Source organism: Mustela erminea, chromosome 18 (assembly GCF_009829155.1).
Source record: "Mustela erminea isolate mMusErm1 chromosome 18, mMusErm1.Pri, whole genome shotgun sequence".
NCBI classification, from domain to species: Eukaryota; Metazoa; Chordata; class Mammalia; order Carnivora; family Mustelidae; genus Mustela; species Mustela erminea.
The window spans coordinates 43,766,508-43,888,403 of record NC_045631.1 but is presented as its reverse complement, the minus strand read 5'-3'; the positions used below and the strand labels follow the sequence as shown (position 1 = coordinate 43,888,403).

The following is a 121,896-nucleotide window of genomic DNA, read 5'->3' as shown; positions in this document are numbered from 1 at the left end:
AATAGGTTTTACAGAGATGAACCGGGAAAATACGGGCACAAGTATATGTTAGTTTTGGTACATTTTCCGGCTGGGCAAAGGCATTTTCTGCCAAACATGGGATGGCAGGAGTGGTAGCCAAAAAGCTACTAGAGGTTTGGGTCACCTCTTGTGATCGGGTCAGGCAAAAGCCCTGCATTTGTGAGTTCAGTCTCACAGGTATTGGCCAAAGCTGTAGGCACTAATTGGAAACTACATTGTGCCTACCGGCCCCACAGCTCCAGGCAAGTAGAAAGAATGAACCGTACTCTTTTTTTTTTTTTTTTAAGATTTTATTTATTTATTTGACAGATCACAAGTAGGCAGAGAGGCAGGTAGAGAGAGAGGGAAGCGGGAGCCTGACGCGGGGCTCGATCCCACGACCTTGGGATCATAACCTGAGCTGAAGGCAGAGGCATTAACCCACTGAGCCACCCAGGCACCCCAAGAATGAACCATACTCTTTTTTTTTTTTTTAAAGATTTTATTTTTTTATTTGACAGAGAGAGAGATCACAAATAGGCAGAGAGACAGACAGAGAGAGAGATGAGGAGAAGCAGCCTCCCTGCTGAGCAGAGAGCCCCATGCGGGACTCGATCCCAGGCCCCTGGGATCATGACCCGAGCCGAAGGCAGAGGCTTAACCCACTGAGCCACCCAGGCGCCCCAAGAATGAACCATACTCTTAACGAGAACTTGACAAAGTCAATTCTGGAGACGGGCGGTGGGTGGGTGGATCTCCATCCCTTTGCCCTCCTCGGGGCGCGAGGTACACCCTACTTAAATAAGGTGACCCCATTTGAAATGATGTTTGGAAGACCCCCTCCCCCAGCTCTGCCCTCGATTACAAGAGGTTGCTATAGCAGAAATGACTGATGAATCTGTACTCCAGTCACTGCAGGCATTACAGTCTGTCTTAAAAAAGCCCATGGCACGGATCCAGACTGCCCACACTGGGACCGAGACGGAGGTGGAACCACATCCTTACCAACCCAAGGACTTGGTTTGGATACACCGCCACCAAATGGGAAGCCTGGAGCCTCGCTGGAATTTACTCTCATCTTGACCACCCCCATGGCAATAAAAGTGGAAGGCATTAGGGCCTGGATTCACGCAGGTCACATCAAACAAGCCAAGGGTGAAAACATCCCCCAAGAGGTGGATGCTACTGCGGATGGACCCCGCCCCTTGTGGACTAAAACTAAAACTCAAAGAACAATGAGTTCATTAAATTCATTGTTGCTCCTGTTGTTAAGATATAGGCGGAGGTATAAGCAATTGCAAAATAAAAAGGGGGGGCTTGACATACTGTTTCTAATAAAACAGGAGGGGGGACTCTGCATAACCCCAGGAGAGAAATCCTGTTTCTGGGTAAATCACACAGGAGTCCTTAAAACAGTTTATAGCAGCCATTAAAAGGGGGGTATAAAACTGGCTGAAAAGTAAAAGATTTGACTAATCTCCAAAGAAAAGGGGGGAATGTAAGGACCTATTTAGCTAGAGGCTTCCATCAAGGTTAAAACAATAACGTTGTTTAACCCTTAAACTGTCCCTGCTCCCCCTCTTCCCCCAGGGGACTTACTTAAAAACAAGTCCCAGAAACCAGCTCCAGGTAACAAAGCTCAAATACAAGGGTGGGTCAGGCCAGGTGGAGACATCCGATCAGTGGGGGGATGCATACTGTCTCCCTAGTTACCAAGGAGTGTGGTCCCCGCCCTTTGGGCACCTTTTGGGCGCCAATTCTGACCAAGGTGATAGGCTGGTTCAAATGTCTACTAGGGTAAATTGTAATTCAGCAGCTTTCTCTGTGTGTTACAGTCTCATTGGCCACCTGTGCGTGGCCAGGCCCAAGGGCATGGCCTTTGCCCTTAAAAGCTAGTCTGGGAAACAGAGAAAGTTCGCCCTCTCTGTAAGAGGCGAGGCCCTGGCTGGTCAGTTTGATTCTTGATGCTTGGCGCGAAATAAAGCTTTGCTTGACCTTCACTTTATATCAGTCTTGCTCCTTTAATCATGGACCCATTTTTGCGGGGGCAAAACAATGACCTGAGCCGAAGGCAGAGGCTTCAACCCACTGAACCACCCAGGCTCCCCTATTTATTTTTAAATTAATTTTAATTAAATTAAATTTAAAAATTTTATTTAAATATTTTTCTTTATTTTTAAAATTAATTAAAATTTTAACATTGATTATTTATTTATTTATTTATTTTTAATATATATATTTTTGAAAGATTTCATTTATTTGACAGACAGAGAAAACAAGTAGGCAGAGAGGCAGGCAGAGAGAAAGAGGAGGAAGCAGGCTCCCCGCTGAGCAGAGACCCTGATCCACAGCTCTGTCCCAGGACCCTGGGATCATGACCTGAGCAGAAGGCAGAGACTTAACCCACTGAGCCACCCAGGCACTCTGGTGGTCTTATTTTTAAAGATGGAAAAGGATGGAGTTTTCTAGAACGATCTCCATATGAGCTGTGCTTGGCAGAAACTGGGACACATTCCTCGCAGTAGAATGTTGGTGGAACCTTATGAGCAGTGGCAGCCAGGACCAGGCTTAACCTGGAAGCTGTTCCCGCGGTCAGGCTGGAGAGAGCAGACAGTGAGCTTATTTTTAAACCCAAGTGGGCACTACATCCGCCTGGGAGAAGCAGACGGCTCTTGGGGAGAACAGAGATTGGCATCCGGTCAGACACTTGTCAGGAAGCCTGTAGGCTGCCAAGTGGGCAGGGGTTCAGTCTGGCTGACAGCCAGGACCAGGCAGGAGGGGTCAGGGTGGGAGTGAGGGGAGCAGCGGTTAACACTCCGCAGCCCAGTGGGACGTCTGGGGGGCTCGGTCGCTTGAGCAGCCGACTCTTGATTTCCGCTCAGGTCATGGTCTCAGGTTTGTGGGCTCGAGCCCCGCGTGGGGCTTCATGCTCAGTGCGGGGTCTGGGATTCTCTCTCTCTCCCTGCCCCTGCCTCTCCCCTGCCCCCTCCCCAATGCTCTCCCTCTCAAATACATAAGTAAATCGTAGAAAAACAAAACAAGGGGCTCCTGGGTGGCTCATTCGGTTAAGCAACTGCTTTCGGCTCAGGTCATGATCCTGGGGTCCTGGGATCAAGCCCCACATCAGGCTCCCTGCTCTGCGGGGGGCCTGCTTCTCCCTCTGCCTGCTTCTCCCCCTGCTTATGCTCCTGCTCCCTCTCTCTCTGAGAAATAAGTGAAATCTTTTAACAACAACAACAACAAAACCAAAACAGAACACTCCAGAGCCCAACTGAAGCATTGCCCAAGAAGGGGGCTGGGAGCCCGCACGTATACTGAACTCGGGGACAGGCTCGGTCTCAGTTGGTGGTCAGATGGACGGCGTGAAGGGTTGTGTGCAAGAGCGAAGGGCCGTCAGGCATTAGGGGCCGCCTGTCAGCATTCTGGAGCACCGGGTGTGCACCTTGTCCCCTCACAGTGAACCTGCAGGGCGACGTGTGACCAAGCAGAAGGTTCTTGCCGAGTGCGGCATGGGCGATGTTATCTGTTGCTTCCCAGCCTCGTCAGTCTCTCAGAGCAGGGAGACACTTCTCTCCCAAGGGCCTAGGTGATGACCAGGCCCCCAGGGCCCCCGCTGCCAAGGCACCCCCTCTTCCAGGCTGCAAGATCTAAAGACCTCTTGGGGGCCACCCTAGTCGTCGCTGAGGCACAGGGCAGGGACATTGCCTGTTCCCTGCTTTTGCTTTCAACCCCAGGAGGCCTGGGGCACCCCCACAGCTGCTGGGGCCCTGGGTCAGAGGTGCAGAGGGTGTCAGGGTCTGGGGGGGTAGGACTGGGGTGCAGAGCTCCCTCCCTGTGTCTGTGGCTTCTCACCAAATGAGAATGAATCTCCAGCTTCGAAGGCCAGAAGCTGAAGCTCGAGCCGTTGCTGACAGCCCTCGCCTGCGAAGGGTTTTGGCAAGAAGAGGCTTCGTGGGCACCAAGCCTCAGGCCGGGGCTGTCCCTGGGCTTCCTCTGCCCTTCTGAAAAGCGGGATAGAAATCACGCCTTAGGGGCGCCTGGGTGGCTCAGTGGGTTAAAAACTCTGCCTTCAGCTCAGGTCATGATCCCAGGGTCCTGGGATCTAGCCCCGCATTGGGCTCTCTGCTTGGCGGGGAACCTGCGGGGAACCTGGTTCACTTCCTGTCTCTCTTTCTTCATGCCTCTTTGCCTACTTGTGATCTCTGTCTATCAAATAAATAAATAAAATCTAAAAACAAAAACAAAAACAAAAAAAAAACACAAAAAAAAACCCCTCTGCCTTCAGCTCGGGTCATGATCCCAGGGTCCTGGGATCGAGCCCCGCATCGGGCTCTCTGCTCAGCAGGGAGCCTGCTTTCCCTCCTTCTCTCTCTGCCTGCTTCTCTGCCTACTTGTGATCTCTCTCTGTCAAATAAGTAAATAAATATATTTAAAAGAAAAAAAAATCACGCCTTATCTGCAGCCCGTTCTGGGGGCCAGAGCTGCTTTCAGGGCGGGATGCATCTAGGTCTCTCCCTCAAGATTAAGTTAAAATTGCCCAGTCCCACCCAGGTCATCCTAGTGGCCCCCTCACCTCAGCCCATCCTGGTGTCTCCTGCCCTCACTGATTTCCTCTCTCCCGGCCTTGCCTTCTTTCAGAGTTTCCTGGGTTGAGACAGCGCAACTTCATACTTCTGGTCTAGACCTGCGCTGTCCAATATGGTGGCCGCTGGCCACATGTGGCTCTTGAAATGTGGCTAGTCTAGACTGACAGGTGTTCTAAGTCCAGAATACACTCCTGCTTTCTAAACCTTAGCACCAAAGACAAACAAACAAACAAACAAAAAAACCCATGCAATATTTCAGTGATCATTTTATGTTGATTACATGTTGAAATGAGAATATTTTGGTTATATTTAATTTGGTACATTGTATTAATGCTAACTTTACCTGTTTCTCTTTTTAATGGGGTTACTAGATAATTTATTTTTTTATTTTTTAAAGATTTTATTTATTTATTTGACAGAGATCACAAGTAGGCAGAGAGGCAGGCAGAGAGAGAGGGGAAGGGAAGCAGGCCCCCTGCTGAGCAGAGAGCCCGATGTGGGACTCGATCCCAGGACCCTGAGATCATGACCTGAGCCGAAGGCAGCGGCTTAACCCACTGAGCCACCCAGGCACCCGGTTACTAGATAATTTAAAGATGCACATGTAGCTTGCCTCTGTGGGCTGCGCACTTAATTCTTTTGGACAAACCCGTTTAGGCACTAGGATGAGCCATAATGATTTAGAATCATTCCTTCACCTCAGCAAACACATTCGGAGCACCTGCACAGCGCAGGGTGAACTTTGTGACCCCAGCTGTCCATCGTGGCCACGTTCAACTCAGGAGGACACTGAGGAGACCCACACGTAGAAATGGGAACTGAAATCTGGACCCACGATCCATCTAGAAATCCTGAACAGGTGAGCGCTGGGTTAGGGAGGTGCGACAGAGGCAGTCTGGGATGGTGATCTGTTAAAGGATCTGGGAGCAGACTATATCAAAAACATATACCTGGGAATTCTTACAATAGTGGCCTTCACAGCACCTTCGAATTTCTGGTTCCACTCCACACTCTTGGGGAAATATTTTCTGCCAGACATGTTCTGTGACATGTTCTGAAGCCAAAGCAAGTATTTTTTCAGATGATCTGTTTGGACCGGATCTGGTGTTCCAGTCCAGTTCCACCCCATTCTGTGTTCCATTCTAGCCCTGGGCAGAGCGGCCATGGGAGAGGCGTGCTGGCATCGGAGGGCAGCCCCGTGGCAGAGGGCTGAGGCCACCTCCCTGGTATTCCCACTGCCCCCCAGTGCCCGCTCTGCTCTGTAGCCTCCCGCTCCTCTGGGTGCTCACCCAGGTAACTCCTGGGGCTCCGGGCTGTGGCCTGAGGCTGAGAAGCAGGTGTCAAGAGTGACCGTGCCCTGACCTTCACGAGTCACCTGTGATAAGCCTCGCCCATGCCCTCTGCCGGAAGCCACATTTTTCATCCCCTGAAGTCTCAGCTGTGTGACCCATCAGAGTCTGAAGGTCAGGACAGAGGGAGGAGCGAGGAGGGAGTGGGCATGAGGAAGGAGAGTGGAGAGGGGGCAACCAGCGCAGACGGGGCCAGCCTAGACCACAGGCAGCCAACGACTGTGAGTTGCAGTAGGGTTCCGGCTGCCTGGGCTGCCAGGGCGTGGAGACAGGAGGTGCAGGTTCCTGATATCCTGGGGGACTCAGCACAGGGAGCAGACCAGGAACCCAGGCCACCCCGAGTCCTGCTCTCTCTGCATGTGTACTGGGGTGGTCCCGGGAGACCCCCCATTTGGGAATGGGGCTATGTTACCCAGCTACCGGCTGCTCTTTCTCTCCAGGTGCTTGAACGCGGCTTTTTCTTGCTCCCATTCTCTCTCCCTTACCTGGCTTTCATTCTCTGCCCCCACCTCTTACCTTCTATTTCCCCTGAACCTGCCTGGCTTCGAAAGCCAGATACCTCCAGGCCCGAAGCCTCTGAAGGGGAAGATGGGAGGGGCTCGGAGCCTTGGCAGGGCTCGGAGCCTTGGCAGAGCTCAGTCCCTTGCTGCCCCAGGCACAGAGAGGACAAACAGCAAATTCTCCGCAGGCCGGAGAGCAGGTGCCCTGGGACCAGACTAGCGGTTTTAACCGGCTTTCTGAAACCTCTTGGGAGGGGCTTCTCTGGCTGTAACCATAAAATGGATGTTGGGGGGACACCTGGGTGGCTCAGTTGGTTGAGCAGCTGCCTTCGGCTCAGGTCATGATCCCAGGGTCCTGGGATCGAGTCCCACATCGGGCTCCTTGCTCGGCGGGGAGCCTGCTTCTCCCTCTGCTTCTGCCTGCCTCTTTGTCTGTCTGTGCTCGCTCGCTCTCTCTCCCTCTGTCTCTGACAAATAAATAAATAAAATCTTTAAAAAATAATAAAAATTGGAAGTTGGGTCTCCTGACTTTGAGAAAGATGCTTCCTATCACCTCCCCTTCTGCTTTGCCCCAGCCAGGGGAAGGCGGCTCTCTTCGCTGGGAGAGCCAAGGAAGCGGAAGGGCTGGCTCTCCACCCATCGTCGCTTATTTCCCCGGCCAGGAATGGAAAAGTACATCACTTCCTCCCAGACTCTCAGCGCCCGGTCCTGGGTGCTCCCTTCCCCCCTCCAGCGCTGCAGACATCGTGTTTCCTCCAGGGCCAGGGAGGATGGGGAAGGGTCCCGAGTCACAGCGCCGTCATTTACAGAAAGGAGAGACCGCACGTTGGTGTGAGCTCCATGGAAGCCCCAGGACATGATCTTTAATTGATGTCCCTGTCCCTGCCTCCCCGCCCCGAGCCCCAGATGACATATTTACAGGATGCTGTATGGAGCCATTTCCAGGCCCAGGCCAGTGCAGCCTCCTCTCCTCCCCGAGCGCTGCCTGGGTGGGGCGGAAGGATGCAGACAGCTGGGAGCCGGGGGGACTGGTCACAGGAAGTCCCGAGCCCTCCACATCCTCACGCCCGCCCCCACGCATGTGCGCGCACAGGCCTGTCTGCACGTGCAGAGGTATTCACACTTGTGCGGAGATGTGGATCCAAATGCTTGTGCCAGGGGTACCACCGGCTGTGTGCCCGTGCATCAGCGGAGAACGCCTTAGAGAACCGCGGCAGCAGCGCCCAAGCCAGCCCTTCCCCTCCTGCCCCCCTGCTCCAGTGTGTGGGACTGGCGGAGCCGGACTGGCCAGGGGGCGCCCCACCCACCCCCTTCTCTTGGGCAGTGCCAGCTGGAGCTCAGTATCGAGGACTCCGCATCCGGCCACCCAAAAGGGTGTGAATGGGTCTCAGTCCCGTTTGCCCTGAGGGGTGGTGCAGATAAACAGGGAACCATTTCCTCTTCAAAGAGGACCCAGAAACAGAGGGACTGGATGAAACAGGCAGTTCAAAGTCCCTGGGGTGTCCAGAAACCCCTGCTGAGTCTGGAAGGGGTATTCCTGGGGAGAGGGGCTCCGCTCATTTGTGGCTTTCATCCATAAGGTAGCTTGACCCTCATCTTGCCCTTGCCAGCTGGTTTGTAAGCAGTAGAGCCGAGGCGCCACTGTCCCATGGGTCATGGGGAAGGCCAGGGGCGGGTCTGAGGACTCCCGCCCTGGCCTCAGCCTGTCTGTCAGGCTCAGCTGCAGTGGGGATCAGAGGATGTTAGGGGGAGAACAACTGTAAACTTACTACTCAGCCCTGGAATGGGGGTAAGGAGCAGAATGGTTTCGACAGGGCCTTGAGGACTTTTCTAGAAGCTGAAGATCAGATAGGAAACCTGCCTTTTTTCTTACCTCCTCTTGTACATCACAGGCAAAACCCCTAACCCTCCAGTCACTGGGCCACCCCTGGCCTTTCCTCCTTGGGAGAGTCCTCTCTGGGAAGATGGCCCAGCCTGGGACCCCTAGGCCATGCTGGGGGGCACCTAAACCCTGAGTCTGCCCCAGAATCAACCTTCTTGAAAGGGGGGTAGGTGCTATTTTATATCAGGGTCTAGATTTTCTAGACCCCAAATACATGCATCCTGCCAGGGATAGCAGGATGGTAATTTTGAAATTGAAGACAATCTGGGACGTGTGGTCGTTGTGCCCATAACCGAGGCCTTGGGCACAGAACAGGCAGCTTTGGTTTGAATCAGCACTCATTCTTTTCTCCAAGCTCGGTAGGGCTGGGCCACAGGGCACGGGCCCTGCCCTTGCCTGGCTTGGGGTCGGCTATGTTCGATGAGAGGATTCCAGGTGGGATCATCCCCGGGGAGGGCCCCGGGGGATGGCTATGTCTCAGTTCCTCCGGTCCCTCCCACACAAATGTCAAAATATCCCCACAACCTTCCTTGCCCCAGCACCCCCAAAGTTACATTCATCAGTTAAGATTCAGTTTAAAAAAAAAAAAAATGTAGATGTCAGCCCCTTCCCCCTAAGTCCCAGAGAGCTAAAACCCTGGTCCCAGCTGCCTGGTTTTGAGGAGGGGCCGTCCCAGGCCCTGCCCACGGGGTGGGGTGGGGGGATCCCTCTTGCTGTGGCAATCAGTGATGATGAAAGCTACATTCACACAGGGAGAGTTGGTGTGCGAGGCCAAAGCCGCATGAGGTGGGGTGGTGGACCGTGACGGAAATGCCCCAGGCCCGCCCGGTCCACCCTGGTGGAGTGAAGGGCAGGGAGGGCCACAGCCCCCCACAACACCCTCCCCCCGCCCCACACCGTGGGGCCAGGAGTTGAAGGGCTTGGGCCCGGAAGACATTTGCATGGTGCCTCCCTCCATGGCTGGGCAGGGGGCAGCCTCGTGGTTCAGGGCGGAGAGACGGTGGGCGCCAGGCTCGGAGGGAGGGGGGTGGCACTTAGGCCCCTCCGGACCTGGAATGGAGAGGGGGCATCAGGGGAGGAGGTGAGGCAGGGCCCAGAGGGAGAGCCCCTGAGCCGGGGCCCTGGGAGGTCAGTGCTGGGCCCTAGAGGCAGCAAGTCCCAGGCTGGCCAGGGAGGGGTTCTGGTGGGAGTTCAGACAGCGGTGACATGGAAGACAAAACAGATGGGACGCAGAGGTAGGCTCCCCTCCCGGGAGAACGGGGCTTCGGGGGACACAGCTCCAGGGCCCACCTGGACAGTGGTGGTCTGGCAATAGGAAGGGCAGGAGGAAATGGACCAAGGCCTGGGAGGGCAGGTGGGCGGGAGGAAGGGGCACGGGCAGGCTGAGGACTTTCTTCCCGGAGCGGGGCGGGGCTCTCCCACCCCTGTAGTGACAGCAGTGACACAGGGGTGGGGGAATCAGCCCCCAGCTCCCCATCAACAGAATGTGAGGTGACGAATGAGATGGAGGAAGACAGGGACAGCGGGAGGGATGACGTGGCCGGCGTCACACTGCCCCCTGCTGGGTCGGGTCGTACCTTCCCCGGCGGATGTTTCTTCAAGGAGCCAAGGAGAGGACAGGCAGAGAGAAAAAGGAAAAGGAGCCACGGGTGACGACCGTGCCCTTCTCTCAGGGAGGGCCTTCCTGGTTCCCATGAGACCCCTGGCCCCAAATATGGGCCAGGGTCCCCAGGACCGGCTCACTAATGGCAGGCCTAGGGAGAGATGCCTGGGTTTGAGTCCTGACTTGGCAGGTCCCTCCTCTGCACAGTGAAGGCATTAGACCAGCTTCAGGGCCCCAGACCCAGATGCCCACAGACCACTGTGGGCCAGGTGGGGCCTAGGGACGGAGGACACACCCTGTTCCCACCAGCCCCTACTAGGCTCCTCTCCACCGTGCTGGGATGCACTGAGGCCCAGTCTTCTTCTCCTTTTGCAAGAGAAGCTGGGAAGATTGTTAATGTAAAATGTTTTGGTGTTTTTTGGTTGTTTGCTTTTTTTTTTTTTTTTTTTTTTTTAATTTCTTGGAATTGTGAGCAAAACAAGACTATGTGCCTGGCTCGGACCATGATATGTGAGCTCTGGTTTAGCTAACTTCTCAGGGAGGCCCCTCAGCTCCAACAGTCTGGGGTTCTGATACCCCCCAAAACACCAAAGGATGGGGGGTGCACGTGCATGTGTGTGCATGTGTGTCTCTTACTTAAATCCCCAGCCCGTGCCTCCCAGGACGATGGCTGCAACCAGGACAGCCCCTGCGATGGAGCCGATGATGATGTTGGTGCCGCTGGGACCTGGGGAGGAAGGTAGAGCTCGGTTGGCAGGAACAGGCATGCAGAAAGGGAGAGACAGAGCCCCACCCCGGCTGGCTCCAGCCTCACCCTTGTATCTCTCGGTCTCCCCTGTCGGGGGGGATGTGGGCAGGGGGTTGTGAATGCTGCAGTCTTTGCCTGTCCAGTCTGGCTGACAGATGCACTTGCCTTCGTTGCTGCAGACCTAGAGGTGGGGTTGGGCCAGTAGAGGTGAGCGGTAGAGGGGGGGCTGTCCCCTCTCGGGAGCACCTCCCACCACCCCTGGCCTCCAGGCACCCACCCCATGGTGGGAGCAGATCCTGCGCTCCCCGCTGCCAGGGCAGGTGCTGAAGTTGAAGGCCGAGGCTGGTAGGCACCGATGATCCAGGCACAGCATGTTGGGCCCGCAGGCTGTGCCATCTTCCACGTAACTCAGGTCAGAGCCATCAGCCAGCTGTACATGGCCCCCCCTGGGGAACCGGCATAGCCAGCTTCAGCTCTTGTGCCCACCCCCATCATGGCTGCAAGCTGCCCCTCCCCAGGCATGGTCTCAGCCCATACCTGCAGTCCAGCTCCTTGCCCTGGTGGTAGAAGGTAACACTGTTGATGTCCCCCCCTAGGTCCCCCAGCCGAGGAGCTCCAGAGATGTTGACGCAGAGGAGGAAGCCACAGAGCACATCCCTGTTGGGGCAGCGTGAAGACAGTGAAGCCCCAAGTCTGACCTCTGACCCAACTGCTACTACTACTACTGAACTTGAATCCGCCCTCTCCCCACCATCTGAATTTTCCTATATTCTCCGCTGGGACTCCTAGGCTTGTCCTAGAACCTGCTGTCCCAACTCTGAAAACAAAAACCAAAAAACAAAACCCTCCTGGGTCCCAGAGCTGGGGAGGCCAACCAGGAGCCTTGGCAACTCACTGTTTATTGCACTGGACCCAGCCTGACCCCTTGCGCCCACAGTTCCCACGCTCTGTCCCCTCCACGTTCAGCTTCTCATAGCAGAAGCGATCAGCAGCCGCTGTAAGGAGATGATGCCAGGTGTCACCCACTCACCCCAGAACCCACCCCAGGACCTCAGGCTGCACCCCCCAGCACTCTGGCCTGACCCCCAATCCAGCTGGGTCACTGAGATCCTGAGAGCCACACACTTGGTAGAGGTTATTTACCAGAACTTACCCCTCCCCAGCCTCTTGATTCTGGGTCCTCCAGTGTCTCCTCTCCCATACCCCTAGCCAAAGACTCACCATGGCCCCAAAGGGCTTGGCACTGCCGATCCCGAGTTTTGCAGCGACCTCCATAGCAGCGGCCCTAAGGTGCAAACAAGAGACAAGGGACTGAGACATTGAGTGGTCAGAATGGATAGAAGTCAAAAGACTGTTATTGAGCCAGAGGTCCAGAAGGGGAGGGGCCCCGTCATACCTGTTCATGATCGCAGTAGTAACCGTCCAGCTTGTGCAAGTTAGGAGGACACTGTGGACAGAGGGGCTGGTCTGAGCAGAGCAGCCCCAGAACTGAGAGTTGAAGATGAAGGGTTGTTAAATGCCCTCTCATGGGGCTCATAGTAGTAGAGGGCTCTTCCAAGTCAAGGGCAAGAGGTCTGGCTCAGAACTCAGACCACACAGGTTGGCAAGTTCCGTAGCCTCTCCAATCTCTCTGTTTCCTGTAACTACTTCACAGGGCTGGGAGAACTTAATGCCACGTATTGAGGACTTAAGGGATGTTAACTAATAATATCTTACGCTCTGATCTTGAGTGCACACCAACCCCGTTCCAGGCCCTTGGAACCCCAGCCAGACTATTCTGATTTAATGACGTTAGGAGCAAAACCAGGAGGCATGAAGAACTCGTTTCACAGGCGAGGAAAACGAGGCTGACCAGCGGCGGCGACGCCAGCAGCAGAGCGGAGGGGCGCAGATAACAATAGCCCCGCGGAGCCAAAGCTATAAGGATCGGGGTTGCCTCGCCCGGGGACCCTCAGGGCGGCTGGGCTGGACGGACCTGGCTGGAGTCCCCGGTGCAGGTCTCCGCGATGTCGCACTCGTTCACGGCCTCTCGACAGGACACACCCCGCGGCTCGTACTGGGAAGGGGATGCTTCGCAGCTCAGCCCAGAACCGCGGACTCAGCGCCTGTCTTCCCCGAGGCCCGCCCCTGAAGCCTCGCCCCTGAAGCCCCGCCCCTCCTAAGGCCTGGGCACTCGGCTCCTCCTCGCCTCGCCCCCAGGCCGACCCACGGTCCCGCCCCTCCCACCGCCACAGTGTAGGTGCCCCGCCCCGTTTCTCATAGCCCCGCCCTTCTCCCTCTCCATTGGCGCTTCCTTCGCCTCAAGTCCCGCCCCTACATGTGCCCCGCCTCCAGCGGCTCCTCCTCCCTAAGTCCGGCTCCTGATCCGAATGTCCGCTGCCAGGCCTCAAGGTACCGCCTCCATCCCACCCCGGCGGTGGGTGTCCCTCACCTTGCAGCGGCGACAGCAGAGTCCGTCGCTGCACATGGCGTCGTGAGTCAGAGTGCATTTCTTGCAGCAGTTCCCGCCCGCCCGGCTGCACTCCTGAGCGATGCGGGGACAAGGGGAGGGAGGTGGTTAAGCCTCGACCTTCCTCACCCAGACCTTCTCGGGCGCGCCCCGGTCCGGCACCTGGCGCCGCACCCGTCTCTCACCTGCACCGAGCCACAGTCGCACTCCTCTCCCGCCTCCACAAAGCCGTTCCCACACTCAGGCGGGTCCAAGAGCTGGACGGGGAAGCGGTGTCGGGAGTCTGGCCGGGACCTTGCCCAAGCCTCACTCCCACATCGCCGCCCTGGGGCTGGTACCTTGAGGGGCTTGTTGAAGAGGCAGCTCCCGCCTCCCTCCTGCAGAAACTGGTTGTACTCGTCGATGCTGCAGCGCGAAAACTTGCGAGGCAGGTAGAACCTGGGCAAGAGTCAGGGGACCGAGCTGCTGAGCCCCGCCGCTCTCGCCCCTTCTCAAGACTGGGGATGGGGTGCACGGGGGGACTCGGTGACCATCTCGAGGAGGCTGAGGATCTATGTGCCCGGCAACAGTACGATCAGCCTCCTGCCTGCCCATCAAGCGGAAGTGGACAGGGGCGGTGCTCCTGTCCCCTTCCCGAAGCCTCAGGACAGCTCAGAATTGGAGGTTGGAGAGCTGAGGGGAGAAGGTGCCTCCACGTGAGGCTCTGGCGGCTCCCAGTGGCCACAGCGCACACTACAGGCTGCAGTTTCTGTGTGGGGGGCGCGGCGGGGCGGGGCGGGGCGGGGCGGGGCGGGAGGGCGGGGAGGGTCGGGATGGACACTGTGGGTCTCCCTGGGCAGGGTCCTCAGAAAACTGGGCCCAACAGCTAGGCCTCTTGAGGCCACTGGGTCCAAGACTGCTGACCAGTCCTCCCTGTGGTTCTCCCTCGCCCAAGACCCTGCCCTCGACTGTCCCCAAGAACTCACCCTGTGTCTTCCATGATGCAGCCCAGCCAGTTGTCCGGACATTTGCAGTCCCCTGAGAGGGAGCAGATGGGTGTGAGGGAGGGTGGAGGGCAACGCCTCTCCCACAGACACCCTCTTCACTTCTAAGGTTGCTGGGAGTGGGTCTGGGCTGGTCGTGGGGCCGCACGGGGTCTCCTTTGATACCTGCTGAGCTCCGGTGTTTATTCCACATCATGCCCAGGTTCTGCCCCAGCGTCTGGGCCAAGGTCACCGCCATGGCGCCCATGTTGTCATACTTGGGGTGAGGAAGATGGAGCACACAGATATCTGCATCCCTCGTGCCCTTCAAAGCCCCTCTCCCTTTGGCTCCCACCCCCACCCCAGCCATGCCCTGCAGCTCTCACCTCGTTCACACCCCCACCCCTGGACAGGGAGCAGATGCCCCCCACGTAGGCAGCCCCGCTACTGGCGCTCTGGAAAGTCCTGCCCCTGGAAGGGAGAGGGTTGTCAGGAGAACCCCGTGCCCTGCCCACAGTGTCTTCTCTGGGCTGAGAGGGGCAGACTGCACTACAGCCCTCCCTCGGGGAGGGGAGCCCATCCTCATGAGGCAAACCCCTTCCTCTCTTTGGGTTTGTTTGCCCAGGAGCCACGTGAGAGGCTCCTATGAGATCATCTCTAATGACAAGGACCTTCTATCAGATTTTTTTTTTCTTCTATCTGAGCACTGAGTCCCTGAGGAAGGGATGCTGGGGCAGTTTGAAAGGAGAAGAGGGGACCAAAGGGGAGATGATAGGCAGAGGAAGATCAGTGGGGACTGGAAAAAGACGCATCAGCATACAGGGGGAGATGTCCAGCCTGTGGCAAGTGGCTGGGGGGCTGGTGCAAGGTGAGCCCAGTTCCCAGACCCTGCAGGAGCCCCGGCACAGAGCGAGCAAACAGCAGAGGCTGGCGGGACCCGGGTGGTGTTGGGGGGACTCACGAGAAGAGATGGGTGGCATCACTGGGCTCAGGGAGGCCCTCCCGCCGATAGACCATGAGCCGGGCTAGGGTCTCCAGGAGGTCATCCTGCACCTGGATCTTGTCCCCATCTGCCCACGTTTCCATGGCAACCAGCACGATGCGGGTATTGAGCTGCTCCTTGTACATCTGGGCCCCGAGGGAAGAGGAGGAGGGTGGGGGCACAGGGCTGGAGGAGGGCCTCAGTCTGTCTCTCCAGGAAGTGGGGATCAGGGGCTGCTAGGGCCCTCCAGAGCTCACCCCAAGCATGTGTGCAGCGGGGCGCTGGCAAGGGAGGGGAGGGAAGGGAAGGGGGGGTGGCTCACCACATCTGCCAGGTTCACAACGGACTTGGCAAAGTTGCTGGTGAGGACCACCGACTGGCGCATCTGCTCAAACTGGGAGGAAAGAGAGTGGGCGCAGGGCCAGGGTACTTCTGGCCCCCCTCCCCGAGTTGCCCCTAGGCTGAGAACTTACCAGCTGGTGGTCGTTGACCACGATCAGCTCCACATACTTGGTCTCACTGTGCACAGTAGGGTGGCCCCGGCGGACCTGGGCAGTGGGTGGGCACTTGGGATCAGTCCCCTCCATGCCCGGCATGGAGGCCAAGCCATGGGCAGACTCGGGGGTGCTGAACTCCGGTCAGGGATAATGCTAGTCCCCTCAATGGTGGGGGTCCCCTCCCCACCCCCAGCCTTGGTAAGAGGGCAGGCAGCCTCAGTTTGTCTGTAATTCAGGCGGGTGTAGACACAGCCATTAGGAAATGGGGTGGGGGGCTTCCTCTCAGGCATGGTACCCTGGCTCCCAGCCACGCTGGTCTGAGCCCTCCTTTGCCCCCGTCATGGATGGGGTGTCCTTCTGCTCTGGACCACAGCCTGGGGTCTCTGCAGCCCGAGGTCTGTGCGGGCCCCCGTACCTGCCTTTTCCTTCTCAGCCTCGGCCGGTTCACAGGAGCAGAATGAGCAGGGGCAGCAAATAGGCAGCCTGGGGGGAGGGGACAGGTGAGGGGGGCACACCCGGCCCCCTCCCCAGCCCCACTTTCCCTCCCTTACCTGGTTCCCTGCATCCGAGAGGGGCTGGGAGGAGAGGGGTCCGGTAAATGAGGTGGGGAAGGGGTCCCTGAAATGAGGGGGAATTAATTCTTGGGGGGGCCGACCAGGTCTGCTACTGAACCCAAATGGGGGACAGCTCCAGCCCTTCCCCCCCACCCCATCCCAGGGTGACCCAGAACTGGCCAGAGCTCCCATGTCGGATCTGATCTCCCAGATGCTCAGATTCCGGGGTCAAGACCTGGGGGCGCCCTGAGAGATAGGGGCAAAGGACACTGGAGCCTGATGGGAGGTTACTTGGGGGACAGAGGGGACATTGGAGCTGAGGGCACAGAGGGAGGGAACCAGAGCTGGGGTGACTGAGGAGGGCAGTAAGGCTGAGGTTACCAAGGGAGGAGGCGCGACAGCCTTTGGGACAAGCCATGGGGATGCGCAAGTGCGTAGCTGGGGTGTCAGGGGGGACCGTGAGGGGCTCACCTGGGGGGGTTCCTGAGACCTGGACATCTCACGGGGCTCCACGATGTAGGTGAAGTTCCCATCGGAGAAGACCCCACTGCAGAGAGAGGCGCAGGTCCCCACCGTGCATCCCCAGGGCCAGGGAGGAAGGCTCTTCCCTTCCCCCGCTCCTGCCCCCTCCCTGCCCATACTCACTGCAGCCCCTGGCAGGTGGAGAGGGCGGCAAAGGAGTGGGGGTTCCCTCGGAGCTTCCCCTGGTAGTAGCAGTGGTCCCCGGCCCCCTGGGGGAGCAGCAGAACATGAACAGACATGAAGGCAGGAGGAGGGCTGAGGGTCCCCGCAACGGCTCGGTGTGGGCGGGGTGCGGGTGGCCGTGGTCTTGGGGTGCCCCCGCGGATCGGGAGCCTGGTCCTATTCTGGATGCACTCCTAGTTTGCTCTTTCACCTGGGCCGGTGCCTAGTCTCTGGGCCCCCTTCCCTCCCCTACAAGATGAGGAAGTTGGGCTACATCAGTGATTCTCAGCATATGTGGGGTTCATCGATTCCTCTGAGAAGAAGAGCTAGCACTCTGCACGGGCACTGTTCTGAGCACTCACCGACGAGCGCCCCGAATTTATGAGAGCTGTGGGCTCAGCCCCAGCACTCACACAAGGGCACACATGGCACGGTTCACAGACACCACAGCCTCTGCGGACTGTCCCCGGACACGGTCTGTGGCTGAGCAACCATAAGCGCCATGTGTCCTCGAGGCCGGGGCGCTCGGGTCAGAGGGGACAAGTACCCCCTCCCTGCTCCTGAAGAATTACTTGTGCTCCAGTTACTGAGCTGGCTGGTGTGTGTGTGGCGGGGGGAGGTGGCTATTTATAGACACTCATTCATCTTTGCTCAAGCCCCTGGGCCTCTGGGGCTGGGACCCTGGTGTCCCAGGCAGCCAGGACTTCCCAAGGCCTTGGTGCTTAGTAAGAAGTGCATTTCCCCAACTGCCACCTCTGACAAAGGTCTGGGCAGGGGGCAGGGAGGGTCCTTGAAAGCCTCGGAGTCAGGCAGAGAGGCCGGCTGGGAGTCGGTGCTGTAGTGGGTACTGGGTGAAGGGAGCTCAGGCTCCACACTGTTCAACAAGCTGCTTGGACTCCAACCCTGGGGGCCACAGATCACCTGTCCCTTCATTCCCCCTCCCCTAGCCCCTTCCAAAGGCACTCACAGTGTTGTGCTGGGTTGTTCCCTCCCGGCTAAAATGACGTTCCACATATTGCGAGGAGAGGAGGTGACTGAAACAGACAGAAGGGGGGCAGGAGGAAGCGGGGGGTCCATGCTGGGGGCCGGGTCAGTTTTGGGCCCCACCCCAGCTCCGATCTAGGTCCCTTGACCTGGCCTTGTCCCCATCTCCTCACCCACCCAGGTCAAGGCCATGCCTTGCCCACCCGCCTGCTGCCCTTCCTTCTAGGCTCAAGGCCACACTCACTGGTTCAGCTCCAGGTCCAGAGTGAAGTTTGAGTTGAAGGCTGGGATGACGAAACTCACTTGGGCCAGGTGGACAGGCTGGGGGTTGGGGGACGGCAGAGGGGAGTCAACCCAGGGAACCTCAGAACAAGTTGTTGCGCTGGGGAGGGGATGGCCCAGCCCAGCCGCTAAGGGAACCATTGATTTGGGGAGAAAGAGCTTATCTTCCTCTGAGCCCCTGTTCCCTTCCTGGGGGCGGGGGCAGATGTATGCATCCCAGGGCACAGCCCACCCTCAGCCAGGGCACGGTGAGCAGCATGGGAGGCGGGTGCCCGCCCACCCTCTCTGGTGTAGGAGTCCCCCAGGGCCGGTCTATCTGCGCAGCAGGGACGGAAAGCAGTTCAGCCCGCCCACTGCTTAGGTCAGGCCCTCCCCGCTGTTGGCAGGGCCAGCTCTGCTCTCACTTCAGGGAGCCCCCAGAAGTACCACAGAAAAGGGGCAAACTGGAGATGGGGTGCAGGGTGACCCCCGGACCCTGTAGACCGGGCTCCTCTCTCCTGCCTCCGGGGCCCAGCCTCCATTTATGGAGAAAGCTCGGACTTTGCAGACAGGGTGGTGTGGGTTAGAATTGGAAGCTGGAGCGGATGCCATCCTGTCAGGAGGAAAGAACTTGGCTCCTCTACCCCCAAGTCCATTGCCCTCTGCCTTGCCCAAAGCAGCTCATCTTTAATATTTCAATCCCATGGTTAATTTTTAAACACGGAAGTTTTCCTGATAAATTTTTCAAAGGGGCCTTTGCAGTGGGTCTGGGAGGCTCCAGGTTGTCATGGCGACGTACCAGGTCTGAGCAAGATGGCTGCCCTACCCGGTCTGGGCACCCAGCTTCCACGGGGAGTGGGGACTCCAGGCCTGAAGCTCATGTGCCTGGAGAAACAGTGACCTTAAGAGAAGAAGGGGCAGGAGAGTCTGAGCTCAGGGGATAAGGGGGGCGCTCCCCACTCCAGGTCTCATCACTAAAGACCCAGGGAAACGTATCAAGGTCCTGAGAAGGACTAGAGCCTTCTCCACACCCGTATTCATTTCAGAAGACTGAAACCCAGACCCCCACCACTGGGCTGTGCAGGTGTGAGGCTTTTGTTTGCTGCTTTTCTCCTGGGCTGCAGGACAGAAGGGAGCCCCAAGGTCACAAAATCTCATAGCCTGTGCTAGTTGGCTTTCTTATCAACCACCTAGATTTCTCGTTTTTATTAAGTGCTATCATGTGCCAGGCACTGTTCAAAATACAAGTATTATCATATTTGATCTTCACCACAAGCCAGGGGGACAGATGTTCCTGCTACCCTCCTCTGGCAGACGGAGGACAGAGGGCAGAGGACAGAAGGACAGAGAGCCTAACTAACTTGCCCAAACTCACACAGCTAAGAAGTGGTAGAGCTGGGACTCAAGCCTGAAGAATCAGCTTCCAAGGCCTTCTCACCCCAAAGGTGAAGCAAGATGAAAATGGCCCAGTGTCCATGAGAGGCCCTAAGAGAAGGGGGCTGAGGTGGGGTGAAGGGTCAGAGCTCGGGTAGGCAGCCCTCTGAGCTCCAAGGACACTGACTCACCCCATCCCAGGCCGACTGAGCTCAAAGCTCTATCCCAAGCCCCCAGAGCGTCGATCAGACTTGAAATAGAACGTCAAGGACAAGGAGTCACTGCTTTCCTCTTCCTGCCCTGGCCTGGACCATCTCTGCTTTCTCCCTGCCCCTGGGCGTGGACTACCCTTCCCCTTCCCACCCCATGCCCTTGGCTTGCACTGTCCCTGCCCTCCCTCTCCTGTCCTCTCCTGGGCCTGGTCTATTTCTGCCTCTCCCACCCATCCCCGCCGGGTCTACCCCTGCCCTCCCCTGCCCTCAGGTCTGTACCCACTTGTTCTTTCCGCTCCCCACCCCAGCTCATAAGCACCCATCTCTGCCCGTACTGATCCCCCAGAGGAGCAGCCCGTCCTGAGCCCCTCTCTCAGACTGTACTGCTTCAGAGATGATCCAGCAGCCTCCCTGGGCCTCAGGTTTTCCCACTGAAAATGGTACGATGAGCCCAGAGAGACGCAAGGCTGTGAAGCAGGCTTGGGTGGTGAGGGTCATCCCGGGCCAGGAGAAATCTGGCAGCATCGGCCCTCGTGCTAGCAGAATGTCCACTACTCAGGAAGTCGGTAAGCTCACCCCTACAGCCTCCCCGATCTCTGGGGAAAGCCCAGACTGTTGGAAGAGCAGACACAAGGTCCTTCCTGTCCCCACCACCTCCCGCAGCCTCATTCTTCCTCACCTGCGAAAGCTGACCCTGGGTGGGGCTGCCCCTTCCCCAGCAGGACCCAGGGCCCAGGCCAGATAAGCCCCACTGCTGCCGGGGCTGGGGGCTGGGCGCGACAGGAGGCAGGCCCAGGGAGGGCTGGGGAGCCACCAAAGGTGCTGGAGGAAGGGGAGGGAATTCAGAAGGCTGGGCAAGGGCTACATGGGGCAACCCCTGTCTGCAGGAAGAGAAAGATCAGGCAAACCCGCTTCAGTCCCCAGGAACTCTGTACCCCAGGCAGCTGGGGCGGAGGCTCTTCCTGGCATCAGACTCCTAAGACCCCCACCCACACCCCTCACCTGAAGGCCTGAGTTCTAGCAGAGCCAAACCACTCCTTGCTTGGTCCACCTCCTGCCCCTGACCTGCCCCTGACCTCTCCCATTATCCCTCAGTTCCTCCCCTGGGAGCCCCTCCCGTCCCCTGCCTCCCGCCCTCCTCCGTGCCCAGCTCAGCGCTGCTGGTGACCGGCCGGCTGGGCCTCGACCCCGTGCCCTGCTCTTACCTCTCGCTCCCCGGCCATCCGGCTCTCACGTGCCCTGGCTCATTGGATCTCAACCCGCCCAGGTCGCCTGGTGCTCATTTTACAAATGGGAGGCCAAGGCTCAGGGAGAGACACTTGGAGGTGACTGGCCCAGGGCCATGCTGGGGAGGTGTGGGGTCAGATCTCAGCCCCGGGCTGGAGTTCACATCTGCCCCGGCAGCTCGGCCACCTGGCTTCAGCGACTTTGCCCTGCCTGAGGCTATCTTGTCAACAGCCCGTCCACCCCCTAGGCATTGGCTTATGCCCCATATTGGGCTCAACCAGATTCAGGATGCAGAAGGAAGGAGGCCAAAATCCCACTGAAGTCCCAGAATCATAAATACAGACGCCAGGCCTCTACCTTATACCCCCAGAATCACAGTCTTGGGAAGGGGGAGATTGAGGACCTCGGGATTCTCAGATGCTCCAGTAAATTCGAGTGTCCAAGCACTGTCCTTTAAGCTGTCACCCCAAGTCCCTCCTCTGGAACCCCCATCTCTTCCCATGGCTTTCCCTCCTCCTCCTCATCCACAAACCCCACACCCCACAACACACAGAGGGCTGTGGCCCCTCTACTCCTAGGCCTTTAAGCACACACAGGGTTCTGGACATCTCTGATCACCAATTCAACTTTTCACAGAACATGCCCATTTTCTTCCCGGCCCAGGAGCTCAACACACATGTTGAATGGAAAAGCATCAGAAGGCCTGAGCCTCAGTTTCCCTACTGGTAAAATGGGGTTGTCTTGAGGGTTAGAGGGAAGCCGTTCTTAACGCATTATTATCACAAGGACTAGTAATCATAATCAGAACAGTTGAAGAACGAAGTGTAAATGTTCCAGCTGAACAGGGCTTTGAGGAACTAGATGAACCACATGGGCTGGGTCGTGGCAGATGGCGGGGAGCCAGAGACCCAGGGACCCCACCTGGAAGATGTCCCCTCCCCACAGCAGCTGTTCTCCACGATGTGCTGGAGCTCAACTGATCAGCGGGACAGTGGGACTCCCAGACAGAGCAGCTGAACAAATTTCTGATAATGGGATTTGACCTACATTTTTGAGGACAGAGTCACTTCCTTAGAGGGTCATAAGTTCCTCTGGGGACATTCTCTGGGCAACGGAGCCCCTCTAGACAGCCAGGACGGGGGTGATCAGGCGAGGCCAAGCCCGCAGGCCAGGATCTGGTTGGGGAGAACTCAAGACTCTTGTCTCATTGTCCCTACCCTTACCAGCACCACCTGGAACCCGACAGGTAACCCCCAAATGCCCAGGCTTCTGTTTCAGACACCCGCCCTCATGCAGGTGCCAGCTGCCTGCACCCAGCCACGGATACTCAGGAAGAAGGGAGGCCTCACAGATGTTGAACATCTGTTCTTGCCAGATCCTAGGCAGGACACCTAACAAACATCATCGCCTCTGATCTTCCAGGCAGCTTGGCAAAATGGAGTCGACTCTTAGCCCCATTTTATGGATTAGGAATGTGGGATTCAGAAGGCAGCAGAACCAGGAGCCACCAAGGCTGCTCCCCCCGCCCCACAAAGCCTTTCAGACCCAAGCTTAGTCTCCTGCGTGAATAATCTCTTCACTCAGCTTCATGGCCGGGCTCACAGCTGGGCTCAGTTCATGCCCCTTGCCTCTGCAGAGCAAGTGGGGGGCCCAGCACAAGTCTCAGGGGTGGCTTCCGGCCACCAGCCCCCCCGGGGAAACCATCTCCTGCCTTCAATCCCAGGACAGAGCTGTGACCTTGGCTGCACAGACCAAGCATGGCCATGGCCCTAGTGGGGTATGAGGGCTCCAGGCACAAGGCCCTGTGGCTCCCTGCTGAGGACTGCCATTTAGTAAGGGCTGGGGACTGAGCGTTGCCGGATTGGCCCCAACCACCTACAGCAAGAAAACACAAACACTGAAACACACACCCTCCACCAGGGGCTCCAGGGGTAGCATTTCCAGTAAATGCGGGTCTGGACAGCGTTCATAGGAGCTCACCCCAGTGACTGGGGTCTCCCCTCCTCTGTCTGGCTCTGATAAGTCTGTCTCTTAGGCCTGGAGCCTGGAACCTCTCCACCCCCTATCCTGTTTGCTTCCCTACATCCTGCCCTTTTCTTGGTTCTTGGGTTTCCCTAGGGGGCAGACATGACCCACACAGCAGCTCTGGGTTGACTAGAAAAAGAGTCCCCTCAGAAACATGTAGCTGCCTGAGCCCACAGATTTCATTCAGTCCACTTGCCTGGGCTCCCTTGTGCAGTGAACAACCAGCCCAACTGCACATGGTGACCCTGCTTGTTCTTCTGTCTCAACCTTCAGCTTTAGGCTCCCTGTGACTGCAAGTTTCTGTACTTCCAGAAATTCCTCCACTTCTCTGGGCCTTAGGCCCAGCCTGCTTCCAAACTGGACAAAAGCAAGGTGTTGAGAACAGTGGTGAAGAGGGCAGAGGGTCCCCTGTGACCTCTCACTCACTCTACCCCTGAGCCGGAGGCAGGCGGGCTCCGAGTATCAACCTGGGGCATCAGCCTTGACTCAGCTACTTAAGTGCTGTGTGACCTTCCTTGTTACTTGACTTCTCTGTGCCCACCTCCCTACCTGTAAAATGGGAATAATGACAGCCCCTTCTCCTACAGCTGTGATGATCATTAAATACCTCAATATGTGGAAAGGCATAACACTGTCTGCCCCAGTAAGGGCCCAGTAAATTATCATTTCTCTCGCTTCTAATTCTTTCCCGGCTACCTTCCTTCCCTCCACACCCCCGTTCCACCCCAAACCCAGAAGCCCTCAGCACACAAAACCCTTTCCTATCACCACCTCTAGGAGGTGGATGAGGCCGAGATTAATGTTACCATCATCCCAATTTTAGGGATCAGGAAGCTAGGCCTCAGACAGGTGATGGGACCCGGCCAGAGCAGGTGAGTGCCTGAGGTCCCCCCACCCAAGTCCTGCTGGCCAGAGTGCTCCCCCCGACTCGCCACCTGATCCACAGCAAAGAGAGATCTTGCCGCTGCCCCAGCACCTCGCTGGGCCCAAGGTCCCAAACCGATGCAATAATTCTGGACAGAGCCCAACGGCGCTAGGGGGCGAAACTTCCGGCGCCACGGGACAGGGACTCAGGGCCGCTCATGCTCCACCCTCAGCCCCGGACGGTGCAAGGCCAGAAGGGCTTCAGAGAGAAATGCCGGGAGGGAGCAGAGGGCTGCAGTGTCACCTTCCAGGAAGGGGGAAAGATTCTGGACATGACTTTTTGCCTCCTCTGGCCTTCTTCCATCTTTCTGGGTGGTGTTGCCCCGGTGCCAAAACAGATCCCTGGAGGCAGAATGGGGCGGTGGGAAGCACCTGGTCTTGGAGAGAAACGTTCTACTGCTTGAGAGCTGATGGACTCTGAGCAAGTTACTCAACCTCTCTGAGCCTCAGTTTGCTCATCTGTAAAATGGGCAGGCAAAAGTTTACCTGCCTTGCGGAGTTGTGAGAAATTCACCTCAGGGGAGACTGAGGTTCAGGTGAGGCAGGGCTATGATTCCCCTAGAGAGGCTGCAGGAAGGTCCCTGGAAAGGCTCAAGGCTAGAGAGACCCCCACTGGAGGTAAGCGCTGCCCCAGAGATCCAGGAACCCTCCACTCCTACCCTCACCCCCTCAGACACCTCGTTGGCCACATCCAGACTTGGTCGCTCAGACACGCATATGCCATCCACTCACCCAGCAGAACGACACCCAAAGAGACTCCCCTATCGTCTCCAAACTCAACTTATCAAGCCCAGCTCCACCCATCCTGGTCCCCCCACACAGTCCCAGGCGCCATCGTAGCCCGGAACCTCCCCCAACTCTCCATCCACGAAGGACTAGGCTGAGGGAGGCCTCCATTCTTCATCTCTACCTGCCCCCTGCCTTCGCCACTCACCTCCCTCTGACCCCACCACAACATCGCTCCATCTTCCATCTGGACCTTCCCTGAAGCACCCGCCAGGGGCTCCAGCAGTCAGGCTGGGTGGTCAGCTCCTAGCCAACACAGGTGCACAGTTCTGGGGAGGAGGGGTGACCCCAAGAAAGAAAGCTGGACCAAGGACCAAACCCAGCCAGGACACCCCATCTCTGGTCTTGGGACCATCCCTGCGGCCCATCTCCCACCCACTCCAAGGAGCCTGAGCAGACCCTGAAGGCAGCTTCCAGCCCCTTCCCTCTCACCCCTGCCCACGGCAACCCACCCCCACCCCTGCCCAGGCCTTCCTGCCCAGGACCATTAAGTACCCCATCCCCCTCCCTGCCTTGAGTGATGGTCCATCTATTATGCATGCTGCCTTCCTGCTCCATTCCATTTCCCGCCTATCCCCCCTGCACCCCTCCCACAAACCCCTCCACCCCCCCTAAGGGCTTTTAACCAAGTACATTAGGCAGGGCCAGATGCCAGTCTGACAGATGTCTGTAATGCTAGCCTCCCTTTCCCTCCTTCCTCCCTTTGCCCAGCCCAATTTACCTCCCACCACTCCCAGCTGCCAAAACTTCCCAGGCTGTACCCCTCCTCGGGTACACCTCCTATTCCTGCCAGGCCTTTGCCATCTCGCCCTCCGCTGCCCCCGGTTGGCCTGGCTAACTTACAGCTTCCAGCTCCTGGAGAGCCAAGGCATGCTGAATGAATATTCCATCTGGGTAATTATTATTCACATGATATTAATTAATTATTAATTGCAATTAATCTCCTTCGTTCCTAACCTTCCTCTGGGAGGCAGGAGGGGCCTGGCAGCTGAAATGGACGGGGGAGGGGGCCGAGGGGGGTTGGGGAACGGGGCCGGTGGAGTTGGCATATGTGGGTGATCTTGGGGCCTCCAGCCTTTTTCCAAGGCTCCATGCTCAGCGAGGACAGCAAGAATTGACAAGTCTGTCCGTGCATGGAGGGAAACTGAGGCAGGAGCGACCCTTGAGCTTTGCCAAGAAAGCCCTCGAAGGGCGCCGTGAGGAGAAACAGGAGCCCTACTTAATCCTTGCCTGGGCTCTTAGCGGCCTCTCCCTGCCTCCTACTGCCCTGCCCAAGCCCCATTTGATGTAGAACCACTTGCTCTGGCAGGAGGGGAGTGGGGGCGGGTAGAAGGCTGACCCAAGGCTGGACTGAGTCCTGCATTCCAGGGTCCACCAAGGGCAGGGGATCCCCATGATGATTGGAGGGGGGCCTGGAGTGAGGAGGATGCTCCCCACTAGTGGGCTCCAGCACCCATCTGGTAGGTAGCCCATTGTACAGAAGGAGAAGCTGCAGGAGCCAGCTTGGGGGGTGAGGGCAAACCCTGGCTGTGGGTGCCCTTCCTTGGGTTCCAGGCCTGCTTCAGCCCCCTGGCCTCAACACCCAGCCCCACTCACCGGGCCCCCTGGTGGCTCCTGGCGGACCCTGGTGTCCAACTGCTGCTTTCGGACCTCTCCCCCGGAGCTCTCCCCCACCAGACGGCTGGGCTCTGTGACCTCAGGGGCTCCCGGTTGCCCCAACTGGGGTGAGACTCGCCAGCGCAGAGCTCCGAAGGGACCCCGGGTCCCAAGACCTGGGGAGACAAGGCCAGAGCTGCAGGCGGATGCCCACCGAGGGGCAGGAGACTTGGGACTGGGGTGAGTCCACCTCATCCCCCCCACGCTGGTGTGGCCCTTGAAGCCCTGGGCAGGGGGGAGGGGAGGTAATCTGGGTGGGAGGACCTGCTCCCCTGCAGAGGGAAGAGCCCGATGGGGAGGGGACAGGAGCTTCCCTCCTGCCGGCCGGTCACGACTGCCCCCCCACCCCAACCCGCAGAGACCTGCAGAGTCCGCCGGCCGGCGGCAGGGGGCTGGCCGCGGTGGGGCGGGCCAGATGGGGACAGGTGGGTGCACGCGCCCTCCCTCCTCCCTGCCCCCCCCCCCCCGCGCTCGGACCTGCTGTCACCCCGAGCACTGCAGGAAAATGTGGCTGCAGCAGAAAGCGCCGCAAAACCCGGGGCGGGGGTAGGGAGGGCGCCGGGGCCGGGGCCGGGGCGGCCGGGCGGGGGGCACTCACCGGGCGGTGGGAGCCGCGGCAGCAGCAGCAGCAGCAGCGCCGCGAACGCCCAGCGCCGCAGCCGCCTCATGGCTCGCTCATAATCCTCCGGCTCCGGGGGCTGCGGCTGCGAGCGGCGCGGCGCGGGCGGGAGGAGGCGCGGGCGGGAGGCGCGGCTGCGGGAGCCGCGGGCGGGGGCGCCGGCCGGGCGGGGGGCGAGGCTGGCGGCGGCGGCAGCGGCGGCGGCAGCGGCGGCGGGGCGGGCGCCCGGCTCAGCGCGCTCCGGCCGCGGCCATCCCGGCGGGGCGGCGGGCCGGGTTAAGAGCCGAGCGGCGAGCACGTGAGCCCAGGGCCCGCCCCCGCCCCCCGCGGGCCCCCCCAGCCGGGCAGGGCCGGGTCCGCCGCGACGGGAGGACAAAAGAGGAGCCGCCCGGAGACGGGCCTGCCCGTGGCTCCTCGGGGCCCCCTCGGCAGGTGCACGGCGGGGCGCGCCCGTCCCCATCCCGCGGCCCCTGCCCCTTGCCCCCCAGGCCACCCCTCACTGGGGGGACCCCGGAGGACCTGTGGGTCTGCAGGAGAAGGGAGGCAGGGAACACGGGGACCCCGGCCTCTGACCCGGTGAGGTCCGTCTGGGGGCCCCGCGCGGTCGAGGTGCGGGGGCGTGGCTGATCCGCTCTGGTTCGCCCCTCCAGCGCGGTACCCACGAACGGCTTTCTCTGGACCCAGCCGCGAGGGCCCGGGTCGACCGCAGGCTGGTGGAGCTGGGAAGATCGGAGGACCAGGGATGGGACTAAAGGGCTCTCTCACCCACCCACAGCAGAGCAGTTCACTGCGGAATCCTCCCACATCCTGCCTCCAGACCCCTTTCCATCCTGCAGGCTTGTATTCCAGGCCAAAGATGTCCCTGCTTCCAGGACGGCTGCGGAGATTGCTGTCACCAGAGCCACCAGCAAGGGCTGGCCTATTGCCTCTGGGCTCCTGAATTCCTCACACAGGGCAGGCACCCCAGTTCTGTCCCCTAAATATATCAATTAGCCAGGTCATTTACATGCTGTTAGCACTCCCCATTCCTGCCCCTCCCTTGCCTTCCCAAATCTTTGAGGAGCAGAAGACACCTCTGGAGACCCCCAGCTTCCCAGCTCTGGCCAGACTAGGTTACCCTGTGTGCAAACCAACTGACCTTCCAAACTTCCTCTCTCCCTGTGCCCTCCAGCTCAGCTCAAGGGCTCCAGAGTAAGTTGGGTCCCCATACTGGAGGATGGGGTCTCTGATCTCTGCTAGGAATTCCAAGAACCAGAGACCTGAGATGGATGGGGAGTGGTAGGGCATGTACACGGCTGGTGAGGTCCCACCATGACCTTGTGCCCAAGGCCAGAGCATCCTGGAACCCACACTTGGCTGAGGGGTGGGAGTGGAGGCAGGGAACCCCATCCTGGGTCCTCTGCTTCCTTAGGGACACAGGGACTCTGCCAGGGATGGGGGAGCTATCTCTGGCTCGTGACAGCACCCCCCCCCAGCTCTATTTTGGGCCCAGGAGAGGTGAGAAGGCAATTTCCTGGGCGGTGCTGACATCAGTGCTGGGACCGGGGTGACTACCCCCAGCAACCACCTGCCTCTCCAGCTCCAGATGTTCAGTAAGGCTGAGCCAACTGGTCCTTCACTCTGGAGACATCTTGGAAACCTCTTCCAGGGTGTAGGCATGAGGGGGCTCCCCGGAATGAGGAACTACGGTGGGATATTCCCTAGAAACTCAGCCAGGAGGGAGAGATTGCGCTCCTCATTTCAGATGGGGACACGGAGGCTCCAAGAAAGAGATGCCCATGGTAGCTTCCCGAAGTCCAAGAGCTGGCAGTGAGAGACCATCTATCTTACCTGCTTCCCAGGTCCCCCCAGGGCGAGTTCATCTTGGCCTGCCAGTTCTGGGGCCACAGCAGTAGGGCACGATCCCATGTGCCTCCCAAGAGGATAAGCATCTCACAATGGGGGACACTGGACCTGGGGGAGTCTGGACCCCTCTCACGACATGACCAAGACCACATGGCATACCCAGTCTGTGGCCTGGGCGTCCTCGGTGAAGGGGCATGGCTATGATTTCTGTGGCTCTGGTTCCTTGGGTTTCCGCTAGGAGTCCTTCCTTGTCTAACTCCTCTCCGGTGACATCCTGAGCCAGCTCCAGGGGAGGCTCCTCTGTATGGCCCTGTGACGCCCACAGCCCAGCTGGGATCTTGACCCTCCTTGGACCACGCCCCACTCCCGAGCCCGAGCTCCCACCTCCTCTCTCTTGTCCTCCAGGTCAGTTCTGCTACAAGCTGCACGTCTCTCCCCAGCAGAAGCTCGCTTGTTTCTCTCCTCAACCTCCTCTCCTGAGGTCAGGAGCTGTCGAGGCAGCCTCTCTTCAAGGCAGGGGCTCCCTGGGAAAAGCCTTACCCCAGGGCCACAGTTATGGTGGGCTCTTTTGGTCCCTTCTGCCCATAGCTTCTCTCTCCCAGAAGGGCAGGACTCTGGAAATCAGAGGCTGGGGGCCACTATTCTGTCTTGATGCCACCCTCTGGGTCATCCCTGCTGAGGGAGCTGTGAGGCTTTGGTCCCCACCCACAGCCATCCCTCAAGAGCCTCTACCACCAAGAGGCCTGAGGCCTCCTTCCCTGAAGTCCTGGCCTTCAGCCAGTTCTTCCCTCAAATTTTCCCACACAGGGGCCAAGCTGGGCTGATGCGGGGCCGAGATGTAGTCCTAGCAGCCACAGGTAAGGGGCGGGGGGTGGCCTGCTGCCCCTGGCTCCTCTCCTTACCTCTGCCCAAAAACTCCAACCTGGAAGACATGGTAGGCATGATCCCTGCCAGTGGAGGCTGCCCAGGCCCCGTGCCCAGGCCATGAGGCTTGGAGTGGAGACCATGCTAGGCGAGGGGCTGGGGGAAGCCCCGTGAACAGCAGAAATGAGGGCTCCAGCCAACCAGCTGGTGTCCCAGTCCTGGTGAAAGGCTGTGTGACCTGGAACCAGTCTCCCAGATGCTCTGAGCAGTGCTGCTGGGGAATGAATGAGGGGCCGGCCTCAAGTGCTCAGAGCAGCGCTTGCAGCATGGGAGGGTCACTGGACCTGGGCTCGCACTGTCCCTGTGGCCCCAGACATGCCAACGAGAAAACCAGCTTTGTGGCCCTTGTCCTAGACCCAAGGGACTGTTTTGTGGCTGGGGAGCCCTTGGGGCCCTCCATTCAGCCCAGGGAGAGACCCCCGGCTGACATGATGTTGAGGGAGCAGAGAAATGCCCAGGACATCGGAACCAGAAGTGCCTTCTCTTCTCTCCCGGATCCCAGCCTGGCACCTTGTCCTTTTCACTGGGAGAAAGCCACCCCTCTGACCTGCTAATTCTCCCCAGGGAAGCCTAGTGAATCCCCCTGTCGGTCGTTCTTGTGAACCCTTCCTTCCAACTCTTGACGCTCAGGGAGGAATTAGAGGTGTGGGGGTGGGGGTGTCCCAGGAAGAGCCATCCTTTGGGAGGTTTGTAGTCATGTCCCCAGTGGTCCGACATACTGGCAGAAGGTGTGGTACCCCTCCCCCCCGTCCCTTTCCCCCTCACCCGGGATCCTCCTCAGATTCTGGGGAACCAGCTGTTGGAAAGTGGGGGACCCGGAGTCAGGGTGTCTCACAGACCCCCTTAGCAGCTTCAGCCAAAAAACACACGTCGGGGATGGGGCTGTGGGTCATGAGGTGGGACATTAGTGAAAATAAGTCCTATTGGAGGGCTCGGAGAGGCCTCACAGGTACGGATTCCGGGGTGGGGGGCGACAGACGAACAGTTTGCTGAGTGTTTATAATGTGTGTTACTGTGTTTATAACCTCACAAACAGATCTAAATCTTGCAACTTCCCAGTGAGGCAGAAACTACCATTACCTCCATTTTTCAGACTAAGAAAAGTGTCCCAAGATCCTTGCCAAAGGTCAGTTATGGGCAGGCCCCAGATGGGAGCGTGGGCCCGTGGAGCCTACAGGCACATACTATGGGGTTCTTGGGGAATCTGGAACCTGCATCTCGAAGAGCAAGGCGTTCCTGCTGTCATCGAGGGGCGTTCCAGGTTGGTGACCGAGAGTGGCCTTAGCACTGGAGTGCTCGCGGTGGCCAGACAAGGGACCAGGAGGTGGCAGAGAGCAGGGAGGAGGCTGGGAGGCTGTAAGGAGAGGCCGGGCAGCAGGGGGAGGGGCCAGAAGGACCTGAGTCTGATGCGAGAGGCTGAGGGACAGAGGGAGAAAATGCCAGGAGAGGCGTGGGACACAGGGGGACACAGGGGGACGCAGTGGGACGGGGAGGCGGTCCTGGCTGGAAGGATGGGTTTCTAGGTAAGTAGGTCTGTAGTAGTGGCAGTAGAGGGATACGAGGGACCCGTTGGCCATCAGGTATTTTATTATTGGGAAGAAGGACCTTTGAAGTCATCTCATCCAAGCCCCTCACTGAAACATGAAGAAACTGAGGCCCAGTGTAGTCGAGGGACTTGCCAGAAGTCAGTGTGAGCGGGGGTGTGATGAGATCCCCTGCCTTTTCCCACAGTGCAGGGGAGGAGTAGAATTCAGAAGGAAGCCAAGGGTAGAGGTACCAATTCTGGTCCCATCTGCAAAAGGAAAGAGCAGCGCATGCATGGAGCTGAGGACAAAGGTCCCAGGTTGGGGAAGCAGGGGTGCGGAAGGGCGGGTTAGGGCTCCAGGAGCTGACTCAGGGTAGACATCTAGGCCTGTGCTCAATGAGGCTGGTACAGAGGCCCGAGGCTGGGGGAGGGAAGGACCGGGCTGGTGGTGGTGGGGGACATGGAGCAGGGAGCCAGATTTCAAGGTGGAAAAGGAGAGGAGGCGGCCAACTTTGATAATTCTCAGGTTATCCATGACCTTGGGAGGGGCAAGCCCAGTGGAGCGCTTCAGGCAGAGCCTCCGTGGCTTTGGAAGGGCGAGCAGGCGCAGACATGGAGGCAGTGGCTGCAGACCGCAGGAAGTAGCTGGGGAACAGGGGGCAGCCTGCTGAATCAATGCGAGTATTTTCCAGGTTGGAGTATTAGGGCACAGGGAAGAGAATTTGACAAATCTGAGAAGGAATTTGACAAGGCTCACCAGGGTGGACTGGAAAGCAGGGATGGTGACAGGGAGGACACATGGCTCCTTCTCCGAGTCAGATGGGGGAAGGGGCTAGAGAGCAGGGGGAGGCAGTGCCTGTGTGGTCTGAGTCAAGGTCATCTGCAGAGGAGTGGAAGGGGGTTCGAATAGTCCCCATGTCAAGGAGTCACTTATGGTTTAATATATGGGCCAGCACCTCTCTGTCTGAGCTCAGGTCTCCTAGAGTCCCCTCTAAATTTATATCCTGGAGGCTGGAACGGAGACATGAACAAGGAGAGACAGCCCTGGGCCTTGGCCTGGCTGAGAGGGGATATCCAAGGTCACAACCGTTGAGAAGGGAGGGCAAGGCCAGCTGGCTGTGAGGTCCTAGGTAGATGGCGAGGAGGGTGATGGCCCTGGGTGTGCTGGTCTTTGAGCAGCATAGGAGGACATCCCAGAGGTCTGAGAAAGGGGTGGGAGGAAACTTCTCATCCAGAGTGGCAGTGTTGTGGAAGAAGCAACGGGGGACAAGAGAGAGGGCCCCAGCAGCAAAGCTCATTAGGGCAAAGGAGTTTCCTTGGCAGTGGGCTGTGGCCATGCCCTCTGGAGGTGACCGCCTGGCAGGTCGAACCAAGTCAGTGACCAGAGACGGGACAGATGTAGCCCCTCCACCCCACAGCCCTCTGGCACTGGGCGGGGGAGGGTGGCGGCTGACACACTGTTCCACTCGTGGGGGGCTCCCATCCTGCCGGTCACTTACTCCATCCATGTCTACCGGGCCCGCGGCCCTGCTCGGGATCACTGCAGGGCACTTTGGGGCCCAACACACTGCACTCCAGCCCTGTCCCTTTGCTATTTGTTATTAACAAATTTATTTACAGTTCCTGAACCAAGATTAATTATGGAATTTAACAGGAATGGCATAAAAAGGCCAAACATGACCTCTAGGAGGGTGGTTGTACACACAGTTGCTCTATTTCCAAAGTAACAACTCAGGTCCTCACCCGCAGCTAGGCCCCCCTTCCTTCTCCAAAATGAGACACAGCATAGCACCAGGCTTCTGGTAGCTCCAACATTTAAAGAAACAAACGCACAGAGGCAGAGAAGGGTGAGAAGAACCACAGCACGGAATGGAATAATAAAAAAAAAGTGGCCAGAGAATCGATAGCAAACCCATCTCTGTCTCCAGATTAATGGCTTGGCTGGAAGAAATGGGGGGAGGTCCTTGGGGAGGGAGGGAAAGGGTGATGCAGAAGTTGGCAGGTGAACTGCTGACCCTGGCATAGCAGAAATGGGATGGGGGGGCAGCCATGGAAAAGCAGAAGGGTCCCTGGATGTGTGTGTGGGGTCTGGCCGTCCCCGGGGCTCAGGGTGAAGGTCCATTCAGTGCTGGGCTCCCCCCAAATGCAGGGGCGAGGGAGCTCTGGAGGTGCTGCAGCCGCCCCTCCTCTGCTTCGTATGTTCCTGAGGATCTGTGTGCACGCGCGTGGGGGGCTGGGGGAGGGGACAAACAGGCATTTCGGAAAGCAGGAGAGCCACATGCTCCTGGGAAGGGAAGCTGGGGTGGGGGTGGGGAACACCAAAACTTGCTGCATGAGGCAAGTGCCTGCAGAGGGACAGGAAGCCAGGCCAGGGCTCCTGCTGCTCCAGCCTCTTTGTGTTCCCTCCTTACGCCACCCCTGCCTCTGCCTCCTGGAGTGGGCGGCAGGCTCGGATGACTGCAGTCATTGGGACACGGCTGGAGGGAGGGGCAGAGGGTGGCCCCCCGCCCAGACTCCCTTGGTCCTCCCCACCCACAGACCTGGCGAGTGGTGGACTGGCTCTGTTGACCCCACAGAGCTTGGCCGTGACCCACAGAGCTTGGCCATGACTGCAGCTGCTCACTTGGACATCAAAGGCCAGGCCATGGGGCTCTTCTGGCTCTTGCGGTGAGGCCCTGAGGCGCTCTGTGTGGCTCTGACCCTGGGTCCAGGGGCTGCTGCTGCCCCAGAGAACTCGGGGAGCGGTCCTCTGCCGGTGCTGGGAGACAGGGAGGTGGGGGACGGAGCCACCGGGCACAGCTGGCTCCTCCGAGGCCTGGTAGTGGTGGGGGGTACAGAGGCAGACTGGCTCTTACAGGTCCTCCTGGGGCCTGCATGTCAGCCGCGCGGACAGCTGGCCTGGAGCCACAGGGCAGCAGGGTGCAGGCTAGCCAGCCACAGACAGGGCTGGGGGTGCACACTCTGACTCCTCAGATCCCCGGGGGCCATTCTCCCCCAGGCCAAGGGGGCTGTGCGGCCCAGCACTCTGCTGGCCTCTCTGTGGGCTGCCAGGGGAAGGGCTCTGGGAGGGAGAGGCAGGTCTGTGGGTGGCATAAGGGGAGGAGGGAGGCCAAAGGCCTGTGCTCGCGGCCTGGAAGGGGAAGGGAGGAGAGAGGCCTGCTGCTGCTTGTCCTGGTGCCACCAGGGCTGCTGGCTCTCAGGACGAAGAAGGAGGCCTGTGGCTGGGACACCCCTGACCTCTTTTCGGGATTGCCACTGGGGAACTGAACCTTCCGCTTGTGGCCACCAGGGGCCATGTCCGGGCTAGAGAATTCCGCAGAACCAGAGCTTGTCAGGTGGCACTGGTGTCCAGGGCTCGTGGACCCTGGTGTCCCTGGGGGGTCTGCAATGACATCCATCGGTCCCCCCAGCTCCTGGCAGCTGGCTACTGGTCCTGGCATCTTGCCAGACCCCGCAGCTTCAGCAGGGGGTTCAGTAGGGGGCTTCATGCTGCCTGCTGTTCCATCTGGCTCTAGGGCACCCAGGTGCTCGTCTTCCTCTCTCCTCCTGGGAGACGTTGCCTGGGGATGGGAGGGATGGCTGGGAGGCAGAGTCTCGAGCCGCAGAGGATCACCATCTGAAGTTGGGGAGTCCGGCTGCCTGTGGGCACAGACATGTCCAGTGGGCCTCGGGGCTCCACTCCAGAGCAGGCGGTAGGCTGGGATCCTCCTGGATGGGGGTCGGGGTCGGGCCGGGGTGTGGCTTGCACAGGGCTACCCTCACAGGTTTGGTGTGCTGAAGAGCGCGGCCCACTTCGGGGCTCCACGAAAGGTCCGTTCTAGGGCTCCCCTTGCAGCAGCGGCCAGTGCTGTCTGCGCCTCTCCTGGCTCTGTGGCCTGTGGTCAGTGCTGCCCAGAGGAACAGGTTAGAGGCTGTTCCACTTAATAAGTTTGCAGTGGAGGCTGTGCCCTTTGGCGGCTAGAAGATGCAGCACAAGGCCTGGCTCTCCAAGTGGAGCCCAGGGAGCTGAAGACTTGGCCTGCGAGGGGAAGCCCCAGCTCCTTGGTGGGCAGCAGGGGAAGCTGGGCTCCAAGGATGCTAGGATTCTAGAGAACACCCTGCAATCCTTTTGGGTCGGGGGTAACTTCTAGAAAGGCAGAGAGATCTGGCTCTTTACCCATCTGGGAGGGACCCAGGAGCCCCCCTCGAAACTTCTACACAGGCACATCACCAGGGACACGCCAGGAGCAGCAAAGGATCAGCTGCGCTCCCCACCCCCACAGGCACAGCCATGCTGGTGCTGGTGGGGGCCCAGTCCTCATCAGCCAGAGCCACAAATGGAGGGTTCCCAATCCCCACCAATCCCCAAGAGGACCAGGACAGAAGCTGGTGGAAAAGAGAAAACCGCCGCAGCCTGGTCCCCGGTCCCCGATGTCACTAGGCTGAGGGCTCCACCCCCCATCATGGGCAGCAGCAGTGGCGCGAGGACAGGGGCAGGGCCGGCGCAGGGCGCTCACCTGGGGAGGCCGGCCCAGGGTGGGGCATCGGCAGAGCTGCGGCACAGCTGGGCGATGACCCGATCGACTTCTGCGTACGGGTGGGCTTCTAGGGCGAAGCCCTGGTGCTGGGGGCTCTGGAGATGCTGCCCGGGGTGAGAGGGGCACAGGGAATTAGACAGGAGTAGGGTGGGACGAGCAGGGCTGGACAAGCAGGGTGGAGGCGGGGGCCGGCGGGGAAGGGTGCTGGCAGAGCAGACCCAGGGAAGCTGCTGGGCAGGGAGGGCTCACCGTGTGGAGCTCCTCGAAGGCCTCCTGGCAGCACTCACAGAAGCCCTTCCTCCTCCTGGGCAGGGTGCGGGCGGCTGACTGCGGGCTCTGCTCTCGGTCCTTGGCTTCTCTGGGGAAAGCGCGGGGTGGGGGGAAGCGATCACGGCTGGGGCCCTCAGCGGGGTGGACCAAAACAGTTCGGCAGGCATGGGCAGGCCTGCCCCCACTTGGGACTCTTGTCCAGGGGTGGCAGGAGAAGCAACAAGGAAGGGGGGAGTGCTCCCGGCAGGCACCCCATCCTGTCCCTGCCCCAACATGGCAAAGCACAGGTGAGGACAGGTGGCGGCAGGAATGCCTCCCAGGACAGACGTGGCTCGAGCTCACCCCCGAAGCCTCATCCCTCCGCGCTGCGTGATGACAGGGTCAAGGCCTCAGCGGCAGCAAGGGGCCTGTGCTGTTCCTGCCCTCCACTCCCCTGACTGCCCCCTGCCCCGCCGGCTTGTCCCCTGCAGAGCTGATACATTCACTCAGGACCTGCCCGTCTCCTTCTCCAACCGGACTCCTCTTCTTAATTTCAGGCCCGTATTTTTAGCGGCTGCTTGGCTGTCTGAGCAAACTCAACGAAGTCCAAAATAGTCCCCGTCAAGGACTTTCTGAGCAGGATGGAGAATTCAGAAAGCAGAAAAAAGCTGATAATTCAACTACATGCAATCTAAAAAAAATGTATGCATGGCAGGAAATGCAAACAAAAGACAAATCACCGACAGGGGAGGGGGGTATTTATAACTAATAACACAGACAGGGGGCTCATTTCCCTAATACGTGGAGGGCTCCTGACAAATCAGTAAGAAAAGCAACTAGAAAAGAAAGAAAAGCCGACGACAGACAAAAAGAAGGTTCACACAGAAAGAGATTCAAATGTTCAAATCATATGAATGTACTTAACCTCTTCCGTAATGAGAAAAAAAGGACAATGCAGATCACACCAAGACATGGTTTTTAACCCAGCAGGCTGGCGGAGGTCGGCACGGGGGCAGGCCTGGGGTTGGGGGGGCAGCCGGGTGCAGGCCAGGGTGCATGTGGGCACATGGGCTTCACCCCCATGAGAAGCGATTTGGCCACGTTTATCAACATTATAAATGTTATAACCCTTTGATCCAGCACCTCTGCTTTTAGGAATTTGGTTCACAAATATATGCTGAGTGAGATTATTCATTGCAGCATTATTTATAACAGCAAAAGCCTGGAAATAATCTAAGCATCCATCAAGGAGAGACCGGTTACAGAAAGTACAGTAAGACCATCTGATGGAAAACCCTGAAGCCCTAAGAGGGAATGAGGAAGCTTTCTAAGGACCAATGGGAAATTAATCTAGGATACATTAAGTGGAAAAGGCTAGATCTAGCCCAGCCAATGTTATGCTACTCTTTACAGAAGAGGAGTGAAGGACACACAATGTACTTCTGTCCACACAAATTATGTTTTTTTTGTTTGTTTGTTTGTTTGTTTTTTTAAAGATTTCATTTTATTATTTATTTGAGAGAGAGACCGTGAGAGAGAACATGAGCGAGGAGAAGGTCAGAGAGAGAAGCAGACTCCCCGTGGAGCTGGGAGCCCGATGTGGGACTCGATCCCAGGACTCCGGGATCATGACCTGAGCCGAAGGCAGTCGTCCAACCAACTGAGCCACCCAGGCGTCCCTGTTTGTTTGTTTTTTAAAAGATTTTATTTATTTGAGAGAGAGAGAGAGAGAGAGCATGAGAGGAGAGAGGTCGGCGGGAGAAGAGCCTGATGTGGGACTCAATCGTGGGACTCCAGGATCATGACCTGAGCCGAAGGCAACTGCTTAACCAACGGAGCCACCCAGGCGCCCCACACAAATTATCTCTGGACACAGAACCACAATCTAGAAACGGGAGAGTAGGTGTGGAATAGAGACCTTTCACTTTAGTTTTTTAAAAAGATTTTATTTATTCAAGACACAGAGAGAAAACATGAGCAGAAGAGGCAGAGGGAGAGGCAGGCTCCCCGCTGAGCAGGGAGCCCAACACAGGGCTTGATCCCAGGCCCCTGGGATCATGACCTGAACCAAAGGCAGATGCTTAACCATCTGAGCCACCCAGGTGCCCCCAGACCTTTCACTTTATTTATTTATACTTCTAAAGATTTACTTATTTATTTGACAGAGAGAGAGAGCGAAAGAGGGAACACAGCAGGGGGAGTGGGAGAGGGAGAAGTCAGGCTTCCCGCTGAACAGGGAGCTCAATGCGGGACTCAATCCCAGGACCCTGGGAACATACCCTGAGCCGAAGGCAGATGCTTAACCACTGAGCACCCAGGCACCCCAGACCTTTCACTTTAAACCTTCTGTGATTCTTGGGACACCTGGGTGGCTTGGTCAGTTGAGCGTCTCTGCCTTCGGCTCGGGTCACCCGCATTGGGCTTCCTGCTCAGCGGGAAGCCTGCTTCTCCCTCTGCCTGGGGCTCCCCCTGCTTGTGCTCTCTGACAAACAAATAAAATCTAAAAAACAAAACAAAATCACCCCCTGTAAGTCTTGAATTTGGAACCAAAATATAATAATTTTTAAATGAAAAAAATTAAACCTTTCCTCTCACAGATTTCCTCCCCGCTTCCCCACCCCGGGCCACTCTCTCGCTATACTTCTCCCACGCAGACACCAATGCTTCACTGTCCTTCCTTTACAACCTCCGCTCCTCTGCAATCTGCAGCCATCCCAGGCCCAGCACTGCCTACAGGTATCCCTTTCGCCTTCTGGGAAAAGTACACAGGGCACCAGGCTGTCACCTCGGTTTGCTCACGGTCTCTGTCTGCTGGGGGGGACCCACAGGCCGCCCTTGCCCTGGGAACTTGCATGCTGGGAGCCTGCCTGCCCTAGTTCCCTGGTCTGTGAGCTAACCCTGTGACACAGCCGATAGAAGGGGGTCCAAGGAGGCATATGGTCCGTCTCCCAGGTCACATCCCTTCTGCACTCTGCTCAGGGAGGCTTCCAATTCTCACCCGTCTGCGGAGGAGGAACACCCACGGGCCTACAAGCCACTCTGGGCCACACAATGCAGCAGGTCCCCAGATTCCCTGCCCCCAAGTTATTCCTGACGTCAGGCCCGAGAGGCCTCCAACTTGGATGTGCACAGAGATCACCCGGGGAGCTGCCCAGCTGCCCACAAGAGCACAGTTCTGAAGGCTCCACCATGAGACTATGGTTCTGCACGTGGAGCCTGAGAACCTGCATTTTTAATGGGAGCCAAGGGCACTCTGATGAACGTGGAGTGTAGATGTGAGTGTTAGAAACCAGCCTACTGCCCTTTGGACCGAAGTCAAATTCCTTCGTAGGGATGGAGAACACCAAGTAAAACGGATGAAGATGCTTAGTATCTCTTCTCTGGGCGAAGTTCCCAGAACAGACTTTGCCTCAGGAGTGAACACATGGCCATTCCCCAAACGGGACCAGCAGGCTCCCCGGGGGAAGGGCCTGGCCCGCAGCTCGCCCTTGGCACTCAGACCAGCAACACCCACCTGGTGCGATGCGAGCTGCCCGGGGTCGTCGCGGCCTCAAAGGGACTTGCATCTTTGGGTCCCAGAAAAGAAACTTCAGGAAAGGACTTAAATTGATGGTGGAAGGGACGAAACTTCCTGAAACACAGAGAACTTCCATTTTGAATACCGTCGGGGACAGGGAGAGGAGAAGGGAGGGCCTGGCCCAACACCCCTCCCCACCCCCCACCCCCCCACCCCGAAGAATCCCAGTCCTGACAAAGTGGCTTTTCCCCGACTCTGGCTACTCAACGAGCCCATTTACCCTCCCTGCATCGTCTGAGCAGAGGGGAACAAGTGGTGTTTGCCCATTTTATAGAAGAGGAAATGAAGCCTAAAATGTTTCGTGACCTGCCCAAGGGCTCACGACCGCTAAGTGGCCCAGACCAGGCAATGAGCCAAGTCTCCCGACTCCTGATCCAAATTCCCACTTTCCACCTTTGAGGACTCTGGCCTGGCAGACCTAAATGGAGGAATGTTTAAACCAGATCAGTGACTTTCCTACTCCAGGAAGAGGAATGTCTTTGCTCTGGGCTGCTCTTCGGTACCACCTGAGGGGAGGTATTCTGAATGGAAAAGAGCAGCACAGTTCTGGGGAGTCAGACCTACACTGAATGCTTCTGCCTCAAGCTGCTCACATTCAAGAGACTTCCAGAGCCAGGCACAGTGATCTGTGGGTCCGAGCAAAGCCTGCCGCTGTAGTGAACAGGCGCGCTGCGTGTGGCTGCAATAGCCTGTGCTCCAGGGGACAGTGTGGGCCATGGGTTTCTGGGGGGTGGGGGAGAGGCACAGTGAGAGTCCTATGGTCTCGGGGTGAATTAATCAGGAGTCTTCTTGGGCCCTTAAAGAGAAGGAGGTACCCTTCACAGCCCCAGTTCCCCACTTTCTTCCTCTTCAAGGTTTTGTTTCTGCCCAGAAGGCTACAAAGTTGAGTGTGGTAAGGTCACTGGGCTTCGGGAGAGCAAGCCAACAGAAGCACAGGACACCTTGTCTCCACTCTTGCCTACGCTGCTGGGGGCACCCCAACTGTGTATGGTACTCCCCGTAAGTGACATGCGCCGGCCACGTGCAGTGCGACACTGGGGCACTGGCAGTGTGTACGAGCCATGACCACTTGTGTTTAACTGGTAGTGAAGGAGCTGGGGTAGAGGCCGTGCAGCCCCCATCCCACTGGAACTGGAGAAGAGAGCATCTCATCACCCTCCTGCGTTCCCTCCACTCATGGTTGGGCCACCAAAGCCAATTCTCTCCTGTGCCCAGAAGCCAAGAGGGAAACCCAGGTCTGCCTGGAGGATAGGCAGGCACATCAGGCTCCCGGCATTGGGCCTTTTAGCTGCCCTGCCTGAGGCTAAAAGACCCAGAAAGCTCTGGTCCCAGGAGTCTCTGCTGGCTTCACACGGGCTTTTTCTTTAAATACAAACAAAAAAACCCAAAGCCAACTTTTTATTTTGAGGTCATCATAAATTTGCAGGTTTCTCAGCCAGTACTTACTGAAGAGTGAGTGATAACCAAGGCGACTAACAGCCCACAGATTACCCCCATATGCCCTGGCTGTCTAGAAAGAAGAAGCCCTACTGGGGGACAGACAGGGCAGAGTGCGGAGGACACCAGGCAGGATGGGCAGGACACCCAGATTCTGGCCTTGGGCTGAGCTTCATTGGCAACATGGCTGTATTAAGTCCCTTAATTTCTCTGACCTCAGTTTCCCCACTAGGAAAAGGATGGGCTCTCCTCATGCCCATCCTTCCCAGGCCCTCACGAGATACTGTGTGTCAGAAGAGGGTTCTGTATCGCCAAACAGAAGGGCTTCCAGTACAAGATGGTCTCACAAGGGAACCGCCACACCAGCCCAAGCACCCTGGCTTCAGCCAAGGCGACGGTACCAGTACTGCCGGGGGCCAGCAGGGGTTCAGCAGGGGTTCAGCAGTGAGCGTCAGTGTGCACCCCTGGTGGGGGGGAGGGGGAAGGCGAGGAGCCATGAGCCTGGGCGGGACATGAGCGCTCCTAAAAGCAGAGCATTCAAGAGGTAATGCACACACAGGTCACTAACCTCTGACTCATGACCAAGAGGAGGGCCAACTGTGCAAGGGCCACCTTCAGAGGCTCCTCCTGGTCTGTGGGAGACTTCTCCATGACAGGGGGAGAGAGCGGCTTCTGGGGAAGACGAAGGTGGAGGGCTGAGGGGCTCCAGGACCGTCACATCGGCTTGGGGCCCCTGAGCACCTGTCCTCCGTGCGGGCCTGGTGAGGCTGAGGGGAGGGGGGCCCCCCACCACTCACCTGCTCTCATCTTCGATTTTGAGGAACGGTGCCTTCAGCTTGGCCACTGGAAAGGAAACACACACACATGAGCCATCTGTCGGCTCCGGGGCAGGGCCCGCAGGGGAAATGCGCTGATAGGCAAGGCTGTGCCAAAGTCTAAGAGTCACACAGAACCGAGACCCACGCCACCCGGAGGTGTGCCCTTCCATTCGGCTGGGGTCAGCCAACACCCCCGTCACTTCTGGTCTCTACCTGAGGTGAAAGAGAAGAGGTCCCCCAGTGGGGAGAGGCTGCAGGGGGCTTCCCACCCCAAAGCAGGACGGGGGACCCTGCTGTGTGGGGACGCTGGAGGCCGTCAGGGTGAGAAACCTGGCAGTCTCGGCTCGTTTCCGCTAAAAGCCCGGGTCCTTCCCGACCTGCCCTCCTGCTGCCTCAGAATCCTGAGGGGCCTGAGAACACTCCCAGGTGGGAGACTCCAGGGTTTTTTTGCGGGAAAAGCAGGGAGGAAGAGAGCCAGAGTGTTTAGGGATCAAAGCAGGAGGGCAGAAAAAAAAAAAAAAAAAAATCAAAGGTGAAATCTGGATCCTGGATCAACAGGGCAAGGGGCGCTGGGAAGACGAATTTGCTCAGTTAATCAAGAGATTCCTCTCCTCTGTGAGCTAGGTATTCGCAGAGTTTACAAAATCTCTTAGGTATTAAGAACCCCATCTTCTTCCCCCAGAGGCCCTGTGAGAAGGGCAGCTGGGCAGCCCCAGAGGCCCCCAGACCTTCCCCCTCCTTGAGAGGCCAGCGCCTCCCCTCTCAGACCCGCTCCAGGCTCCGCCAGCGCCCAAGCCAAAAGCAGCCTTGCTCCTCGCAAGGCAGCAGCTCTCATTAATTACTTTTTGGGGGCGATTTCTTGTCTTTCTAATTAACTGAGACAGTGATTAAAATCAATTCCCCCACAGATTTCCTTGAATTTTGAACATGAGAGGTGCCAAGTGACTTTTCTTAGCTCCTACTTGTGCACGAATAAATGCCACTTAAAGAGCAGCTCCGGGAGAAACATCCAGGGGGAGAAACTCTCCTGCGGTCCAAGAGGGGCCGGGAGCCGGGCTGTCAATCTGCCTGTTTGTCAGTTTCGGGGAGTCTGGCATTTGGGAGAGTGGTAGGCAGCTGTCACACTGCCCACCCCAAACTGCTCCTGAATCAGAGGGAAGAGGAAGGCAAACTTCAGGCAGGGCCGGGATCCGGCCGTGGCCGCACGGGGTCCTGGCGCTAAGGAGAAGCTCGGGCCACGCGGCTCTGGGCTTGCTCCCGGATACCCTTCTCCCGCCCTCTCGCCTCCAAAGCACAGGCCCTGCAAACACGACAGGACAACCTGGACTCCTCGCTTCCTGCCGCAGAAAAGCGAGCAGATGCTGCCACAGAGGGAGCCGTGGGGAAGCGTTTAGGAGGGAGGGACTGCAGTTAGATGAGGAAAGCTACCACACTGACCTTTCCACGTTCTTGACTCTGCTGGACACGCTCCCTAAATGGAAAGGAAAATAGGTTAAGGATGCGAGGGAGCTGGAGGGTCGAGGAAGCAGGTCTGGTGAGGCAAGTCTCTGTGAGTCTGTCTGCCCCACTTTGCTTCCTGCTGTCAGCTGGGCCCTAAGCGAGGGCAGAGCCGACACAATGGCTCCCTCTGGCTCCCCGGGGACATGATGGGGGGGGGGGAGTGAGCCCTGTGAGTGCATCTCAGTGGCAGCTGATTTTGTGGAGGGAACGCAGCACACCAGGAAGGGCAAGAGATGCAGAACCCCCGGGCCCGGGCGTAGGCCCGTGCTGTGCCGCCCGGGGTGCAAGCGACAGCCCCCTACCTCGCAGACTTGGCCACGAGGTACAGACAAATGCAAAGGGAGGCGGCAATAGACCTGATGCAGGGCAGGTGCCCAGACGCAGCAGCTCGCATCTCCCAGGCTCTGCTGCTGTTCCAGGTCAGCTTACATACCTCTTGCTTTCCTGTGCCCTGTGCTGTGTATTTGGACCCTGTGGGTCAAAACCAATGTTTGGGTCTGGGACGCCTGAGTGGCTCAGTTGGTTAAGCGTCTGCCTCCAGCTCAGGTCATGAGGTCACGATCCTGAGGTCCTGGGATCAAGCCCCTCATCAGGCCCCCTGCTCAGCAGGGAGCCTGCTTCTCCTTCTCCCTCTGCTGCTCCCCCTGCTTGTGCACTCTCTCTCTCAAATAAATAAATAAGATCTTTAAAAGAAAAACAAAACAAATCTGTGTTTAGGTCAAGGTCAAACAAAGCTACTATATTATTAAAAATTAAATGGAAAAAAATAAGAAATCAGGGAGGGGGTTGGCAGAGATCTAGTGGGTCCAGGTCCATGTAGGTTCTGGATTCTTCTCTAGGCAACAACTCCAGGGCACCCATGACCCAAAGAAGCTTTCCCTATCTCCTTGCATATCAGCCAACTGCACACAGAACTTACTCTGAAAGACCTCTAAGTATCTACAAAATAGATTATTGGGGCGCCTGGTGGCTCAGTGGGTTAAAGCCTCTGCCTTCCGCTCGGGTCATGATCCCAGGGTCCTGGGATCGAGCCCATGTCGGACTCTCTGCTCGGCAGGGAGCCTGCTTCCCTTCTTCTGTCTCTGCCTACTTGTGATCTGTCTGTCAAATAAATAAATAAAATCTTAAAAACAAAAGACTATTAAGTGAATAAGGCAAAGTAAAAATACCATGCGTTTGCAAAAAAGAGAGGAACTTTTGACTTATCTGCTCCCATAAGCACGGACCCTGGGAGGATACCTGGGAAACTTCACACTGCTTATCTTGGGGAGGGAGCCTGGCAATGGGTGTAGAAGTCGCAGCGGAGAAAGACTTTCCTCGTACAACCCTCTGAATGGTGAACAATGCAGATCTATCTCACAGAAGCAGGAGAACCCCGAAGACTCCTAGACCAGAGGGTGTGGAGCAAGGGGCGCTGGGGCGGAGGGCTCCCTCCGCTATGGAGGGGTTCGCGACCACTGCTGGTCCTGCTCCTGGGTACCAGGCCCTGGGAGGTACCTGAAAGGCTTAATCCTTCCTCAGATTCAGGCTGGAGGAAGACACCATGGCTTTAAAAATCAGCCTGGGCTCTCTTGATGTAGGGTACACACAGTTCTAACTCTAGCAGAGGAAGGAAAAGCCAAATAGGAATTTGGAAGGTGACAGCTCTTTCAAACCGCAACGTCCCCCACCCCCACCCATGCAAGCTGCAGGCTCATTCCTGGGCCAAGAGCTGGCCCCAGAACGGCAGCCTAGCCAGCAGGCCCTGAGCACTTCTGTTTTATCTAGGCCACGACTAGCCATGGGCAGTCCACAGCCCAGGCCACGGTGCATGCCTCAGTGGACCATGGGAGATCTGCAGGTAGCACGGGGAGGAGAGGGCAGGGCAACGAGAGGCTGTGGACACCAGGGCCACGCTGACGGCGGAGGCTGCACTCTTCCTCCTTTTTCTGAAATGGCCAAGAACACATGGCTCACGGGGGTCAGGGGTTTACCAAAGCTGTCACCGACTTCACCACTGCAGACCATCAATTTCCCTTCAGTTCGGCAGGACAACCTACCTCTGGCTTCTTCTTCGGCCCTTGTTTCTTCACACACAGAGCATCAAGAGACAGCTGCTGCACGTGCATCAGCATTTCTGTGGAGGAAACAGAGGGCTGTGGCCAAAGGCTCCCACTCCTCTCTCCCCAGCACAGCCCCTTCTTGGGGCTGGGGGCTCAGCTTCTCACCAGCCTGGCCCCCTGGATCACACCAGCCTTGCCTGCCACCTTCTGGCTATGTGTCATCTCTGCACCTGCTGATAATAAAAGAAAGGGCTGGGTCCTCTCTCCTCGGGCAAGTACCCAAGCTGGGTTTGGGCTATTTTGCCGCACTGGGTACCGCTCTTGAAGAGGAGTGGCCTTACGGCTCACAAGGGCTTTACGGTACCCGAGATGGGGCGACACCAGCCACGTGCGTTACTCAGATGCAGCCTTAGATGGAAGACTCAGCAGGAGCTTCCCTAACACACAGGAAGGCAGGAAAATTAGATCATGTTAGAAATCTCTGATTTTCGGGGCGCCTGGGTGGCTCAGTGGGTTAAGCCGCTGCCTTCGGCTCGGGTCGTGATCTCAGGGTCCTGGGATCGAGTCCCGCATCGGGCTCTCTGCTCAGCAGGGAGCCTGCTTCCCTCGCTCTCTCTCTGCCTGCCTCTCCGACTACTTGTGATTTCTCTCTGTCAAATAAATAAATAAAATCTTTAAAAAAAAAAAAAAAAGAAATCTCTGATTTTCCAGTGACAAAAGAGCCCCCCAACATCCCAGACTGTACCTTCCTGAGCACAATTCTTGAACGCCCTGGCAGGCCTCTGGCTAGATCTGGATCAGCCCCCTACAGTGTTATTAGAAAACCCTAGACTCAGAGCAGAGCTGGGTACGTGGGCTAGTCACTGCTGGCTGATTCAGGACGGCTGTTCTAACGTAAATTTATGACAACCTGCAAATCGGCGATTACAGTGTGAGGCAACCCTACATAAAAGAAAGAACATAAAAAAAAATGTTTTTTAAAAGATTTTATTTTTGGGGCACCTGGCTGGGTTGGTCAGTGGAGCATGTGACTCCTGATCTTGGGGTTGTGAGTTCAAGGCCCACGTTGGGTGCAGAGATTACTTTAAATAAAATCTTTTATTATTTTTTATTTTATTTTTCTAAAGGTTTTATTTACTTATTTGAGAGCAAGAAAGAGCAAAAGCAGAGAGAGGCAGAGGGAGAAGGAGACGTAGGCTCCCCACTGAGCAGTCCCCGGGATGGTGACCTGAGCCGAAAGAAGATGCTTAAACGACAGAGCCACCCAGGCGCTCCTAGAATAAAACCTTTTTTTCCCTAAAATAAAATCTTAAAAAATAAAAATAAAAATAAAAAAGATTTGGGGCACCTGGGTGGCTCAGTCAGTTAGGCACCTGCCTTCGGCTCTGGTCATGATTTCTGGGTCCTGGGATCGAGTTCTGCATCAGGCTCCACGCAGTGGGGAGTCTGTTTGTCCCCCTTCCTCTGCCTCTCTCCACACTTGTGTTCTTTCTCTCTCAAATAAATAAAATCTTTTATAAAATAAAATAGATTTTATTTTTAGAGACGCCTGGGTGGCTTAGTCAGTTAATGTCTGCCTTCGGCTCAGGTCATAATCCTGGGGTCCTTGGATCGAGTCCCATATCAGGCTCCTTGCTCTGCCAGGAGCCGATTTCCTCCCTCTGCCTGCTGCTCTCCCTGCTTGTGTTCTCTGTCTTTCTCTGGCAAATAAATACATAAAATCTAGGGGAAAAAAAAGATTTTATTTTTAAGCAATCTCTGCACCCAGTGTGGGGCTCGAACTCATAATCCTGAGATCAAGAGTTGCAGGCTCCACCGACCAAGCCAGCCAGGTGCCCTGAAAGAACATGAAATTTAGTTGGGTCAAGCTAGGTTGGAATGTGGGCCACACTCCTCACTTGTGATGACATTAGGGATAATTTACCTAATATCTACTAAGGCTCAGTTTCTTTATCTGTACAATGGGCAAAAGACTGCAATGGGGATTAACTGAGCTGATACCTAGCAGAGTAATATGTAGTCAGTGGTTACGGAGAATAGGAGGATTTCTGTATTTTTTGTTGTTGTTGTTTTTAAGGATGTCGTTTATTTATGTGACAGAGTGCGCGAGAGCACCAGGAGGGGGAGCAGGCAGATGGAGAGGGGGAAGCAGGCCCGATGTGGGGCTCGATCTCAGGACCCTGGGATCATGACCAGAGCTGAAGGCAGACACTTAGCTTACGTAGCCCCCCGGGCGCCCCGGATTTCTGGATCTGTGGAGAAGGATCATGACACCAGCTGGAGGGGGGTGCAGTGCAGCTAAACAAAGCGGCGCCTTCCAGCACCCGCGCCCTGCTCTCACTCTGGCTGGTCCACGCCCCCCACCTCTGTGCGTCAACACAGTGAGTGAGTCCATCTGGCTTTCCGCTAGCTTCCACTGGCGGACAGCCCTCTAAGAGCAGATGCCGTCAGCCAGTCACGAAGTCCCCTCTGCGGAAGCCCTGTGCAGAAACGGTACCGTCCACGTGCAGGATCCTCACTCCCCAGGAGCGGGCATTGGTCAGGAGACTGCTGCTGCTCCCACCGCCTCCTCCGCTGCTACTCTCCTGGAAAGACGACCCGGTCAGGCAGGAGCAACGGACTCCCCAAGGCCTAACGGGCTCCGGGTGGCCCCCATGAAGACAGGGTGTGGGAGAGTCTCCCCCAGGCCCCCCAAAGACCCTGTTTCCTACACGGGCCAGTCCCCGCCCCTGGTGATCAGGAAGGAATGGAGGGTTCTCAGAGAGCTGTCTGTCCGTCTGCCAGGAGGGCCTCTGTGAGCCAAGCTCTTGGCACCCAACAGGGACCCGACAAACAGCAACGCCAGCCGCCACCATCAAGCAGGAAGCTGCATCTGCCTCAGGCTGTCCCCACCCCACCACCCAAGCACAGCCCACCTCCTCCCTTGGCCACAGCCACGCACCCTCCTTGACACGACTTCTCCCACTTTCCTCACAAGAGCACCCTGACTCCTCCTCCCATGACTTCACTTCAGTGGCTCTGGATCTCGCAAAAGGGATAAACAGCTACTTATACGAGATGCGCAGCCTGGCTTATGTGCAGTGCAGACACATCCCCCAGTGTCCCTCCGGGGTGCTCTCGCTAGCTCTGGAGACGGAAGGATGGGGGAGTCAAGACCCAGGCTTTACCACCACCCTGGGTGACTCTGGACAAACTGCTTTACTTCTCTGAGCTCTACCTGCTCATCTGTAAGAAGGAAATAAAGACGCTCCATCCCACAGCTGTTCATTTCGTGGCAGTATTCTGGAAAGCCCTCAGGAGAAAGGCTATGTCCTCCCCCGGGCACCTTCAGCCTGCCTCCCTCGGCTCACCTGGTTTCTGATGGCCTTCTGCAGCAGCTCCTTCCCTCTGCTCAGAGGCACCTGACAGGAAGAGAAAAGCCGTGAGCCAGACTCTGCAGCCCACCTGTGCACAGATGTGCCCCATAGGCGCCAGAGGCGGGGCGGGGGGAGGGGTCCTAGGGACCCGGCTCTCGGAAAGTTGGGAGCAGTGACAGCTGAGGAGCAGCAGAACGAGAGCCCAAAGAAGTTTCTGGAGTAAAGGAAAAGCCACCTACAATTCCAGGTCACCCACAGGTAGCCACAGCTTGGACCCCGGTGGAGATGGATGTCCTGAATGGACCCAAGGTCAAAGTGTCCCCCATGTTCTAAGACCACTCTTTGAGAGTTTCCACACCCCCAGCAGAGCAACCTGGCTCAATTTCAACAAGTCCTCCCTGGTTTACAAAGGACCTTCCTATTGTTTCTGAACCTCTGACACGGAAGTCCCATGAAAAGTGAAATGTATCACAGAAGGGACCGCGTGGGGATAACAACTTGGTAAGCTTTTTGGATGTAGAGCTAGATTCAGTCCCTGAATTCAAATGAGGGATTAAATTAAACCAGACGAAACTAAAGCTGGAGACCGCCCACAGGGGCTCACCGAGGTGTACTTCCTTTGTTCAGAGAACACACCTTTCGCACCCAATGAGATTCTTACCGAGTCTGCAGGCTTCTGTGAAGGCCTGGTGTGGCCACCCTTTGGATGGGCCATGGATGGTGTCTGTCCTCTGACCTCGCTGGGGCTGGGGCAGCCTCTGGGGCTTGTCCTACTGCTCTCTGTCTTCGCCTCCCTGCGGCTGGACACGATGTAACTTACTTCTTTGCTCAGAAAACCCTCAATTACCTGAAACCAGATCACAGAGGTGGCTGCAAACCAAAAGGCAGATGTAGAATCATCGATTTTGAGAGGCTGGGGAAGGAAATCTTGGCTGCCAGAAGTTTCAGAATCAATGTCTTTAAATAGACCAAATGCAGTTCTGTACCGAGCCCCCAAGAAGACGTCATCCTGAAACATAATAGGGTCTATATATATATGTATATAGAAAATACAGGTTTTTGTCTCCAGAACGGCTGCTTCTGACCCAGCAGCAAAAGGCCACAGGCTTTGTTATTTGACCAGTTTGAGTCTGCACAGAGCGAGAGCACACTGACGGGGCTCGACAAGATTAAGAGTAGCTTAGCTGGGGGCGCCTAGGTGGCTCAGTCAGGTAAGCTCAAGTCATGATCCCAGAGTCCTGAGATCGAGTCCTGCATTGGGCCTCCTGCTCAGCAGGGAGCCTGCTTCTCCCTCTCCCTCTGCTGCTCCCCTGGCTTGTGCCTTCTCCCTCTCAAATAAATAAAATCTGGAAGAAAAAAAAAAGGGGGGGGCGCCTGGGTGGCTCAGTGGGTTAAGCCGCTGCCTTCGGCTCGGGTCATGATCTCAGGGTCCTGGGATCGAGTCCCGCATCGGGCTCTCTGCTCAGCAGGGAGCCTGCTTCCTTCTCTCTCTCTCTCTCTCTGCCTGCCTCTCTGCCTGCTTGTGCTTTCTCTCTGTCAAACAAATAAATAAAATCTTAAAAAAAAAAAGGCCCCCGGGTGGCTCAGTCGGTTAAGTATCTGCCTTTGAATCAGGTCATGATCCCAGGGTCCTGGGATCAAGTCCCACATTGGGCTCTCTGCTCAGTGGGGAGCCTACTTCTCCCTCTATCCCTCCTCCTAGCTCCTGATCTCTCTCTCAGAAATAAAATCTTAAAAAAAAAAAAAAATTAAGGGGCGCCTAGGTGGCTCAGTGGGTTAAGCCTCTGCCTTCGGCTCAGGTCATGATCTCAGGGTCCTGGGATTGAGATCCGTGTTGGGCTCTCTGCTCAGCGGGGAGCCTGCTTACCCCCCCCCGACCCCCGCCTGCCTCTCTGCCTACTTGTGATCTGTCAAATAAATAAATAAAATTTTTATTAAAAAAAAAAATGAGGGGCGCCTGGGTGGCTCAGTGGGTTAAGCCGCTGCCTTCGGCTCAGGTCATGATCTCAGGGTCCTGGGATCGAGTCCCGCATCGGGCTCTCTGCTCAGCAGGGAGCCTGCTTCCCTCTCTCTCTCTCTGCCTGCCTCTCCATCTACTTGTGATTTCTCTCTGTCAAATAAATAAATAAAATCTTTAAAAAAAAATAAATAAATAAATAAAAAAAAAAATGATGGGGCGCCTGGGTGGCTCATTGGGTTAAAGCCTCTGCCTTTGGCTCAGGTCATGATCCCAGGGTCCTGGGATCGAGCCCCACATCGGGCTCTCTGCTCTGCGGGGAGCCTGCTTTCTCCTCTATCTCTGCCTGCCTCTGCCTACTTGTGATCTTGGTCTGTCAAGTAAATAAATAAAAATATTTAAAGAAAAAAAAAAAAAATGAGGGGCTGAGGGGCGCCTGGGTGGCTCAGTGGGTTAAAGCCTCTCCCTTCAGCTCAGGTCATGATCCCAGGGATCAGGGTCCTAGGATCGAACCCCGTATCGGGCTCTCTGCTCAGCAGGGAGCCTGCTTCCTCCTCTCTCTGCCTACTTCTCTGCCTACTTGTGATCTCGGTCTGTCAAATAAATAAATAAAATCTTAAAAAAAAAAAAAAAGTTAAAAAAAAAAGAAAAAGAATAGCTTAGGTCACAGCTTTCCTGTGAAGGCGCACTGTGGCATTCTAACACTGCACCTGTGATCTTGGCCACACCACCAAACGGAGCAAAAATATGAAACCAGAAACGGTCTTGGAGAGAGTGAGTGAGCGAGAGAGCACTCGCAGACAAGCAGGTGGTGAGAGGGTGGGGGCAGAGGGAGAGGGAGGAGGAGAGAGAATCTCAAGCAGGCGCCACGCATGCCCAGCACAGAGCACAACACAAGGCTCAATCTCACAACCCCAAGATGGTGACCTAAGCTGAAACTGAGAGCTGGATGCTCAGGACGCTTGGGTGGTTCAGTCATTTCAGTGTCCAACTCTTGATTTCAGCTCAGGTCAATCTCGAGATCAATCTCGAGATCATGAGATTAAGCCCCATGTTGGGTTCCCTGCTCAGCTGGGAGTCTGCTTCTCTCCCTTGCCTTCAGCCCCTGCCCTGGCTCACGCGCACGCATGTGCTCTTTCTCTAAAATAAATGAATCTTAAAAAAAAAAAAAAAAAAAAAAAAATGAGTTGGACACTCAACCAACTGAGTCACCTAGGTGCCTCAATAACTTGTTTTATGCCCCAGTTCTGGGGTGGTTTTTTACACACCAAAGGCTAAATGATAGAACAGGTTACAAGTTCAAAGGAAATTTGGGGCCAGGTGCGGGTGTATAATCATCATTTGGTACATTCCCCACTGCTGAGTTTCCATATCCCTGAGCTTCTGTTCCTTTGACAATTCTCTGCATTCCAAGTTTATTCAAGTCATTTCCCCAGCTGCCTGCCTCTTTGGGGCCAAGGGCCATCATCCTATTTTCTAAACACAAGAGTTACCCATGTGTCTTACTAAGACACACATGCACCTTAAAAATATTTTAAAGGACAGGGGCGCCTGGGTGGCTCAGTGGGTTGGGCTGCTGCCTTCAGCTCGGGTCATGATCTCGGGGTCCCGGGATCGAGTCCCGCATCGGGCTCTCTGCTCGGCGGGGAGCCTGCTTCCTCCTCTCTCTCTCTCTGCCTCTCTGCCTACTTGTGATCTCTGTCTGTCAAATAAATAAATAAAACCTTAAAAAATATATATATTTTATTTTTTTTTTTTTAAAGATTTTATTTATTTATTTGACAGAGAGAGATGACAAGCAGGCAGAGAGGCAGGCACAGAGAGAGGAGGAAGCAGGCTCCCTGCTGAGCAGAGAGCCCGATGCGGGGCTCGATCCCAGGACCCTGAGATCATGACCTGAGCTGAAGGCAGCGGCTTAACCCACTGAGCCACCCAGGCGCCCCAAAAAATATATATATATTTTAAAGGACACAAACATGGAAAATGCTTTTTACCCAAAGTTTTTTTTAACCAGTGTTATTTAAAAGAGCTAAAATTTAGAAATAATCTCAATGTCCACAGTGGAACAATTAAGTAAACTAATAACCCGCTCAAAAAATATTATATGCTCATTACAAATAATGCATATGAGGGACAATAATGATAGGAAAGTGCTAATGCATTAAGGTTGTGGGTAAAATATTGGTAATCAAAAACGTATTCATTGGGACGCCTGGGTGGCTCAGTTGGTTAGGCAGCTGCCTTCGGCTCGGGTCATGATCCCAGTGTCCTGGGATCGAGTCCCACATCGGGCTCCTTGCTCCGCAGGGAGCCTGCTTCTCCCTCTGACTCTGCCTACCACTCTGTCTGCCTGTGCTCGCTCTTGCTCTCTCTCTCTCTGACAAATAAATAAATAAAATCTAAAAAAAACCCCAAAAAAACAAAAAACGTATTCATGATCATAACTACACAGAAAATGAGCATTAAAAAAAAAAAAAAATAGGGGGCCTGGGTGGCTCAGTGGGTTAAGCCGCTGCCTTCGGCTCAGGTCATGATCTCAGGGTCCTGGGATCGAGTCCCACATCGGGCTCTCTGCTCAGCGGAGGGCCTGCTTCCCTTCCTCTCTATCTGCCTGCTTCTCTGCCTACTTGTGATCTCTGTCTGTCAAATAAATAAATAAAATCTTAAAAAAAAAAATAAATAATGGGGCACCTGGGTGGTTCTGTTGGTTCAGTATCTGACTCTTGATTTCAGCTCAGGTCACGATCTCAGAGTTGGGAGATAGAGACTCATGTGGGGCTCTACACTGGGCACGGAGTCTGCTTATGATTCTCTTTCTCCCTTGCCCTCTCTCCCTCCCCACTCTAAAAAAATTATAATAAAAATAAAATTTAAAAAAGGGAAAAAGAATAGAGACAGAAGTAGATGAATGCATGGGCGCCTGGGTGGCTCAGTGGGTTGAGCCTCTGCCTTCGGCTACGGTCATGGTCTCAGGGTCCTGGGACTGAGCCCCATGTCGGGATTTCTGCTCAGCGGGGAACCTGCTTCCCCTCTCTCTCTCTGCCTGCCTCTCTGCCGACTTCTGATCTCTGTCAAATAAATAAATAAAATCTTTAAAAAAAAAAAAAAAAAGAAGTAGATGAATGCTTATCCAGATTAGGGGTACTGAGGATAAATGGGCAGTGACTGACAATGGTTATGGGCTTTTTTCTTTTGGGGGTGATGAAAATGTTCTAAGTCTGACTGTGTATTCACATAGCTTGCATATCTCTGTGAATACGCTAAAAGCCATTTAAAAAACAACAAAACCACTTTATTTATTTGAGTGGGAGCCTGATGCGGGACTCAATCCCAGGACCCTGAGATCATGACCTGAACTGAAGGCAGTCGCTTAACCAACTGAGCCACCAGGCACCTCTAACTTCATTGTTTTTTTAAGCATTTTTTTTTTTTTAAAGATTTTTATTTATTTATTTGACAGACAGAGATCACAAGTAGGCAGAGAGGCAGGCAGAGAGAGAGGAGGAAGCAGGCTCCCCGCTGAGCAGCGAGCCCGATGTGGGGCTCGATCCCAGGACCCTGAGATCATGACCTGAGCGGAAGGGAGAGGCTTAACCCACCCAGGCGCCCCTCTAACTTCATTTTTAAAAAGGGTGGCTTTGGAAACTGTAGTCATACCAATGAAAATACCTGGAAGTCACAGACAGAACTCCTCTCCAGCTCCTGCCCTACCACCCACAAAGGCACATGACATCACAGGTTGGGAGCAATTCACATACCCCACCCAGCTGCTGGATGGCCCCCGTCAAAAACTGGAGACTTTTGCCAGCAGGCAGATCCAGATAAAAGGACTTTCCAGAGAAGGGCTGCCTCCCAGCATTTGGTGAGTTCTTCCGGCATTTTTCCAGACAACTGGAAACTCCCAGCTGAGTCCCTAGAAAAGAACGACAAAAGGAACAAAGTGAGAAGCACGGGCTAAGGGAGTCCCGCGAGCAAAGCAATGCTCACCAACGGCTTCTGCGTGGCATGCCCCGGGTAGGCCCCGGGCATGGAAAGATGAACCTGAGACTAGCGCTCCTGCCCTGGTGAAGCTCGGATGCAGAGACACCAGGACCCTCACACATGGATGGTGGGAACATAACACAGTGCAGCCACTTGAGAAAAGTGAGGCAGTGTCTCAAAATGCTAACCATTAACATGTGACCCAGCAATTACACTCCTAGGCCTGTATCAGGGAGAAATGAACGCATACGCCCAGATAAAAACCTATACAGGGTGCCTGGATGGCTCAGTTGGTTAAGCGACTGGCTTCAGCTCAGGTCATGATCCCGGAGTTCTGGGATTGAGTCCTACATCGGGCTCTCAGCTCCATGGGGAGTCTGCTTCTCCCTCTGACCTTCTCTCCTCTCTCACTCTCTCTCTAATAATAAATAAAATCTAAAAACAAACAAACAAACAAAAAAACCTATACAAGAAGGTTCATTGCAGCCTGGTTCATTGAGCCAATAGGGAATAATTCGCATGTAAATAAAACGGTAAGTGGAATGTGGTATATCCACTCAATGTAATTTTATTGGGCAATAAAAAAAGACTGAACTACTGATACATGCTACAACTGGGTTGAACCTCAAACACATGCTGAATTAGAAAAGCCAGACACAAAGGACCACATATTATATGACTGCATTTATATGAAATGCCCAGAAAAGGAAAACAGAGAGAGAAATTAGATCAGCGGTCACTTAAAGGCTGATGGTGGGCGGAATAAGGAGTGACTAAAAATGGGCATGAGGTTCTTTTCGGGTTGATGAAAATATTCTAAAATTAGACTGGTGTGTTAGTTGCATAACTTGGTAAATTAACTAAAAATCACCGAAAGCATACATTACAACAAATGAATTTTATAGTATGTAAATTATATCTCAATGAAGCTAAAAAAAGGAACCCCCAAAACCTTCAATGAATATAATCTTGAGAATTGTACATTTCACTGTATATAAATTTTACATTAAATGGAAAAAACTATAAACAAATATGGAATTCTAGTCAATGAAACGCATGCTGAACTATTTAGAGGGAAAGGTACTACTGTCTACAAATTACTTGAAATGTATCAAAAATACAATAGATGGGAAACCTGGGTGGCTCAGTGGGTTAAGCCTCTGCCTTTGGTCATGTGTTCCTGGGATGGAGCCCCACATCGGGCTCTCTGCTAAGCAGGGAGCCTGCTTCCCCCCACTCCCTCCTGCCTGCCTCTCTGCCTACTTGTGATCTCTGTCTGTCAAATAAATAAATAAAATCTTAAAAAAAAAATACAACAGATAAAAATCAATGATGATAAAATAAGTATAGTAAAACATCAACGGTAAAACTAAACGGTATGTCCTGATGCTCGTGTGGAATTCTTTTGACTTTGTTGCAGGGCTGAAAACTTTCACAATAAATGTTAAGAGATAAAACAGATAAAAATGGATTTGAGAGAATGTGATAAACACTAAAGACAGGCAAAGAAGTTCTAACATACAGATAAGAAGAGTTCCTAAACACAATGAAAGAAAACAAAAAATCCCCAGAATACTAAAACTTACAATTGAAGAAACTTTCCCTGAAATAAAAAAGTGTATTTGAAACTAACAAATTCAGTTTGTCACATACTTGAAAAAATGGACCCGGAAGAGCCAATACCAAGATATAGTTAGTGACATTGCTGGATTTTTTTTTTTTTAAGATTTTATTTATTATTTATTGGACAGAGAGAAAGAGTGAGCATGAGTAGGGGGAGAGGCAGAGGGAGAGGGAAAAGCAGATTCCTGCTGACCAGGGAGCCTGATGTGCGACTCGATTCTAGGACTCTGGGATCGTGACCAAGCCGAAGGCAGACGCTTAACCGACTGAGCCACCCAAGCACCCCCGGATCAGATAATTTTGTAAGTTTTCTAAAACTCTTTGATTCCACTAATTCTTTTTTTAAATTTATTTATTTGATAGAGATCATAAGTAGGCAGAGAGGCAGGCGGAGAGAGAGATTGGAGGAAGCAGGCTCCCTGCTGAGCAGAGTCCAATGCAGGGCTCGATCCCAGGACCCTGGGATCATGACCTGAGCCGAAGGCAGAGGCTTTAACCCACTGAGCCACCCAGGAGCCCCTGATTCCATGAATTCTTGCATCACTGCTACCTACTGCCCTATCAGACTCCCAGCTGGACCTGCTCAGTTAAACCCTGCCTGCCCTGGTGAGATGGTATTTTTCTTTTTCTGAGTTCCATATCACTTACTGTCTGTCCTCGTGGTATTTTCAGCTTCATATTCTTGTTTACTTCTTCAGGGTGAACCTCTGGGCTCCCCATTAGACTGGGAACTATTTAGGGAAGAGATTTTGACCTACATATCAGTATTGTTCCCATAAAACCAGAGCCTGCTCTCCCATCCTCAGCGGGCGCCTGACCGCCGGGCACTTAACTTCTGGTCCCCTAAACCTTCCTCTTCCTGAAAGTGTCAGGTACAGAGGCGGAAAATACTGGAGAGTCAGGTTGGCATTTCACAGAGAAGACTCCTGTTGTGAGTCCCTGCCTCTGCTTCTTCCTAGCTGTGTAACCCTGGGCAGGTCACAATCTCTCTTAGTGTCTCCCAATCTTCTGAAATAGTGATAACAATTACTACCCATCCTCCTTGGACAGTCCATATGGAGTAAATCAAATACTGCAAATTGTGTCAGGTAATGATATTGGGGGGGTGGGTATTCAAATACTTAACCTGCACCAACCACTCTGAATGGAGACTGGCCGGATTTAGCCAAATGAGGAATACCTGCCGAAAGTTAGCCCTGGGCATTATTCTAACTGTGGCCATTCTAATCTTTTTTTTTTTTTTTTTTTTTTTAAAGATTTTATTTATTTATTTGACAGAGAGAGATCACAAGTAGGCCATTCTAGATCCCTCCCAATGCTAACTTCTCCAGAAAGCTTGCTTTTCTTTTTTTCTTTTTTTTTTTTTTAAAGATTTTATTTATTTATTTGAGAGAGAGACAGTGAGAGAGAACATGAGCGAGGAGAAGGTCAGAGAGAGAAGCAGACTCCCCGTGGAGCCGGGAGCCCGATGCGGGACTCGATCCCGGGTCTCCGGGATCATGACCTGAGCCGAAGGCAGTCGTCCAACCAACTGAGCCATCCAGGCGTCCCTCTTTTTTTCTTTTTTAATTGAAGTATAAATAACATACAACATTGTTATTAGTTTCAGGTGTACACTTTAATTCTGTACTTGCATAGGAAGCTCTCTCAGAATCACTCCCTTCGAGTTCCAAACAAGATGATAAACACATAAGGCCCACTGACTTTCTCGACAGAAATAAAAACCTAGAGAAGCCACGGAAGTGAGAAGGAATGAGATGGATGTCAGATCCGGGCCTTGGGGGCTGGGAGGACAGTAAGCTCAGAGCAGAAGGGTGCCAGGGTGTGAAGGTGGGGGACAGACTGGGGATTGCTTCCTACTTGTGCTGTCACTGCTTGGCAGTGGGCAGGGCCAGTAAGCAGCCCCGTACCCCCCAGAGGCAGCAGGGTACCATCAAGGCAGTGTGGGAGCCTAGCACAGGGTAAATACACACATATGTATGAGAAAGAGATAACAAGAGGTCAAGGGGACCGCGAGCTGGCTGGTGTCTGAATGAACCTTCCTCCCTACCGTCTATCCATTTGGTGAGTTAGGTAATTACAACTCAAGGAGACAGCTCTTTTTTTTTTTTAAAGATTTTATTTATTTGACAGACAGATCACAAGTAGGCAGAGAGGCAGGCAGAGAGGGAAGCAGGCTCCCTGATGAGCAGAGAGCCCGATGCGGGGCTCGATCCCAGGACCCTGAGATCATGACCTGAGCCGAAGGCAGAGGCTTTAACCCACTGAGCCACCCAGGCGCTCCAAGGAGACAGCTCTTGACGACGAACAGCACAAGGCACTGTGTGTATCTGGGAGGGCACAGGCTGTGGCTGCAAACAGGGAGTGACTGAGCCCATGCTGGGACCAGGGGCTGTCCTCTACTGTCCCACCCCCAGTCCCTGCACGCAATGGAGTGGCAGAGGACAGGGTCTGGGCTTTTGCATCTATGTCCCAGAAGCACGTTATCAATCAGAGTGGCTAACTGTCTCCCAGGGACATGGGCTTATAAGAAAATATGAGGCAACTGAAGAAAGAAAGTATATAAAAAACGTTTTCGGGGCACCTGGGTGGCTCAGTCATTAGGTGGCTGCCTTCGGCTCAGGTCATGATCCCGGGATCCTGGGATCGAGCCCCACATCGGGCTCTCTGCTAGGCGGGGAGCCTGCTTCCTCCTCTCTCTCTGCCTGACTCTCTGCCTACTTGTGATCTCTGTCAAATAAATAAATAAATAAAATCTTTAAAAAAAAAAAAAAAAGACGTTTTCTCTGGTACATCATATCTATCTGTCCTAAGTAATGGATTGGACAGAGAAAAGAATTTTTTTTTTTATTTTTTTATTTTTTTTTAAAGATTTTATTTATTTATTTGGCAGAGAGAGATCACAAGTAGATGGAGAGGCAGGCAGAGAGAGAGAGAGGGAGGCAGGCTCTCTGCTGAGAGCCCGATGCGGGACTCGATCCCAGGACCCTGAGATCATGACCTGAGCTGAAGGCAGCGGCTTAACCCACTGAGCCACCCAGGCACCCGAGAAAAGAATTTTAAAGTATTACAAATCATCTCAAAAAAGGGAGAATATTGGAAATAAAAAAACAGGAACAGCAGGTAAAAAAATTGGAGATAAAAGACATGAAAAATACAATAGTTAAAAAAAGCTCATATAATAAAAAGATAAATAATTCAACTATAAATGAGCAATGAGGGGCACCTGGCTGGCTCAGCTGGTGAGAGCGCAGCTCTTGATCTCAAGGTCATGAGTTTAAGCCCCATGTTGGGCATGCACCTCCTTAAAATAAAAAATACATTAAAAAAAGGGGGTGGGGTGGGGCACCTGGGAGGTGCAGTTACTTTAAGGGTCCTACTCTTGATTTCGACTCAGGTCATGATCTTGGGGTTGTGAGACAAAGCCCCACCTAGCTGGGAATGGAGCCTGTTTAAGATTCTTTCCTTGGGGCACCTGGGTGGCTCAGCGGGTTGGGCTTCTGCCTTCCACTTGGGTCACGGTCTCAGGGTCCTGGGATCGAGCCCCGTGTCAGGCTCTCTGCTCAGCGGGGAGCCTGCTTCCCCCTCTCTCTCTGCCTGCCTCTCTGCCTACTTGTGATCTCTGTCTGTTTTTATTAATTTATTTGACAGGCAGAGATCACAAGTAGGCAGAGAGGCAGGCAGAGAGAGAGGGGGAAGCAGGCTCCCTGCTGAGCAGAGAATCCAATACGGGGCTCTATCCCAGGACCCTGGGATCATGACCTGAGCCGAAGGCAGAGGCTTTAACCCACTGAGCCACCCAGGTGCCCCTGAAATTATTTTAAAGAATGAAAAAGAAAAAACCCAAACCCTCAGTAGGTGAGTTACATCTTGTAACATAGTGTGAGTTGGTGGCTGAAGTGGAGGAACTCTTCCAGAAGGTATCAAGAGGAGATAAAGAAGTGGACCAACCAGATATTAAGAAAGGACAGAAAGAGAAGTGTGAGCAACACCACAGAGGGGCTGCAAAGGGAAAGAAAAAAAGAATGGAGACAGGAAAATATTTGGAGAAATAATGGTCCAGGCTTCTCAATATATGTGGAGGGTAAATGCAAGAACTTCTGTTCTCGCCCCCAAGGGCCACTAAAATAACAGACAAAAGAATAAAAATGGACAAAGAAACTGGCAAGAAGATGACAATAGGCAAGAGAGATGCCCCTGAACTGTGGACGCTGGAAAGCACATGGTGAGTGGAAAGCAGGCAGAGGCCCCAGAGAAAGCGGCCTCTGAAGCCCTCGAGAAGCTGGAGCTGGAAGGCCCACACCTGGAGGGCCAGAGAGAGGAGGCTAGAGCACAAGACGGGGGCTGAGAAAGAGGCTATCAGAAAGCCTTTAAAAGGAATGGTTAGCCGGGCACCAGGAACCCTCTCTCACCCCAGCAGAAGACTCCAGCAATGGTTCTTCCCTGGGGGGGAGATTTTGATGGAAACATTGTTGGTGGTCACAATGGAGAGGGGTTGTGCTTCTAGCCAGCAGAAGCCAGGAAAGCAGCTTCACATCTTCCAGGACAAGGTCCTTGCAGGAAAATGACCTGGCCCTACATGTCAACAGCGCTAAGTGTGAAAGCTCCCTGGGCTAGAGGACATGGAGCACAGGTGAGAGCAGGGATAAGCCCCACTGAAAACACAGAAGATTAAGAGGATATCTATCTATTGAACAGTGAGACCTGTAAACCTCTTCCCCTATGGAGCTCCCAGAATGCTGACCACCACACTTATAACCCCAGTGTGATAGTGGTAGGAGGTATGGCCCTTTAGGTGAGATCATAATGTAGAACCTGGCCCCCAACATGAGGCTGGTGTCCTTGTAAGAAGGAGAGAGACCAGAGCTTTCACTCTCTCCATCCAGGAGGGCATAAAGAAGAGGTCATATGAACACATAGCTAGATGATACGCGTGTACAAGGCAGGAAGAGTCCTCACCAGAAACTGAATCTACTGGCGCCTTGACCTTGGACTACCAGTCTCCAGTAACAGGAGAAATAACTGTCTGTTGTTTAAGCTACTCAGTCTATGCTGTTTTGTTATAGCAGCCTGAGCTATAAGACACCCACCAAAATTGCCAGGTTCCAGCCTGATTACTTAGAATCAAGTCTACTGGGGCGCCTGGGTGGCTCAGTGGGTTAAGCTGCTGCCTTCGGCTCAGGTCATGATCCCAGGGTCCTGGATCGAGTCCCACATCGGGTTCTCTGCTCAGCGGGGAGCCTGCTTCCTCCTCTCTCTCTGCCTGCCTCTCTGCCTGCTTGTGATTTCTCTCTCTGTCAAATAAATAAATAAAATCTTTAAAAAAAAAAAAAAAAAAAAAAGCAATGCCTTCCATAAGCACAGAGGCAACTATAAAAAAAGGAAACTACAGAGAAAAAAGCCTTTTAGGAATTGAGAAACCTATTACAGAAATAAATTTAATATAATGATTGGAGGTTAAGTTGAAGAAATTCTACATAGAAGAGAACAAAAAACAAACAGATGGAAAGTGGGAGAGAAAGACAGGAAAACCGAAGAATTTGTCCATGAGATCCAATATCTGAATAATACAAAGTTCCAGAAATAAAAAAGAAAGAAAATGGAGGGGATGAATCTTACAGAAATAGTGCTAGCAACTTCCAGAACGAAAGAAAATGAGTTTCTAGACTGAGAGTCTCCACCAAGTGCCCTTGCCATGAATGAAACAAGTCCCACATCAGGGCACACTGTCAAGTTTCAGGACATTAAGGAGAAAGAAGATTTTGGCTTCATTTCAGGCCATTTTGGAGACCAGGTAATTTAAAAGCCTTCATAATACAAAATATCTAAAAAAAATACTGGCTAAAATATAAATACAAATCCCATCTAGCAGCTAAATTCACAAAATAAATAAATAAAAGGACCCCACAAATGCCCTGAATGATGAGAAAACTGAAAACCACTGTGGTAAAAGCTAATGCTGGCTGCCCTGGGGGAGTTTGTGGGCTTAAAAGAAAAGGGTTTGGGATTGATGAGCCAGATGGGCCCAGGAGATAAGGTTTTGTGCCTGCCTAAAGGAGGGAGATAGAATTGAGAAATCCTGCATGAATCTAGGAGAAAAGGTAAATTAGAAAATAATCTATCCACCAAAAGAGACAAAGGGGGAATACTGTCTATATTAGCTTGGGCTCTGCATGACAAAAATCTTCTCTGAGAACTCATAACCACAGGCCTCCCAAGAATTTGGAATTCAAATTCACATTACTAATGTGGTCTAAAAACCCACGATCACCACCACCAAGCAGAGAAATTAAAGCAAAATATAATCCCAGCTCGGGGCACCTAGGTGGCTCAGTGGGTCAAAGCCTCTGCCTTCGGCTCAGGTCATGATCTCAGGGTCCTGGGATCCAGCCCTGCATCTGGCTCTCTGCTCGGCAGGGAGCCTGCTTCCTCCTCTCTCTCTGCCTGCCTCTGCCTACTTGTGATCTCTGTCAAATAAACAAATAAAATCTTTAAAAATAATAATAATAATAATCCCAGCTCATGTCTTTGGCATACCTTAAACAATCAAATGCAAAGCAGTTCTAGAGGTACACAGCCTAGTTCAAGTTTCCAAGAATTTCCAAGGATAAAGCATCCTCAAACATTAACTCACCTTCCAACATTATAAAACACATGAAGGAAACAAACTAGTGGGTAAGTATCAACAGAAATAAGAGACACCAAAATTGGATCCCTAGGAGCTTCAAACAGAATAATCATATAGACTATAAAATAATTACTTCAATTATTAAATGCTTTATTTCACTAAAATCAGTATTTAAAATACTGAGAAAAAATAAATGTCAACTTAGAATTTTGTATGTGATTGAACAATTATCCAAGAGTGAGGGCAAAATAAAGGCAACTTTCTTTATTTTTTATTCCTTTTTTTTTTTTTTTTTTAATCTTGAGGGCGAGAAGGGTAGAGAGGGAGATGGAGAGAATCCTAAGCTGGGTCCATACCCGTCATGGAGCCTGACACTGGGCTTGATCCCACAACCCTGAGATTACAACCTCAGCTAAAATCAGTAGTCAAGAATCAGATGCTTTACTAACTGAGCCACCCATTTTTTCAACAAAGAAAACCAAAGGCATTTTTTCAAACAAAGAAAACCCATTTATCCACAAACACTTCTTACTAAAGGACTTCACAGAGGTGTACTTTGGGATGAAGGAAGCTAGACCCAGAAGGACTGAAATGCCAAAAATTTGGCAAAAATATGTATAAATCTAAACAATCACTGACTGTATAAAACAACAATAACAATGACAAATTTGGAAGTAAAAAAGACAGACAATCAGTGTTGCTAGATGGGGGCAGGGGCGGTTCAGAGATAGATCAGTCTAGGCCCTTATCATGTTCAGGAGGAAGGCAGAAATATTTACAGAATCGGACTTTGCTATAGTACACTGGAAGCTACAAGAAGTGGAACATGGTTGAATCACTATATTGTACATTTGAAACTAATATAACACCAGATGTTAATTATATTGGAATTAAAAATTAAAACAAAACAAAAAGATTTGTACACTTAAAAAAGTGGAACAGGGGGGCGCCTGGGTGGCTCAGTGGGTTAAGCCACTGCCTTCGGCTCAGGTCATGATCTCAGGGTCCTGGGATCGAGTCCCGCATCGGGCTCTCTGCTCAGCGGGGAGCCTGCTTCCTCCTCCCTCTCTCTCTCTGCCTGCCTCTCCATCTACTTGTGATTTCTCTCTGTCAAATAAATAAATAAAATCTTAAAAACAAAAACAAAAACAAAAAAAAAACCCTGGACATGAATTAGTCATCATTCACAGAAAATGAGGCATATTTCCTACTTTACTACATGGGTCATCTGTGAATAACCATAATAATGATAATGCAAATAAATGAGTGACCAATCAAAAATGACTACATATAGGGGTGCTGGGGTGGCTCAGTGGGTTAGCTCAGCTCAGGCCCTGTGTTGGGCCCAAACAAACAAATGAACAAAAACAGACTTTATATGCACTAGGAAGAGGAGAGATGAGGAGGGAAATGTGTGTGTGTATGTGTGAGTGCGCGCGCTCAGGTAAGTGGGGAGAGAACAAAAAATATTTTCCATGCTAGGAAATCAATAGATATAATTTAAGTTGAAAACAACAAAAACAGGGGCGCCTGGGTGGCGCAGTGGGTTAAGCCGCTGCCTTCGGCTCAGGTCATGATCCCAGGATCCTGGGATCGAGCCCCGCATCGGGCTCTCTGCTCAGCAGGGAGCCTGCTTCCTCCTCTCTCTCTGCCTGCCTCTCTGCCTGCTTGTGATCTCTCTCTGTCAAATAAATAAATAAAATCTTAAAAAAAAAAAAAAAAAAGAAAACAACAAAAACAGTAGGAGTATGCTATTTAGAAATAAGTAGGTAAACACTAGAAGAAATAGCTAAAACAGCTGTAAACAATGGCACCCTAGGGAGTGGCAATCAGGAGGAACAACTCCCACTGCTGGGTGTGTGTGGGTGTGTGGGTGTGTGTGTGTATGAGAGAGAGAAAGGGAGGGATGGAGACCTGGCCTTTTAAAATGATGTAACCATAAAATTGTGATAAAAAAGTTTTTAGGGGCGCCTGGGTGGCTCAGTGGGTTAAAGCCTCTGCCTTCGGCTCAGGTCATGATCCCAGGGTCCTGGGATCGAGCCCCGCAGGGAGCCTGCTTCCTCCCCTCTCTCTCTCTGCCTGCCTCTCTGCCTACTTGTGATTTCTCTCTCTGTCAAATAAATAAAATCTTTAAAAAAAATTAAAAAGTTTTAAAAACCCTCTAAAATTCACACATAGTCATATTACAGTGAATTTTAAGAACAAATATAAAGAGAATCATCTGAAATGTTCTCATGAAAAAAGCAGGTCACTTACAAAGGAACAAGAATCAGACCAACATCAATTATCAAAGGCTCTACTTTCTGCAGGAAGAAAATACTGTAATTTTTCACTGTGTTGAAGGAAAAGAACTTTGACTTAAGAATTTTAACACAACGGTGAAGTCAAGATATTCTCAGGCATAAAAGCCTCAGAAAGTTCATCCCATAAAGCCCTCTTTTGAAAACACTCTTGGAGAAAAGTTCTTCAGCAAAGGAAGAGTGGATAACTTAGTAAAATACATTAATGTTCAAAGGCAACAACCAAGGCCTGTATCTGTAATTATCCAGAACTAAAACTAGAAGATATTGAAAGAAGTGGGAGGGGGAGTATTGAGGGAAGTAAGCATGTGCTGAAATACGCTATCTATTTCGGTGTTTAAGTTTATGGTAAAAATAACCATGAATGTGGGCTTAATAAAAGACTCTATCCTGACTCCCCATCTGCTAATCTTGTTCGTATTATCAGACTGAAAGCTCTTATTTGACCTTTAACATGAATTCCTAAATGATTTAATGACATCCCACCATACACACACACTCAAAACCACTAAGTAATTAGAAAACCCCAACAGCGCTAACATTTCTCGACCTTTCCATCCCAAGAGACTCTGGTGCAGGAGTAGCAACTTCGACCTCGCATCCCTAGTTGTGACCTGTTACCTACCTAGGTCCGGAGCCCGGAGCCTACTCTCAGCCATAGAACTCTGCAGCTCAGAGAATTTGCCGTCGCCTAAGAAAGGACAAAACAGCAGCAGAACCACCTTCATTAGCCTTCGACCTTCTATCATCACCCCCCCCCCCCGCCCCGCCTTCCAATTCCCGCACAATCTCTGGAGCGGCTCCCGGGTACAGCAAGCCTCAAATCCATCCCAATCCACATCTCATCTCACCTCCCGCAACCCCTTCAAGGCTCTGGTCCCTCAGTCCCATCGGCCCCTCTAGGACTGCGCTCTCAACTCCCACGGCCTCTTGGCCACCCTTGGTACGTTTCAATTCCTCCCTCCGGGTTCTTGTCCCCTCAGTCCCTCCTCCCCCTCGAGTCCTCTGCCTCCTCAACTCCTGGGAGCTCTTTCCGTCCCTCCACCCTCCTCAGCTTCTGCACCTATCCGCTCCCCAATGCCTGTGCACCTTCCCCATTCCTTATCCTCTCTACAATCTCACGACCCCTTCCGCCTACCTTCTTACCCCATCTTCCCCTTCCCGGCATCCGTACCCTTTCCTGGCTCCCTCAAATTCTTGGCTCCTTCTCGGCCTCCGTACTCCTTCCTCAAGGCCTCCGCGTTATATTCGCGGGCTCCATGAGCGATTTCAGACGTCCGAGGGCCGATGGCAACTCCACGGGTACATTATCAGTCTCTAGGCGCCCTCGGTCGCGGCTTCGGTTTAAATTTCCTGTCGGCCCCGCCCCCTAAAATAGCGTAATAGCTGTGAGGGGCTGCCCTACGGTGGCCCTGCGAGGTCAATATTAACTCGGCAAATGCTCCCTTTCCCCCTTCCTTTTCAGTTCCGCTTTCTCCACAGTCTCTTCATTTCTTGATTTGCCATTGGGTGGAGGAGATACCCTGCGCCTTAAAAGACGGGAAGCTGGGGACTAGTGGTAGCCAGTCTTAGTGATTCTTCACACTAAGCTGGTTGGAAATTCTTGGGAGTTAGATAATAAAGCCTAGCACTTACAGAACATTGACAATTTACAAAAGAACAACCCATGAACACTTCATTTCATCTTCACATCTTTGTTTCACTCCCTTTTCTCCACTTACCTACCTCCAAAAGAAATTCTCAAAAGAGGTGTCTCCATTCTTCACTTCTTATTCCCAACTCACGTAATTAGACTTTGATCCTCACCTATCCACTAAAACTATACTTGTCCAGGTCAGCTATCACATCCATTTTCCCAAATCCTATGGTCACTTTGCTATACTCATCCTATCTGACTTCTAGAACACTGAAACCGACTATTCTCTCCTTCTTGAGCCAATTTCTTCATTTTGCTTTTTTTTTTTTAAGATTTTATTTATTTATTTGACAGACAGAGATCACAAGTAGGCAGAGAGGCAGGCAGAGAGAGAGAGAGGAGGAAGCAGGCTCCCTGCTGAGCAGAGAGCCTGATGCGGGACTTGATCCCAGGACCCTGAGATCATGACCTGAGCCGAAGGCAGCGGCTTAACCCACTGAGCCACCCAGGCGCCCCTTCATTTTGCTTCTATTTCTACCAGTTTTCATCTTCCCTCAATGATTCTTCAATCTCCTTTGCTGAATCCAAAGGCATTGTCCCACCTATAAATGTTGCAGCATACCAAGGCTTTAGACCTTAGCCCTCTTCTCTTCCATATTAACACTTTCTCCCTAGAAGATCTCATTCAACTCCATGGCTTTACAATTGGCTCTATGCTAATGCCTGCAGTATTTCTATCTCTACCTCTGACCTCTCCCTTGATCTCCAGACTTATATATATCCAACTGGCTACTGAACATTTCTACTTGGATGTCCAATGGACAACCTCAGGCTTAATATGTTTGAAACAGAACATTTGCTTCACCCACACACCCCTCAAAAAACCCACCTATTCTCCATCTCAGTACATGTCATACAATCCACTCAGTTGCTCAAGACAAAAACCTAGACATTATTTCAGTATTTGCCCTTATCCCCACCCCTACTCCAAAAACAAATTCTGCCAACTCCCAAGTACATCTTAAATCAGACCACTGCTATCATCTTAGTTCAAGCCACCAGACCTTCTTGCCCAAAGCACTGGCACTGTGTTAATTTCTTTTTTTTTTTTAAAGATTTTATTTATTTATTTGACAGAGAGAAATCACAAGTAGATGGAGAGGCAGGCAGAGAGAGAGGGAAGCAGGCTCCCCACTGAGCAGAGAGCCTGATACGGGACTCAATCCCAGGACCCTGGGACCATGACCTGAGCTGAAGGCAGCGGCTTAACCCACTGAGCCACCCAGGTGCCCCAGCACTGTGTTAATTTCTAACACTTGTTATTTTTTTATTTTAAGATTTTATTTATTTATTTGACAGAGAGAGAGAGAGCGAGCACAAGTGGGGGGAGTGGAAGAGGGAGAAGCACGCCTCCCGCAGAGCAGAGACCATGATGTGGGGCTTGATCCCAGGACCTTGGGATCATGACCTGAGCCTGAAGGCAGACACTTAACGACTGAGCCTCACAGACACCCCTCTTTTTTTTTTTTTAAATGTGGGTCTTGAACTCATGACCCTGAGATCAAGAGCTGCATGCGCTACTACTGACTGAGACAGCCAGGTGGCCCAACACTACTTTTACTCTTGAGTACCTTCCTACATCTCCTCAAAGTAATCCATTCTCCATGCACAACTGGAATGATATTCATTCAATACCACGCCACATATGCAAATGATCACATATACTTTGTATCCCCTCCAGCAGGATCCCTCCCTATACTAGCATATACATACCAGCCCTGATGAACTAAAGCTTGACCATGTGACTTGCTTTAGCTGATGTAAAAAGAAAAAAAATTCACATCACTTCCAAGCACAAGTTTTAAGAGACAGGATAATTTACCAAGTTCTTTCCCCCCATTACAATGACTAGCAATATCCTACCTAGAGGAAGACCTGACAGCTTGGGTTCCTCAGTCAAGATGACATAGAACTGGGGCGCCTGGGTAGCTCAGTGGGTCAAAGCCTCTGTCTTCAGCTCAGGTCATGATCCCAGGTTCTGATTCCAGCTCCTGGGATCGAGCCCAGAATCGGGCTCTCTGCTCAACAGGGAACCTGCTTCCCCCACCCGCCTCTGCCTGTCTTTCTCCCTACTTGTGATCTCTGTCTGTCAAATAAATAAATAAATAAAATCTTAAAGAAAAAAAAAGATGACATAGAACAGAACCATGGGCACCCCCAAATGGATTTGTAGCATAAGTAAGAAATAAACTTGTTATTTTAAGCTACTGAGATTTGGGTATCATTTTTTTTTTTAAAAGATTTTATTTATTTATTTTACAGAGATTACAAGTAGGCAGAGAGGCAGGCAGAGAGAGAAGGGGGAAAGCAGGCTCCCCGCTGAGCAGAGAGCCCGACGTGGGGCTCAATCCCAGGACCCTGGGATCATGATCTGAGCCGAAAGCAGGGGCTTTAACCCACTGAGCTACCCGGGCACCCCTGGGTATCATTTTTTACATCATAATCTAGTTTAAGGTTCCCAAAGTATAGCTCACCCCTTTCAAAAGGCTCTAGGAAGTCAAAACTATTTTTATAATAACACAAAAGACATTATTTTCCATTATTTGTTCTCATTCTCTCATGAATAGTTTAGTGGAGTATGCAGAAGCAAAAATAAGAATCCAACACTCTTTTGTCAAACCAGTTATTAAAAAGATTTGGAGGGGTGTCTGTGTGGCTCAGGCGTTAAGCGTCTGCCTTCTGCTCAGGTCATGATCCCAGGGGCCCGGAATGGAGACCCACAGGGGGCTCCCTGCTCAGCCAGGGGCCTGCTTCTCCTTCTCCCACTCCCCCTGTTGATGTTCCCTTTCTCACTATGTCTCTCTCTGTCAAATAAATAAAATCTTGAGGGGAAAAAAAAAAAGATTTGGAGAAATGTAAAACAATGTCATTCTTTTGATTGTTTTTGTCTTGGAAAATACCTACATTTTTAAAAGTTTTATTTATTCATTTGAGAGAGAGCATGTGAGTGGGGGGGGAGCTGAGGGAGAGAGGAGCAGACTCCCTGCTGAGCCGGGAGCCAGACTCAGGGCTCGATCCCACTACCCTGAGACCATGACCTGAACTGAAACCAAGAGTCAGATGCTTAACTGACTGAGCCACCCAGGCACCCCAGAAAATGTATTTTCATTAAAAATTCATTATTTAGGGCGCCTGGGTGGCTCAGTGGGTTAAGCCGCTGCCTTCGGCTCAGGTCATGATCTCAGAGTCCTGGGATCGAGTCCCGCATCGGGCTCTCTGCTCAGCAGGGAGCCTGCTTCCTCCTCTCTCTCTCTCTGCCTGTCTCTCTGCCTACTTGTGATCTCTCTCTGTCAAATAAATAAATAAAATCTTTAAAAAAAAAAAAAAAAAAAAAAAAAAATTCATTATTTATAAGTCAATCGGAGAAAGACAACTATCGTATGATCTCCCTGATAATGAGGAAGTGGAGATGCAACATGAGGGGTTAAGGGGGTAGGAGAATAAATGAAACAAGATGGGATTGGGAGGGAGACAAACCATAAGTGACTCTTAATCTCACAAAACAAACTGAGGGTTGCTTGCGGGGGGGCTTGGGAGAGGGGGGTGGGGTTATGGACAGTGGGGAGGGTATGTGCTATGGTGAGTGCTGTGAAGTGTGTAAACCTGGCGATTCACAGACCTGTACCCCTGGGGATAAAAATATATGTTTATAAAAAAAAATAATATAGTCTATAAAAATTCATTATTTACATTAATAGATAGTGGGCTTATTTTTAAACAAACAAGATACAGTTTTTTAAAGATTCTATTTATTTATTTATTTATGTGACAGAGAGAGGGAATACAGCAGGGGGTGGTGAGAGAGGGAGAAACAGGCTTCCCGCTGAGCAGGGAGCCTGATGCGGGGCTTGATCGCAGGACCCCGAGATCATGACCTGAGCCGAAGGCAGAGGCTTAACAACTGAGTCACCCAGGTGCCCCAACAATATTCATTTGAGAGTACAAGTGGTTGCGCTCGTGCATCCGTGCAAGTGGTTAGGGGCAGGAAGAGGGATAAACCTTCAAGCAGACTCCCAGGGAGAATGGAGCCATATTTGGGGCTTGATCTCAGGACCCTGAGATCATGGCCTGAACTGAAACCAGCACTTGGATGCCCAACTGACAGAGCTACCCAGGTGCCCCTATGAACAATATTTTTTTTTTAAAGATTTTATTTATTTATCAGAAAGAGAGAGGGAGAGAGCGAGCACAGGCAGACAGAACGGCAGGCAGAGGCAGAGGCAGAGGGAGAAGCAGGCTCCCTGCTGAGCAAGGAGCCCGATGTGGGACTCGATCCCAGGACGCTGGGATCATGACCTGAGCTGAAGGCAGCTGCTTAACCAACTGAGCCACCCAGGAGTCCCCCTATGAACAATATTTTTAAGCTTTAATTTCTAATATGGTAAATATCACATATTTTCTTTTCTAAATATATATACAAACATAAAAGATACATTTACTTTTATAAATTTAAATTAAAAAATACCCGCATTTGTGGTGTCTGTCTCAATTGGATGGGGGTCCCCAAATGTGGGGCCACTCAATCCGATGGAAGCCAGTGGCGCAGGCAATGAAAGGATTCACTGGAGGCAGAACAAAGGAGATAGAAATTTACCAAAATACACCGCAAGGGAGCAGCAGGCAGGGCCACAAAGGAGAGATGGCCGGCCCCAAGGCAATGGGTGGGGGCTGTTTTTCAAGAAGGACAGTGAGGAGGTATGGGAACATATGGAATATTCCCTTTTTTTGGTACCTGTGCCTGGTTGTAAGTAGCCCGTAGGTTGGTTAGGGCCTATGGATAGTTTGAGATGGGTCACCTGATGGGCGTGTCTGTATCTAGCCGGAGGGCTGGGGTCTCTGTGGGCCTTTCTACCTTACTCAGGTTTCCACTGTTCAAACCTGTTGCCTAAAAGCAGCCGCTAAAACTAACGTTGTGGTAGCCAGTCTCCCAAGATGGCCTGCAGGGACGTATGTCTCCTGGCAATCGCGACCACATCAAATAGGGCTAGGAACCAACAGAATATTCAGGAAAGAGCAATGCGCCATGCCACTTCTGAGTCTGGGTTGTAAAACATTTCAGCATATGCGTTGCTGTTTCTTGGACCACCTGCTGTGGGGGAAGGGAGCAATCATGACATGAGGAGGTTCGAGTATGCCTATGGAGAGGCTCTCATGGAGACCGAGAGAAATGAAGTCTTCCTGCTAAGAGTCAGCAACAACGTAACCGCTAAAGTGACTGAGCCATCTTGCAAGGAGATAGTTCAGACCTAGCCGAGCTTTCTGAAGACTGCAACCTCACAAGCGATCCCAAGACAGGAAAGCCCAAGCAAGCCGCTCCCAAATTCCAGGCCCATAGAAATCCAGTGAAAATCGGTGGCTGGTAGTTAAATCATTACATTTTGGGGCAAGACAGCGACAGATAACTGACAGACACATCAATTATTAAAAAAAAAGCTGTTTGGGCTCCTCCATTATGGATCAAATTCCCCTCCCTTTCAAAACCATCCAGTGGCTTTCCTTGTTAGCTCCTCTGACCATACTTCCCTGTAACTTGAATGAGCCCAACATGGGCGTTTATACCAACAGCTCCATTTCCCAACTCTTCTCTCTTCTTTTAGGCATCAGATCAAATCTCATCTATTTTCAGATAGGACTTTGGAGACCACCCATCCTAACACCAGCTCGCCCATTTCTTATTTTCTTCACAGCACTTAACCACCATCAGAAACTTTCTTATTTGTGTACTGGTCTATATTTGTCTATGTTTCCCCAGCTAGAATGCAAGCCCATAAGAAGGACCTTTTCTTTTCACTTACTTCTATATCCCCAAAGTAAAGAACCCAATGGGTGCTTACTAAATATTTATTAAATGACCAGATCCCTGAATCTCTCAGATCTTCATTTTTTTCATTTGTAAAATGAAGATAATATTATCTACCAGAAAGTGAGGTTTTAAATATTCAACATGTGTTAAGCACAGTCAGTGACTAGAAAAATGTACCTTTTACTACTGGGCAGAAAATGTTTTGAGATAGTAATTCAAAATTTTCTTTCTTACCATTTTTCTCCATTCCTGAGGGGAAGTGCTTAAACTTAAAAAAAAAAAAAATCAGCTCCTATCATAGAACAAGGACTGATTTCTCAATATCTAAAAACAAAACAAAACAAAAAATCCTGTACAAATAGATACAGAAAAGAACAACCCAGTTGAAAATGGGTAAGAGAATATTCATGGAAAAAGAAATACAAAGAGCATTCAAATAGACTCAACCTCACTTAAAATAAGAGAAATGCAAATTAAATCTACTCGGAAATGCCGCTTTTCATTTAACAGACTGGCAAAGATCAACTTCGCTAGATAGTGCCAAATCACCTTACATCGGGGTTGTAACAGCCTCCTATGTAAGGCAATTTGGCACTATCTAGCAAAATTACAAATGTATGTATCTTTCCACCCAGCAATCTCATTTCTAGGAGTGACTCTACAGAAGTGACTCTACAGATACGCTCACACATATGTGCTAGGATTTATGCAACATCTACTGCAGCACTGCAGTATCTACCAGCTGTATGGTGTTTATAGAGAAATACTTAAAAAATAATGACACAGGGGCATCTGGGTGCCTCAGTTGGTTGGGTGACGGCCTTTGGCTCAGGTCATGATCCCAGAGTCCCAGAATCGAGTCCGGCATTGGGCTCCCTGCTCCATGGGGAGTCTGCTTCTTTATGATATTCAGAATGTTTTTTGGGGGAAAGATTTTATTTATTTGTGAGAGAGAGAGTGAGCAAGAGAGAGAGAGAGAGAGAACACAATCAGGGAGGAGCAGAGGGAGAGGAAGAAGCAGACTCCCTGCTGAGCAGGGAGCCTGCCCTGGGGCTCAATCCTGGGACTCCAGGATCATAATGGGAGCTGAAGGCAGATGCTTAACCAACTGAGCCACCCAGGTGCCCCTCAAAGTGCTCTAAAAATTGTAATTAATTTCATCCTCATAAAACCCCTGTGAGGTGGGTAGTTAGTTACACCCATTTTGCACATGGGGACACTGAGGTTATAACTTACTTGCAGTCACACAGCCAGAAAGTGTTAGTGCTGGTATGGGAACCCAGGCAGTCTGACTTCAGACACCATGCTCTTAACACTGCTCTGTGGGTAACACAGTCAAAGAAAACCAATACAGCAATATTAAAATCTGACAAAATTGATTTTTTTGGAAGATTTTATTTATTTGACAGAGAGAGACACAGTGAGAGAGAGGCACAAGCAGGGGGAGTGGGAAAGGGAGAAGCAGGCTTCCCATCAAGCAGAGTGCCTGATGTGGGGTTTGATCCCAGGACTCTGGAATCATGACCTGAGCCGAAGGCAGACACCTAATGACTGAGCCACCCAGGCACCCTTGAAAAAATTGATTTTAAGAGGTAAAGAATTGTTAGGGATATAGGTGTCACTGCTTGATGATAATTCACCAGGAACTAAGTAACCTAGTATTGTATGAACCTAACAACATAACCTTCAAATATTTAAGGCAGAAAAAAAATATTTAAGGCAGAAATACAAGGGAAGGGGCACCTGGCTGGCTATGTTTGTAGAGCATGTGTATTCATTTAAGGTCATATATTTCCCTCTATTTACTTTAGCTGAATTTTATTTTATTTTATTTTTTTTAAGATTTTATTTATTTATCAGAGAGAGAGAGGGAGAGAGAGCGAGCACAGGCAGATAGAATGGCAGGCAGAAGCAGAGGGAGAGGCAGGCTCCCTGCCGAGCAAGGAGCCCGATGTGGGACTTGATCCCAGGAAGCCAGGATCATGACCTGAGCCGAAGGCAGCTGCCCAACCAACTGAGCCACCCAGGCGTCCCTGAATTTTATTTTTTTTAATTTTTATTTTTTTAAAGATTGTATTTATTTATGTGACAGAGATCACAAGTAGGCAGAGAGACAGGCAGAGAGAGAGGAAGGGAAGCAAGCTCCATGCTGAGCAGAGAGCCCCGCTGAGCTGAGATGTGGGGCTTGATCCCAGGACCCTGGGATCATGACCGAGCTGAAGGCAGAGGCTTTAACCCACTGAGACACCCAGGCACCCAACTTTAGCTGAATTTTATAGCATACAAACATGAGTGGGGGAAAAACAGAGAGAGAGGGACAAGTAGACTCCTAACTGAGCACAGGGCCCAGCGTGGAGCTTGATTTTACAACCCTGAGATCATGATCTGAACCAAAACCCAGAGTTGGATGCTTAACCAACTGAGCCACCCAGGCACCCCTCTTCAACTTTTTTTTTTTTTTTGTAAATTGCTTTATTGCTAAAAAATGCTAACCATCATTATTCACTTTTTAATCTCCCCTTTTATAGTTATCTTTTTATATGTCTTATGATGGACATACTAATTTGTTATAGTGATTCATAAACAAATACATACATACATCAGACATTCCTAGTGAAATATTTTTCCTGCTAAGAGTATGTGGCAAAAATATGTTTGATGCTGGGTTCCTAGGTGGCACAGTCAGTTAAGTGGTGGATTGTTTATCAGGATGGTTTCAGATCAGGTCATGATCTCAGGGTCGTGAGACTGATCCCTGCATCAGGCTCTGATCCCTGCATCAGGCTCTGCACTCTGGGGAGTGGGCTGGAGATTCTCTCTCTCCCTCTACCCCTCCCCACCGCTCATACTCTCTCTCTAAAATAAATAAATAAATTTAAAAAAATTTTTTAATTTAAAGATTTTATTTATTTATTTGACAGACAGAGATCACAAGTAGGCAGAGAGGCAGGCAGAGAGAGAGAGAGAGGAGGAAGCAGGTTCCCTGCAGAGCAGAGAGCCCGATGCGGGGCTCGATCCCAATCATGACCTGAGCAGAAGGCAGAGGCTTTAACCCACTGAGCCACCCAGGCACCCCTAATTTTTAATTTTTTTTAATATTTTTATTTATTGATTTGACAGAGAGAGACCACAAGTGGACAGAGAGGCAGGCAGAGAGAGAGAGGGGGAAGCAAGCTCCCTGCTGAGCAGAGAGCCTGATGCAGGGCTCGATCCCAGGACCCCGAGATCATGACCTGAGCTGAAGGCAGAGGCTTAAACCACTGAGCCACCCAGGCGCCCCTAAAATAAATAAATAAATCTTAAAAATATATATATGTTTGATGCTTACTGGCCTAGAGAAACTTTCCCACAAGCATATAAAGAGACATATATAAGAATGTGAATTGAGGTCTCCTGGCTGGCTCAGTCAGTTAAGCGTCTGCCTTTGGCTCAGGTCATGACCCCAGGGTCCTGGGATCGAGCCCCACATCAGGCTCTCTGCTCAGTGGGGGCCTGCTTCTTCCTCTCCCACTTCTGGTGCTTGTGCTCCCTCTCTCGCCCTCTGTCAAATAAATAAAACCTTAAAAAAAAAAAAAAAGAATGTGAATTGAAGCAGTATTCGGGAAACTGGAAAATAAATGACTACCAACAAAGGAATGGATCAACTTGGATATGCAAAGAGTGGTTTAAATGAATGAATAAGGGGTGCCTGGGTGGCTCAGTGGGTTAAAGCTTCTCCCTTCAGCTCAGGTCATGATCTCAGGGTCCTGGGATCGAGCCCCGCACCAGGCTCTCTGTTCAGCGGGGAGCCTGCTTCCCCTCTCTCTGTTTGCCTCTCTGCCTACTTGTGATCTCTGTCAAATGAATAAATAAAATCTTTAAAAAAAATAAATGAATGGATAAAAGCTACATGTATTAACATGGGTAAGTATTTTAAACAATTTTATGTGAAAAAAAGCACAATGCAGGATGAAAAGTCCCACATGCAAAAATAATGTGACATGTTGTCTACAGATACATATATATGTTTGGGTAAATACACAAACATGTTGTATTATACATTATGTTTCAAACATTCCGGAGGAGGATAAACACCAAATTCAGAAATAGTGTTTACCTCTGGAGAGGAAGGGAAGAAAATGAGATTGGAGAAAGTATGCAAGTAGGTTTTATTTCTGAAAAGGAAAAAAAAAAGATGTAAGGTAAATAAATAAATAGCTCATAATTTTATTATTTTATTTTATTTTATTATTTTTTTAAAAGATTTTATTTATTTATTTGACAGAGAGAGATCACAAGTAGGCAGAGAGGCAGGCAGAGAGAGAGAGAGGAGGAAGCAGGCTCCCTGCCGAGCAGAGAGCCCGATGCGGGACTCGATCCCAGGACCCTAAGATCATGACCCAAGCCGAAGGCAGCGGCTTAACCCAGTGAGCCACCCAGGCGCCCCTTTATTTTTTTTTTTTTTAAGATTTTATTTGAGAGATAGAGAGAAAGCAAGGGAGCATGAGCAGGGGTGGGGCAGAAGGAGAAAGACCCCCCACTGGATGCAGAGCCTGATGCAGGGTTTAATCCCAGCACTCTGAGGTCATGACCTGAGCCAAATCAAGAGTCGGATGCCTAACTGACTAAAGCAGCCAGACGCCCCGCTCATAATTTTAAAACAAGATGTACTGACACTAGTCTCCCTGGGTTCTCCTCCTCAGTGTCAACCATCCTCTTACTCCTTGTCTGTGATTGCAGAGGTATTTTATGCACATACAAGGACACGAATGTATATATATATTCCCCCACCCCATGTTCTTTTCAAACACAATTGGTAGCAAACATTACATACTGTTCTGAGCCTCACTTTTTTCTTTAACAATGTAGCTTGAGTTTTGCTACCTGTCAGTACATTAAGAGCTTCTTCCATTTTTACAGCTGTCCAGTACTCCTTTTTGTGACTTTTTTCTTTTTAAAGATTTTATTTATTTATTTGTCAGAGATAGAGATAGAGAGAGAGAGAGAGAACACAAGCAGGCAGTGTGGCAGGTAGAGGCAGAGAGAGAGCAGGCTCCCCACTGAGCAAGGAGCCCAATACGAGACTTGATCCCAGGACTCTGGGATCATGACCTGAGCCAAAGGCAGCGGCTTAACCAACTGAGCCACCCAGGCATCCCTTTTTGTGACTTTTTTGAGCCCATCTCCCATGGACAGAATGGAGACTATTTCTGTCCTTTCACTATAATAAGCATCACTGTAATGAATGTCCTTATAAATAGGTCATTTTGCACACATGTATGTATTATAATAAATTCCCAGAAGTAGAAATGCTGGGTCTTTTCAAATTGCCCTCCAATTAGATTGTACTGATCTACATCCTGCTCTCACATTTTCCAGTGCCTGCAACTCAATCACAGATCAAGACAGCATATTATCAGCCTTTTTTTTTTTTTTTTTTTACAGATTTTATTTATTTAGTTATTTGACAGAGAGAGACAGTGAGAGACGGGACACAAGTGGGGGGACCTGGAGAGGGAGAAGCAGGCTCCCTGCTGAGCAGGGAGTGGGGCTCAATCCCAGGATGTTGGGATCATGACTTGAGTAGAACTGAACCTCCCAGGTGCCTTTAAAAAAAAAATTGCTTTTTTTTTCTTTAAAAAAAAAAAGCCTATTTTTAAATTTGAGAACGAGAGAGGGAGCAAGCAAGCGAGAGCACAAACTGGGTGAAGGGCAGAGGGAGAAGACTCCCCACTGAGCAGGGAGCCTGATGTGGGACTTAATGCTGGGACTCCAGGATCATGATCTCAGTCAGGCAGATGCATAACAGACTAAGTTACCCAGGTACCCTATTATCGGCCTTTTTGATCTGAGAAGTAAACACTGTAGCTCATTCCAAGTTTAATTTGCATATTTAAAAAACTATAGGTCAGCATCTTTTTTTAAAAATATTTATTTATTTATTTATTTAAAGATTTTATTTATTTATTTGACAGAGAAATCACAAGTAGTCGGAGAGGCAGGCAGAGAGAGAGAGAGGAGGAAGCAGGCTCCCCGCCGAGCAGACAGCCCGATGCGGGACTCGATCCCAGGACCCTGAGATCACGACCCGAGCCGAAGGCAGCGGCTTAACCCACTGAGCCACCCAGGCGCCCCTAAGATTTTATTTCTTGATTTGACAGAGAGAGAGAGAAGGAACACAAGCAAGGGGAGTGGGAGAGGGAGAAACAGGCTTCCTGCCGAGCAGGGAGCCCAACTTGGGGCTCAATCCTAGGACCCGAGGATCATGATGTGAGCCAAAGGCATACGCTTAACAACTGAGCCACCCAGGTGCCCCAATAAATAACTCTTTAAAAAAAAATCCTCGGGATGCCTGGGTGGCTCAGTCGTTAAGTGTCTGCCTTTGGCTCAGGTCATGATCCCAGGATTCTGGGATCAAGCCTCGCATTGGGCTCCCTGCTCCACAGGAGGCCTAATTCTCCCTCTCTTGCTCTTGCTGTCTCTCTCTATCAAATCAACAAAAAAAAAATCCTTACAGATTTATTTATTTGAGAGAGAGAGAGAGAATGTGCAGGAGGGCCAGAAAGAGAGGGAGAGAGAAACTGAAGCAGGCTGTGTGCCCAGCGCACAGCCCAGTGTGGAGCTGGATGTCAGGACCCTGAGGTCACAACGGACGCCGAAACCAGGAGTCTAACCCACTGCGCCACCCGGGCACCCTCAAGTATCTTTTTTAACACAGAGTCTGAAGAGCCTTTACTCAGTTTTGTGAGATGTTCCTAAGACCTTCAAAAATCTTTGTGCATGGGGCATCTGGGTGGCTCAGTCATTAAGCATCTGCCTTCTGCTCAGGTCATGATCCCAGGGTCTTGGGATTGAACCCTGCTCTGCAGAAAGTCTGTTCTCTCTCTCCCACTCCCCCTGCTTGTGTTCCCTCTCTCGCTATGTTTCTCTCCATCAAACAAATAAAATCTTAAAATAAAATCTTTGTGCATAGTACCAATACCGATTTCCCAATTTTGATACTGTACTATTGTTATATAGATAGTACCAATGGAGGAAACTGGGTGAAGATGCACAGGTTTTTCTATGGACTATTTTCGCAATTTCCCATGAGCCCATAATTATTTCAAAATAAAAATTAAAAGCTAACAAAATTTCATGGTACTTTTCTGGTTGGGGGGCTCTGTACTGACCTCAACCTATGACCCTTGAGTCATAATGGCTCCCAACTTTTGTCAACTGACAATCCCCACTGGACAACCACCATTGGACAAAGCTCCATTAAAACATTTACCTCACTATCTTGTCATTAAACACTGCCTGTTCCCACCAGACTGATGAAGTCCCTTTTGAAGTCCCTTTGAGGGCAGAGATTCTGTGATATTTCTATCTTTGTATTTTCAGAGCCTAGGAGCTACATACACCATGCTGTAGGTACTCAAATATTTAGTGAATGAAAGAGTCAGGTCAGTGACCTACCAGCCTCTCTGTAGTTCAGGAAAAGCCAACCTAAGTTCTTGGGTAATTCATTTTGGCCAGGAGCCAGGTGCTTCCCAGAGTCAGCTGAGGCTTGTGCAGAGGCCTCTGGTTAGGCTTCCTGTAGCTGTAGGACTTGTGCCTCGGTTTCCTTCCCTTTAATACAAGGACAATACAAGAATCTCCTCACAGAGTTGTTGCGGGGATTACAAGCAGTAATGCATCAAAAGCTCTTAGCACAGAGCCCGGCAAAGAGTAGAGAAGGCTCCTCAGAAATAGACAAGCGTTTTAAGTGTTGAATGAATGAGTGAAAAATTACTTGAGGTTACCTGATCATTTATTGAGCACCTACTATGTCCGATACTACTTGCTAAATGCACAGAAGCAACCGCAGCACATTGCAGATGTCTTAACACAGGCTGCAGGGAACCGGGGAAGGTTCTCTGGAGCTTGAGTTTTGAAACGGACGGAGCTTGGAAAGGCGAATGTGGTGCTCGTTGATAGAGACGGTGGGCATCCGGGACAGTCAGCCGGTTCCCTCTGGAAAGCCGTGTGGGAGAGGGCGACTTAGTACCTGTCCCACCAGGGCGCGGGGAAGGGCAATTCCGCGAGGTGGGACGAAGCGCCGGAATCTAAGCTGAGTTCCAATCCTGTTTAGTTAGTAACTGCGTGACTTCAGCCAAGTCACCGAACCTCTCTGAACCAACTGTAAAAAAGAGTCTGTTAAGAATACTCACCTGCCAGCGTTCCTGAGAGATGACGTAACCGCGCGCACGCCAGCAGGCTATTTAGAAGGTGCAAAATGCCCAGACCTACCACTGCAGGTGGATTGGCTCGCCGCCCCACGCGCCAGGTCGTGGGTTCTCCTTCGGAGCATGCGCAGTGGGCCCGCGGCGCGACCCGTCAGGCACTGCGGTAGGCGCCCTGGAGGCTGGCAGGACCCTGACCCCAAGATGGCGGCGCCCAGGGAAGTGGCTGCGGCTGCCTCCGGAGAAGGCGATGGCGTGAGTACCGCCTTTGGGTCCTGGCTGGATGGACGGTTGGAGGCGCTGGGAGTGGACCGAGCCGTTTACGGCGCCTACATCCTGGGTGTCCTGCAGGAAGAGGAGGAAGAAGAGAGGCTGGACGCTCTGCAGGGTATCCTTTCTGCTTTCTTGGTGAGAAGCCCGGACACGTTCCTTTAGCTTTCTGGCGGCCCCTGTCAGTACTTCGTACCCCCTTTCCCGTACCTGGTGTCCCAGACAATTAGTGGTATCACCTGGGAGAGGAATATTTTGAGCTCTTGGCCGCGGGGGAAGGGGATTACTCACCAACCAGGGTTTGGGGATGTCAGGAGGTTGCAGGTGCATAGAGAAGAATGGTTTTCCCTTATTCCTTGGGGACATGGCCGTCTCGGATGCTTGTGGGTGAGCTGGCTGAGTGTTCTTCCGAAGGCGCTGAAATGTCTAAATGAGAGTTTTATCATAAACGCCTAACGACCAATTTCATTCCCATCCATTGACAGTGTTCAGAGAGGGGAATAAAGTGCTCTGGGATGTCTGTGCTCTTTAGGAGGCAGTGCCCAGGGCTGTCCCATGACAAAAAAAGCCTGCAGGAAGTACCCTCTCGGTTCCAATTTTGGAGGTAAGAGTCCAAAAAAGGTAAGTTGGCAGTAAAACTCTAGGTATAGGTCTAGGCCTAGGCGGGAACTGAAGCAAATACTGTGCTTGATCTTTTATAGTATTTAGAAATGCAGTAATCGCCGGTTTTTGCTGGGGGAAGTGGCATATAAAGTCAGAGTTTTAAAGAAGAGAGATAAACTTGGTACCCAGCTGCTTAGAAGGAGATTCAAGAATTCAGAAATGTGTCTTTTAATCTATGTTTAGGTGGTAAATTACCAGGCTGTCCACTTTTCCAACCTGATCATTCTGCTGCCTTCATCTGTGGTTACACTTACTTGTTGGAAACACCGTTCAATGATTGGGCAGATGGTTGAAATATAATACTGGTGCAGCTGTCCCAGGTCCTTCTGGCCATGTCCCCCTTTTAGTCCCAAAGCCTGTTCTGGTGAGATTGACCTATAAAGGGGAAAGCTTTAACAAAGCTTGTGATGCAGCTCATGTGTTCAGTGGAGATAGAACGCTATGGAGTAAACTCTTTTGCTGGATGCTGACATTGCAGATTGGTGGGGCAGGGGGAAAGAGGGAGGGTGAGACAAGCAATTTAAGTTAGTTTTTATTTCCAGCTTGGAAATTTCTAAAGACTCCATGAAAAAGAAGTTGAAATAAGTTGGGTACCCACTGGTACTAGCTCCTTGACTTGTTCTTTTCCTGTGTCATTATTTAGGACTGCATGTCTGCTGATAAAGGCAGGCATGAATTTTAGACTAAGTTTCTTGGTAGAAAAGAGAAAAGTTATCTAGAACCAGATTTGGCTCTTTATATCTGCTTCTTGTTTACATGAACTATAGTAGACAGACTTATTTCCCTCCCGCTCTGCCCATTCACACACTATGCTTAATTTTTCTCTTGGTTTTCCCAACCCCTTCTGTATAGGAAATGGCTTTGGGAAGAATTGGCCAGGAATTATATGATGAGGCAGGGTTCATGACACAACTGAGAAACAACTTTACAGATCAGCAAGGCCAATGAATGTGGTATATATCAAACACGTTATTCATAATGCTACTTACTTTCTTTCGGTCAGTATGAAAGCTGCTGTTTTACCAAATCCCTTTCCAGAAAAAAACAAAAGGCATAGCCAGATCGATCACCAGATGGGGCTAGGATTCAATATTAGGAATTAAGAAATTGTCAACAACAATTTGAGTGAAGATTCAAGAACAGTGTATCTTGTCAGGAGCAAATAACAGTTAATCAAAGCTTTTTATTATCCTTTTTTTACTCCTTCCAGTAGCATTTTTGTTGACTGATTGATTGATTTGAGTTTTTATTGATAGGTTACTCTCTGCCAAGCACTGCCCTAAGTGCTTGGGATACCTCGGGGAACAAAACAGAAATCCCTGCCCTGATGGGGGGACATTCTAGCAGAGAAAAACTTAATCAGTAAATTGTATAGTACTTTAGAAAAATGATAAGTGCTAGGGAAAAAGGAACATACTTTAAGAAGATCAGGAGTGGAATGGGGGAGTGAGTTTTCAATTTTAAGTAGGATTATTACATTAATTGGGATATTACATTTTATGGCTGCTATTTCTATACCAGCTTTCTAAATTGTCAGTGTCGTGAGAGCCAGGGCTGTTTCTGATTCATCTCTTATCACTCATCTTAGTGCCTTCAACATGGCAGGCACCATGTGGGTGAATAAATGAACAAATGGATGGATGAAGGCTTTTGGTGAGCACCCTTTCTCTTTTGCTCCTCTCTCCCTTTTCCTTCCATTTCTTCTTTTGCTTTTCTTGCTGGGGGGGGGGTCTATGAACTAAAGAAACTGGGCTAGAGAAGTTCTGCATGTTTGTCATTTGTGCTTAAAGACGCAGGGGAGAGAATGAAATCCTTTGTTGGGTACAAAATAAGGAAATCCAAAATACGGCTTCACCTGGCTGGTCATTCTGTAGAGCATGCAATGCTTGATCTCAGGGTTAGTTGTGTGTTAGAGTCCCACATTGGGTATAGAGATTACTTTAAAAAAAAAAGGGGGGGGGCGCCTGGGTGGCTCAGTGGGTTAAGCCGCTGCCTTCGGCTCAGGTCATGATCTCAGGGTCCTGGGATCGAGCCCCGCATCGGGCTCTCTGCTCAGCAGGGAGCCTGCTTTCCTCTCTCTCTCTCTCTCTGCCTGCCTCTCCATCTACTTGTGATTTCTCTCTGTAAAATAAATAAATAAAATCTTTAAAAAAAAAAAAAGTATGTGTTCTACACCTTCCTACTGTCTTTGAGAGATGGTATCCTATAATGGTTGAGAACATGGGCTTGGAGGTAGACTGCTTGGGTTCAAATCCTGTTTAATCCATTTGTGTGTGTGTGTTTTACTTGTATGACCTTGGGCAAGTTACGTAACCTCTGTACCTTGGTTTTATCATCTATAAATTGAGAGTAGCAATAGCCCTTACATCTTGGGATTGTTTTAAGAATGAAAAGTTCTTAGGTAAAGTATTGAGAACAGTGCCTGGCACCTGAGCCAACAACTCATTTTGAGGATAGAGTATGAAGACGATAAGGTAGCTGTAATGAAGATGGAGGGAAATGCTCGGATTGATTGACATGCCTTTTCTTCGCCAAGCAGGGTAGGGGTACATTCTCATTCATCCTCACTAAAATCCTGACAAGATGTGAAGCTCAGAAAGTTAAGAAACTCGTTCATAGATCGGGGCTTGACTTCATCGGACACTGAAGCCAACATCCTTTTGTTCTACTGTGCTAAGGAGGAGGATTGGTAGACATGCAGAATATGTCTGCTTGTGTGAAATGGACAGAGGGATGGTTGGATAGGAGACAGCTACTCATTTATCAGCTAAAGTGGTGGGGTCCCCAAGGTCATGGATATGTTCCAGCATCAAAGTTGATAAACCCTGGAAAATGTACTGAGTTGAATCTATCAGCCAAGGAAGATTTCACAGAGGAGAGTTTTAACTCCGGCAACAGGTTTTTGCTCCAAAAGCATGAGGAAAACTGTTCTAAGTTACTGTGAATCCTTTCCTTTGGTGCTTGGCAGGACGGAGTGGGTGCTTTTGACCTAGCAGGTGTGGATTCTGAGACTCGCCGGATTACTTCTGAGCCTCAAAAAAGGCTCTCAAACCTTCCCCATGAAGTCCTCATCACCAGAGGGAGAGCCGTGCCCTGTGCATGGGCTTTGTTCAGGCTGAGGGCTCTCAGGAGATTAATTGGTCTACCTTTTCAACTAGGAAGAAGATTCGCTTCTTAACATCTGCAAGGAGATTGTGGAACGATGGTCGGAAAGTCAGAATGTCGTCACCAAAGTGAAAAAAGAAGGTAGAGTTGGGAGTTTTTGCCTGTCTAACCGCCAGTACCTTTTCCAGCAACCTTTCCTATACAGCTGTTAGCAAGAGGATATTGAGTTTTCTCCATTTCCTACTCATTTTGCCCAAGATAATTTGAACTGGTAAACACCTGGCAGCTTCCATGAGCTTTTTAACTGAACGTTGGTTTCCTTTTCCCCTTCTCCAGTTACCCACCTCATTGGACCACAGTCCCCTTCATTCTGGCTTTCACTTTTCCTTCTTTTCATCCTCTTTCCACTACTCCTTGTAGATTTTCATGGCAGGGCTTGCGGCCAACTAAATATTCCCTCCTCCTGTCTTTTCTGTACTTTCATTTCATAACAGGTGTGATTGATGTTTTGCTTAATTCAGCTAAATGTGTCACCCCTTAAAATGAAAGAGAAGTGGGTTAATACAGCCATTAGAATGACAGATTAACTGCAGAAAACTCAAATTGTAAAAGCCAGACTTAAAGCAATTCTAAACTATCTACACATTGGTTCTCAGTCTTGGCTGTCCATTAGTACCACTTTATACAGTTTAAAACACATCAGGGGCGCCTGAGTGGCTCAGTGGGTTAAAGCCTCTGCCTTCGGCTCAGGTCATGATCCCAGGGTCCTGGGATCAAGCCCCACATCGGGCTCTCTGCTCTGCGGGGAGCCTGCTTCCTCCTCTCTCTCTCTCTGCCTGCCTCTCTGCCTACTTGTGATTTCTATCTGTCAAATAAATAAAATCTAAAAAAAAAAAAAAAGAATCATAAAACAAAACAAAACAAAAAAAAACATACACATCAGTGCTGGAGCCATACCATGGACCAGTTATAGAAACATCTTTGAGGGGTGGGGCCCACATATTGTTTGTTTGTTTGTTTGTTTGTTTTTAAGATATTTATTTATTTATTAGAGAGAGATGGAGAGAGAAAGCATGAGCAGAGGATGGGGCAGAGGGAGAAGCAGGCTCCCAGCTGAACAGGGAGCCTGAGCGGGGCCTGATTTCAGGACCCTGGGATCATGATCCAAGCCAAAGGCAGAGGCTTAACCGACTGAGCCATCGAGGCATTCGTTTGTTTGTTTGTTTTAAAGCTCACACGGATGATTAGTCTAATGTCACTCCAGGCATAAAAACCACTACTGGGCACTGTTGCCTCCTTTCTTTGAGAATGGTTAACTTAGTAGTTGATTTTATTTTATTTTTATTTATTTTTTTAAAGATTTTATTTATTTATTTATTTATTTATTTATTTTTTAAAGATTTTATTTATTTATTTGACAGAGACCACAAGTAGGCAGAGTCAGGCAGAGAGAGAGGAGGAAGCAGGCTCCCTGCTGAGCTGAGAGCCCGATGTGGGACTCGATCCAAGGATCCTGGGATCATGACCTGAGCCAAAGGCAGAGGCTTTAACCCACTGAGCCACCCAGGCGCCCCTTATTTATTTATTTGACAGAGATCGCAAGTAGGCAGAGAGGCAGGCAGAGAGAGAGAGGAGGAAGCAGGCTTCCCGCTGAGCAGAGAGCCCGATGTGGGGCTCGATCCCAGGACCCTGGGATCATGACCTGAGCCGAAAGCAGAGGTTTAACCCACTGAGCCACCCAGGTGCTCCACTTGATTTTATTTTAAAATAATCTACGAATTTCTTGGCACACCTGGGTGGCTCAGTTGGTTAAGCATCTGCCTTCGGCTCAGGTCATGATCCCAGGGTCTTGGGATGGAGCCCCGCATTGGGCTCCCTGCTCAGTGGAGAACCTCCTTATCCCTCTCCCACTCCCCATGCTTATGTTCCCTCTCTCTCTCTCAAATAAATAAAATCCTAAAAAATAATAATAATAATTGATGAATTTCACCTGGCATAATCATCACTATGAAAAGGACCAGCATAAGTTGATTTTAGATTCCTTCTTAGGTTTCTGGGTTAAGAGGGGAGAAAGTTGCATGCTTGAAGCTGAATTTCCTATGATTCTAATGTAGAGCTTGTCAATTTTTTTTTTTTTTTTTTTGGTCCCTTAAAGCATCAGAACTTCAGTTTATAAAACAGGTAAAAGCAGGGCTGCTCTGATCGGAGATGGATACAAGACCTAAAGCCTAGCCTGCGTGGCCTTTCCTTGCCTTTCTCATTGGCCCCCGAGGCACCTCCTTTGAAGCCTAGGGCCCTGAAGAGTCAGCAGATGCCGCTGTCTTTCCTGCACACTATTTGGGTGGACTAGTGGTTCGGTGAGCTTGTTTTCTCTCACATACAACCCTGTTGTCCCTCCCTTCCCTCCCCCGTCCCAGATGAAGTACAGGCCATTGCCACCCTAATTGAGAAGCAGGCACAGATTGTGGTGAAGCCCAGGATGGTGTCCGAAGAGGAGAAGCAGAGAAAAGCCGCCCTTCTGGCCCAGTATGCTGATGTGACAGATGAGGAAGAATATCCTTTTCGGAATCTTGGGACCACTCCCTGAGGCTTGAGAGCGACGTGTTTGCTGGTTTACAGTGAGCTTTGAGAAGTTACTAATCTCCCCCTGTCGTGTAATTTTTCCCTCTAAAGTGGCTCTGATCTGTGGTCCTTCGTGGGTGTGAGGAGTGACGTTGGGAGAGTTGATAATAGACTTAACATTTTTCTTTTTTTTTTTTTTTAAAAAAACATTTTTTTTTTAAAGATTTTATTTGTTTATTTGACAGAGATCACAAGTAGACAGAGAGGACGGCAGAGAGAGTGAGAAGAGGAAGCAGGCTCCCCGCTAAGCAGAGAGACTGATGTGGGGCTTGATCCCAGGACCTGAGCTGAAGGCAGAGGCCCCAACCCCCTGACTTAACATTTTTCACCACATAATCCGTATGTTCCTGAAAACTGTGGTTTAAAAAAAAAAAAAAATGCCTTAATAATGGACCACTTGTATTTTCAGAAGCTTAAGATAGAGCTGTCATTCTTTATATTCGTCTAATACCTTTCTGTCCAGTACAGTATCCTTCATATAATCCATCTTTCTATGCTTTTCCCAGTTGAGAAGGAAACCGTGATGGTTAGAGATGCCTGTGTGATCAGAGACATACATAGCTTTAGTGGCAAAACAGGGACTAGAATATGGATATTTTTGGATGAAGGATTCCCAAATTTGGAGCAGTTTCATTTGAATTTTTTTTTTTTTTTAATTTAATATTCCAGTGACCACATAATTGAAAGTGAGACTGAATCCCCAGCCAACACAGAAGAAGTCTGGAATTTGGAGGCCTGTGCAAAAGGCACTTGCTACTGACCGGGACAGGCTTGGTTGCCTGTGAGTTTGAACTTGTTTAGGAGATGCTGAGCTTATGGCCTGATTGAATGGGGCGTGTGGAGCCTGATATAGGGGACCTCATACCAGAAATGTTAGCTGTCTTATCACAAGTGTAGGAATTAGCTCCTAGGCTCTTTGGGGCCAGCTTGTCTTCTGGTTTCTCCTTTTTTTCTTGCCAGGGTCAGCAGAGCTATGGTTCCAGTAGTTCTTTCTTGGGCTAGAAGAGAACATTTTAAGCAGTGGTGGTTCTGGAGAACTTGTTAAACCTCAGATGGCTGGGCCCTGCTCCCCAGTTTCTGATTTAGTACGTCGAGGGTGGGGCCCAAGAAGGTGCTTTTCTAACAAGTTCCCAGGGAGTTCCAGGACCCATACTTTGAGAAACACTGTTTTAGAAGTCCTCTTGCCATCCCCTGGCATTGCCAGGTAATGTGGAAGCCCACACAGACCAGGCAGTTTCTTTTCAGCCTCCGGGAGATAAGGATCTCCCAGTAGCTCTGAACAGTCTTGAGATTCCTGAAGATGACTGGGCTGGGCTTACCCCTGCCACTCTGACGGTGTTTTTCTTCAGCATGCTTTCCCTGCCCATCACTTCACCGACTGTCTTCTGATGCTGGGTTGGGATGTGCTAGCCTTTGCTTTCCATCCGACTTTCCTTAACGACGCTCACCGAAGCAGATGAGAAGGATGACTCCTGTGCCTCCACAGTGAACATTGGTTCTGATAAATGTATCCTTCTCTTTGTCCGTCCCCAAGTGTTTCTCCACTGAGCACTCTTGAGGAACAGTTTTCATCTTGCTGTCTTTGAGGGGGGATCCTTTTACCAACAGGATCTCGTTTTGGGCCAGCATTTTAAGGATAACCATAAACAGTCAATTTAACGAGAACTTTTCCCAAAGAAATCATGTTAACATCTACTATGAAGGGAGGAAGGATTTCTTTTTTTTTTAAAGATTTTATTTATTTGACAGATAGAGATCACAGGTAGGCAGAGAGGCAGGCAGAGAGAGAGAGAAGAGGAAGCAGGCTCCCTGCTGAGCAGAGAGCCCGATGTGGGGCTCGATCCCAGGACCCTGGGATCATGACCTGAGCCGAAGGCAGCGGCTTAACCCACTGAGCCACCCAGGCGCCCCGGAGGAAGGATTTCTTAAGGGAGGATTTCTAAGGGAAAATAAGAATCTATACTCCCTGTGTATAGTGCTGGGTTTCCCAGAAGCAGAAGCAAGTTGAATAATACTGAAATTTTGACTTTGTCTTCAGAGAGTATATAATTATTTGGAAAGAGAACACAAACAGTAAATACTTCTAAACTAAAAATATGGACAGATGGAAGTAAGTGCTGAGGAGAGAGAGTCCCTACCAATAGACACTTATGAGAAGATGCTTCATTTATTTATTTTTTTAAGAGTTTATTTATTTATTTATTTATTTGAGAGTGAGGGAGAACAAGCAGGGGAAAGGGGCAGAGGGGGAGGGAGAGAGAATCTCAAGCAGACTTCCCATTGAGTGCAGAGCCTGATGCAAGGGTTGATCTCAGGGCCCTGAGATCATGACCTGAGCTAAAACCAAGAGTTAGACACTTAACTGGCTGAGCTACCCAGGTGCCCTGAGAAGCTTCTAAATGTAGAAATCCACCTTCTTAGGGACTCGGTTGGTTAAGTGTCTGCCTTCAGCTCAGGTCGTGATCTCAGGGTCCTAGGATTGAGCCCTGCATTGGACTCTGTGCTCATCAAGGAGTCCTTCTCCCTCTCCCTTTGCCTCTCCCCCTGCTTTTGCAGGGTTGCACTCTCTCTCGCAAATTAAAAAAAATCTTTAAAAAAGAAAAAAATCCACCTTCTTAAAGATGAAAAGTATGGTGGGTTATCCAAGAAGGGGAGGTTATGTCAGGGGGACTTATTTTAAAGCACCAAAGCAAAAAGAGTTGTTTTAAGAGTGGGAGGTTGTTTTTTTTAGTAATCTCTACACCTGTTGTGGGGCTAGAACCCGTGACCCCAAGATCAAGTCATATGCTCTTTTGACCGAGCCAGCCAGGCCCTCCCAGGCTGTGTTTTTAAAGTCCTAAGAAATGGAGGGTAAAGTTTTTGGCTAGTTATTTTCTAACTGGTTAAACTTATTTCATATCTTCTATAAATTCAGAGTTTGTGGTTATTAGAACATGTTTTTTACTTAAGCTTCAGTGGTCTAGGAAAAAAAAGCAAACTGATAAAGTTTAGTAAGGTTACACACTTATTTAACTCTTTCCAAGCATTTTAATAGTGCCAAGCACATAAAATTTTTGCCAGTTACATTAATACTCTATTCACTAAAACTAGCCTAGATACTCCCAACAATATTCTGCCATGATCTAAGTACTTATTCTGGAATGAAATTTCATTTTCTTAAAATATTTTAATATTCAAATTTAGATAAGTCTGAGATTTTTATTCTGAGGGTTAGTTTTTTTTTTTTTTTTTTCCTGAGGGTTAGTTTTAAACCTTTGTAATGATAGTTTCTGTGTATCCCATGAGACCAAAGATAAATTGTCATAAGGACTTTTTTTTAAAGACTAGGCATATGTGGAGAGAGAATAAAGACAGTAGACTGTGACGTGTACCCTAATCCCTTAACTCACCTGTAGCTCTGTTCCGAAACACCAATGTGGAAGATGTCCTCAATGCCCGAAAACTGGAGCGAGACTCACTTCGGGATGAGTCCCAAAGGAAGAAGGAACAGGACAAGCTGCAGAGGGAGAGGGACAAACTAGCCAAGCAGGAGCGCAAGGAGAAGGAAAAGAAAAGGACACAAAGAGGAGAGCGGAAGCGATAACCTTGGTCTACTCTATTCTTTCTCCTCATGAACTTGATCAAAGGGAGAAGCGATTGTGCACATGTGTATTAAGAGAAATGAGAGAACATTGCAGAGTGGTTTCCCAAGGCATTTCCCTTTTGTTTACACAGTCAAAAGGAAAATCACAAACACTTCTAATTACAAAATGTGCCATGTCTCTGTGGTGTGGGTAATCAGATTATTGTAGTTGATGTCTGTACCAAAGATCTGGAATGGGGGCAACTTTTATATTTTAATACTGAAATCCTGGCTCCTTTTGGCCACTTTAAAAGTCTTCCCTCACCTAGGATAAATAGCAGAAATATTCAGAAAGTTGACTGTTACGGTTTTCATCCTGAAGGAGCAGAATCATGACCACTCCTTTTCTGATATGAAATGTGGGAGCGTAAAGTACTTTGAGAGTAGTACTTACCTCTTAATGTATTGTTTTATGGATGAAATAGAAAGCTTATGAAGAGCCCTACCTGGATCCAGATATTATGTTAACATGGCAACAAACTTTGAAAACAGAAGAGATGATGTGGTAAGATGTTCTAGATTTGAGATTTTAAGTTTCAGCCTATAGGAGGAAAGAAGTATCTTTTTATGTAGAGATAGTTACATATTTTTCCTCATCCAGGCTGTGATTTTGAAGGATGTGTATTGAATGAAAGGATATCATTGTTAGCTAGATTCATTTTTTATAATCATGAGCCCTCTTGGGTGTTAGTAGAGATTTTAATCCTGATCTGCCATAAAACATGAGTATAAGGATGTGTAATTACAGGCTGAAAGAAACTGCAGGAACCATGCGTCTAAGGAAGAAACACTGGAAATCTCTGCTAATACAAAGATGTTTGAGAGTGTACATTGTGGGTGCTCAACAAATTTATTTAATGAGTGAGTGGAAAAACCTGGGAGAGTCACAAGTGAGCAGGAACTCTCCATTTGTACTTTTGTCACAAGCCACATTCAGTTGTAAATAAATCCTTTCTCTACTTCTGGCAGCGGACTGTCTAGAAGCCTGAAGGGAGCAATCTCCCTGACAAGACAGAAAATAGGTATTTTATACCTGAGGTTGGCAAACTACTGCAGCCAAGGAAATTTGGCTCCGTTTGTTTTTGTATGGTGCAAGTCAGCAATAGGTTTTGTATTTTTAAAGGGTTGTAAAAGAAGGAATATGTGACAGACCCCTCTTGTGGCCTGTAAAACTTAAAATATTTACTGTCTGGCCCTTAAGGGAAAGTTTGCCAACCTGTTTTATAGCATTAACTAAGAGGTTAACAAATTTTTACCTTTGTGTAGAGGGTAAAAGCTTGGTTAAGGAAAAGATGTGTCACCTCTATACACTCCTATAATCGTGGCATTGCATTTTAAAAAAAGTAACCATCTTTTAAAAAAAAATAAACTATTTAAATCACTGTTTTCTGATTTATTTTGATTCCTTCCAGCTGTCCATGGAAATGAATTGTGTGAACACTTCAGAATGTGTTGAATTTTGCTTTAGGTTTTTATTAGCCCAATATGATCTGTTAAGTAAAACGTCTTCCTAGAATCAAATTCTCTGCCTCAGTTCTGTGAGGCTGGGTATTGGGAGATCAGAAAGATTACTTTGTAATTGGGACAAGTATTGGAAGTTGGTAAATTGGCTTTGAAGTCCTTGCAAGTACTTCTGGAGTCTTAGTCCTCTATGGCAGTAGCAATAATAGGCTGTGGCTACAGATAGCATATGAGAGAGCCTATTTTATTAACCCTTATTTTGGATTTTTGGTTTATTTTCACCTTGATTTTGGTCTCTGAAGCAGAGCCAGGTTATATCCATGGACCCCTGAAGGGTACTTGTTTTAGTCCAACAGTAGCCAGTTCTTCTGGGACTCTATACAGTTACGTGTATACTTGAACTAATGTTTATTTATTTTATTTTATTTGACAGAGACAGAGATCACAAGCAGGCAGAGAGGGGGAAGAAGTCTCTGCTGAGCAGAAAGCCCGATGGGGGTCTTAACCTGAGATTGTGCCCTAAGCCAAAGGCAGAGGCTTAACCCACTGAGCCACCCATGCACCCCGGAACTAATGTTTAAATGGGAAAAAAAGATCAGTTCATGAGGCTTTGAGTAAGGTTATTCACTTAATTCAGATGCTGCTAATCCTTTATGTTTAAAATGTTCAATACTGCAAAGGGCAAATTTTAAACTCTATCTTCTGTAGTATGATTGACATTTTAGGCAAAATAGGGATTTCAGGGGCACCTGGGTGGCTCAGTGGGTTAAAGCCTCTGCCTTCAGGGTCCTGGGATGGAGCCCTGAGCCCCACATCGGGCTCTCTGCTCAGCAAGGAGTCTGCTTCCCTCTCTCTCTCTGCCTACTTGTGATCTCTGTCAAATAAGTAAACAAAATCTTTTTATTAATAACAAAATCTTTTTCATTAATTTCCAACCCTCCAAAACGTTATAGTAGCAGATTACTCAAGTGGTAAGGATGCCTGTATGATTCAGGATATATAATTTTTAACCACCTTTATATAAATCACTTTGTCTATTAAAAAAATTAAGTATACCAAATTCTTTTGGATTAAAAATGAGGAGAGCATCAGTTTTATTAGTTTCACTTCAAATTATGTGTGATGTTATTTTTGTTCTCATAGGTTGTAATTCAGAAGTCCAATACATATGAACCATCTGTTAAGAGCGTATGCCATAGAAGGAATAACCAACTAATGTATGAATTATTTACAGGGTGATGTGATTAACAGAATTTCAAAGAATTTTTGTGTTTGGTTTTTGTTAATGGACTAGTGTTTTATTTCTAACCACTGTCATGTTAAAACTTTCCCAGAATTTTTATTCTGGTTTGCCTGGATTAGTATAAAGGCAGAGCAAAAATTTCACCTTTGGGGTGCCTGGGTGGCTCAGTCGGGTAACCATCTGCCTTTGGCTTTTGGCTTAGTTCATGATCTCTAGGTCCCTGGCTCCCTGCTCTTTGGGGAGTCTGCTTTCTCCCTCTGCCTCTCTGCTTATGCTCTCTCTCACTCTCCCCCTCAAATAAATAAAATCTTAAAACAAAAACAAAAACCAAACCTTCAACTTTGAAGGAGGTCAGGTTCGATGCAAGGATATCTGAATGGCATTGGTTAGCCTACCAACATTCTTACTTCTATGTTAATGAAATTTAAAACTCAGTGCCAGTTCTTATCAGTGAAATGAAATTTGGTTTTCTGACCTGTGTGACAATTAAGGTTAGAAACTAATACAAAAATGTAAAAAAACCCAAACCATATATTTTCAACAAATTTATTAATTTCTTCCTGAGAGACTAAATTCAGTACAATATTTGTTTTCATAACATCCAACATGTCTTATGTCAAACTTAACCACTTTCTATGCAGTGAGTGTGGTGGGGTGATCTATTTTATTTGACTACCCTCAATGTAATTCATTTGGGTAGTTCTAAAGCATATCAGTGATCGAAATGTTTCTCCCTACAGTTACTCCTGCATTCATTCTCAATCAGTTTCTTCCGCACATCATCTAAAGAAAATTTATGTGGTGTGATTACACTCTTTAATACCAAGATTTCTAAAACTAGGAAAAACACCAACATTTAAAACATCAGTGTTTCTAGTCAAGGATAGTTCAATTAAATTTCATCAGTACATTATATTATAGTTTAACTCATGCTAGAAATGTTAAAACCCAAGATCTTCTGAGTCACATAATACCAACATTTCATATTAATGAATAAATTACTCGGGTTTCATACAAAGATATTAAGTGATGAGAAACAGAAAAAGCCAAGCTTTCAAGAGCTCTTAAAAAAAATACAGAACAAACTAATGAACACAACTACACAAAATATACACTAACCAATTGCAAACTAAACTAAAGATTAACCTTAAAAAAATACACTTTAGAACTTCGTGATACCCTCATAAAATGCAGCAAACTAAGGGTATTAAAACAATAGTCATTATTTTAGTCACTGTGCATCAAGTCTAAAAGATCCAGATAAAGGAAATGTTTCGTTTTTGATTCAGTTTAAATACTTTAAAATTGGAAATATGTAATAATTGATAGTATAATTAAATTTTAAAGAATATACACAAATGATTTGAACAGGTTTTATATTCAGTAACTTGCATGGTTTTTACACTGGCACTTTTATCACTAATTTAGGAGAATCAGATGCATTTCCCTCCATATACTTAGGCACTAAGATTTCAAATTTATAAATATGGTAGTATTTTAAATATTAAATTTTTACATGAATATTGGGTTCATCCTTGTTTTCCTTTGTTTCCTAGGTATTATCCAGTTTTGTAAGGAAAACACTTTTATATCACAATCAAAACTTGTCTTGGTTACTAGACTGTAGCCATAATTGGGTTACAGTCACTTAGATTCATTATTTGGAATTATACTTACTAAGGCAGACCTAAATGAAACTTATCTTCTAGAACAATTTCACATTTGCATTTACCTGCACTGCAGAATGGGTTTAAGCAATATTTTAGCTGTTAAGAAATATTTAATTTACTTAAACTTGTTAGTTTTGGCTACTCGGAACTCCTAGAGTAGTCAACTTTCCCTTTGAGTTCACTTTAAACTATATCTGATTCATTCCAAATAGAAGATTTTTAAATAGAAGTTAGACTTCATTAAGGTATTAACTTTAAATCTGAAAGAAAATTAATGTATTGAATTTTTCAAGTTTGACAAGTTCATTAAAATTTTTTAGCATGTCTTGATACATTTACTTATCAGCTTTTTATTCTTCTTTCTGCTGGCATTTCCTTAATGTTTGTTTGCTTCACCTCTCTGGTTCATTGGATTGCTACTATTTATGTTTTCATGGACTTTGTCTTCACAGTTCACTATATCTTGTAAAGCCTTTTCCACATCTGTTTGGCCAGCTGTACTGGCTGTTTTTGGCAAGGTCATCTGCAGTGCACACCACAGGGTAGTGCGTGCTTTCCGAGTAGCCACACACATCTCTTTAATCGCTGAAGCAAGGGCAAAAACATCTGTAAAAAAAATTAAGGGTCAGTTCATATTAGATACATTTTATATATTCCTTAACTCTTAAAAAGCCCAATGTTGTGCTATTAAATGTTCAAACATTATTTTTACAAAAGAAGGATGGCTATTGACTGGACTGAAGTATTTGGCTTAGTATTTAAAATTGTTGGTACTCTATTTCTTACTTGTAGGACAATGACTATGCTTTGGGTAGAACAGACTTTGACAAGAGTTAATTAAATGGGTAAAATTAACAAAACTGATCAAAGTACTTTCAGAGTAAATTATATGGGCATCATTTACTGATTTATTCTTCACCTAAGTGTAAATTTTAGAAATCCAACCTTTTAACCTCAGAATCTGATTTTAACAACATTCAAATGATCTCACTGCCTTATCAAAAGAATATGTATTAACACTTATACCTCTGTCATCTTGGCATCTAGGAACTCCTTGCCTTTGCCGATTTGAAGCATTAACAATTTCATCCTTTCTCCGTGACTGTACAATGTGAATGGACTCCAAGTGTCGATCAAGAGCAGTAGAGATATTGGCATGAAGGGGAGAGCTTCGAAGACGTTCCATTTTGCCTAGTAGAGTCACAACCTGAGGGAAACATTTTAAATTTTGATAAGGCATATAATCATACTGCCCTGTCTTTTAAGTAAGAACAAATCTTCAATGAAGCAGAATAGAGATGAGGACAATAATATTCATCTAATAAATAACTGCCTATGGTGTCCTATTTTCCCTGCTGGGGAAAACAAAGCTGTAAAGTCAATCTTTTGTACCTACTTATTTGAGTAATCTGGGAATAAGCAACAGTTAAAAAAACTGAACATTCAAACATTTCCACATTACTGACAGTAAGTGCAAATTTAAGATCTAACATTGTTTTTTGCAAATAAGAGAACAGCCTGCTCTATTAAATTCTAGAAAATTCTGAAATTACAAAGGAAATAACAGGAATAATCATTTGTTAAATCATAAAATGATCTAACATCAGGATTCTTTATATTTGAAACGATACATAAATTTTCCAAAACAGGAGTATTATATAAAATTATGCATACACATATCCTTCAGTATTTTTCAGTTTTTCAATATTTAATCCATTGTTGGATATACTTAGTGTTTGTCAAATAAATCAAGAGTACAGGGTTAAGAAAATGAAATACAGTAATTACCTGTTATTTACCAGCTTACTCATCAAGCTAGAAAAAATGTTTGTGTCTAAGAAATGGGACTTTCCATATAGATAATATTCAAAATTATTTTTACTTTAGAATTCTCTTCTTGAGCATTAGCTCTATGTTAATTGGGTTTCTTAAAGAGGAACCATTTAAGTTAGAAAACCTACTTTAAAAATAATTAAGGGGGTGCAATTTCCCTTTCCCTAAATATTAATCATAGTTCTAGGATCAAACTTTCAAAAGTATATATTTAAAGAGTTATGCATAAATGTGAATTTAAAACTCCTTCAAAACCTTGGTTTTAAAATTTTATCGAACAATTAAAAAAATCCATTATTGGGTGTTTTTACAGCTTACTCTGGCTTGTTCCCGAAGTTCATCCACAATTAAGCGATCAACTCGAGATGGGTTGGAGGTTAGCCTTGGAATTGGAGTGTTGTTAGTACTGGATACTTTTTTTCCTGGGTAATTCTTGGCCAGGGCCAATTCAGTCTGTAAAAAATTATATAACTTTTACATGCTGAACTTTCTACATATGACTCAAAACTGAATAACATTTCTCCTAGGCCTAAGAAATAAATTGAAAATCACAACTTTAAAATTGTTTCCATTTCTTTCTCTCTTTTTTAAAAAAAGATTTATTTGAGACAGAGCGAGCAAGCACCAGTGGAGGAAGGGAGAGGGAGAAGCAGACTCCCCACTGAGCACGGAGCCTGATTTTTGGGGGTGGGGGGGTTCAATGATCCCAGGAGTCTGAGATCATGGCCTGAACCGATGGCAGACACAACCAACTGAGCCACCCAGCCTCCCATTTGGTTTTAAAAGGCAAAAAATCCAAACCACAATACCACCATATTTTTCTGTCATATTTAATGCATATAAAATACCCAAAGGCTCTGACAGTTTAATACTTAATTAAAAGAACTTCTTAAGGGTGCCTGGGTGGCTCAGTTGGTCAAAGGACTGCCTTTGGCTCAGGTCACGATCCAGGGGTCCTGGGATCAAGCCCACACTGCGAGGGAGGGGGGGGGTCTTTGCTCAGCAGGGAGTCGGCTTCCCCCTCCCTCTCTGCCTGCCTCTCTTCCTGTGATCTCTCTCTGTGTCAAATAAATAAATACAATCTTTAAAAACAAAAAAGTAGTTTCTACTACTCAAACACAATCCTAAGCCAGGCAGGCACCCCCCAAAATATATCTTTAACCCATTAAGGAAAAAGTACTTCAAAGGCAAAATAAACTTTACATAAACAACTACTTTTTTAAGTTTCAAGTTTAAGTCATCTAATTAATTCCTTAATGTCATGGACTTAATAAATACGGTACATTACAGAAGAATTCAGCTTAGAAATGAGGCGAGTACTCTTAAACTACTCAAATAAAATGAAGACAGGCAGAGGGAACATCCTAAATTACTCCTATAAGGATAGCTTTGTGTTACCTTTTTTCTCTCCTTTTCTAATGCTCTCCATTGTTCATAGCACTCTTCTAGTCGAATATGAAGTTCACTGGCTGGTCCACTACGGGTTTTAATTGGTCTTTGAAATCCAAAAGTTGGCACGAAACCAGAAAAGGAATTATCACCATACATCATATCATTAAAATAAGGGTATAAATGGCTTAAGTCATCATAAGAAAACAAATCATAAGAATCCAACAGTGGAACAACTGAATGGCCAAATGGGTGAGTGGATCTTAGGGGAAACCCATTTGAACTAAGTGGTTGAAAACTCTGATTATGCCTTAAATCTCCCATCATATAATTATTAGAAAAGCATGATGCCTGTGTGCGATTCACACGGCTATTAATATTGTTGTCTCCACTTCCCTGTCTGTGGCTATTAAAATGACCCTGTGACTCCAACAGATCTTGATATGTACTTTGAGATAAGCCATCTAAATGTTTTGGACCTTCCTCAGGATCATAATGTCCACTCTGAGGCTTAGCTTGAAAATTATGTTTGTTTACATTTTCAATGATCCCATACTGCTGAGCTGAATAGTTATCACAAAATCCATTTGGTTGCTTTATTTTTTTATCAGTAACTGATTCAAAGAGATTTTCTTCTCCAGTCTTTGTCAGTCCTTCCATGTGATTGACAGATTGAATTCTTTCTGCACCATTGTAACTGAAATCAAAACTAGAAAATGCTGAAGGGTTTTCTTGGCAATACTTCTGAAATAAACTGCTATTTGGGGTTAAATTTGTGGATGACAGTTGGGGGAAATCTGAAGAATGGTTAGAACCTTTTGAAGCTACACTTAAGTGGCTATTTAATTTCATCAAGTTACCTTGATTCCGATAAGGAATAGGAGTGTTATTTTTTGTTTGGACATTCATCCAAGTTGGTCTGTTTAAGTTGATACCTCCTGAAGATGTTGCTGAGTTTGGTAATAAATTCACAGATTTAAAATACTCAGAATTTGGGGGGTCAGGTTTTGTAAACTGTTGTTTTTCTGTGACATTAGCAAAATCATTATTAGCTGGACAAGCTGTGTGAGGTTTTAGTCCAAATTCTGATTTTAAGCCAAAATCAGCAGTGAATGCTGCTTCCTTTGCAAACTGCTTTTCTGTCAGATGTGGTGTGGTTTTTGGAAATGTGAAATTCTGCTGGTCAGGTATTGTCTCCTCCATTTTTTTCTGATTTGCTGGTTTAACCTGAAATAACTTTGTGTAGGTGTCTGCTTCTACAGTTGGTGTTTCAGGTGTGCCATTGGCTAATTTTTTACTATCTTGGACACTAAAATTCGAACACTTATTAATCTTAGCCTTATTAGGATGAACATATTCTGGGTATCTGCAATAATCTGTGTTTTCATTGTATCTGTTAAATTGAGAAAGAAACATCTCTGCCCTTTTCTGCTGTAATGGTGCTTCAAGACCTTTAGCACATATTTTCTCTCTTCCATAAGGATAAGTATCAACTCCTGTTTCTTTCATGATGTCAGACAGACCAGTTTGTGATGTAAAACAGTTTTTGACAAATGGATAATCTTGGAATGTTGTCTTAGCTGTATCATTTGTCTGGATATTGTAACAGTTAGAATGATCACTTCGTGAGGGGTACATCCATTGTTCTTCAAGGTCTAAACCAGTAAATCCATGATAAAGTTCATCTATTTTTTGTTGTGGTGTTAGATTACTATTATGCAGGTATTGCTTTTCCACTGCTGACACAGATTCACCACTATAAAAAGCTTGCTGAGAGATGGCTGTATCTATTGGCCTTTTGGTTTCTGTTAAGAGGTCATGGTGATCTGCAAATCTGCTTGTGTTCATTGGCCAAACTGACTTTAAATTGGAGGAGCAGGTCCTAGAACAAGTAAATATATTTAATTACAACTTAGGTTTTAAATGACTTTATTGCCTTAGTGGAAAAGGTAGGACAGGTTTTCCTCACTGCCCCACTATCTATCTAATCCTTTCTAATTTTGCCTTATAAACTACTGTAACATCCAAATAATTTTCTATCACTTGAAATGTCACATGCTACATAAATATGCATTTTAATCTTAATATGTCTACATTATACTTTCCCAAGAGGCATTAACTAAGGCCTGAGGCTGGTGACTGCATGATCTTACAAGAATTGTTTATCTATAGTAAGCAGAAAACAAAGTAAGTTTCTCCTTTAATTAAGTTATTATACAATACAAAAAAGTTGACAGCAACTTTTTAAATGAAAAAGATGTACTTTGCTGAAAGTATTACTGAAATTAAAATATTTTAATTGGTTACATGTGTGCTGCACATTTCCCTACCTATGAAATAGGGTATTTGGGTAATATGGCTTCCACACCCCAAAAAACAATGTATTTAAAAAATTTTTACCATATGAATAAAGTCCATACATATTTCTACACAGCACTAATGATAGTTTCATTCTTTAGGATATATCTATAAAAGCTCTTTGGAATTTATATTCCTTAAGCCAAAATTTAGCTCATAAACTTGAGGGAAAAAGCTCTGAATTATGCAAGAATAATTTTCCAAATGAAAGTTCTTAAGATCAAATTAAACTTTAGTATGAAACTTCCAATTGTATGGCAAGTACCTCAGAAAAATCAAGGCTGCTAGATACAAATATGTGAATTAAGATGTCTATCATCAGATGATCCTTTATTAAATAAGAATAAAAGCTAATAAATACAGTAATCTAGTATATGTGAATTTAAAAGCTTACTATATACCATACGGCTTATATAATATACTAACCCCTCAGCAAAATATGGCTGTGACTTATCTTGTTCTTCCAAAATATTAGACACAAGTCCATATAAGTCTGTTTCACTGCCATAGTCATTTCTTTCTGTTTGAATCCTAAAAATAAATGAATATCACATGTAAATTCTTTTCCTCATACTGAAATACAATATATTGATTTCTATTTCCAGACTTATTATATCCTTATTTTCCTATAAAATATTTGGATTGGATTTATACCATCATTTCAAATAAAGAGGGAATGGGAACTCAAGAATATTTTCCACTTCAGCATAGTGCCTATGCTACATAAGTGTTTCTCCTTCATTTCAAATCCTACGCCTAATTCACGATGTATGCTTAACTCCTATTTCTCCAAAACACATGCTATTCATTTTAGGTTCCAAGAGCTAAATCTCTGACCTATGATGTTTTAGACAGGCTTGGCTCCATGGCTCCTTCTAAAAGCATATCTGGTCCCATTATACATTATTCCATCAACACTTGCTCAGTTTCTTCATTTGTGATTTGAAAACCATACAAATCTGCTGCTCTATTTTTGTGACTCTTTAGACCAAATGTTGGATTTAAAAAGTGAAATGTGATATGGTCATCCTAGATACCACACCTATTGCAGTTGTCTCTTAAATGTAACAGATTTGTGGGCTATCCCAAATCCTTACTAAAGTAACTGGAACTCCATGTACCTGAAATTGTACCTTGTGACTAACACTAAATAATACAAAATGTAAAAACCACAAGATCAAAATTAGTCCTTTTTACCTCCTATGTATTTAAAGTAATTTGTTCCTAGAAGTAGTATGTTGCTTTAGGTTGTAACTTCTTGTTTTCTCACATTTTATTTCTAACACTTCACAATGTTAGGTATTTAAGAAATAAAAATACCTTATATTTGGATAACACTTAAACATTTCACTGATCTTCATAACACAGGATGGGCAAGAATTAGTAATCATTAAGCTACTGAAGAATGAGGATTTGAGATTTTAAGAAACTTGTATTTTGTGGCACCTGGGTGGCTCAGTTGGTTAAGCCGCTGCCTTCGGCTCAGGTCATGATCCCAGGTTCCTGGGATCGAGTTCCGCATCAGGCTCTCTCTGCTCAGCAGGGAGCCTGTTTCCCCCCTCTTTCTCTGTCTGCCTCTCTGCCTACTTGTGATCTCTCTCGCTGTCAAATAAATAAAATCTTAAAAAAACTTGTATTTTGCAAGTGTATTTGATTTGCCAAACTGTATACTTGCTGAACAAGTGGTATGCCTACAAGTCTAATGCTTTCTCCACTATGTTGTATTATTTCAAAAAGATTCAATGTGAAGTTTTTTGTATATTAATATACTAGTATCTATCTAAAAAATTCAATGTAATATATACTAAACTATTAATAGTTATTATTGGGAAGTGTTAAAGATTAAGGTGAACAACTGCTTTCTTTCGTGTATTTCTGTAAAGTCTGAATTTTTTCAATGACATAGAGCAACTTAAAAATATTTTTATAGAATTATATATGTCTTTCTAATAAAATCACTATTTTATAGAACTTACTAAAACTTTAAAATTTTTAACATTTAAAAAAGAATTTTAAAGTAATCTCTAGGGGTACCTGGGTGATGCAGTGGGTTAGGAGACCAACTCTTGGTTTCACCTCAGGTGGTGAGATCAAGCCCCATGATGGGGCTTAGAGCACAGAGCCTGTTTAAGATTCTGTCCTTCTCCCTCTGCCCCTCCCACTTATGCTCTCTCTATAAAATAAATAAATAAATCTTTTTAAAAAAAGTAATTTCTACATCCAACATGAGGCCTGAACTCACAACCCTGAGATCAAGAGTCGCATGCTCTACTGATTGAGCCACTTAAAATTTTATTAATTAAAGAATATTAAAAATTGGGGAGCCTGGCTGGCTCAGTCAGTGAAGCATGTGGCTCTTGATCTCAGGGTCCTGAGTTCAAGCCCTATGGCGGGCATAAAATTTACTTAAAAAAAAAAGAATAAACATGTAAGATTTTTAAAATAATTATTTTCCAATTAAACTAAAGATGTATGAACTTTGGGATGTCTGGGTGGCTCAGCTGGTTAAGCAGCTGCCTTTGGCTCAGGTCATGATCCCAGCGTCCTGGGATCAAGTCCCACATTGGGCTCCTTGCTTGGCAGGGAGCCTGCTTCTCCCTCTGCCTCTGCCTGCCACTCTGTCTGCCTGTGCTCGCTCTTGCTTTTCTCTGAACGACAAATGAATAAATAAAATCTTTAAAAAAAAAAAAAGATGTATGAACTTCTATCAACTGCTCTTTTTTTTTTTTTTAAAGATTTTATTTATTTATTTGACAGAGAGAGATCACAGGTAGGTAGAGAGGCTGGCAGAGAGAGAGAGAGAGGGAAGCAGGCTCCCCGCTGAGCAGAGAGCCCAATGTGGGACTCGATCCCAGGACCCTGAGATCATGACCCGAGCCGAAGGCAGGGGCTTAACCCACTGAGCCACCCAGGCGCCCCTCAACTGCTCTCTTATACATAATTAAAGTAACAGTAGATGGCACTCCCTCTTTTGCAACAGGCTCCCAAAATATCCTACACTTTTTTAAACTTCACTATACTTGTGCCCAGGAAGTCACTGTCATCATAGTCATCATTATCATCATTGTAAGATCTCTAAAGGTAGGGATAATATTTGCCATGTTAATTCTAGTATTCCCAGTATGAGAGATCTGGCATAGAGTAGGCCTTTATTATTAATGGAATTGAAAAATAACTAAAAGTATCTTATATTTGATAAAATCCTGTTTGTTGTATACTTGTGAAGGAAATAATTACTAAAAATTTAGAACTGGATGAAAAAAATAGATAAAAAATTATAACTCATTTATATAAGTTATCCTTAGAAAGAGGAATTTAATATGTACGCACTAAGGATTGCCTCTAATGAATAAAAAAAGTAATGAGCTAAAAATTATACACAAAATCTGCTCAGTTCAGGATTTCTAAAAGTTTTTTTTTTTTAAGATTTTATTTATTTTATTTGATAGATAGAGATCACAAGTAGGCAGAGAGGCAGGCAGAGAGAGAAGGAAGAGGAAGCAGGCTCCCTGCTAAGCAGAGAGCCGGATGCGGGGCTCGATCCCAGGACCCTGGGATCTTGACCTGAGCCGAAGGCAGAGGCTTTAACCCACTGAGCCACCCAGGCGCCCCAGGATTTCTAAAAGTTTAATAAACACAGAATTATAATGCCATGACATTAAAATCCTGATATAGGGAAAAAAGAGCTAATACAACTGGGTTCCCATGTAATCAAACTTAAAAAGAACTTCATTTAGCCTGAAAAATCTGATTTATTAATTTACCTGTTCTTTACATTGATCTGAGAATTAGAAGGCTGTTTAATATCATCTCCATAAGTAGACCATGGTGCATAGAAAAGTGAAGAATCTACAGAATTTGAATATTCTGTTGATGAAGAAAGTGGAGTATAGGTCTGCCTTAGGTCAACACTGTCTTCACTCTGAAATTTTAAAGACATATTTGCATATCAGACACATCAAAATTACATTTATTATAAAATATTAGTGAAATAATAAGAAATTAGAGGTAACAGCCCATGTGTAAGTGCTGGAAGACTTAAAATCTAGATTTACCAGTTAAGTTTGTTTTCTACTAGGGGTTGGTGACTTTTTTCTGTAAGGGACAAATAATAAATATTTTAGGTTTTTCTAGCTGTTAAGGTCTCTGTTGAAACTCCTTAGCTCTGCTTTTCTAGCACCAGAGCAAACAAAAGACAATATGTAAAGGGCATAGCTGTGTTCCAATAAGATTCTGTTTATACAATGAGGCACTGGGCAGATCTGATCTGTACTTGTTGCTTATCCCTGGTATGAAACACCTACAATTACCACACTTTTAACTTTTCTGAACAGATGAGAATTGTGTGGACACCAGCAGTGTTATTTTCAAGTAATCATTTACAAAATTTGGTCTTAATGCCCGCAATCTGTGAAAAAAGTGAATGTTTTTTTCATATTTATGTAGAATGTTTACATAGACTTTTTGAAGAAATTTCATATAACATTATATTCATTCAACCTTGTGACTTAAGTACTCTACTTTAAAAAGAGGGAAACTGAGGCTACAGATTACTGAGCTGATAGATGGTAAAACTACACCCAAACTCAAGGCCTTACTCCTACTGTAGGACCTTTTAAGTAGTATCTTCAATTTTCAGCCTACTTTCTATTTCCAAGAGATATTATAAAAATGACATGACACATAAAATTTTATGATCTCTTTAGAAATTTAATAGCTATTACTACAATTAGAAGAAAAATACAAACTCATTCTTCTCTTTTTGTGGATACTTCTAGAATGAACTTTGAGTAAATAAGGTAAAAAAAATTTGAATTTTAAGATTTTATTGATTTAAAGTACTGCCTCAAGGGGCAATTGGGTGGTTCAGTTGGTTTAGCCATCTGCCTTCAGCTCAGGTTATGATCCCAGGGTCCTGGGATTGAGCCCCACATCAGGCTCCTTGCTCAACAGGCAGCATTCTTCTCCCTCTCCTTTTGTCTGGTGCTCTGCCTGCTTGTGCTCTCTCTCTCTGTGTCAAATAAATAAATGGAATCTTTAAAAAAATAAAATGCTGCCTCTTTCCAAAAGGGATTGATGTTCCGGGAAAATAATTTTAGATACTTAATATAGTAGAATGAATTTAACAAATAATGAAGACTAAACTTCGATGTATTTTATTCTAGAAAATGTTTCTTTAAGGAAGACTGAAAGTATAAATTCACAAAATTTTTAAAATTAACATATATTAAAATACATAAAATATTTAAAAATAAAATTAACATATAATGTATTATTTGTTTCAAGGGTATAGGTCTGTGATTCATTAGTCTTACATAATGGAGAGCACTCACTATAGCATATATCGTCCCCAATGTCCATCACCCAGCCACCCCATCCTTCCCATTCCCCTCCCCTCTAGCAACCCTCAGTTTGTTTCCTGAGATTAAGAGTCTCTTATGGTTTGTCTCCCTTAGTTTCACAAATTTTAACTCTCCAAATGAAACCTGAGATGTAATAACTATAAATATCCAGACACAGTAGAAATGGTATTTTCTTATAAATTGATAAAATATAATCCTGACTGAAAATATTTTCTAATTGTTTTTATACTCTTAATCAAAATTTATATAAAGAGAGAAGACATACTTAGATCAAAGTATTCTGAAATTTTTGTTCATTATAGACATTATTGAAATTCAACTCTTTAAATATATAACAGAGTTTATACTATAGCAAAAAAATATGAAAATCTCTTCCAATCACTCAACTTTAAGAATCTCAAATATTTGACAACCATTTGTTTAAATTCTGGTTATGACTGCTATTTGAAAACTACACATTATAATGTTTATATATATCATGCTGCCTCTTCTGAAGCTGTGGAAACCGAGGTACCAAAGTAATTTTACTAAGTGTGTCACTAAAAAAGTACTTTTACAGAATTTCTTAGTTAGCAATAACTTTTACAAAGGCTTTTATCTTTAGAAACTTTCAGATTTTATTCCTTTAGTTCTGAATCTTTTTTAAAGATTATATTTTTCTGTCAGAGAGAGCACAAGCAGGGAAGTGGCAGGCAGAGGAGGCAGAGAGAGAAGCAGACTCCTCACTGAGCAAGGAGTGTGATGCAGGACTCCATCCCAGGATGCTGGGATCATGACCTGAGCAGAAGGCACCTGCTTAACAGACTGAGCCACCCAGGTATCCCAGTTCTCAAGTCTTTATCATAGGCCCACCTAAACTCTCTTTTGGGTATGAAACATCCAAAGTGATAGAAATAATTGTTCATCTTTCTGAGACAGGGATTTAAAAGTAGTATTTTCAGATTATGCAATATCAAACAAGATATACAGTATTTGAAACCATTCTTTCAAGTTTATTTTACATATTAAATAAGATTTGAGGATTAGAAAAATTAACTCCTTTATAAGATTGATTTCAGTTAGGTATTCTAGGATAAAAGAAACAGCTAAAGTAACATGGTGGATTTGACCATAATTATACTTTAAATATCTAGATCCTTTTTAGTTAAAACATTTATGGGAATTAAATATGCAAATGCTTGGGGTTGCCATATTAATCAGAATGAATAACTGCAAAATGTATCACTTATATCCTGCTATACTTAACTGATTGAAATTAAGTCTAAGTAAATTTTAGGAGCTGTATAAACGTTATAGAGAACAGTGGAATGCTGGTCTTAGCAGTGAAAAGACCTGTGTTCCACTTGGGAACACGAAAGGAGCTCTCTCAGCCTCAGTTTCGCAGTCTGTACAGTGGATGTAATATTATACAAAGTTGTAATGTGGATTAAAGAAAATTATTTATTTTGGGATATTGTCATAATTCAAAGTATAACAATATCAGTACTGATGTCCTGGTTAAATAATTTCAAATGAAAATGATTTACACTACCCTAAGCCTAATTTAGTATGATTAATAAAACTGAGTGTTTTAGGTGAGGTGAAAGGCACCATGTAATCTAAGACACTGCTAAAGCCAGAAAATGAATGAGTACAGGAAAATTTCGCCTTCAGATGATCAAAATTATGTTTGTACTGACTTGTAATAAATGCTTGAAGGAAAAACTATTTTACGGTCTTACTAACAGGGATTTTCTTATATTTCTGGCCTCACGTTACACTGAGGACAAAATGATAACAAGAATCAATGAAAAATCTTCCTTAACTTGTTTTCAAAGCAAAATATGTATTGTGCAGACTCTACTGAAAATGTTACTGGCCGAAAAAAAGAAAGGGAAGAAAGAAAGAAAATGTTACTGGCTTTCTGGTCCCTACACTTGCAGCAATGTAAAACCTAAGTGAATGGGCTGGGGTAAACGACTTTGATTTCGAAAAAAAATCCTCTTAACAAAGGATGGACCTGCGATTTGTAGCAATCATAGAAGGAAGTGGAGCCAGTCAGCATCACGCTGTTGAACACATCCGTTAGTCTACTGCTGGGGTCGGCACCGAGGTTCCAGCAGCGATTCGCACCTCCACGGAACGCTACCTTGGGCTGCACAAGACAGGGGTAGGAAGCGGGAGAGGCGTCACGCAGCGCAAAGCCGGGGCTGGAACGGACGGACGGCTGTTACACCGCCACTGTTTGCTCCGCTCAACTCGGAATCCACTCCGACGCCACCGATCCCGGGGCCCGCGCTTCTGTCCCCAGGATTCCCTGTCTGCCTCCCGGCCAGCGGCGGGCCGACCCCAGGAGGCGGCCCTCGACGGCCCTGACAGACCCGCGCCGGCGGCCACTCTGACCGGCCTCAGCGCCGCGGCCACCTGACGTGGATGCGGCAGCGGCTGCTCTGGCGTTGCGGCCACTGCAGTCCGTCCCGTCCGTCCAGTCAGCCCGCGCTGCGCCCCCCAGGCCGGGGCCGGCGGTCGCCGCGCACCCACCCCCCCGCCCGTCCCCGTCCCCGCCCCCGCCCCGCGGTCCGGGTGCCCCGTCGGGGGCTCTCCCCGGCGACCGGCCCTCTCCAGCCCGGCCGCGGCCTCCTCAGAGAACCGCGTCAGGGGACGCGCCCGCTCTTCTGTGGCTCCTCACCGTCGCCATCCTCCAAGCCTGGCCGCCTCCCGGACCCTGACCACCCCCACCGGTTACCTCAAGTCCCTCCCTCGGGCCTGGGGGGTTGAGGGGGCGGGCAGGTGTCTCCACCTCTCACCTCCATGGGGCCCCCCAGCTCCTCCTGGACTAGGTACAGCTCCTGGGGTACGGGGGTGAGGGGGGGCGTCGAGGCCCGGCTCCCTCAGCCCGCACCCCGCCGCTGCTGCCGCCGCCGCCGCCCCGGGCGCTGCCTGGAGCCGGTCTGTGGGTGGGGGGCCGGAGCGGGGAGGGAGGGGTGGGGGGAGAGGCCGTTACATTGCCTACCCCCCGGCTCGCGACCCGGCACGCGACCCCGCACCGGCCTGCCCCGCCCCACCCTACTCCCTCCTGTGAGGCCCGCCCCCCGCTTCGCACCTCCTCATTGGTCCGCTGCCCACCCAATGGGCAACCGCCTCCAGGGCCTGTTACCCACACCCACCCACCCACCCAGAGAGAAAGCCAAGAGGGGGCCGTTAGCTGACTTCGTTCTTCCGCAGCTTCAGAGTCTTTCCCGCTCAAAGTAAACCTGTTCGAGATTGGCCCTGACTGGCAAACAGCAGTCCGATGATTGGCTAGTGGGGCAGCAAAGGGGTGGACGTAGAAGGTGAGGAAGGAGCGCGGGCCTACCGGATAGGAGAAGTGATGTAGGTGGTAGGAAGATATGACAATTCGCTCAGCAACTGGTTGATAATCCTTCACCTATCGCTGTGCACTTTACGTATTTCATTTTTGTCCTTTAGTCCCTCCCCTAACTCCCAGAATCCTTTGGAGCGGCCAAGAGAATAATAGGCGTGCTCATTTTCTGAAGGTGAGGAACCCCATTAAGGAGTTAGGTGTTGTTGGGATTCCCCGCCTTCCGAGAGAGAGCCACGCTCTGTTCTAGGCCCGAGGCCACAACGAGGGTGAAGGCGTTTTGGTGTTAATGTAACTCTTGAACAGAGTTCACGCCAACTTGCACCACAGACGCCATTTACATGGGCAGTCCCATTTGGAGATATGATAGAGAAACGCTAAGTGTTGTGGGCGTTGAAATATTGAAGATGAGAATCATAAACCCTGCAAAAGCCTATAAGGTGTTTGTTTACAATCAAAACTTGAGAAGCGCTCAATGAAGTGGAAGATTTTTTATTTTATTTATTTATTAGAGAGAGAGCAAGCGCACAAGCAGGCAGAGGCGGAGAGAGAAGCAGGCTCCCTGCTGAGCCAGGAGCCGGATGTGGAACTCGATCCCAAGCTCCTGAAATCATGACCTGAGCCAAAGGCAGATGGTTTAACTGACTGAGCCACCCAGGCATCCTGGAAGATGTTTTAATTCAAAAGTAAATGGAGATAATATAGGGGGACAAGTTTTATTGGTCCATTCTGTTGCGGGAGTTATTTTGGATGCCTGCCTAGATTTGATTTAAGAAAGCTGACCAGGGGGCGCCTGGGTGGCTCAGTGAGTTAAGGCACTGCCTTCGGCTCAGGTCATGATCTCAGGGTCTGCTCAGCAGGGAGCCTGCTTCCTCCTCTCTCTCTGCCTGCCTCTCTGTCTACTTGTGATCTCTCTCTGTCAAATAAATAAGTAAAATCTTTAAAAAAAAAAAAATTAAAGAAAGAAAGCTGACCAGGTGAGGTGGCTGTATCAATTAAATTTCTTTCCCTACCTTACCCTTAAAGTTGCTGATGTGGAGCTCATTCTCCCCTTGCTTGAGGGAGCTCTAACTCCCTTCCCTCCCCCATTGTGCCCAAAAGAATTTTGAAAAAGTATGAATCCTCTTATGTATCTTTTTTGTTATAGTAAGATACACATATAATTTACCATTTTAGTCATTTTCGAGTTTACAGTTCAGTGGGGTTATGCAGCCATCACCGCCGTTGATTTTCATTATCTCAAACAGAAGCTCTGTACTCAATAAACAATAACTCCCTATTGCCTCTCCCCCATCCACTGATAACCTCAATTCTAATTTCTGTTACTAGAATTTTGCCTATTCTAGGTACCTCACGTAAGTGGAATCATAAAATATTTGTCCCTTTGTGGCTGTCTTATTCATTAACATCGTTAAGTTTCATCAGTATTGTTGCATGTGTCAAAAAGTCATTCCTTTTCTTGGCTGAATCATATTTCACTGTACATGTATACCACATTTTGTTATCCATTTATCAGTTGGTGGACACTTGGTATGTTTTAACTTTTTCACTATTGTGAATAATGCTGCTCTGAATATCAGTGTACATTTATCTGATGTCTTTTTTTTTTTTAATTCTTTTGGGTATATGCCTTAGAGGGGAATGGGTCAAATGGTAATTCTTTTTAACATTTTGAGGAACGCCAAACTTTCCACAGCAGCTGCACCATTTATAGTCCCATCAGCAGCAATGCATCATGGTTCCAATTTCTCCACTTTTTGTTTTCCTTTTCTTTTTGAATAGTAGCCATTATAGAAAGTATGATGCAGTGTCTCACTGTGCTTTTGATTTGTATTTCCCTATAACTAATGATTTGAAGCATCTCTTTATACATTTATTGGCCATTTGTGCATATATATATATTTTTTTAAGATTTTATTTATTTATTTGAGAGATCACCAGTAGACAGAGAGGCAGGCAGAGAGAGGGAGGGAAGCAGGCTCCCTGCTAAGCAGAGAGCCTGATTGGCGCTCCATTCCAGGACCCTGAGATCATGACCTGATCCAAAGGCAGAGGCTTAACCCACTGAGCCACCCAGGCGCCCCAGTATGTATTTCTAAGATATTTTTATTTATGTAACAGAGAGAGACACAGCAAGAGAGGGAACACAGGCAGGGGCAGTGGGAGAGGATGAAGCAGGCCTCCCGCTGATCAGAGAGCCCGATATGGGGCTTGAGTCCAAGACCCTGGGACCATGACCAGAGCTAAAGACGGACGCCCAACAACCAAGCCACCCAGGCACCCCTATGATTGGATTTTTAAAAATAGTTAGGAATATTCTTTGAGGGGCATCCGGATGGCTGAGTTGGTTAAGCCTCTGCTTTCAGCTCAGGACATGCTCAGCAGGGAATCTGCTTCTCCCTCCTTTTCTCCCCCAGCGTGTGCTCTCTCAAATTAACTAAACTCTTTTAAAAAAGAGCTTTCTTTTATATAACTAGGAACAATTTAAAACCTATTCCATTCTTTTTTTTTTTTTAAAAGATTTTATTTATTTATTTGACAGAGAGAAATCACAAGTAGTCGGAGAGGCAGGCAGAGAGAGAGAGGGAAGCAGGCTCCCTGCTGAGCAGAGAGCCCGATGCGGGACTCGATCTCAGCACCCTGAGATCATGACCTGAGCCGAAGGCAGCGGCTTAACCCACTGAGCCACCCAGGCGCCCCAGTATATATTTCTAAGATATTTTATTTATGTAACAGAGAGAGACACAGCAAGAGAGGGAACACAGGCAGGGGCAGTGGGAGAGGATGAAGCAGGCCTCCCGCTGATCAGAGAGCCCGATATGGGGCTTGAGTCCAAGACCCTGGGACCATGACCAGAGCTAAAGACGGACGCCCAACAACCGAGCCACCCAGGCACCCCTATGATTGGATTTTTAAAAATAGTTAGGAATATTCTTTGAGGGGCATCCGGATGGCTGAGTTGGTTAAGCCTCTGCTTTCAGCTCAGGACATGCTCAGCAGGGAATCTGCTTCTCCCTCCTTTTCTCCCCCAGCGTGTGCTCTCTCAAATTAACTAAACTCTTTTAAAAAAGAGCATTCTTTTATATAACTAGGAACAATTTAAAACCTATTCCATTCTTAAGAATTAGTGCAGAATGCACTTTTCTCCAAAATATGTAAGGTTAGGTTTTTTTGTTTTTGGTTTGCAACTCTGGAAGACAATGTACAATGTGGTACTCTTCAGTTACATTAGTGAAACCATTTTTATACTTTTACACATGCTTAAACATATTGTTTTGTAACAAAAATAATCAGTTCCATTGAAAAAAATCAGCCTTCCCCCAAGAAGTGTTTTGTGTGATAAAAGAAATAGGATTTCAACTAAAACTTCAAGTGCAAATAAAATACGTATTTCCAAAAGTTCAAAGTGTTTCGGGGCAAAGTCTCAATGCCAGAGAGAACTCTGAATTAATTCTTCATAGAAAGCAATCATATCATTCCATGTCAGTATATAATTAAATCACTGCGGGATTATTGTATATGCTCACATTTATGTTAAATGAATTGTTTTTCCAGTTTCCTAATGGACTAGTGGTCCAACAATTTAAATGGGCTGCAAACCTACTCAGTTCAAGCCATTAAATTCTTTATAGGCTTCTCTGACTTGAGGGATCCAATTATCTTAATTATACCTTCTGAAATTTACTGGGCTTCCATATATGGGTTCTCTACCTCTCATAGGTTGTTGGAAGAGTGAAAATGTATTAAGGAAATTTAACTCAAAATTGGAGTTGGGAAAATAGGAAGGGAAGGCTTTCACACCTGTACTCCCACTCCTCCTGGCTTGCCTCCTCCAGCAAGAAGGAAGATTTCCTCTCAGACCAGTAACAGCAAGCTGCCCTCACCTGCAGCCAATGAAAGGCTGCCACCACTTCAAACTCACTTTTTCCTCCAATGAACTTTTGTTCAAAATATACCTCCCTGGGGCACCTGGGTGGCTCAGTGGGTTAAGCCACTGCTTTGGCTCAGGTCATGATCTCAGGGTCCTGGGATCGAGTCCTGCATCGGGCTCTCTGCTCAGCAGGGAGCCTGCTTCCTCCTCTCTCTCTGCCTGCCTCTCTGCCTGCTTGTCATCCCTCTCTGTCAAATAAATAAATAAATAATCTTAAAAATATATATATATATATATAATCTCCCAGCTGGGTGCCGGTGTGGCTCAGTCAGTTGACTGACTTTGGCTCAAGTCATGATCTGGGGTCCTGGGGTTGAGCCCCATGTGGGGCTCCCTGCCTAGCGGGAAGCCTGCTTCTCCCCATCCATCTGCTCCTCCCCCTGCCTTACGTGCGCGCACACGCCCTCTCTCTCACTCTCTCTCAAATGAATAAATCTTTATTTTTTTAAAAAAATATTTTATTTATTTTATTTGCAGACAGAGATCACAGTAGGCAGAGAGGCAGGCAGAGAGAGGGGGAAGCAGGCTCCCTGCTAAGCAGAGAGCCCGATGCGGGGCTCGATTCCAGGACCCTGGGACCATGACCCGAGCCGAAGGCAGAGGCTTTAACCCATTGAGCCACCCAGGCGCCCCACAAATGAATAAATCCCTTCAAACTTCCTCTTTACCTCTGTAGAAGGACCTCTCCCATTTTGTTGCCAGGACTGGCCTGTGGTTGGCCATAGTTTGCTTGTCCTGAATTGCAGTTTTTCTGCTCTCCCACCCCCACCCGAAAACTCTATTTTCCTGGCTGAATTGCTTACCTTTTTCTTTTAAAAAGGTTGACAGAAGCCTTACAAAATGCTCTTTATTAGAGCTCTTTGAAATTACTCCCTTTTTTCAGTACTCAAATTAGTGTTTTTCTGGTTCTCTAGTATTGTATTTACAGCTTGATTGCTTACTTATTTATTTAAGATAGGTAGGAAGTAAACCTGTTTCTGCTTTAACCTTTCTGGTTGGACTTGTGTTCCAGGAAACTTGTAGGTTTCCACTTAGCTTGAGATGAGGCCCTGAAAAATTCATGCATTTACCTTTGCTGAATAAATGTTTCTACTTGAGGGGGGTGGGGAGATTCTTGAGTTGATTAATATTTATCAAATGTAATATTAATGTGCATTTTCTATGGCAAACTCTTCCATTCCTTGGAACGTTCCTTGTCATCTTTTTTGTATTTTGATTTTATCTATGTAGAACTTTATTTCCTGAATAGGATAGAGTGTATATTTGATATTTAAACTGACGAACTGACATTGAACTAGGGCTTTCACTATAGAATGAAAATTCTGAATCTCTGTTTCACTGCCCTCCAAAACTGAGTTTCTATTTCTCAATGTTTGATTGGAACCAGATGTTAGAAAAGGTTCATAGAAGATCGCCACCAGGAAAAGACATCTTTTAAAGATGTCTTTTGAAATTTCCTTTGGGCCTTTAAATTTCTCCTGAATTTGAGGGATCCCCAGACTGTATAATGAAGGGTCTCCTGACACAATGGACCAGAAAACAGCTTCTTAAAAGAAATTAAGATCCAGAGTTTTAATTTAGGCCACAGAGTTCAAGAAGTTATGGACGGGTCCATTTTTTTAGTTCTATCCAAGCTTTGTGTTTTGTGACATACCACTAAACATAAACTTCCTTCCCAAGGGTAATTAAGTTAAAAGAACATTCATGAAAGGTATGGTTTCCAAATTGGATGATTATATGCCCTTAAGGTGGGAAATAAATTCTGTATTTATAGAATCTTCCTGAAAACTCACAGCTCATCTAACTGTTAAAATCTTTAACCAGCCCAAAATTCTGTATTCTTTTATCTGCCTTCTTTTCTTTTTTTTTTTTTTTTTAAAGATTTTATTTATTTATTTGACAGAGAGACATCACAAGTAGGCAGAGAGGCAGGCAGAGAGAGAGAGAGGAGGAAGCAGGCTCCCTGCTGAGCAGAGAGCCCGATGCGGGACTCGATCCCAGGACCCTGAGATCATGACCTGAGCCGAAGGCAGCGGCTTAACCCACTGAGCCACCCAGGCGCCCTATCTGCCTTATTTTCTATTTGAGCATTCTTAAGATACTATGAGAGGATCTACCTATAAGTTGAGTCTGAGAGTTTGGTTGTTTTATAAATCCTTGTACTGAATAATGGGATTCTTCATCTTTATCACATTGTCAGAGCCTGGAGATAGCTCTTTTCATTGCAAAAACTTTTAAAATCTGCCTAGGTTCTAAGCTGGCTCCTAATCAGGCAGGGTTCTATGGGGTATCCATCCCCAGGACACCTACAAAGTTGAAACCTGGAGAAGCTACTTCACTGGCTCCGGGAGAGCAGAGTATGGGAGATTTAGCCAGTTATAAGGTTCTATCCCTTTTTCAGGGTCGTTACCTCTGATCTGGAGTCCTACTACTTATCTAGCTGGATGATCTGGTGCTTGCTCTCCTTTTTTTTTTTTTTTCTTTAAAGATTTTATTTATTTATTTGACAGACAGAGATCACAAGTAGGCAGAGAGACAGGCAGAGAGAGAGGAGGGAGCAGGCTCCTTACTGAGCAGAGAGCTCGATGAGGGGCTCCACCCCAGGACTCTGGGATCATGACCTGAGCCGGAGCCAAAGACTTTAACACACTGAGCCACCCAGGCACCGCCCCCTTTTTAAAAATAGACTTTATTTTTTAGGTCACATTTAGATTCACAAGAAAACTGAGTGGAAAGGATAGAGTCCCCATATACTCCTTGCCCCCACACATATACAGCCTTCCCCATGATCAGTATCCTGCACCATAGTGTTCATTTGTTACAATTGATGAACCTACATTGACACAACATTATCAATCAAAACCCATAGTTTACAGAGGATTCACTCTTGCTGTTGTGTACTCTGTGGGTTTTGACAAATGTATAATGTTGTGTATTTACCATCATAGTGTCATACAGAAAAGTTTCACTGCCCTAAAAATACTCTGTGTTCGACTTATTCATTCCTCCCTCTCTCCTAACCCCTCGTGACCACTGGTCTCCATATTTTGCTTTTTCCACAATGTCATATATTTGGAATCATTTAATAGTAGCCTTTTCAGACAGGCTTCTTTCACTTAGTAATATGCATTTAGTTTCCTCCCTATTTTTTCATGGCTTGAGAGCTCATTTCTTTTTAGCACGAGTAATATTCCATGTCTGGATGTGCCACAGTATATACATTTCATCTACTGAAGATATCTTGGTTGCTTCTAAGTTATGGATAAAGCTGCTGTAAGCACTCACATGCAGCTTTTCGTGTATACAAGTCTTCAACTCATTTGAATAAATATAAAGGAGCATGATTGGGGCGCTTGGGTGGCTTGGGTGGCTCAGGGCTGCCTTCGGCTCAGGTCATGATCTCAGGGTTCTGGGATCGAGCCCCTCATCGGGCTCTCTGCTCAGCAGGGAGCCTGCTTCCCCTCCTCTCTCTTTCTGCCTGTCTCTCTGCCTACCTGTGATCTCTGTCTGTCAAATAAATAAATAAAATCTTAAAAAAAAATCAAGGAGCTCGATTGCTGGATTATGCAGTAAAAGTATGTTTAGTATTGTAAAAAATAGCCAAACTGTCTTCTAAGATGGCTGTGCCATTTTGCATTCCCAGCAGCAATGAATAGGAATCCCTGTTGCTGAGCATCCTCAACACCATTTGGTATTGTCAGTGGTTTTAATTTTGGCCATTTTAGTACGTGTGTAATGGTACCTCATTGTTTTACTTTTTTTTTAATCTCTTGCTTGTACATATTCTTGGTTCCTAATTGCTTCTCTATTTTTTCTTTTAAGATTTTTGCTTTTATTATTTGTTTTAGAGAGAGAGTGCAAGATACACAAGCAGGGGGGGCAGCACAACCAGAAGGAGAAGCAGGCTCCCCACTGAGCAGGGAGCCTGACATAGGCCTTTAGTCTATCTCAGGACCCTGGGATCATGACCTGAGCCCAAGGCAGATGCTCAATTAACTGAGCCACTCAGGCACCCTGCTTCTCTACTTTTTCTTACTGCTCAGCTTCTAAATAAGTTGCTCTCAAATCACGTCCCAGATCAACAACATCGGTACCACCTAGGAACTTGTTAGAAATGGAGTTTGGGGAGCATCTGGATGGCTCAATGGGTTAAGCATCTGCTTTCAGCTCAGGTCATGATCCCAGGGTCCTGGGATGGAGGCTCCCTGCTCAGTGGGGAGCCCACTGCTTCCTCTCCCTCTGCCCCTCCACCCTACTTCTCCTTTCTGTCTCATTCAAATATATAAAATCTTTTTTAAAAATTAAAAAAAAAAAAGAAATAGAATTTGGGGGTCTTGCCCAAACCTACTGAATGAAAGATCTGTATTTTAATAGCCTTCCAAGTGATTCTAATGTAAGCTAAAATTTGAAAACACTATTCTAGACTTTCACTCTTCAAGAGTTATTGAACTCAACATACATAGTTATTGAACTCTTGGAATATGGTTAGAATGAATTACAATATCCTAGAATTGTAAAATATACCCCGTATTTTGAAAACTTTAGTGTGAAAAAAAGAAAAAGTAAAATATCTCATTCATAATGTTTATATTGACAACATTGAAATTAAAATATTTTGGATATATTGAGTCAAAGAAAATACATTATTCAAATTAATTTCACCTGGGTTTTTTTTTTTTTCAGTTTTGACATAGGGTTACTAGAAAATTTTGAGTTAACATTCGTAGCTCTCATATTTCTGTTAGACACCATCATTCTAGACTGTGAGTCTGCAAACTATAGCCTGTGGGCTACATCTGGCCTACTGCCTGTTTTTAGATGGCCCATGCGTTAAGAATGGTTTTAAATTTTTAAATGGTTGAAAATAAATTTTACAAAAGAATATTTCAGGACATGTGAAAATTATACGATATATAAGTTTCACTGTCCATAAATAAAGTTTTATTGAAACATAGACACACTCATTTATTTTTGTATTGTCTATGGTTGCTATTCCTGTATAGCAGCAGAAAACTAGCTGTGGCAAGAACCCTATGGCCTACAAGTGTAAAATATTTACTATCTGGCCCTTTACAGAAAATACTGGCTAAACCCTGTTCTAGACTGTCATCTTCTACATACTATCTAGGAGAGGACCCTACTTTTAACTTGTCCCTACTCTTTGTTCCCAAACTTTGCTTAACTTTTAGGCTCAGTCCTTGACCCCTATAACCCAAATCTCAGTGGTATTTTGGAGTTGCAAGATTTCACACAGAAACTTGGTGGGTTTTTTGTTTTGTTTTGTTTTTTTGTTTTGTTTTGTTTTGTTTTTTAGGCCAACACAGGGCTTAAACTCATGACCCTGAGATCAAGACCTGAGCTGATACCAAGAGTCAGATGCTTAACTGACTGTGCCCCCTGGAGTTACAAGATTTGATCTATGCATTATTTAGGGTATAAAGAGATAGGCCAAAAATGTCCTTGCCTTCCAAAACTGCACAAGAAACTATGAACCCAGCAAAAAGGAACAGATAAATGCTCAATAGCTTCTTTCTTCATACACAGGAACTTCTTTTTTTATTTATTTGTTTGTTTCTTTATTATTTAATCTACTTCTTTGAGAGAGAGAACAAGCAGAGGTGGGGGAAGGAGCAGAGGGAGAGGGAGAAGCAGGCTCCCAGCTGAGCAGGGAGCCTGATATGGGGCTCCATCCCAGGACCTTGAGATCATGACCTGAGCTGAGGGCAGACACTTAACTGACCAAGCACCAGGTGCCCCATTCTCTTTTTTTTTTTTTTTTTTTTTTAAGATTTTATTTATTTATCTGGCTGCAGGAATGGGGCAGAGGAAGAGGGAGAGAGAGAGAATCTCAAACAGACTCTGCACTGAGAGCAGAAAAGAGTTGGACGCTTGACCAACTGAGCCACCCAGGCACCCGTGGGGCCTGCCTTCTTAAGGATAAGAGAACCCAGGATTAATTGTCCCATCAGATCGAGAGGTAAGCTAAACCGAGGTAAGCAAATTGAGGACTGGTCCCTTTCTTTCATAACTCAGCAACACCTCTTGAATTAAAACTCTCACTCTCTCTGCGAGCTGGTGCCTACTCTCAGCCAGATTAGTTGGCTTCTGCAGCACCTCGTTCTGCCAGATATATTGGGGAAATCATTATGGTGGTTTTTTCCACTCCAGTGAAGCAGACGTCTGGAGCCCGTTGAGCCTGTATCCTTATTCTCTACCACCCGCACCAGTATGCAACCAGTCTTGTTGGCTCAATGAATCTTTATGGTCTCATTTTATAGGATTCCCAAAGAAGAGAAGTATGGCTGTGGTTTCCAGAATGTTAATTGATAACAGTTCTTGGCAACAGTGCCCTTCCTGGGTTTCCTTCTTTAACCTGTGCCCTTCCACCCATAATAATAACATCATTCCTTAGACTGGCACCAGTCTCAAGTTTCTCTCTCTCCTCTTCTCTCTCCCTCTCTTTCTTTCTCTCCCTCCTTCTCTCTCTTTCTTTTTCTCCCCTATTCCCCCAACACCCACAGGCCCTTCATTCCTTTTTTCCTTGTTCTGCTGAAAATAAAAAGGACTGTTTAACTTTCTAATATAAGCTAGTTTGTTGCAAATTCCCTGAACACTGTAATAATGTGAATATTCATGATTAAAAGGGGCCTCATTGAGAAGTGTTGCTCCCTATTTCAACCACAGTTCACTGTCAAAGTTAAGGAGAGGTCTTGCATCTCTATTCGTCTAAGAACTCTCTGCTCTGGACAGTTGTCTTTATTTTTTTTTTAAGATTTTATTTATTTATTTGACAGAAAGAGAGATCACAAGGAGACAGAGTGGCAGGCAGAGAGAGAGGGGGAAGCAGGTTCCCTGCTGAGCTTGATCCCCAGGACCTTGAGATCATGACCTAAGCTGAAGGCAGAAGCTCAACCCCCTGAGTCACCCAGGCGCCCCTGGACAGTTGTCTTCAGATTCTCTTGTTAAGTTGAATCTAGACTCTAGGCTGGGAGTGGGAAGAGACAGAAACGCTTTCGCATAAGGAAACCTGGCTTTTCCAGTTGAGCTCATCTTAAATATTGGACACCAAGAGGGAAATCTCTCAGGGGTGTCTCTTAGAAAATAAGCTGGGGATCAGGTGGCCTAGTGTTTTTTTTTTTTTTTAAGATTTTATTTATTTATTTGACAGAGAGAGATCACAAGTAGACAGAGAGGCAGGCAGAGAGAGAGAGGGAAGCAGGATCCCTGCTGAGCAGAGAGCCCGATGCGGGACTCGATCCCAGGACCCCGAGATCATGACCTGAGCCGAAGGCAGCGGCTTAACCCACTGAGCCACCCAGGCGCCCGGTGGCCTAGTGTTTTCTCCAGATCTTCTCCAGATGATCTCCAGACTTCTGGCCTTTACCTTGGCGAAGCTTCACTTTTCTCTGTAAAATCACGGGTTTGATAAGTCAACCTGCCAAGTTCTTTCCAACTCTAAATTGTTCTGGTTTAGAATATAGAAAAGTTCAAGCTAGTACAACCATGGAATTAAAGGATTTTTGATCCAGAGGTGCCATTGGGAATCATTTGGCCCAACCCTCAAATGTCCAAATGAGACTCAGAGGAGTGCAAACCACAGGGCTGGTGATGCCGGAGCACCTGAGAGGAGGTGGCGTAGCTTTGAGGCTGAGTGGAATTGGGTCAAATAGGGATGGAGAATAGACCTAAAGTCTTCATAGGTAGGGACAATATGGTTAAGAGTGGAGTCTTCTACTGTTTTTTTTTTTTTTTTGTCTTTGTTTTTAGATTTGCTGGAGATTATCCTTTTTATTTTTTTCCCTAAGCAAGTTCTCAAAAAATGGGTTGAAGACTCAGAATTGTTTCTCTCCGTGGAAATCTTTAGTAAAAGGTGAAATATTTATGCGATCTGGAGAGAAACCAGAGTAGGGGAATCATACTTCCTAATGCAGTACCGACCAGTGTGAGAACCTTGCATTAATGCTCACAAAAGCCATCTGAGAACACAGCCATGAGTCTGGCTCTGAAACAGCATACTTTCCTATAAACTGTTGGGTTTTTTGTCCCCACCAAATATATGTGCATCTAATACAAAAAAACAACTGTTTGACTTAAGAAACCTAGTTAGATTTACTAGAAGAAAAATAACAACCTCTTGAACTGAAAATCAAAGTCAGTTATTTGGTATTATAATAATAACATAGACCAAGATACTGGTACCA

At 48.4% G+C, this 121,896-nt stretch overlaps 4 protein-coding genes and 1 non-coding gene across 22 annotated transcripts; 1 reads left to right on the top strand and 4 right to left on the bottom strand.

The window, feature by feature from the left end:
* Window positions 1–7,242: 7,242 nt before the first annotated feature.
* ADAM11 (ADAM metallopeptidase domain 11) lies at window positions 7,243–27,007 on the bottom strand. 8 transcript variants are annotated; one of them, XM_032321819.1, is made up of 27 exons: window positions 26,844–27,007; window positions 26,186–26,361; window positions 18,025–18,101; window positions 17,764–17,830; window positions 16,758–16,843; window positions 16,584–16,659; window positions 16,110–16,176; window positions 15,974–16,041; window positions 15,535–15,609; window positions 15,384–15,455; window positions 15,041–15,207; window positions 14,466–14,550; window positions 14,266–14,356; window positions 14,083–14,134; window positions 13,456–13,555; window positions 13,303–13,374; window positions 13,100–13,192; window positions 12,644–12,724; window positions 12,065–12,115; window positions 11,890–11,953; window positions 11,564–11,663; window positions 11,206–11,325; window positions 10,735–10,849; window positions 10,557–10,647; window positions 9,895–9,912; window positions 9,161–9,367; window positions 7,243–9,116 (listed from the first exon to the last, which is right to left on the bottom strand). In XM_032321819.1, exons 1-27 carry the CDS (start codon window positions 26,911–26,913, stop codon window positions 9,040–9,042), a joined length of 2,418 nt encoding a protein of 805 aa, XP_032177710.1. In that variant the 5' UTR covers window positions 26,914–27,007; the 3' UTR covers window positions 7,243–9,039. The 8 variants fall into 8 exon arrangements, with proteins under 8 accessions (XP_032177710.1, XP_032177709.1, XP_032177715.1 ...); XM_032321822.1 differs by lacking the exon at window positions 7,243–9,116 and adding an exon at window positions 10,946–11,114 and having other exon boundaries at window positions 9,238–9,367; window positions 26,844–27,004; XM_032321818.1 differs by having other exon boundaries at window positions 7,243–9,367.
* Window positions 27,008–30,600: 3,593 nt separating this feature from the next.
* On the bottom strand, window positions 30,601–80,901 carry DBF4B (DBF4 zinc finger B). Of its 7 annotated transcripts, XM_032321131.1 has the most exons (17): window positions 80,814–80,901; window positions 80,406–80,616; window positions 80,080–80,232; window positions 73,879–73,962; window positions 66,318–66,512; window positions 65,769–65,834; window positions 54,370–54,524; window positions 49,316–49,501; window positions 48,649–48,699; window positions 47,796–47,883; window positions 45,296–45,372; window positions 43,194–43,227; window positions 41,736–41,781; window positions 39,439–39,555; window positions 35,925–36,033; window positions 35,655–35,779; window positions 30,602–34,797 (listed from the first exon to the last, which is right to left on the bottom strand). In XM_032321131.1, the coding sequence occupies exons 6-17, from the start codon at window positions 65,800–65,802 to the stop codon at window positions 34,128–34,130; spliced, it is 1,692 nt and encodes a 563-aa protein (XP_032177022.1). In that variant the 5' UTR covers window positions 65,803–65,834; window positions 66,318–66,512; window positions 73,879–73,962; window positions 80,080–80,232; window positions 80,406–80,616; window positions 80,814–80,901; the 3' UTR covers window positions 30,602–34,127. The 7 variants fall into 7 exon arrangements, with proteins under 7 accessions (XP_032177026.1, XP_032177022.1, XP_032177021.1 ...); XM_032321130.1 differs by lacking the exon at window positions 73,879–73,962 and having other exon boundaries at window positions 80,080–80,616; XM_032321132.1 differs by lacking the exons at window positions 73,879–73,962; window positions 80,080–80,232.
* CCDC43 (coiled-coil domain containing 43) lies at window positions 80,859–92,491 on the top strand. Of its 2 annotated transcripts, XM_032321136.1 has the most exons (5): window positions 80,859–81,233; window positions 84,917–85,004; window positions 87,281–87,416; window positions 88,934–88,992; window positions 90,881–92,491. In XM_032321136.1, exons 1-5 carry the CDS (start codon window positions 80,952–80,954, stop codon window positions 91,066–91,068), a joined length of 753 nt encoding a protein of 250 aa, XP_032177027.1. In that variant the 5' UTR covers window positions 80,859–80,951; the 3' UTR covers window positions 91,069–92,491. The 2 variants fall into 2 exon arrangements, with proteins under 2 accessions (XP_032177027.1, XP_032177029.1); XM_032321138.1 differs by lacking the exon at window positions 88,934–88,992 and having other exon boundaries at window positions 90,881–91,059.
* A 1,797-nt stretch (window positions 92,492–94,288) lies between these two features.
* MEIOC (meiosis specific with coiled-coil domain) lies at window positions 94,289–109,597 on the bottom strand. 4 transcript variants are annotated; one of them, XM_032322235.1, is made up of 9 exons: window positions 109,579–109,597; window positions 109,211–109,354; window positions 108,424–108,558; window positions 104,826–104,983; window positions 101,488–101,592; window positions 98,713–100,585; window positions 97,633–97,767; window positions 96,508–96,688; window positions 94,289–96,087 (listed from the first exon to the last, which is right to left on the bottom strand). In XM_032322235.1, the coding sequence occupies exons 2-9, from the start codon at window positions 109,214–109,216 to the stop codon at window positions 95,858–95,860; spliced, it is 2,823 nt and encodes a 940-aa protein (XP_032178126.1). In that variant the 5' UTR covers window positions 109,217–109,354; window positions 109,579–109,597; the 3' UTR covers window positions 94,289–95,857. The 4 variants fall into 4 exon arrangements, with proteins under 4 accessions (XP_032178126.1, XP_032178125.1, XP_032178127.1 ...); XM_032322234.1 differs by lacking the exon at window positions 109,579–109,597 and adding an exon at window positions 109,507–109,550; XM_032322236.1 differs by lacking the exons at window positions 94,289–96,087; window positions 96,508–96,688; window positions 109,579–109,597 and having other exon boundaries at window positions 97,695–97,769; window positions 98,714–100,585; window positions 109,211–109,470.
* An 11,888-nt stretch (window positions 109,598–121,485) lies between these two features.
* Window positions 121,486–121,603, bottom strand: LOC116578663. Its single transcript, XR_004281017.1, has one exon. It is a non-coding gene; the product is annotated as a U5 spliceosomal RNA (small nuclear RNA).
* Window positions 121,604–121,896: the final 293 nt, after the last annotated feature.

What these genes read in the sequence shown, in the direction of transcription:
- ADAM11 (XM_032321818.1), bottom strand. Translation starts at nt 26,913, where the DNA reads ATGAGGCGGCTGCGGCGCTGGGCGTTCGCGGCGCTGCTGCTGCTGCTG. An exon ending in TCCACCTGCCAGGGGCTGCA is followed by an intron (nt 16,660 to 16,757) that starts GTGAGTATGGGC and finishes CTCTCTCTGCAG; the next exon opens with TGGGGTCTTCTCCGATGGGA. An exon ending in TCTGCTGTCGCCGCTGCAAG is followed by an intron (nt 12,725 to 13,099) that starts GTGAGGGACACC and finishes TCCCCTTCCCAG; the next exon opens with TACGAGCCGCGGGGTGTGTC.
- MEIOC (XM_032322235.1), bottom strand. An exon ending in ATGATTGCTACAAATCGCAG is followed by an intron (nt 104,984 to 108,423) that starts GTCCATCCTTTG and finishes TTAAAATTTCAG; the next exon opens with AGTGAAGACAGTGTTGACCT. An exon ending in CAGATCAATGTAAAGAACAG is followed by an intron (nt 101,593 to 104,825) that starts GTAAATTAATAA and finishes ATTTATTTTTAG; the next exon opens with GATTCAAACAGAAAGAAATG.
- CCDC43 (XM_032321136.1), top strand. Translation starts at nt 80,952, where the DNA reads ATGCGCAGTGGGCCCGCGGCGCGACCCGTCAGGCACTGCGGTAGGCGC. An exon ending in CACCAAAGTGAAAAAAGAAG is followed by an intron (nt 85,005 to 87,280) that starts GTAGAGTTGGGA and finishes CCCCCGTCCCAG; the next exon opens with ATGAAGTACAGGCCATTGCC. An exon ending in GATGTGACAGATGAGGAAGA is followed by an intron (nt 87,417 to 88,933) that starts ATATCCTTTTCG and finishes AACGACGCTCAC; the next exon opens with CGAAGCAGATGAGAAGGATG.
- DBF4B (XM_032321129.1), bottom strand. Translation starts at nt 66,311, where the DNA reads ATGCCGGGAAGGGGAAGATGGG. An exon ending in CCATCCAGCAGCTGGGTGGG is followed by an intron (nt 49,502 to 54,369) that starts GTATGTGAATTG and finishes ATCTGGTTTCAG; the next exon opens with GTAATTGAGGGTTTTCTGAG. An exon ending in AGAAGGCCATCAGAAACCAG is followed by an intron (nt 47,884 to 48,648) that starts GTGAGCCGAGGG and finishes TCGTCTTTCCAG; the next exon opens with GAGAGTAGCAGCGGAGGAGG.